Consider the following 144,179-nt stretch of genomic DNA (forward strand, 5'->3'; position numbering starts at 1 on the left):
AAACACTTTATGAATAAAATTATAAATATTCAAAACGTTTTAGAAAAATATGAGAAGTGGCGTATTTACAACTAATATATTATTATATTATATTATATTTGGAGGAGGGGCCAATGTCATAAATTTAAGGTCTTAAATATGTCATTGATAAGATCTATTATTTAGTACGGGAAATAATAGGTGTTAAAAAAAGTCATTATTATTTAAATTTTTAACCAAATATGTTCAAATAATGGATATCTTATTATCTTTTTAACTCTTAACGTTTAAAAATATATACATATTATAAGCTTGGTTACAAAGACAAAGTTGCTTTAACTCTTAACGTTTAAAAATATATACATATTATAAGCTTGGTTACAAAGACAAAGTTGCCTTAGAGACTATTACGTACCTACAAAAATAATCATTTTTTGAACAACAATTTTTTTCAAAATTTGCTACTTTATATGAGTACTAGATTTATAATGGTTGAAGAAATTGTCATTATAGTTAGTTTAGTTACTGAATGGTGCGATAATTATGTAATGGTTTAATAATTATTTGTGTGATACCAAAAAAATAATTTCCGTAGATACTTGACATTTTCTCCAAAATACATATTTATATGTTCGCTACACGGTCGTTGACATCAACGACTAGCAGTTATGAGGAAAGACAGTTGGCCCAATATCAATTTTACTACAAGATTATGAATGCGATTCGAGATAAATTATCATTAATAATAAAAATATTTAACAAAATTCAAGACGATACTTAACGATAAGAAATCATAAAAGAATTATTAGTGTTTTTAACTTAGGAGGCATATAGTAACCTTGTTAGTTGTTGATACTGTTGTAATACCAACAATGTTCTGATAAGTGATTGTAGTCACATTTGATCCATCGAGACTTCTGATTGCAAATTATCAAATCAAAACGCAAAAAATAAATAATAATAAACAGTAAAACTACATGAGTACACATGTATTTACAAAATATAAAATATTGTAAAATGTAATAAAAATACATTACATTTTCAACGCATTTTTGGTTTATTGATTTGACTGTATGATATTACTTATTTATCTAAATCTCTATTTCTTGTCATGAATTTAGTTTCTGAGAAGTACAATGGATGCATTGATGAAATATTGTATTTATGCAATATTATAATGATGTGTGATTTATAATTTATTTAATGTTCTTTTTGACAAAATTCTTCATTTGGTCATCTGTTGCTGCACTAAACAATTAAAGAGTAAAGAGGTATCCTAATAAAGGCAGTAATGCAGTAATGGAGATACTTCATTCTAATTTTATGTTTAAGTATTAATTTTAGAAATTATATGCTTACATACGAAACTAATATACCTTTTTTGTTTGTATATTAAAACATTCAAGGACGAAACACTTAGGTACCTAATACATTAGTTATACTAATTAAATTCAAGTATATTTTAATAATAATGAAAAAAATAAATCATAATACATCAGTAACTGACTAGCACTGAGCACTAACTTTAAAACCGCGGATCGTTAGTTGATTGCAAATACTAATACAAATATAATCTAGGTACTTAGACAAAATAAAAACAATTTCGTTGTATATTTTAATACAAATAATTTAAATTAAAGCAAACTCACTATATATTCATATAGTCATAGGTCATATTTACATTATAATTTTTAATTAATGCGAGTATAATGAAATAATTTTTGTGTTTTGAAAAAATACAAAAAATTATAAAATTATTTTTGAAATCCTTGGGCCATCACACAAAAAAAGAATTACAGCAGTAAATAATTTATATTTTCTACAAAATATTTATATTTACGCTGCACGGTAGTTGACAACAACGACTAGCTGTGTTGAGCAGTGGCGCAACGAGAGTTCAAATCTTAGGGGTGCTATAATTATGAATTGTTTACAAAGTCGTAGGGGGCTCAGCCCTCACCCCCCCCCCCAACTTTACATAATCCCAGAATTTAGATTATACTATAATTATATTTTCAATATCAATTATGGAAAAAAAAATATGACACAGTTCATTTTTTTATTATAGTGAGTGTTAAACATCATTTCTATCAATATTTGTAAATTTGTTTAATATTTCTTAAGAAACAATGTCATTAGCTAAGTATTTCTCAATATGTATGATACTTAAATTAATAATTAGTGAAGCGCTGCTTTAACATGCTGCTTCGCAAGTCGCAACCAATTTTTCAACATCCTCATTGAAGAAAGACTTCGTTACATGTTGCATAACTGATAGGTATGGTTAATACAACCTGCATTAATTTGTATAAATTTAGAAATACTTTTTTATTTTGTATTTTTTTTTTTTTATGTCATCTAACTGTTTTTTAAATAGTTCTTCAATGCATTTCTGTATTTAAGCACCCATATTCAAATTTATTATGTCCTAAAATCATAGAATATTTTTAAACTTTCTAAAAACTAAACAGTATTAATTATATTACGTTAGATACTTGATAACTTTTCTAATATGCACCCATTAATGTTGAATAAAATGTTAACTATTTTCATAATCTATATTCAGAAAATAATCAATGGACTTTGGCCATCTGAAGATTTTTATTTGCAAACCTAAACTCTAAATTATTAATAATTGTTTTTTATAGCTAAACAATTAACGAATCGAACACACAAGACACAATTCCACTTTAAAGATGATAATATAATTTACATTTTATCATTAACTCATAACAAGTTAATAGTACATCTATAGTAATCATAGAAACTATTGTGAAACCAGAATTTAAACAAGAAACTGAAATACTGGTCAGACAAGTTGTTACTCGTGGTGACGGCTTGACCGGCAGTACTCAGCACTCGACACACAGGCATTCGACAGTTAGCTTTGCCGCCGAGTATGAGAAGGTGTGAGGTCTTTTAGCAGTAAAACAGTATTACGGTATTTCAAAAGACATACAAATATTTTTTCTATTTTTTCAAAACTAATTCGTCGTTGTTCGCGATGGACCAACAAATCACAGTTTCGACAGAGATGGTAATGATGCATCTACAAAATTATTAAATATACTTCATCTTAAATCCTTGGACAATTGAACCTATACACTTTATACAATGTTGTAAAATTTTCAAGTTTAAGTATTTAAAATTTAAATACTTTCAGCATGAAATATTTTTGATATTATTTCAAATATATTTTTTTTATTGAACATTTTTCTTAATGATTTTATTCATCAGTAGACCATGTAAAAAAACAATCAATGAATTATTTTTAAAATATTCATATCTATAATTGTTTCATACCTATCATCATTGTTTGTTATGACTAGCTCAGAAGCAAATATTGCCGATATCACGTCGAATGGAATTATAATTTTAAAAATACATAAAACGCATCTTCATCGAACAAGTCTATTAACCACTATACAATCGCTGTACGACCAATTTATACTAAGTTATATGATATCTGTTCATAAATCACTAAAAATTAATTATCATTTTTTTTTTATGTATATATTTTCGAATGTGATTGATCTATTTTAATATACATTTAACCGACAAATATTGTTTATGATATAAAATATTCACTTGTCCCCGACTTTATAAAATATTTTAAGGAAAAAAAAATTTGGTCAGACATTGTTAGCATTGGTTAGCTTTATCAGTGTTTTGGTCTAATATTATAATTACCGACATCAAAATTGATATCACATCAATTCAATAATTTTTTAATTATAGATAATGTTACGTAACATTGTACCTTAATTAGCAATTAAATGTCGTCATTAAAATATTTTATGAAATATCTATTTTAAAAATAATAACGAAAATTATATTTTTAAACAAATTTCTGTTATACAGATTTCGACGAAAATCAAAGTCAAAGGTTTCGAGATACACTACTTTAAAATTGGAAACGGACCACAGAAATTATTGATTTTTCCGGGAACATTAGGTACAGCATCTAAAATAATACATTGTCTCAGTCTAATAAAATGTTTGAGTGTTTGACAATGTTGAAATATTCTATATTGTAATATTATAAGGTATTTATTTCTCTAGGTAAAGTCGTTAATTTTAGACCACTGACGGAACACCTCAGTAGAGAAAAATATACAATATACCTATGGGATCCTCCGGGTTATGGTTTCAGTCGACCGCCGAACAGAGATTTTTCACCGGGATTCTTATACCGTGACGCTGACTGCGCCATTGCCCTCATGGAGGTAATATCTAATATCATCATATTATTATTGGTACGCTTAAATATTTACATGTAGTGACGGTGATGGTTGTATTCTCTGTTTCGAATGCAGGCTTTGGACATCGACAAGTATTCGGTGTTGGGCTGGTGCAACGGTGGATGCACCGCTCTGATCGCAGCGTCCAAAGCCTCCGACCGAGTGGACAAGGTAGTTGTGTGGGGCTGCAACGCGTATGTCACTAACGAAGAGCTCGATGTCTACGAGACGACGCGCGACGTTCGCACGTGGTCCGATGCTAGGAGACTACCGCAGTTCGAAATGTACGGCGAGGAGTACGTGTCGAAAACTTGGTGCGGGTGGATAAACGCCTTCTGGAAAATTCTCAACGACGATGCCGGTGACGTGTGCCGCGGAGTATTGGCCGAAATAAACGCGCCCACCCTCATCCTGCACGGAACAGAGGACGCGCTCGTACCGGTCGAACACGCCGTATACCTGCACAATCACATCAAGGGCTCGACGTAAGTACAAGTTATATTAAGGCAATAATTAATAAGTGTGGGTAGTGGTAGTCACAGGTAACCGCAGTGTGTTCAATGTGTGTTTCATGGGTAAGTGCACGACGCATTTTTTACAATTTTAATTGGTACATAATTAATTGTCAAAATAATTGTCAATTGGATAAAATCGGGTAAAAATAAAGATATAATAATATATAATGTATATTGTTTTACTTATTAACTTATAATATTTTGCTGTTTATGTAAACGTCCTACTTTCCTTTGTAGTTTTGTTTCCAATTCTAAGATTTATTAAAGTATAAGTATAATATATGAATTTATAATAACTCGAATAATTATTTTATAGCCTCTGACTCTTGTCATATCTTCCAGCTTTTAATCTCAACACCTTCATCTCTCATATCTATCTTCAGTTGTACCTACTTTGTATCAAGTAATTTATTTTCAATTTCAATCAATTAAATTATATTGTTTACTCTACAACCTAAAAAGCTCATTTTAATCTAGCTGAAAAAAAAATATGTATTATGACTATCATGATTACCTAATATAATATAGTGTATTAAAAAATAAATAATTTCATACCATAAGTCTGATTATGCTCCTAATATATACCCTAAATGCAACAATGTTTCCAATTGCAAACATAATTCTGACTAAGGTATTATTACCAACGTCCAACACTATACATAACATGACAATTGCCAATTAGTGAAATAGTAACTACTTTTAGTAATCTAATCTATTATTTTCTGATCATAATTTTTTTTTTTTTTTTGTATTACAGACTTGAAATATTTCCAGATGGCAAGCATTATATACATATTATGTACCCCTTAAAGTTTGTTTCGATAGTGGATAACTTTCTTTCTATCAAACAGAAGCTGAGTAGTGCATGGTAACCACTAATCACCACAACTTATAATGCTTCATTGTGTATCATTGGTATTAAGATTGAAGGCCTAATAATAATGTTTTAATTAAGTTAAATTAATTTAACACTATTAAAATTGGTTTAACTTGTAAACTCGACAAAGCACATGTAATATATTAATATGCCATGAATCGTGATTAATAAATACCACATTTTATAGGTAGTTCTGTGGAGTTGCAACGCGTATGTCACTAACGAAGAGCTCAAAGTCTACGAGACCTCGTGCGATATGAATAAAATTGCATAAAAATTAAAGTTACAATCTTTCATGCCCGACATAATTCTATTACCTACCAATTCTTAATCAAAATATTTAATATCCCGTATTGTAACTAACTTTAGTGTTAGGAACTTAGGAAAAAAATTATTCTACTATTAATCATTTAGTTTGTAATCTTAACAAATTTTATCAAATTTGTACTTTTGTTTTCAACTTCTAAGACTTATTAAGGTATAACGTCATATGAATTTTATCTATAAATTGAATAATTTGATAGCTTTTGACTCTCTGCCATGCCTTCAAGCTTTAAATCCCAAACACTTCAACTCTCATATCTATCTCCGCCACATATACCTACTTTGTGTCAAGTCATTTATTTTCATCCTCAATTAATTAAATTATAATGCCCTGCTCTGCAGGCTAAAAAGCTCATTTTAATTAATTTTCTTAAAAACTTTAATATTTCTTTCAATCTCTACTCCATTCTCAATACTGAATCCGTAAACTCCTATTAACACTGTAATCATTTTTATTTTAGAGACTAGCTTAATCATAAAATATACTTGTAATTTTTATATTTTGTAATTGTTGATTGACTTGTACCTTAGATTGTAAACTAGTATCTAGGTATCAAAAAAACATATGAATTATAACTATCAAGAATACCTATAGTGTTTATAAAAAAGAAATAACTAGACAGCATAAATTTGATAAATATAAAAATATTGATAAACTTAAAAGTTAAAATAAGTAGAAGAATATTAGGATTATGCTCCTAATATATACTCTAAATGCCATAATCTTTCAAGCTGCTAAGACATTATTACCAACACTATACATAACATGGCAATTGTCAATTAGTAACTATTTTTAGTTATTTATTATTTTCTGATCATGGATTTTTTTTTTTTTTTTTTTATAGACTTGAAATATTTCCAAATGGCAAGCATCTTCTACATTTTGTGCACCTCTTAAAGCTTATTTTGATAGTGGATAACTTTCTTTCTACCATACAGTAAGCTGAGTGGTGCATGGTAACCACTAATCACCACCACTTATCATGCATTTAAATGCTACATTGTGACCATTGAATAGAACTTAATTTTAAAAGAAGATATTAAGTTTGAAGGCCTAATAATGTTTTAATTAAGTTAAATTAATTTAACACTATTAAAATTGATTTAACTTGTAAACTTGACAAAACATTGTAATATGCCATGAATCATGATTAATAAATACCACATTTTTTTTATAGGAATGTAATTATATTATTTTATTTTTAGAGATCACAAAATAAATAGAGCATACTACACATTAAAAGTATGCAATAAATAATTGATGTATTATATAAATGTGTATGATTTCAGCGCATTAATATATTATTAAGACTTACCAATTCAAAATTGAATTAATATTGCTTGAATTTAATTTAATGAAGATTAAGTATAACAATTAAAAGATAGTTTAAACTTGATCATATAATAAACAGAAAAAAAATTAAATTTATATAATATATATTAATCAAAAACTCAATTTGAATGAATTGCAAAAATGTCTTATTCTGTTTAATATTTTGTATATTCCATAATAAATATTTATTAATAAAAGTGAATCTCTTTTTTTCACAGAAATAAAATATAATTGTGATTGATTTTTATCAATTATAATGGAATAATGAAATTCATAACAAATAACAACTCTAGTAACTTAAACAATAATAATAAATAATGTATAATACTATGTCTTATACTCATAGAACACTGTGATATTTGAGTTCAAATATATTTTAAAAGAATAGCAAACTTTGTTGGAGTATAAGGTGCAACTCCATTTCAAAAAATGTGACAAAAGTGACCACACAATATGATGTAAAAATCATGTTAGAATAAATATTAAGTAAAAAAAACCGTGAAATGTTAACATGTTCAATGAACATAAAATAGGTTGTCTCAGTTCTACTAAACTCCACCATTATATGCATATTCAGCTTTGTTGTGCATTATAAGTCGGTCTTCAACAAAATAGAAACTGTCTGATTTAGTTTCAAATGGATTTTGGATCATTTCCTTAACTGCAAATACAAAGATAAAACATTATTAAAAATCATATTAGATATTTATTAATAATTAAAATATATACTTGATTCAGGATCCAAATTTGGAAACTTGTATATATGTTCACATGTATTTTTGCTATGTGGTATGCAAAAACCAAATTCAAAGTCAAATGTCTTTAATAATTTGTTGCGGAAATAATGACGTTCAATCATGCGAAACTTGTTAACTGGCTTACTTCCCACAGTAAATTCCACGCTAGATGAAAATTAAATACATAAAAAGTTAATATTATAATTTAAGACCATAAGATTTTACAAAAATGAATTTATGAACCCTAACTGAAAGATGTACTATAGAATAAAATGAAGCAAAAAAATATTTATTACAATTCTTACGTTGCTCCAACCAATTTCAGTTTAAGAAACTTTGGTGTAAACTGATAGCGTACAAATCGGCCACTATTTAGATCTGTTTCCTCTACTTTTCCTTCAGTTTGATTGTCTTCTAAATACATAATATCATACTATTAAATAACATTAATCCAATACACATATTATTATATATTAAATCAGTATAAACATACCAAGTATTACAGAAGGCTTGGCAATTTCAAACAAAACCATGCCTGTATCAAGGTCACGTATTTTAAAACGTATAAAGTCTATATTATATATATTTGCATCTGGAGCACATAAATACCCTGTACAAATAAAATTATACAAATAAATGAAATCATACTAGTTTTATTCTAAATATTTATATACATTACCTTCTGTAATTTTAGGCAAAGTCAATACATCTTCTGGTGATATTATAGTTTTTTTACGTATAATTTGTTCAGCTGCTTGTTCTGCTATAAAACAAAAATTTAAGTTTATAAATACTAGTTTGATAATTACCTTAACAAGCCAATTCTTAAAATATTTTTGTATTTAGAAATATTAATGTCATCAATAATATTGTTGATATAATAAATTACAATATTTTATTAAAATCCTTAATAATCCTCAAAACTTTATAACAGAAAATTATATAAACAATTGAATTAAAGCAATATGTGACAATTGCACATAATAATTACTAAGAAAACTGATCAGTGGATTAATTATAAGTGTTAATTTAATTTTTTTTTTTTTTTAGTGTTGATTGGTCAATATAAAAGTAGTGCATTTATTAGCTATAAATTAAAATTATTAAGGTTCCCAATGATTGCAAAATTTCAACTCTATGAGGGTACTACTATTTTTTTGTTTGTAGCTCAATTGATTTTAGTAAGTAACTTAAGTGGTAAGAGCTAAGTACAAATAATAGTGTTGAGTACTCACAATCGTCATTGGAGGCAGCGGAGGTGGCAGCATTAGTCCTGTTACTGGCCATTTTTGAATTCGTCCCAACAGATATCATGCTTTATCGATGAACACCAACACGGTATGGTGTAAGCTGTCAACAGTTAGATTCCATCTTGCTGTTGACTTGGTCAACAACAATGATTTCCCCGCGTAGATAGTTAAGTGGACGAAAGAAAATGAAAAACTGTGGAAAATATTTAAACCTAACAAATGTTGTGTCTTTGAGAATTATAATGATGGTTTTATGCCCGGCTTAGTTCGGAATCGGGAATAATGGCACAACCCACTAACCCAGACGGTTTATTTCGCACTTGTCATTGTCTCGGAGTGACACGAGTAGGTATTATGTGCGCAAATGGAATAATAGTAATAATAATAAAAAAAAGGTAGAGGGAAAAAACGCGAACGGGGTAATATAATAATAGGGGTCAATGATCTAGAAAAAACACATTAACCCCACGGGCATAACAACCTACGCAAAACACCAGTCATTCAGCCCGCGCCCCGCGGGTAGAAGTCGTTAGATCACTCACGCGCGCGCGCGTTCGCCCTTAATCGTTATCTGTTATCACTTATCATTTCACGTCGATGATTGATCGTTGACCGATGAGTACGGCAGCTGACGCGCTCTAGTCGACGGATCAAGTGACTACAGGTTGTCGAAATCGGGACAAAATTGAAATTAGTAATTTATAGCTCAAAAATACATGACAAAATTTCACCAAATATACTCCCAATTCCCAAGAAGAAAAAATAAACAAACTATTTTATGTTTTTAATACAAACAAAAAATAGCAAATACTGCCAATGAGAGGGGCCATGACCCCCGTGTGTCCCCTGGATACGCCACTGGATACCGTGCCTACCTACTACCTACTCTAATCTTTATTCTATGCCTACAACCCTATATAGTACCCATAACAGACATAAACTATTATCTGGTATAGTAAACTAAATCACAATTTTCATATCGGGAAAGCAATTTGACATTCGTATGCAACCGACAGTAGTATACCTCCTACAGTCTTACCATTAATCGATGGTCTTACATGCCTATCGGCTACCATCAAGTATCTACATAATTGTTTTGAATTTATAAATTATAATTTAATAAAAGGATTTAATGACATGCAATATATTTTATTCTATAGTAGTATAGTCTATAAGCCTTAAACTATTACGACTAAGCCACTGTTATTAGGCGTCTAGATTGTACCTATATGTAGAACCGTACTGATTAACTGATTTTTAGTCTTGCATATAGCATATTACGACCCTGATAGTGTCCTGATAGTCTATAAATTATTAAAAAATATTAATTAGTTGCGGTCATTTCTTGTAAAATTGGATTATAATATTTTGAGTTATGGAATATTATATATTATATACAATATAAAAATAATAAAAATTAAATAATATATTATATTTATATTCGTTTTAGTTTACATATAAATAAAATAATTATTCATTTTTTTTTCGATTTCAAGTTTTGAATTTAAAAACAAAATACGATATTTACGATATTACGATATTTTTGCATATTTCATGGGTTAGGGCATAAAAATGTATGTTTTAAGGTTTTGTATGTATAAATGCTTTTTTTCATACTATTCTATTTTTAATAAGGTATTTAACGTGTATTATTGACTATTGTACTATTGATGTCGAAATTAAATTAATTTACTGATATCAAATCTCATACAAGTCGTACATAACAGATGACAAAAATCGTTAGACAATCGTTTTTAGTTTGATGTGATCCATTGATCAACATGCGTCGTGCCTGTGTTCAAATATTATTTTTATTTGCGTTGATTTCTTTGTTTAATTGTAAAATTAATAAAAAAATTTTTAATGAAAATATAAAAATAAAAGTTAAAATTTAATAGTTTTTTAGCACATTTTTAAGCATATTTTGTCAGTTTTTAGTGCATATATGCATGCATATTTAATAGTTTTTAAGTGCATTAAATTCACAACCTTTGTCATTAATATCTTACGATTAAAAAGTCGAATACGTAAAGTACACATTTGTCATTTTCACTGTATATTATGTGTATATCCGTATTTTTCAACTTCTCGTATTATAAGTATTATATATTTATATGAGCATTCTTTTCTAAAATATTCTTTACAGTGATTTTGGCAAATAAAACTATAGGTTAAGTACCTGTCATTAATTTTGATCGACGATTAGGTACCTTATATTTAATAGACAGTTCATTTGGCGTTCTTTTTAAAGAAAAATATAATAAGTAATATTCTGATAAAATTATATATATATATATATAATGAATAATGATGACGCGACGAGTCGACTGTACTCCAAATTACGTACACACCGATAAGCTCGATAAAATCGTGCGTTGAACTAATGGTACCTGCGTAGTCCTATACTATTTAAAATTTTAATTTTTACTTTTCATATATGAGTACCATTCAAAATAGCTTTAACAATGCACAACAGTTGAGCAGGATATAGTAAATAGTAATATGTAATTTATAAACTTATAACCTATATATTATAATTTAAATTTACTCGTACCTACTCTCAACTCGGCAGATAAATATACAGCCACAGTCATCACTCATCAGACACTCACTTATTTAATCGGAACGAATAATGACGTATATACTATAGTATATATATATGCTAAAATGTGATATGTATAATAATGTATTATTTACAATTATATACTATTATACAGAAATAAAAACAATCCTTGAATATTTTTTAAATACATGAGATTGGTAACTATAATTATAATTTATTAACATTTAATATGAAAAAGGTAGTGAAGATTATCTAAGCATAAATAGCATCGAACAAATAAAAACAGACAGTGAAACAGATAATATAGAAAAAAAAACATTTTTTTACGTAAACAAGAAAAATTAACAAAAAGCAATATTATGTAATCAAATATTAATTATTATGCATTCGTTTTGCTTAAAAGAAAATTGAACGAAGAATTGTTGTATAGGTTATAAATATAAAATTACAAGGATAGATTTTTTTATTATTATGTTGTATAGTTCAGTTATTAAACTCTACCTACTTCGTTTACCGTTTGGATTACCTATCTAATACTTGATTCATTGATTGTAAAATTTTCGAAAAAATAGATTTTTTTTAAAAAAACGTACATATTTCCTTATTACCCAGCAGGTTTAATATTACGTGCGACATGCGTGCGTGTAAATAATTCCATCGATTTTCAAGTATTAAACTATTTAGGTAGAAAACATTTTTGACCAGTAAAAATAAATGAAAGACTATCATTATGATTTCTCAATTAATAAAAATATTGTACAATAACGTTTCAAAATTTAAAAAAAAACTTACAATTTTTATGATTTGACAGTCAATATTAAAGGGAATATCGATGTAAAAGATAAATTCTACTGATTTTCATTTAATGGGATGATAGTAAACCACAATTCAAATTAGATAAATCCAAAAATATAGTGTTTTATCAATATCGTATCAATTCAAGTTGTTTGAAGAAATTGTACTATATATCGTTACCACAAAAATAAAAAAATATATAAATTTTATAATACCTACCTACAAAATTAAATTTTGTTCAAAATAAATTTAAGAAAAAAACGCAAGACTTATTCCTAGATCCCAGCCTTGACAGTTATTAAACATTCTCAGTCTGAGCTTAGTGAATAGTGAAATACCAAAAGAAAACGCAATAGTATTTTTTCTAATTTAAGTTAAATTATTCAAGCATGCCGAAAATTGTTATGGAAAAACATAACAACTTTTTAAAATGAAAAATAATATTAAAAAATTGCAGTAATTTTTAAATGATGATTACTGCAATATATAAGTTCTGGATAATTTTTAGTAATAATTATTGTATTGTTATTTATTTTACTAAATTAATAAATTAAGTATCGAAATTGTCTTAAAATAAATTATAATTTATAATTAATATACTGCATTAATTTTCTTTTAAATACCCTGTAATTAATATATGAATTTGTGTAGTGTAGTGTAAATGTGTAATGGCTGCAGTCGCAATTCAACTTACTGCTTTAATCCCCAGAAAATAAACCTGACAAATTATTAATTCATCAACATCATTAACTATTAAGTATAGACATCGACATTTAATTATTTCACTAAACCAATTGATAAATACCTATATTTAATTAAAAAATTCCATTAAATTGTTCGTTTAAAATATACAAGGCATGCGTTGACGTATTGTACCTAATATATATTGCAAAAAAAAAAACATTATATATTTTACAGTGATAATTAGTTGACCAAAATCCATAAATAATAAATATACATAAGTACAAATATTAATTTCTCAAAATGGTATGAAACGAATCTAGGGCATACCCTTAGCTAGAATTACTTCATATTTTTTAAATCACGTACCTGTGTTATTTATATAGAGATATGCTGAACAGGGAACTTCGTTAGCAATGCCTTCCTTCAGCGATCAGCTACATCCTTTATTGGAAAAAAATCAATCAATTTCAATACTATAGTTATACACAACAAAAACGTGCATCTAGCAGTGCTCAGAGTGCTCTGTTGGCCATCCGGTTATAAGCAAATGTACAATAAGAATGTAAGATTAAGCTAAAATGCATAATATAATATTATTAACATTAATGTTCTAACCTATAACCGTTTTCCGTGTAACCATATTAATCGATATATTACACTGTAGTCTGTAATACTGTATAATAATTGAATCAATCGTCGTAAAATGTGGTCCTGCAGAGTACCCGTCGTGTCACCGTGTCATCGTTATAAAGTCCTAGAAGTGCAGCTTATTAACATTGTTATTCATTATTATTGGGTGGGGATGAGACCTTGACTTTTATTTATATTATAAAGACGACTGAACGATTTGTTGGCGTAAATGCCTTCTCTTAACTGCTTGTTGATACAATGTCAATTTGCTGTTCATTATCAGTTAATAATTTATATTGCGTATGATAACTATTAATGTATTTTGATTTCAGCCGTGTATTCCACCCGTCACACAGAATTTAAAATCAAATCAGCCAATCATGTGTTTATTCACTTAACATATTTTACTTATAAAACTACAAACTCGAACAAAAGACAAAGCAGTATTAATATTACATATTTTATCAAATATACAACCTATAAATTCTAACTATCAACTTAAAAGCTTAAACGGAAACATAGTGGAGACTGATGCCTACTAAACTAAAATAATATATTATATAATAACTTAATAAGTAATAAACTAATAACATAAAAAAAAAGTTCTTAGTTTGTAAATATTCTTTGAATTACTTTGATTAAATTAAATTAAAATATATGTGCAAGTTCTATACTTATATATTATGTTCTTAAACTTCATATAATTAGAATATATTTTTATTGTTTTCAACAAAACTATTTTATGTCAGCACAAAAATATGCTAAGAAGATAAAATTGCTTTTAAATTAATTTTAGTTCTTTTTTCAAATAAAAAAATAATAATGGTACGGACTACCATCTAACGATAATTATTCTTAATAACTTCGCTCCGTGTTACTAATATGATTTCAAAATTAAAAGCTGTAAACACATATTATTAGTAATTAATAATTATTATTTAATATGATATTATTATAATAATGATCTTCACGTATAAAACACTGTTTTAAATTTCCCCGCGCTATCGACTCCACTTCCTTGGAAACAACTACACACTCGCACGTGTGGTAAATATTTGAAAATCGTTTCAGACGATTCAGTGATAACTGATACGGTCATAGATAACAGTGGTCGGCGTCGCGACTCGCGGCAATGCAAATTGCAAATATAAGTATTAAAAACTAATGCTTATTGTAGTTATTGCGTTATTATTAGTTATAAACGATTGACGAAAACCGGCGTACACGATGATCACCGAAAACGAAACGCCAGACGATGCCCCCAAAAAAGCACTCATTTACATTTGTGGAGGTAATTATAAAAATGCATTATATTCGCTGTGTTTAGACAGCAACTTTCATCTGTTGTTATTGTACGACTATAGACATTGGCAATTCCGTTTTTGATTCTATTTTAATATTTTATTTTTGTTTATTATATGTGAACAATGACAGCGTGTCAGGCCGAAAACGAAATGAAACCTAAAGACCCAATCCGATGCAGAGAGTGTGGTTATCGAATCATGTACAAGAAACGAACAAAAAGATGTATCCTTTTGAAATTATGAACAGTTTAACATGTTTAATTGTGTACGCTTTGGTACTGTACTACTGTAATTGTGATAATTAAATAGTTTAAACAAGTCGAGTGTTAAGCTTTCTGTGTTCGACTTACATATAAATGATAACTGTGCAAACATTTTATCCACTACATCAAATCAGTAGGTAGTTGTGTGTGCATCAAGGTTTTGGGTTATGACCTAAACTTTCAGTCTATGTAATATAACTGCATTTTAACTATTTAAACTAACATTTTATCAAATAAATTAAGTCAGCGGTTTCCAAAATGTATTAGTATGTTATGCGAAACCCGTGTATACAATAAAACTACTATACAGGTTTATCACTTAGCAAATAAATATTTGTTTGCATAACTTGGATGAAACTTTCAATTAAATTATTATACTTTTGTACAGAACAATATAGCCTAATTAACACATATTAATCCGATTAATAACTAATAACAATTATTAATATCAAAATAATTTTTGAAATTCAATGTTTGGGCTCGTAAATATATCCAGCATCCTAAGAATATAAAAATGTATTTTAAATAAATTATTCTGGTGTAATAGTTTATTATTCTCAGATATAAAATACAATAAATAATATGAATATTATTTTTAGATTTTACCTTAGCTTGTTAGTCATTGTTAAAACTTTTTGTTTCAATTTCATTATTGTAACACATTTTTATTTATTAACATAGTTCAGCTACTCCCCCCCAATTTGGTGTCATCTGTCAACAAATATTTTTCTTAATTAAAAAAATAGTATATAAGAAAAATGAATAAACAAATTTTAAATGATTTAATGTTATTTACTTTTCTAGGTACTTGGTCATTTTTTCTTTTTTAACTTTGCTTTTAATTTTTAATTAATTAGTGATAAACAATATTACAATCAAATATCATCTGAGAGTTTGCTGCAAACTAATAATAACTTTTTTTAATTTTAACTGTAGAACTATATGTGCTTTATTGTGCTTTATAGACAATTTAAGTGTAACAACACCATTTACTATTTATATTAGTGTTTTTCAACCAGTGTGTCGCTGGATAAATCCAAATGTGTCGCAAAGTATAACATTAAATTTACAAAAAATTTTGACACGGTTTACAAAAATAGGTATTTGATATAATTTCTATGATGATTATATATGAAATAAGTTATGTTATAGAAATTTATCATTATTTTTTATATTATATTTTGTCTTTGTTACTTTTGATTTTACATTATCAATTGAATTTTAAATATTACTAATTATTTTTATTTTTTTAGTGATGCAAAGCATGGAATATTTTAATAGTGTGTTTCCATAATACAAAGGTTGAGAAATACTGGTTTATATTATAATTTCAGATTTATTAGCATAACCATTTATTTTCAAATATGTTTAAAATAAGTTTTAAGCCCTATATAACTTGCCCACAATTCAATTCACATGTTTATTGTTGTGTGGTTTACAAATAATTTAAATTATTGTATACTAAAAGCTGAATTTTTTATTATATTCATAGTTGAAAGTGATTGGTTTTCCATTATACTTGCTTGTATTTTTTTATTCTGCTTATACTATGCATACTTAATAGTATAAATAAATTATTGGCTATTGATTTATCTATTTGTGCCACCTTAAAATATTTTCTAATTTTATTATTAATGATTTTCTATTAAGGTAATTAATTATTGAATAATATATATATAAAAAAAAAATCAAATTATAAATCTGAAATACTTTTGTAAAATGGACATATTGAGTGTTTATTTTATTTCAATGTAAAGGTTTTGGAATGTATTTAAATAGGAAAATGTGTAAAATAAATTGTCAAGTACTCCGTCTATTGATCTAAATAATTTTTTATTATATTTTGCCAGGGTTAATATACTACTTAAATAAATTGAATTGAAAAAAAAACATATTATTTACTAAAACAAATCCAATTATTTATTCAGTATAATTCTTTAAATTATGTATGTATATTGTATACTGCATAGAATAAAATATATTTTTTTCAATTCTTTAATTAATAATTTAAACTGTAGATTAAATATTCAGGTTATTGATTTTGGTCTTATATTTATTATTATTTTTTTTATACATTATTTACTTCATATAAAAATACTAATGTGGGTTATTTTCTCGCTGTTCCGTTGTGGCTTCATTAATACTCAAACTAATCTAATAAACTATTTGTTCAATAAGTTAAATATTAATGTGGCAATATTTTCTGATACTACATTTTGAATAGAAAGTACTATTATATGTAAATATTGTATTGGCGTATTGCGCTTATAATTTAATCAAAACACTTAGTACAATTTTCCTTAGTAAAATTTTTTCAGTGGTCGTTTTTAATGCTCGATGAACATTTTCCAGCAATATGAAGTGTACAGAAACAACGATGATAAGATATAATAAACAATTTTATTTTTAAAATTGTATGTTTTAATTTTGTTGTATGAAAATTATAAGTGTTAAGAAGTTTTATAACGTACTATAATGTATTAATTTTCTTAAATAATCTCTGTTTTGAATTAAACGTAAGTACTTTCAGAAATAAATGATTCTTGAATGAAGAAAAACCATATCAGAACAAATTTGTCTTTTAATTGAGTTGGAAACTTTGAATTAGTTACACAGGTATTCAAATGATGAAAACTTTTTTTAGGTTTTGATAATACAACTTTTAGAATATATAAAGCTATTTTATTTGATGGAATTAGTAATAAAATACATATATAGGCAAGTATTATTATATTGTGCTTTTGTCAGTTTAAATAGTTTTAATACAATTTCTTTATGACTATACCTGTATATAAATATAATACTATGATTTGTATTTATTTTATTTATTTTGTTGCAATGTATTATTATCAAATAAACTAAACAGGTGGGGTTTGCATATAACTACAATGAATTTGACTACTCGTCTACACCACTGTCCATTGACCACTAGTTTTGTAATAGGTAAAATTTGTTTATTCAAATTATTATAAAAATGAGTAATATAACAAAATACCATTTATGATTTGATTATCATTTAATATGTTTTGCTAAGATCTCCGTGACGGCATTCGTGTAGCGGATGATTTGCTACCTCTTTTTTAGGTGTATCAGGTGATCTATATCGTATTATAGCTTATAGGTACTATATAGGTGTAATCGTGTAGTTGGCAATCTACAATTATTATTATTATTATCAATATATGTTTATCAAATGCATATTACCGCAAGCTGCAGTGGGTTCATTATGTTGGGAAAACCCTATAGAAACCCCATAAAGTTTTATAAAATAAAGAATATAATCACTTGACTGCAAACCATTATACAAACAGGCGCCAACACCCAGACGAATCGCTGTAAAAAAAGACCACTAGTCCAAGGCATAAAAAGTTCGTTGTAGATAAGTCCTAAGGCTAAAAAGTACGGTACCTATATCTATATCAGGGGTGGCCAACATGACTATGTATGTGAGCCACATACGTTAATGTAATTATATCAAGAGCCAAACTATCTAATCTGTACTTTTATACCACAAAAATAATAAAGATAGCTAACATCCGATAAACATATCAAATCACGAAATATGAAATTATAAAATAATAATGATAAAAACATTTTTTTTTTTTTTGTAAAAGTATGCAAAAAAAATTAAAATTTTGGTTTTTGTAAATAAGACCGCGAGCTGCAATTTGGCCACCCCTGATCTATATATATTATGTATGTATAATATTAAAAAAAAAAAAATTGGCATAATTATAATAATAATAATATTAATGTTACTAATATTATGACATCAGCTTATTTAACCATCGTTAAAAAAATAATATAATTAAAAACATGTTTCGGACTTTTTAACCACAGTTTTTTGCCTAGGACTTTTTGGCAGTATACCCACCCAGACAATAGAATGCATTTGGTCACATCTTAAAATTAAAATAATTCGAAAAATTCACGACACTACATCGGAACTTTTACATCATCTGATTGTGAAACATGGTGGTCAGTTAGTCCTAAACATATTTTTTTTAAATTTTTATAAGATAGGTACTAAAAATGTTTACTGTACTTTTATTATATTTTGCTATTTATTTTTTATACTTGACGAATATGATATAATGTATAATGATATACGTAATATAAAATATAATGTGTTTTTATACTATTAAAAAAAAATATATATTTAATTTGTACGTAGGTAGATCACTCGTTCTGAATTCACAGATCTGCACTCTACCGCAGTAGATCACCTGTTACACGAATGCCTTTGCGGCTAGTGATCCAAAACTCCATAAGTATTGGAATACATTTCCGACTAAATTGATTAAAAAAATTAATATAATCAAACCTACATTAGCTACATTTTTCAACATTGATTGCATTTTTGTGTCATTTAAGTCACGTGGACAGAAATAAAAAGAAGATATTACTGTCCACGAATATTAAAGGTGTGCTCGAAGGGATTAAAATTGAGCTTTTCACGCGTCCCAAAAATTGTAGAGACCCGTTACTTGTGTCGTGTAGGGCCTCGTTTAATTAAATTACACGATGGGTAGTTATAGGAATAGGTAACATACTGATATTTCTATAATAAAATATGTATTTAATATTTTTATTCTCGACGACCAGGCATTGCCCGAGTCAATTTCGAAATAAACAAAGAAGAATATATTCCCCGGACCTTGTAAAATATTACGCGCTATTGTTACCCATTTTTATAATATTACAATAATTATGACCGTTCTACATAGCTGCACAACAATGACCGACAGACGAGCGTGCGTCGACATCCGGCGTTTAAATTGTACAGTTTACACGATATCGTACAAACCGTTACTCATAAATCATAACTGCCAAAGTTATAATGGCTGCATAGCGATGACGGATACCCACCGTCGGGCGTTGGGTTTTAATCGTTGTCACATTGTGGAATGATGTGGTCGAGTCGGGTGAAGATTGCGCCACTGCGGACGAGAAGACATAAGCTTCGTGTGTATATTAATTATCGAGGTACCTGGTTCGGGCACGGGAATACGATTGGAATTTGGGAGTTATACTAGAAAACGTCGCAATTATTTATTATATAGTATTATTATTATTATATCAAACTGTTTGTAAAATGTAAATAGCAATTTGTTATGACATATTATAGATAAATGCTTTTACGTTCAGCCTGGGATGTTAGGTTAAATATAATATTGTATATTGGACAATTATTTTAACCGCTAGCGTGTACGTATTTCTCACAGTCACGTTTACGATAAAAAAATAATTTAAAAAGTGTGCAGCAGTGACTTATATCTAATATTAGTAGGTGTTATTGTGTTAGCATCGGATCATCGTGACGCGTAAGGGTCATGCGTGGCAGTGCGGATCGATTTCTCCACTTCACGCCCAAGTTGAATTCAAATTTAAATTAGTACATTCAGAAAAATAGAATTTTTTTTGTTATCTAAATTTATCACTGGTAAATAGAGGTGCTCGAGCGCATGTTGTACCCAATTCGCCATATAGTGAACACACATACGTCTCATCGCGCATCGATCACAACTGTAAACCTTAAATAAAATTCAACCCCTCCCCTTTTATCGTGGATACGCATTTCGTATAATGCGTATGCATCCATTCCATTTACATTTTGCATCTTGCTGTACCGCTATAACTGTGCAGACGTGCAGCTCATTCCGACAGCTGCATATTATACAATTCATGCATACCTACTTGCGTCAGCAACATGTTAAATGCGATACTATAGGTACATCTATACGACCGACTATACTGTGTTTGCAAGTGGAAATATGAAATTATTAATGTCGTTAAACCATTTTAACCTACGCGATACGAAATATATTACTTGTATCTAAGCGCTACAAATTATAGTTTATAACAAGCTGCTGATTTAGTTTACGTGTGGAATATTACATTACTGTATAGTTATTAAATTAATCACTAAAACGCCCAATTTATTTAAAGTATTTAGAGCTGTATAATCACATTCTTGGTTTCCCTTATCTCGAGTAATATTATCCATCAGATATTATCTACCCAATTATATAGGCGGTGGCATACTGGTGTATAATATATTTTATGTACCACAATGTTTAAAACGTAATTCGGCGATTGAAAAATGTGTTTCGGACAGAAGTACACCACAGTACAACACAAATAATAATACAGTATTTTAATAAAACGTTGGTCACCACATCCTCTCAGTGTCAACAGGTGGTGATCACTCATCACTAGGCTATTCATGTTTGTGACGTTCGTGTTAAACTTTTTTTATTCACACCTTACATTTTATACTGCGTTAAGGTCACATGGCACATGCGCGACAGACCATCTTTGGCACACGATCGCTTCCAAGTTCCAAAGTGAAACAGACAAAAATGTCGGAAGTACAGATACGTAATGTCGATTTCCAAACATCATCTTGTGATCAAAACTCGTCTGGATTTTGGTTGCCATGCTAATATAATATTGTTGTACCGTAATTATTTGGGTGTAACGATCCGGTGAAACAATTCACTTCAATATTGAAATAACAATTTAAAAAACGAAAATAAATAAATAAACAAACGCAATGATTAACAACAATTTTTGTTTTATTACTAAATAATTGAAATTCCTAGGAAATTGTAGGTATAGAAAATTAGATAGGTTTAATTTACTCCCTTAGAATTTCCTTCAAGTCTAAGTAATAATATATTACAGACTCAAATTTGTTTTGTTTAAAAACGACTAAAAACAATTGAAAAAAATCGGTTTTACTGCATTAAGTGGTCTACTAAATAACCAAAAAAAAAAATATTTATATATATATATATTAAAATAAAATAAAAATAAAACAAATGTTAACCACATAATTTATACACAACTATAATAAAATAAATAGTGGATTTTTTAAAAATTTTTTTTTTTTTTTGAACAGTTATAATAATAATAATTACGAATAATTTGATAATGATGAGAAACAATAAACACGCGATTGATATGAATGGAAAATAAACAAATGTGTTATTTGACAGGAGTTAATAATAACTATTTGAACTAACGAACAATAATTTAATGGCAGATTTTTATAAGTGTTTATATATATATATATATACATATATAAAGGTATGTATTTATGTATGAATATATAATATCTAATTGTAAGTAAAATTAATATACTTCCATTGGATTAAACGATTAAATTACAAATACATTGGAATGTTTAACACGTCTTAGATGCACGCTCACTTAAAATAATTATTAAAAACACTAATAGTTGTTTTTTAAACTTTTTTTTTGTAAATTTATATACTTCTATTATAAAAATTTAAAATAACCAGTAACCATGTAAGCCTGCTTTTATTTTACAATAAATGTAAAAAATAAAGAATGATAAAAAAAAACAAACAATAATACTTTAACTACGAATTTTCATCAAATTGTACAGCTACAAATTTGTGCTGAACTGCAGTAATATTAATTTAAATAATTTAATATATTATTATTATTATTATTAGTGTACGTTACTCGATAAGATGGAGAACAATCGTACACTCCTAAGTTTAGATTGCATCACATCGCATAGAGTACTTAATGTTTGAGGGTGGTCCCCTCTTAGTTAAGTAACATTTAAAAGTGAAAGGGGGGAACAATATTTAATAATACAACTCATTGAAACATAAAAAAAAATTAATAATAATAATAATAAAACACAAAATATAACGTTTGATACATGAGATGGCCATCATTTTATTTAATTTAAATATATTTATTTAAAATAGTTTTAAAATTATTATTACTTATTTTGCTACGTGAATGGAAAAATGGTTTAGAAAGCTGGGGGAAGGAAGAATACACGTAACTATTCGGGTGAGTGGCGTAAGGGCACAAATATTTGATTTCCTTTCAACTAAAATGTTTATAATAATATGGTAGTATATTGTTTGTATTGATGACAACAACTGGGCATCGTATGGGTGTTCACGGTTTGTTTTTTTTTGTTACAAAAAAAAAATTGTTTTGTTTTTATATTTATTCAGAGGGAAAATTGTTTATTTAGTGTATAGGTAAATTGCAACAATCAGTCCGTACAATCCTAATACTTCAGCGAAAATTAGGATCAAGATCATTCCTACGAATAATCTGGGCTGTTGGGCTGTGCCTCTGACACCAGCATCGCCAACAATACCTATTGCGAAACCAGCAGCCAAACCACTGAAGCCTACGGAAAGGCCAGCACCTAAATGAATGAATCCCCTATAAAAAAAAAAGAATAAAAAAATTAGTAATCCTAGTATTTTGTATTGTGTTTATTAATTCTACATAATTTATCAAATTGTTTTATACATTTCTTATCAACTTACTTGAACAAGGAGTATTTAGAGGGCTCTTCCAGAGCACCTGCTATTAGAACAGCTACTACGAGACCATAAATAGCAATAATACCAGCCATGACAACGGGAATGATGGATTTCATAATAAGTTCTGGCCTCATTACTGACATGGCGGCAATACCAGTTCCAGATTTTGCCGTACCATATGCAGCGCCAAGAGCTAAAAAACAAAAGACATGCAATTAATTATACTGTAGGTAGTAATAGAATTGTACATTGTATGCTTAAACAGTATCATTTAAAGATACAAATTACCAATGATACATACTGTGAAATATTAATTAAATATAAATAAAATGAGATGAAACAAGGTTTCCTATTTATATAATTAGTCTTTCTATGATAAAATTAAGAACTAACACAAAACAAAAAAGAATTTTTCAATTGTATTTATATCGATGCACCTAGTGTAAAAAAGTTAGTTCTTTGATAACTTACTCTAGAACTATTGAAAATATAAAATTAAAAAATATGATCTAATAATACCATGTGTGTAGCAATATTTTTATTAGGTAGGTATTATTTATCAGCTCTCAGCATAATTTAACTTTGTTTATGGGTAACTATTTAGTTTATTATAACGCTACACTCCCACATTTAGTAAGAGTCTTTTTTAAACGTATACTATACTGTATGGAATGTTCATTAAACAAAACACTTGAAAGTCATTACAAAAATTTATTAACAGTTTAATTAATTAGGTTGAACGAAACACCCATTGTAGTTGTCATGTTCAATTTTCTAATGTTTGATCACTTTAAATATATCATTGTAATTACACCATCAGTAAAACTCAAATTGATTTGTAATTAGGTAGATAATGAAAAACATAAAACTAAGAATACCTATAATGTGATAATTATGTACCAACAAAACTGAGACTTTAGCTACAATAGGAAGAATCTTAACAATTATGTGCATAACTATTGTTAACAAGATTCTGAACAGAAATTAAAATGATTTTACGGCTATAGTAATGACCGTTTATAATTCAGTAGTCATGCGTTAAATGAAATAAGGTTAAGTTAAGCATTTTAATACACATTTAATACTTATAATGGCAATGACTCGACATTACTAAACAATTATGGTAGGTTAATGCAAATATGTATAAAATGGTCAAAACTGTAAAAAAAAAGGGTGTGGTTTGTCAAAATTTCTAATCTTAAAAATACAGAAAATTGCGTTACATATTAAATATATGCAAGTACTATTAGTTGGGATACTTATGTAATATACCAAACACACAGAATAATATTAAAAGACTTTGGACTAACACACTTTGTACTCTCACGATAAGTTTTGTGATTTGAAAATAGATAACATCTAATCTATGGTCCGGCTAAAGCAACGTGTGTCTCTTTCGAAACGTTAAAAACGTTATTAGAACATAATGTCACATATCATTGGACTTATAATTGTGGAAAATCGAAATTAAAAAAATATGACTGGCCACAGACGGGATAGCAATAGAGAGAAAGAGATAAGGATCATTCAAATCGAAATCTAATTAAATGACCTTCACGCGCCGCGCCCATGATTTGACGATTATCGCATTAGAATTATGATCGGGAACGTCAATCATGGAATTCGGGACGAATCTGTTGTCTAGGACTACTTTTATGTGGCAGACATTTTACCAGGGACGAAAGTCAGGAGCATTCAAGAGTGTTCGAAAAACTCGACCGGGTCACGCCCATGCGTGTCAGACGTATACTCGCTCGTATGTGGGACACGCGATTCGAACAGGTTGCGGTGGTGGCCTCGAGAATGGGAGGCCAAATGATGAATTTTATTTCGACCTTTAGTCACCGTCGAAACTGAGCAGAACCCAAATTGTGAACTATAGGAGCCAAAAGATTATAAGAAATCGTCCCGAAAAAGGCGGCAGAGAAACGGGTTATGACCGAAATTTTTCTGTTTCAAGAAAGAATTGCGGTTCGTTAAAATCAGCGTCTCAATCACCAGGGTGCTAGGGGCATAGGGTTTTCCGAAAAATCGATCGGCGGCGAACGCGTAGTGGATACACGTCAAGTGCTATGAGAATAGAAAAGCCTCGGTTATCAGGCCACGCCTAAACACATCCACTCGTGTGAGTCTTGAAACGCGTGCGTGCGAAACGAGGCCGGAAAAATTGTTTGTTGACCCGCCCCACAAACATATAGGACGTGACAATACCAAAAGCTACGTTTTGGCCAAACAGCCGCCGCCGCCGCCACCGACGTAGACCCTTCGAGTCTATCCCGAAACGGGAAGATCTCGCATATCGACTACCATCGGCGACGGCGGGTGGGTGTGGCGGCCGTGAGAGTTTTTCACTCTGGGGCCGAATTTTTCGACGAAAACGAGGAAGGCACCCGCCGCGCGACATCGATCGAACGCCGCCCTATCCGCCATAAGCGTCGGGCGGCAAATTGCGGGTACTAGCCCCGGGGTGGTACGGCGTCAATTACAGTGCCGTTTGTTGTTGATAATACAAACAGCATCGCTGTTATCGTGGTCGTCTCGTTATGCTTACCGCTGAAAATGATGGCCGATGCCGCGCCCATGACGCCGAAAAACGGCCCGTAAATCGGATTCGTCTCCGCCAAGCTGCTCATGGTTGTGCCGGGGACGTGATGCGACAAACGACGAAAATCCAAAAGAGTGACACCGGCGTGAAACGACGACGGTCGGGCGCTAAGGGTGACGATCGGTTGACACGGAGACGTGTACGGTGCGGCCGACTTGGTTCGGACTCGCGGGCGCGTGGAAAATAGATAAATCCAACCGGGCGAGAGCGGCGCGCTCGAGTTTGTATGTGTGTGTGAGTGTGTGTGTGTGTGTGGAGTGAGTGAGTACGAGTACGAACTGCGAGTGCGGAATGAGCGAGCGACGCGTTCCGCGGATGGTGATAAAAAATTGACAGACTGAACGCACGGCGGCCGGTTACGAAACCAGTAACTAACAGGCTACAACGATCGGGTGGACGAGAGTAGGAAACTAGGAAATGGAATAGAAAACACACGACGAAAACCAACCGTGACGGACGTATAACGCGATCGGCGGTGCGGTGCAGTTGGCGTTAGAGTGGTGGTGGCGGTGGCGGCGGCGGCAGCAGCGGTGGTGGCAGTACCTGTGGCGCGGCGGTGCGGCGGCGGCGGTAGCGACAGCGGTCTGCCGCCTGCAAAACGCTGCTCGGCATCGTTCAAAATGGCCGGCGGCGGCTTTAATCGACGGCCTCCAAAGAAAGCGCGCCAAATACAAAATCGTCCACGCCCAAACACAGACGCCGCGCTAATTTTTAAAAGCCGTCCTCCGGGACTTATGCCATAAACTGGCTTCAACGGATTTACGAATAGACGTTTTTGGATTTATTTGGTTGTCCGATTCATCGTACTTCCGATTCTACCGCGGTCGACGCGCACCCGCACATTGATATCGATCCGGCCGCGGAAATGTTCGATCTTCAGTCACTACAATATATATTGTTATTGTATAAATAGGTACGTGATTTTTGGATAGAGGTTCATATTATCACCGTTCAGCTGTTTTATTAATTTTTATATTTTTTCTACGGACGTAACCAATAAGCACGGGATACTTACGAGTTACGAATATCATACAATCGCGGATAGCTCAAGTATATGACATTTTATTATATATTTCCTGAAAATATAATATATTACAATATCTTTGTTGTATAATACGTAGCTGTTAAGTTGAAATGACATTCTATAACACGACCGTGAACACTATTTAAATATTTCACACTTTTTTGCTACACAGTGAAACGTATATATAGAAAAAATAACGCACTATTTAATGCCTACCTAATTCTACAATAAATAATGTCTAATCAATGTGTTGCTGTTACTCGACATTTTTTAGTTTTATCTCTTTATAATTTATGCGTGTTTACCGTGGCAGTTGATCATTGATCATTAGTATATATTTTTATATTTTCTTTTTAATTTTAACGACTGATTTATGCAGTACATGTGTCATTATGTTAAAGTATGTATATATACAGGGTGATTCTTTTATCAAACAGCACTCATTATTTCAAAATCTATAACATTTTTAAAATATTTTTTTTACATTATTTCCAGTAAAAATAAAAACATTTTTTTTTTTTTAAATCATAATTTTTAATATTTCTTATCGTTATAATTTTTTAAGTTGTATACTATTTTGAATGAAAGTATACATTTTTAATTTTATATTCCGAAGCAAAATATTTTTTGGGGTTTTTGATACCTACAAATCGAAATTCTAACTAGTAGTTTTTGAGTTAAAAGTGTTTAAAGTTTTGGTGTGCAAAATGGAGTGGTTGGGGGAATACTCTTCTAAATTTTGGTTTACTACTCCGCTCACCAAAGCTGTAAATACTTATAACTTTATAAATTATAACTTATAAGCTACTCGTCCAAATTTCAATTTTTGTGTACTTACTAAACTACTCTAAAAAATATTTTGCTTCAAAAAATGAAATTAAAAATGTATGTTTTCATTTAAAAAGTAAAAACATTAATAGATTTTGTAATAATGAGTGTTGTTCGATAATTAAAGTATCATTCAGTATATTAAGTATGCCACATTATTGTCGTATCACGTAATACGAAAACATAAAATTATGTTGATTTTTATTTGTATGTCTTAACTTGTGGTGATTAGTGGCTACTATTAAAGTAGTATAGAGTTCGTGGTACACTGCAAGCTGCAGCTGTGGCTGTGGCAAAGGTATAAGGAATTTTAATTAGAAGTATATTAAAAAAAATCAATTAACAACCGCCATCCAACGAACGACGACCATACATAGCGATAATCGTTCCGCCATTCCGCGCATCATACTTGTTACGTTATTATAATATATTTTATAATAATGTCAATTACAGATTAGTGATTACCTGCTGACTACTACACACACACACACACACACACACACACATATAATATGTCTTTAAATTTCGAGTAGGTCGATGGAGGGCCAAAGCTGTACGATGTTGTCTTTGCATATACAAATAAATAAAACGATAATAATTTGGTGTATTTTTATTTTATCTATATACGATATTATAATATGCTCTATGTACGAATTCTTCATTATTATGCGTGTCCTTTTGATAACGGCTAGTCATATAACTATAGGAACAATTCAAATAATACATGTTTTCCTATTCTTAAAATTATTAATCTATTTAGGATTTATTTCGATTTTTTTCAGTGATTATAATATACATATACATTATACAGTATACAGGTATAGTAGTATGGTGTTATAATATGTAAATAGATATATTATGTACTAATTAGAAAATCACTTGCGTCATACATGATTAAAGTTAATAATTAACTAAAATCAGTCAATTGGTGCTTCCTCTAAGACTAAAGTTATATATCTACCTGCAGTGACAGTTGAAGTATATACGTAGGTAACCTCCTATCAATAATAATATGTATGCGTTATAAAAAATCGTGTAGGAATACGAGTTTTGTATATTATTTTTCAACTAACTAAAAATCATTATAGTTTTATATTGCTAAAATATATAACATTCATATTTCACGTGAGAATTGTGAGAATTTACGATTTTACAGCATGATAAACAACTATACAGCCCTCCAAGTGGAACAAGCAGTATCTCCAATAATTTAATTGTTGGGAAAATGAGTTTTTCGATTTCTTTGTTTTTCACCTTAAAATCATTTTTACCCACTTTTTTTTCATTAATTATTAGTCATAGGCATTCTTAATTTTTTGAAATATCTTTTTTGTACTTAGATCATATTATTATGGTTTTTTTCATATTTAAGGAGATATTGCATTTTGTATCTAGTATTATTGTGTATTAAAAGAAAAATAAACTTTAATAAATGCAGTATCTCCATAAAGAAACTTTTTATTATATAAAGTACACATTTATATGGATTAAAATTTAAATATATATGTAATATAAATGTTTTTGACCAAAACGTTTGGTACATGGCGTGTGTGACTGTTTAGTAAGTCACGACCATTCAGTAATAAAAAAAAAAAAGTGTACATATTAGATAAGACTACTAGGCAAATATGCAGTATTTACATTGAGAAATTAATTTACTAGTAAAATAAGCATTATCTCCATTGGATATACTGCTTTATTCTCTAGGATATGCTACATGCATGTACATACTGCGTTTTTCCCTAGTATTTGACAATATTTTGGTTGATACGACATTTTATAATGCATTTTAAAGATATTTCTAATGGAGTTACGGTGTTTTTCACGAGGAAAAAAAATCCGTAATTATTCAATTATGCCGAATATGAAATAACCTCAAATTTTGAAATTTGGCACTTACTGCTTGTTCCACTAGGAATATCTTCATTTAAATGATCGATATAACTTAAACGTTATACAATTATCATGCCTCATATATTATAATACCAATGCGATTGTATAAATTAATACCAAGTAAATATTAATAATATTTTACTTTAAGTGTTATATTATAATAAATCTTTTGGTGTTCTTTGATACAACGTATTATCGTATTACCTATTATAGCTATATATTTACCTATTGTAATCGTAGTATCGATAAGATTTTTGTATTGAGCACTTTTGTAGTTTCGTTGGATACACAGCTATGTAATGATATCACTAAATTTAATGTGAAATGTTTAAAAAGTTCATCAGATATTTTCTATTACAATATATATATAATATAGATATAATAATTAATAAGCAAAGGCGGAAGCAAGGGATTAGATCATTAAGAAATTGAGGCGACTCCTTACTTATTTTAACACATTTTTACTGACAGCCTATTGACGTGTGTATTACGATTTATAAGAAAATAATGTGTTTGTTTATTAATTATAAACTCATGAATGACTATGAAACTACGAAATATTCTTTTTCGTCTTCTACCATAATCAGGGGGTATCGTGCACAGTCTACATTTAATGCCACCATTAAAAATATCTTCATCGAGTATTAGGAAGTTAATAATTCGCCATTTTATCTTCACGATTGAGGTTTTAACTTTTAAATACTATTGGGCGAAGAATTATCTATAATTTTTTTTTTTCATAATCTCATATCTACTGAATAATTTTTAGTAAATATTTATAAATATTTTATTTAAATTGCTACAGTCTACAGCAATATTTAAGTAGTACTGTGTATAATTTGTATTGTACCTATAGCTCTTTATAGATGGATATCGATATAATTTTTAAAATATGTAATTTATTTGTATTAATTAATAATCAGATAGGTAGGTACTAATTAAATAATAATAAGTATTCAGTGGATATTAAAAAAAAATGTATTATATACCTATGTTAGAGTTTCCCAACCTATGGACCGCCACTCGTGGTGTTTGTAAACTAGTTAGTTAACTCTACAAGCTACAATTGTTATTGCTATTTTTATCATTTATCAACTACATTGATATTAATATATAAAAATCTGGGCAATGTAATTTTTTTTTAATGAGGGTCGCGTACCAAACAATTAGTAAATTTGTGGGTCATCATTACAAAAGGATCGAACTAATTAAACGCTTTGTCTCCTCTTTAATCAAAAGAAAATACATGTACGAGTATTTCGCCCCCCCCTCGATAATTCGAAATGTCTGCCGATAAAAGACATTCTACAATTCAAATTTCTATAAATGCGATTATACATATAAATTATAAATAACTTATGTACGACGTACCTACTCGTGATCAAACTAATAACGGCTGTGATAAAATATTATCCTAGTTTATTACTACCTAATCTACCTCTTTAATCGTATAATTTTACCAAAATAAACCTTTGAAATGATTAAACAGTTGTTGAAATCTAATAAAACGTAGTCGGTCTGATATGGATCCCGTAGATCGTAAAGAATAAGTATATTTATCGATCGCCAACCAAAGAAAAGCGATCACGGCAATTGAAGCTGGTGAAAAAAAGATATTACTCTACGTTTCTGTATCCCCAAAAATATATCAGATTTCTTTAATAACATGTAATGGGTAATATAAAAAATAAATGGATGTATATATAATAAAATAAACAATAAATTAATAAATACGATATATATTTACATAAATGTATATAACAACATTTTTCACCTAAAATTATTATTTAAATGTATTTATTTTGTCCCCTCGATTATTCAAACACTTCTGGTAAATCAAAAATCTCAATAAAGCTAATTTTCAGCTTGTTTCTCTGAATTTTTTATATTATCGAGTGAATACTGTATAATATTATTAATAATAAAATTGTATATAACTCGAATAATGAAGTTAAAATAATTGAACTTAAATAAAAGCAAATATATTTTTATTTATACTTACACATGTAGGACGTAGGTAATGCACGTTAGATTAATTATTTCTTTAAATTTAATTAATTAATAAAATAAATAATACGTACAATATTTATTAATATCAAAAATTGATTAGGTTATTTATTTATTTTATAAATTAGTTGTAACTCATTTAATATGATAAAGTGATTAGATAAGACACAATAGATACCAAAAACTTACAAGCTATCTATAAATACATAATATACATACAGATTTTTTTTATCCAACTATTATAACATTTATATTTTATAGTTACCTATTTTATTTATTTTTATTAATATATTATGCTTGCAAATAAATCATTTAAAAGGCAAAAATTGGATTCTATGAAATTTTAGTGCAAAAATTCTAAATCTCAGTGAGAAAAGTTTTAATTGATATTTGTCGATTTTAAGTTGTCAATTTCATTATCTACAACCCCGTGGATCTGAAAATTGACAAGTATTACATAACGCCAGTTAGCAGTTTGATTACATGGTTACATGGTTACATCTTCTCTTATAATAGAAATACTGTATTGTTAACTGCTAATATGTTATAGGCTATATAGTACTTACTATATTATAAATAATGGCACAACTATATCTATAGTCTATAACTGTATGGCTATACAAGAAAAATTTAGACTTACATTTAATGGTTTATTTCTATTGAAGTAAATTGATTTTAAATTTATATAGGTAATCAAAGAAATGTAAACATTTTCTGAGTATGAATAGTATTATACCTATATACGATTTTTTTTACGTTATTATGTATTTACTTCGTATATTTGCGATAAATTAAACATATAGGTTTGTATAGCAGGCATATTATCATAATCATTGTAATATATTATTATTATTACATTAATATCATGTTTCGGAGTTTGCATATGACATAAACCTAGGCTACCTAAAACAACTATACTGCAATTTATAATAATATATTATACTATTATCGGATAGGTAGATAGGTTTGGCTTCTGTGTTCTGTATGTATGTATTATAAAATACATGCATTTTAAATTAGTATGAAAAAGTATATTCGTTTAAATTATACATTAACTCATAAATATAAAATAAATATAATATAGATACAGGTAATCATTACTCAATTACTTGTATAATATTAATTTTATGTATATTTTTTTTTAATTGAATATAATTAACCCATGTGTGCAAATGAATTGAACACGCTTGGCATGATTATTATACTTAAATAGTTATATATAGTTATAGTAATATATTTATATAATATACATTATATATTAAATTGATATATAATAAGTATATCATATAAAGTACCTAAAGAGTTGACAAAAATAAAATGAAAATTTAAAATTTATAAACGAGTAATGGCTATACAATATATATAGTAATTTATAATATCACAAGTGTAAACATATTATGTAATTTAATTCTGTCAATGGCTATAGTTGCTGAAGCTTTATCTAAAACAAAAAAATATATGTATTTGTGTATATAGGTTACATATTACAAATATGATATATTGATATATTTACACTACATATAATTCATATATTCATATTATATAATTATGTATAGTTACAAAACAGTTTCTAATAATAGGTCGACTAAAAAACTTTAAGCGTTTCAATCCATCTGCTTGAAATAATCAAATAAACAACATTAATTTCATCTCTTTTTAGTATTTTATTTACAAAAATCTTCATAAAGACCTAAAAATTCTTGCCCTTTACCAATTAGTCAAATTAAATTACTCTCGTGCAAAAACCAATGCGAAATCATTGTACAGTACTATAGTATATAGTACTGTACTACTGCAGTTCACAATAAAAATCTTTCCTAATACACAACAAGTCCAAAGATCCATTATACTGTTGTTAAATCAATCTTACGATTGTTAAATAAAAAAACAATACATAAATATATATATTATTTTTCTTACTAATTTAAATTAAATTAGTCATAATTAAATAATTATTCGTCATCTCACTTCCCAGTATAATGTACATATAGAAGACTAAAAATAAATTGACTAAGAGACATTCTAAAAAAAAATAATAATACTTAAAAAGTTCTATGTCAGATGGCACTATTGAATATACGGACTCGTACCAAATTACTTCCCGTTTAAAAAAGATATTTTATTAAGGTTACCTGAATGATTCCAGTTTTTGTACAGGTATAAAAAACTTTAGATTTTCATTCTTAGGAAATTTTTTACAATATGAAATTATTATTAATATATTTATGTATATAATTCCTACAAAATATAAATGAGATAATATAATATTATATAGATTAATAGAATATAGATGTACCTTATTGTACCTATACACTTAATAGCTTATAAAATAAGATGGTAATAAATTGTTAAAAATCGTATTAGAATTAGAAACTTACACAATTATAATATTTGAAGAAAATTCGTTTCAAATAATTCAACAAATTTAAGTTTTAAATTTTTATTCAGTAAATTATTTTTTTTTATTATTATGTTATATAACTGATGATGACCGATTGGTAGCTCAACTATCAGCTTAACATGCAATTTTAAATTTTAAATTATTATTTACTATTATTATTTTTATTTTATATATATTTGCGAGTGATGACTTATTGTTGCCTTCCACTTTAACAATCATCAACACATATTTTGCGTTTATAACGATTTCAAAAATTGAGACAGAGAAGTAATAAAAACTTTTTACGCAAGTAGGTATGTCTTTAACTTTAATGGTTTAGTGTATAGACAAATTTCGTTCGGTGTTTTTTCGTGAATATAAATACATATTTAAAAGATCTGAGCGGTGAAAAAACGAAGTTCATTCACCCGAGGTTAAAGAGTAAATATTTACGTGTTAAGTATTACCACCTAAAAGCTGATACTCGAAGACACGTATTTTATATTTTGGCGTACAATGCATCAGTCACGTATCCAGAATATATTTACGGTGAGAGGGGCAATACCATGTGCGTATCGTATTTTATCGGCTGCCAAAAAGGCAAAAAAAGTCATCCTAGAATTTACCTGTGTAGCAAAATCTACGGAGGGGGGTTATCACCCCTTGCTCCCCGCTTGGATACGCGCCTGCAATGCTCGAGTTCTTCTTCTTCAGGTGCCTATTCGATTTCGAATATTGACGACCATTTCAGCAATGCTCTTTCTGTCGGTTGTGACGCGAAACAAATCTGATAAACTCTTTCCATACCATTCCCTTAGATTATGAAGCCATGATTTTCTTCTTTTGTCAGGGCCTCTTTTTCCATATATTTTCCTTTGCAAAATGGCTTGAAGTATTGTATACCTACTTTCATTCCTCATTATGTGACCTAAATATTGGAGCTTTCTTATCTTTATGGTGTTTATTAGCTCAGTGTCCTTTTTCATTCTCTTAAGAACTTCAACATTTTTAATCTGGGAAGTCCACCACGGTATTTTCAATATATATAGTGATGGAATAATAATTATAATTAATAAACATATTATAGGTATCAATATATTAATAATATAATAAAAATAAAGAAATTGTTTGTTTGTTTGAACGTGTTGTTCTCTGGAACTATCAGTCGAATTTGGAAAATTCTTTTTTTGCATTTAAACCCCAATTTTTTCGGAAGATTATATACTATGATCTTTAGGAGCCGCTACTGGATCACTTATATATATATATATTTTAAATTTTGTATACATTAATATTGTATTTTTTTATATATCATTTTCTTTTAATTATTTCTTTAAATACTTTTGGCTGAGGGCCACCCTATTCCTTTTCCAATTTTTATCATATATTATACCTATCAATAAGTTATGCCAAGTGGCAAGTTTATATTTTTGACTGAAAGTGACAATTACTTAACCATTCATTAATGAACATTGAATTTGATAGTTATTTTATTATTCAGTTTAAAAATTAGAATTTATTGCCATCTCTGTGATTTTAACCACAAGATAATTTTTAATTAAATTAAATTTTTTTGTTTTTTAAAATTTATTTACCTCTTGGTGTCGTAAACATAATATTAATATAATGATAGCGCCAATTATTATTTAATTTAATTATTTATACATTAATCATAAAATGTTTACGGAATATATATTGTATACACATTGCGCGTATTTATTTATTTATTTATTCTAGTTACAAGAAATAAAAATAATACAACAAATATATAGATAATGTTACTAAAAATTGCGATTGTATGAATGAGTAATTTTTCAAACTATACAATTTATAATAAATCAATGTTAAATATATTGAACGTATTTTCCAAAAAATGTGTTAAATATGATTAATTCATAATCATAATATAATAAATTACATTTAATTTAAAGTAGGTAAGAATTTATGCAACTGTAGTGCAATTGTTTAATCATTAAAATATGTCTCTTTTCTGAACGTTATATTAAAAGTTGAATTACATTAAAATTTAAAGAATAAAGGTTTAGGCATAGTGCTCTTGTGCTCATGGCTCCTGAATCTAACAATAAGCTTTGATATACCTAATAACCAACTAAACTTACATCGATATTATTATTTGCATTAATAAAATTATTTCTTCCGAGTCAATACATTATTATTAATAAATTATACTATATATTATTATAAGTAAATACAAATTAACTAAGAACTAATACTTTTTCAGTATGTATCCATTACTAAACACTACCCACCACCGGCCCCACCACAATTTATATGTGTGATAATTGTTTCACAATAACCCTTTTTTGGTCTCGAGAAGAGTGTTTCCATTAATGATGAGATGAATACTGACACATTTTACACACATAATTTGCCGTACAAATTTACACGTTAACATACTAAAATTAAAATTAAAATACTATTTTTAATCTATTTATGTTTATGTTATCTTAACAAAAATGTTTATTGTACTGTACGTGGATTGTGAAGGTTATTATAGTAAACTTGCCAACATATTGTGTTCTGTCATCGTCATTAATTTTTGAATAAAAGTTTTAACATAGTATAATTAATGTAACTTTGTATAATATATACTTATTATATATTAGCGTTTCTCTACAATAATTATTATTTGGCTATTATTGGTTATCTCGGTTTTGTTTTAATTGACATGACAATTCAACCTAAAAGTTATCTTATTATAATTTATTAATTTTCTTAATAATTGTTACATTTGTAATATACCACTCACTTATTATGTAACAATATTTTATGATGCTTCACCGAAATTTACGAATCAAAATTTTTAAATCTAAAACTGATATTCTAACGATTTAACGTTTTAGAACATTTAAGTTGTAATTTGAGTAGGTTAAGTTCGCAATATTTGGGACGCAATCCTTATTGTAATTTAAGAATCCCAACCATAATAAATTTATACATATAAATTTGGAATACAATTAAACAAAAAATAATCAATTAATACAAGAAGAGAATAATTTAGTCAGCGAGAAACCATAAAACTATTTTTTTTATTTTACAGAAATAGAATTTAAAAAGTGATTGTGCTTTATTTACACGATGAACAAGCTGTTGCTCTTTTAAATTTACTTAGTAAATATAAGTAACTATACATATCTATTATCTACTAACTATAAATTATAAAGTATAAGTATTTTACTTATTAGTTTAAACAGTAATTTGTAATAAGTACTAAGTACTGTTACAGTAACCGGGGACCTTACACTGTTAAAAAATAATAAATTTAGTATTGAAATAATTCTAATCATTATTTATAATGAGTATTGATTTTATTTTTATCAATATATATTCACAATTTCATATTACAAGTATAGTACAAAATAAATCAACTGAGTATCAACTACCTACTGTAATACCGCCCTATTTATATAGTTATATCTATAATAACAAATATATAATATATATATTATATAAATATAGTATTTTTTTACTTGTATTATGTTTCTATTAAATTATGTTAAACACTATATATGTGTACACTAGAACTTTTAAATACTAAAACTCAAAAATTCGTAAATTTAAAGGTACTTAAATAGTTTTAATGACCTATTGTTTAATGTTTATGGACGCATATAATTATTTGGAAAATAAATACTATATTTTATACAAAATTTGCTTTTCAAAAATATTGGCGACAATCATGCTTAATGCCTACTATGTATATAGGTATATATAATTTTATAATCTTTAAATGGAAACTATTCAAATTAAATATTAATATTTTTATATACCTGCATTTTTTGATTGAATTTGTTTCACAAATAGCTTAAAATGGTAATATATAAGTTCATAATTCATGGGTATTAATGTATTAATATATTATTCTGTAAAAAATACTTAATTGTAATTCAAATATCACTAAATATTTTAGTAAAAATTGTTGAATGCAAATTAATAAAAACATTTTTGAAAAGAGGTACACCTTTTTCATTATTTAATTATTTCATTAGTTTTTACTGTTTGTATCCATTTTTACATTTTTTTTATACAAAGAAAACAATATATTTGCTAAGACTGATATTCTTATAATTCTTAGTAAACATGGGTAGCTCCTATCTGCTTAATTTTGATTGCTATTATTATTTATTTTTAAACAACATTTATATCTTTTACCAAACTTAATAAGTTTAATATATTGGTAAAAAATAATAATTCATTTTTTTTTATTATCTTGTTAACATTTTTAATTTGAGTTTTAACTATCAATTAATTATGAGTGTATTATCATTATAAATAATTTCTTATAATTTATGTTAATATTTGTGTCTTGAAAAAATATAGATAGGAAATACATAAATATATATATAATAGTGTCTATAACCATGAGCTATTTATTCGAAGCTAATACCTGTATATTGTGTTTTAACATGCAGGTAGGTATACAGCAAAGGGTATTCGCTTCGCTTAGTTTTAAAATTAAGTGAAATGAAATATTTTCCCGATATTTTACATTTTTACATATTAATAGTATTTAGTCGTATACATTTCCATAATAATACAATTTAAACAAGACGTGTAAAAGAACAAAATACTTATACATGTTACAATATTACATACTACTAAGGAATTATATACATAATGTTATTATTTAACTTTTAAATTGGACATAATAAATTTTAAATGTTGTTGTTTATTATTTAAGCATGTACCTTTATATGTTGTATAAGTATGTTATTACTTATTTTAAACTCCATTATTTTATATTATTATTCATGTTATTGATATTATACATCAATTAGGTATGAGAACATTATTTAAGAATGATTTCGTTAAATGTTTTTTGTAAATGCTTTCATAAAAATCATAAAATCAAAATGTTTTAAGATAGATATATTATAAAAACTATTGATATAATTATAGGAAGGATAATCAGCAACTACATAAGGTAGAAAAATTCGATATGCCATAATTAATAAGACATTCATTCCATACAAAATGCATAGATACATTTTATTCGATGAAAAGCGTCTATAAAACTGTAATATAAACATGAGGTGTAGTGTAATAAAATGTTATATACATGATAATGATGACCAGTTATTTAATATATGATTTTTTGTGAATATTGTAAAACCTCCTTATAATAGATTCACTTGGTATTAATTAATTTTTACGTTATAAAGGATGTTTTAGCATTTATTATCATGGAGATTAAAACATACGGGATATAAATTATACGAGACTGTTGTTATTTTTCGTTGTATAAGGAGATTTTCTTCTTATATTGGAGATCTGTTGTACATGTTTCATATGATAAGTTAGAAAAATACAACATGAAAAATTACAAATTTAAAAAATTAACATAATAATATATAAACATACTAAATAAAATAGATTTATGGAACAAAATTTAACATGTCAAATATTTATGAAGTAGATAAACGAAACAAAATAAACATTACAAAAATTAAGTAAACAATCATAATAATATAAAAAACTAGCAAAATCTATTATAATACTCTTCTAACTATTAATTATTATATAGCTTCAAGATAATATATGAATCTATAAATATTAATTTTCATGTTTTGTATCCAATCAACTAAACACCCATATTAGCTGTGTGAATACTGAATATTATTTAGACTTTAGAATGCCTTTGAACGGACGAATCGGGCCCAGTGATTGTTTTTTAATTCGTATCTCCAGTCACAAGAAGACGTAGTATACTAGTAGGTATATGTATAATTGTTATTTATGTATCATATGATTACACCTTCTATGATTAGTCAGTAAGTGATTTAAACTTTAAAGACACCCTAATTTTTCTTGGTAGATCAAAGCCTGGAGTTGTTGAATTGGTCACAATGTTTTGTCCATTATAGGATTCTCCGGTACCCAAACCTTATGCCATTTAGTATTTTTCTCATTGTTTCCAGTAATATCTCCTTGGGGTTATTCAAGGCGCCAAAGCAGTATTAAGGTAAATTACTTCCATGCAGTGTATCCCAGGAAATGTCTTAGACAGACGGCTAATTATGAACAACACACACACACATAAGGGGAAATTCAAGAAGGTTTTATAGTATTACATATCGTTTGAATTTAACTGTTATTCTGAAAAAATTAAAAATTACAATGTTATGGTGTAATACATTACTATAACGTTTATGTAATAAGTAAGATATACTTTTATACGCGTCTATAAACATATCGTATTGCATATATGTATCCAAACCATTGACTTTGAGTCAATGATCAATGATCCAAACATATAGTAGGTATATACGTTAAGTCATATATTATAAGCATACATAGATTAAACAGCTAATTAATATTATTTTAATCCAACACATAGCACACCTATATATTGTATATGTATATAAATAGTTATTGTGTACGACCACGAGTTAAAAAGAATAAAAGATTTATTTAAATTTTTTAACTATACTTATGTGTAACCTAATCGAAATCGCATTATTTTTACTTAAAAAATAATTGAAATCAATTCATATGTAAGTTAACTTAGAGCAAACTTTTGTTTATATACCTACGGGAATTGTGGTCTATTGTACATGATTTATCGAGTATATTATTGTTACTGTGTATATTAAATATTTATATCCGATTTATCAAAAAATAAAAAGCTTTCAAAATAATTCGGTTTTTAACGACATGTATATATGTGTATTTCGATGAGATATCTGCTAACGACACACTATAAATAATACATAGCCTATTATATATAAATATAATATATGCATAAGCACGCGTATCTATAGCCATCTTTATAGGTATATATTGTACATGAATAAGTATAGTGAACTGGAAATTTTGATTCAGCGAATAGAACAAATTTGGTTACCTATACTTGACAATGTAATATTTATAGATTTATAGACTTATAGTACCTATAATATATCGAATACAAAGTGTGTACGGAATAACTTATTCTTAGGATTATGATTGCGATTTGCGGTACAAGAGGGAATAACGTTTTGAATTTGATTTCATTTAATACAGATGAACAAAAATTGCTGACTATAAATACACATCACATTACACATTTACATGCTGTTACCGCTTGGAAAAATTGCAGAATTGATGGTGAAATTTCGTCTCGTAATATTATATTATGTAAGTGGTACAATAATTTACCTACTTGGATATCAAAAAACAATTGATAGGTATGTCATAAATTATGTACCAATAGCCTTTAAGTATTAATAGTATTATGTATAAAATTATTAAAAGTAATTAGATATGAGCAGTCATTACAGATCCGAGAGTCCAAGTGCAATAATATAATATATATTAATAATATGTTATAAATCTATGTATATATTATTTTAACTTTCGCGATTTCTATAAAAGTCGTTTGTTCTAGGAGTATAGAAAGTGATTGAATATATTTTATTACCACGTATATACGATATACCTATATCTATAGTTGCAGCTGATCGGTGATCGCGACATAAGTGCATAATATTGTGGGGAAACAAATATTCACTATTCAACACAAAACTTCACTTTAAAAAAACTGTATGTTAGTTATTTAAGTTTAAAAAAATTCCTATTTTAACGCGAGAGTGTAGACAAAAATCAAGGATGAACTGATTGAAGTATCGAACGAGATACTATTATTATAATAATGTTTAAACAATGTCAGAACGTAATGTAAATCGTCATTGTGTTTTAAACGATGGGAGACAGCGTTGTCACTCGTGCATAATAGTGTATATTATAACATGATGTACTGTAGGACGATCGTAATCATTAATCGAATAATAATTACTGTAAATTTGCTTTGGGACCACTACAACGGTGGCAATGACTTGTGAGGACTCGGGACCGTCGTCTGTACGTAGTGATGAGGGGAGTATCGTCGATAGCTTATTTACGAGTTCACAACGAATGCTATCATAATAATTAATAACTATATAAGTATATGTATAGGTTTACCGTCTATATAAAGATTTATCGTTTTCGATGTATTAGTGCGTGAAATCGTCGATCCAAGATCGCTGTTTTATATTAATATAGATATATTAGGCTCGACAGGTGCCCAAAATTTCGGTCCAAATCGCTGGACTATAAAACATGGAATGCACGTCCACATAAATGAGAAAATATAATCTTTATTGTTACTGTGTTATTACGTAAATATGAGTATATGAATTATCTGTTGAAAATTCCGATTGAACGGCGTGCGCGTGAAGTGCATTGCATCGTAGCTGCTGATCGAGCAGGAACGTTTGCGTAGTGCGTACGTCATCATCGAGCAGTCGAGTGACCTGCGGTTTGCCGTTTGGTGGGAAAATGAAATCGCTATAATACAAGCATGGAAAGACAAAATGTAAAAGCATAACGAAATACAATTCGCGGAACATTCGGATAGAGCGCGTTGTCAGACTGACAGCCGAACAGCGTTCCGTCGGAACGGTTTTAGTCGGCGTCGGTCGTCTTCGCCATTTTTCGATATTCCGCTTTCCGCTAATCCTAATTCTCCTAATCGGCTCATTCGATGAATACAGAAGAACTGATAATTTTGAATCTAACGTAGATATTACGGGTGCCAGGCTATCGGCTCAGAGTACTCCACTCAACTACTTGAGATTCAAATTGCCACTCAATCTTAATGTCATTTATATCCATATGACTCAAATTTTCGACGGTCCTACACACTATACGGCAGGCGCTTACAGTAATAAAGTGTTATACTACAGATTACATTTAAAGAATAAATAGCGAAAAGTGTCGACGCTCTCCACGGCACATTTTTTAATCATTGAAAACAATTATAACAATTATTGCTGATCGCGTAGTATATTATTGTTTTTTATATCGAATTGATCATAAAAATACATCTTACAACAATCATAGTACATAAATTAATAAGTACCAAATGTATACGATCACGGTTCACCCTCTCCCAAATAGTGGATCACCACGATTAGATAATTACGAGGAAAGTGGGAATCCACTAGGTCGGTTGGTTGATAGGCGGCGGGAGTGACCGAGTGAAATCTTAGAAGTAAGGACTAAGGAGTCAGGACTTCAGGATCAAAAGTGAGTAGTGACATAGGTAGTACACTACAAATGAATACTAAGTACTGACAAGTGACAAGTGAAGTGACAATAGTTGCAAACTGAAAATGACAATTGATATCCGAGCCAATCGATTTACCTTCATTATCGGAATTATTCACCATTGCGCGCGCGCGTACACGTCTGGCTCGCTCTGTCAGTAAGACTGAATATGATATCACAGTGTGACCAACTAACATGCCCGGTGTTCGTATGTAAACGCGGGAAAAAAGAGTTGACATGGGTAAAAAATATTGAATAAGTCATAAAGTGATAGTAAACCGTTTAAATACTCGTTAGTCTGGTGTCTACGGAAGTTATATCTAGGTGCGTATTGTGTAGAGACTAGCATTCGGTCGTTTTCGTCGACAGATTTGGAATTTCTTTCTTGATCTCAATGCCAAACTTTAAGCTTCAGCAGCTGCTCGACGAGGTGAGTGAATTGATATCTGTCCAGTAGATAGCGCGCGCGCAGAAGGTGTGATAGCGGGTCTAGTGTTGGAAGCGGACGCGGTCCTGGAGTAGACAGGAAGGGAGTAGTAGGACGTTGACGACGTCTACGGGTTACGACTACGATTACGACTACGCCGACTACGGCAGTACTGTACTGTACACTATTATTACGGTCTACGATTACGGAGATCAAATAAAACTCGGGAGGAGGTGCAGACGACGACGACGAACGCTTTCTGTGCTAAAATCCGCCGTCATGTCTACTGAAGCCACTGTTGCGCACTGACACCCCATCAGCCCCGACCGGTCAGAGCGTCTAGTCCGAACACAGCAGAGAGCCGGTGGCTGAACCGTTGTCGGTGTGATTTGCGACTTGTTTCTCGAATGACTTCGTCACACTACTACCGCCAGGTACCTTTACGCCAAAGTCTCAGTCCCTTGTCCATCATATTCATGGTATGTGCGCTAAACGCCGCTTCGGGACGATTCCGCTAAACACTAAACAGTATAAATGTTACATGCAACTCATTTCGGTTCGATTGGCGGTTTTGGATGTGTTTAGGGGGTGTGGTGGAGGTGACCTGGTGACGGTCGGACGACGTGGGCCAGTTCATTGATAACCGCCGCGCCGCTTTCCCCTTGCCCTGCCCGCCTGGCATTTGTTTTCAGTGCTTTGCTCATTGCTCGTCCCTCGGGGGGGTTGCTGCTGCTTCTCCGACACGCTGACCGCACAGGAAACTATCTATTAAGCGCAATAATTCTTTTTCACTCTACTACCATTGTGGCACAGTCTTAGATACCTATTGGTAAATTTTCTCTCACTCTCTTAAAGTGGAAGTATGATATCTAGTCGATTTGACGATCAGTTGACCCATTAATTTTCGAGTCTACAAATTTTTATTTATTTATTATCTAATATGTGTTATAGGTTTTGACAAACTAGATGTAAAGTACACTGTCAAACACTTTTTTCCACGACCGTAATCATGCCCGCCGTCAGAGGAGATGGTATGCGGGGATTGGCTGTATTCATTTCAGACATCAGAAATTGTAATTGTTTTTTTATAAATATTTTGCCGCTCTTAAATTTCCAATGTGTTAATTGGTATTAGAAACAATTTGATATTTGTTGTTTTGTACATTACATACCTATATTTGAATTTTAAATCAATATCTGTATAGTTTTGTTTATTAGTTTTTCTTATTACTTCATTATTAGACATTTTATAGCAATCTATTTCATTTTAGTTATTTTAAGTATACTTAATTCATTTCTCAATAAGTCATCATTAAAGTAGTATAAATATTAAATTATAGAGATTTTAAATATTCATACCACTTAGGATGGTACAGTTTGTTTTTATTATATTATAATAATATATGTATTATGTTATAACTGTCATTTTTGTGGTAAAAACATTTATTATATCGGAATGTTATTTTTTAACATAGACCATTACAGCTAGAGATAATTATTTTATCTTCTGATAAGGGTAATATATATAACAGTTATATAGTTCAAATGAAACAAATGCATATTATTAAAGTTTAATATTTTTTTTTAAAGTATATTGATTAAAATATAAACTAAAACATATTGTAATTATATTTAAATATTTTTATCTTTTAGTAAATATTGAAATATGTATTCATTATTTTTTTTTTTTTTAGGTAAAAGTAAAGAGGCTGAAATAAAGAGAATCAATAAAGAATTAGCCAATATTAGGAGTAAGTTTAAAGGTGACAAGACATTAGATGGATATCAAAAAAAGAAATATGTTTGCAAGCTCTTATTCATATTTCTACTTGGCCATGATATTGATTTTGGCCATATGGAAGCTGTCAACTTATTATCTTCTAATAAATATTCTGAAAAACAAATTGTGAGTTTTTCCACCATATGTCTTTTAATTCAATTAATTTATATACTCTATTTCAAATTTATGATTTTCTACATTTTATTATATTAGTTAGCCAATTTATTAAAAACATAACAGTTTAATGTCAAATAATTGCATTGTTTATCTAAAATGTTATTGTATTTTCAATAATAACATGATTCATAATATTTTATTATCTTAAATGACAATAATTTGTACTATTGATATGACATTATTTCTTGATGAAAAAATATTATTACTTCATTTATTTATTTTAATAAAAAGTTCTACTAATCTTGAATTCAAATTTTTTTCTGCTATTTTATTATCTTAGTAAAATAAATAAAGCAATTATATTTTATGTTCCTTAGGGCTCAGAAGTTGATACATAAAGTATATACATTTATTTATAATAATTTTGTTTATATATATATATATATATTTTTTTTAGGGTTACTTGTTTATTTCAGTATTAGTAAATACTAATAGTGACTTGATCAAACTTATTAATCAAAGTATTAAAAATGATCTGCAATCTCGGTATGTTTACATTCTAGAATGTTTGAAGATATTTAATTCAATGTATGTCTAACATTTGTAATGGTTTACTTTAGGAATTCTATCCATGTAAATTTAGCTATGCAGTGTATTGCTAATATTGGCAGTAGAGATATGGCTGAAGCATTTGGTTATGATATACCAAAACTGTTGGTATCAGGGTATGTATATTTTATTATACTTGTTAAATATTTAAAAAAAAATCATAAACTCGAAACTTATTTGTATTTGGGTTAAATAGAGATACAATGGATGTGGTCAAACAATCAGCAGCATTATGTTTTCTACGACTTTTACGTACTAACCCTGATGTCATACCCATAGATTCAAATGGTGCCAGTGAGTGGACATCAAGAATTGTTCATTTGTTAAATGATCAACATTTGGGAGTAGTCACAGCTGCTGTTTCTCTTATTGATGCACTTGTAAAACGAAATCCAAAAGAATATAAAGCTTGTGTTAGTTTTGCAGTTTCAAGACTTTCAAGGGTAAAGTATAGTAAAGTTATACATCATACGCAGTAGTGTATCATAATTTTGATTTTTTATACAGATTGTGACTGCTAGTTATACAGATCTTCAAGATTATACTTATTATTTTGTCCCAGCTCCATGGTTGTCTGTTAAATTACTTAGACTTTTACAAAATTATTCAACCCCAGGTAAAAATTTAATTTAAATATTGTTTGCAAAATTTGAATATGTTATAAAAATTGTATTATTGGTACTTAATAGAAGATGCAGGTGTGAGAGTTAGGTTGAATGAGTGTTTGGAGGCTATTTTGAATAAAGCTCAAGATGCTCCAAAATCAAAGAAAGTACAACATTCCAATGCTAAAAATGCTGTACTATTTGAAGCTATTAGTTTGATTATTCATAACGACAGGTAAGTCGATAATTAAAGATAACAATTTAAAATAAAATATTTATCATCATTAATCTTGATTGGATTTTTCTTTTAAGTGAACCAAATTTACTTGTGAGAGCTTGTAACCAACTGGGTCAATTTTTATCTAACCGAGAAACAAACCTAAGATATTTAGCTTTGGAATCCATGTGTCTTCTAGCTAACTCTGAGTTTTCACACGAAGCTGTTAAAAAACACCAAGAAGTTGTTATATTGTCTATGAAAGTAAGTTATCTAGTATCTACATAATATTAGTTTGATATTATTGTTATGTGTGTATTTATATTTATAATATATTAATAAATCAATTTGTATTTCTTAGATGGAAAAAGATGTTTCAGTTAGACAACAAGCTGTTGACTTACTTTATGCTATGTGCGACAAGTCAAATTCTGAGGAAATTGTTCAGGAAATGTTGAATTATTTAGAAACTGCTGATTATTCAATAAGAGAAGAAATGGTATATTATATTTACTATATAATTTTTATTTAATAATAATAATTATTATATTATTTTATTTTATGATTACTTGTTTAGGTATTGAAGGTGGCTATATTAGCTGAAAAATATGCAACTGATTACACGTGGTATGTGGATGTAATACTAAATTTAATTAGGATAGCAGGAGATTATGTATCTGAAGAAGTTTGGTATCGTGTTATTCAAATTGTAATTAATAGAGATGATGTACAAGGTTATGCTGCCAAAACTGTATTTGAGGTATTTTTTTTTTGTTTATAGTTATTGTTAGGATAATATCACTCACTTATTGAGCTTATGGTATTTTTAGGCATTACAAGCACCTGCTTGTCACGAGAATATGGTAAAAGTTGGTGGTTATATCCTTGGAGAGTTTGGCAATTTAATTGCTGGTGATACTCGATCTGCACCAAACGTCCAGTTTCAATTATTACATTCCAAGGTAAAAATGAATATATATATATATATACATTTTAAGTATGCTTATATTTAATAATGATTTTTGTATAAATAGTATCATTTATGTTCACCAATGACTCGAGCATTATTACTGTCAACATATGTTAAATTCATTAACTTGTTCCCTGAAGTGAAAACTACAATCCAGGAAATACTTAAACAAGACAGTAATTTACGAAGTGCTGATGCTGAACTTCAACAACGAGCATCTGAGTATTTACAACTATCTAAAATTGTATCGACTGATGTTTTGGTATGTTCTTAAAAAAAAATTCAATGGCATTATATAATCTTATGTATGTTAATTGTAAACCATTAGGCAACAGTTTTGGAAGAGATGCCATCTTTTCCAGAACGTGAATCATCAATATTGGCTGTCCTAAAAAAGAAAAAACCAGGTCGAGTGCCAGAAACTGAAACATTAGAAAACCATAGTCCTCAACCTTCTCCAATAAATCATCAAAATAATCATGTTAATAATCATACCAATGTAATGAAATAATGATATACCTATAAATAATATTTTGTAATTTTAATTTGTCAACAAATGTTGCAGCCCAATAGCAATTCTGCTGATCTGCTAGGTTTATCAACACCAGTAGCATCTACTACACATACAAGTAACGCAAATGTTTTAGTCGATGTCTTGGGAGATTTATATGGTGGCGGAGGATCAACAGGTTCAAACTCATTAAATGCCAGTCAAAATAATTATAACCCCAAAAAGTAAATCTACTTTAATACTTATGTCTTGTGTTGTTTCACATTATTAAATATAACATTTTATAGATTCATTTGTAAAAATAATGGAGTACTGTTTGAAAGTGAATTAATTCAAGTTGGTGTGAAATGTGAGTTTAAAAGAAATTTAGGACGTTTAGGTCTGTTTTATGGCAACAAAACTACAATTCCACTGCAGGTGAGTTTTCATAACTATTGAACCTCATATTGAACATAAAAATAATGTTAAGTATAATTTTGGGTTTTAGAATTTTTCCACAGTATTATCTAGTCCACATCTTTGGGTCACTAAATTGGCTATACAAATTAAACCTATTGAGCCAGTTCTGGAAGCTGGAGCTCAAATACAACAATTGGTTATTATTGAGTGTGTAGAAGAATATACTGGTCAGTATTTTCACTATTTTATGTTTTTTCAAAACTAATAATTAATAAATAATTATTTATGATATATTAAATTTACATTTTTTGTTTTAGACACACCTGTTATAAATGTTTCATTTGTGTACAATGGTGTACCTCAAAATGTTTCCGTTAAGCTGCCAGTGACTTTGAATAAGTTTTTTGAACCAACTGAAATGAATAGTGAGTCTTTCTTTGCTCGGTGGAAGAATCTAGGCAGGTAATTGGAATATTATATATGTGCATATTTTATTGATTATATTTGCATTTACTGAATATTTATTTTAATATTATTTATTGAAATTATTTTGAACATTTATTTTCATTTAATTTTATTGTTTTAGTAATCATGATCCTCAAAAGTCACAGAAAATCTTCAAGGCATCACAGCCAATGGATCAAGTTTCAACAAGAACCAAACTATCTGGATTTGGTATGCAATTACTAGATGGCATTGATCCAAATCCTGACAATTTTGTTTGTGCTGGTATTGTTCACACAAAAACACAACAGATTGGATGTTTGCTACGTCTAGAACCAAATAAACAAGCTCAGGTATGTATTTATAGTTACTATTGAGAAATGTTAAGTACCTACTTAATAATTAGTAATTACTAACATGTGCCAATCAATGAACAAATAAGTTTATTTGTGACAAGATCTTATTTATAAATTAGTACGTTTATTGGATTTGTTATAAGTCAATAATTATCAACTAAAAATAACAATTTTTTTGAGACATGTGTCGTCATTATAACATAATTTCCTAAATAAAATAATAAATACACTTTAAAAGTATACTACTAGACCATTTGACCATTTGGCATGCTGTACTTTTTAATTTATTTCATTATTTTCTTATTCTATTATTAATAAATTGTAATTTGTGACTATAGCTTGTGTTAAATTTAATGAGGATTAATTGCTATGTAACTAATAGGGAAAAGGGAATTGTTCTAGAAGGGGATTGATGTGTTAAGGCTATTATTACTACAGTAATAGTTTAATTCAATGTATTTATGACTGTTAATATTTCCACAGAGAGGAATAACTCGCATATCTAGAATAATATTTGAATATTGTTATTATAACTTAGTATTTATTAATTTAAATATCTTAAATAATCATTGATTTCATTTTTTCAATAAAAATATATTGATATAAGAAAACTGAATGGATAGAAATTTTAAATAATTTTCAATAAAATAGACAATATAAAAATGGTTAAATGTACTTCTATTGTTCCATAAATTTAAATTTAAAATTTAATATTAATATATTATATAAGAATTTTTTTTTTGTCTATTGATTAATTTTTTTTCTATAGATGTATCGTTTAACAGTAAGGTCCAGCAAAGAACCTGTGTCCATTGAAATTTGTGATCTTTTGGCTGACCAGTTTTAAAATTCTGGTAATAGTTAATAGTTGTGTGAAAACACCATGGAATATTGAATATTTTTTTTTTTTGTTTGTGATTTTGAATTATTGTTTTACATGTATTATGCACGCACACACTAGACATATGTACACATACAAATCTAAAATCATCTGTGAATAAACCTAAAATAAAACGTTCTAAGTCTGAGATCGTATAGTTTATTTTATTATTATTTTTATGTAATTTATTGAATTGGTTTTCTTATAATGTATTTTATGTTGTATGTGTACATGTATCCAGATAATAAGTGTTGCCAAGACCCCAAAGATGTTAAGTGGTAAAATTAAAAAAATATTTTTATTTATTTATCAAGGATAATAATTAAAATGTAGGTTTCTTTTATATTGTTTTATAAACATCATCATTATTTTTCTTTTCAATATCCCAAAACTGTAATGAGTAGACTAATACTGCTACAGTACTATTATACAATAGTATTATGTGATGATTCTCTTTTTTTTACTGTGTAATTTACTCAAAATGTAATATTTAGAAATTTAATAAAAAAAAAAGTTTCTTGACATTAATTTGAATAAAACCCTTTTTAATTTTTTTTTTTTAAACTAGATTATAATAGTGTTTTAGAAGTTACCACAAAAAACTCAAAGCAAAATACATTTAAATATGCTTGTTTTGTGAAATTAGGAAAAACAATCTTACAGATCATTGTAAATATATATATTAGAGTATTAAATACATTAACTAATATATATATCCTACACAATTATTGTGCAAACTATATATCTTGTAATGTATAGAACCCTAGGTTTATATTAAAATAATTACACATCTATGTATTATGTTACAAATATTGTTTTAGTCACTAGGCTAGTATTTTATTTATTATGCCATTTTAAACTATTTATACGATTCTATAAAATATAAATGATAATTATGCGCTATGTTTTCATTCTAATTAGCTTAAAAAGTTGCATTAATTGGTGATACTGGTTAGTAATAAAATTAAAGAAACCGCATTCGTTAATTGTATATTACCATCACAATATAAGTAATAATCATCAATTTTATTTTTGAAATTTGTTTAGTTCTAAATAATTGTTTCCGGTTCCACAGTCTAGTGGGTCTGATTAAATAATATTCACCATAAAAATGAACTATAAAAAAAATAGAAATTGTTAATCTCATTTTTCATTTATATGATTTTTTCTTCCTTATTATTATATAAATTAATTTTTCTTAAAATAAAAGTAAATAAAAATATTTTTGTATTGTTTAACCAATTGATATTCCCGGTCACGTTAGTTTTCTCTGTTCCTTGTAATAATCCATCTTTAATTGTATTCAAGTTTTAGGTACTATAAGAATATTATATAATACTGTTTTGTTATGTCCAAAGGAAAATATTTTTATCAAATCGTAATCCTACTTCTTATAAACATATATTCAACCATAGTTTTTCAACTATTGTAAAATTAACTATACTTACTACATTATACTCTCCTGATAGTTCTATAAGAACATATTATTAACTTATAATAACTTACTAGCTTTGCTAATGATATAATATATATTATTATTATTATTATTATTATTATCATTATATTGTTATTTTCTAAGTATGACAATATATTTAATTACTACTATATTATCATATTTTATAAATAATTTAACTTAACATGTGATCCATCCTTTTATCCTAATTATTTATTTTTATTTTGTATTCTATTTTACTAGACAAAACTTAAATATTGTCTTAATAAAAATTCTCACTGAATATATTATATATAAACAATACATTTATAAATGTGACTATTAGTAATTATTTATTGTTAATTTACATTATTTTATACCTCTTTTTTTTATTTATCTTTATTTTATTTATTTCCATGTAATAATAATATAATAATCGACAGTTAAAATTTATTTTTATTGAATGTCTTAAACTTTAAAACAGTGTTTGAAATGTATGCAAATTGACAACTATATTCAATATGTGTCCATGTTATCTTTGACACTACAGTATAATATTATGATATATTAATAGATAGATATCTATTGTATGTTTTAGCAAAATCTACTTTTCTCAACTTATTTTATATTTAATCAATATTCTAAAAAACAAAACTTATTGTTTACAGAGAATATAAACTCATTTTCAAATAAAAAGTTCTACCATTTTTTTCTTTACTTATCTAAAATGTTAGAACTGTTGTATCCCCTTGTAATTGACTTTACTCTATTTTTTAATGCTACTATATTGTTAACATTTAAGTATTTTTTTATTTCTAAAGATATATTCAAATGTATATTCATTCAAAAAATTAGACTTGAAAGTAAATTTTTGTATTGTTCATTCATGATGGATACAACGGAAATTATTGAACAAATTCTATAGAAATGTTCTCTTGTTCCATCCAATTTTTCTGATTATTCAATGAAAAATTTAGGTAATACTAGAATTTCAACATCAGAGTTAACAAATTAAAGAGTTTATTTTATGAATTTAAGACCCACATTTTTCTTTTACTAACAAATTATAATATTATTAAATATATTTTTGTCTAAATGTTAATGAACAGATTTGTCTTTATTTAGGTAGGTACTTAGACACCAAATATTCATTGTTGCTAACATGTATGTTTCCGGTAATTTTTCAACTACCTGTTTCAATACTTGGAAATCACTGAAAAATAATAAGTCTTATTTTATCATACTCATCATAAAGTTTGTTGATGATAAGGTAGGAATGGTACGATTTAAAAGCTAAAAATTCTTCTTTGTTCGATTAAAACTTCATGATTACTTTAGCATGAGCAATTTTATCTTAGTTTAAAATTAAAATAACACAATGTTATAACTTTTAAAATAATACAATTTCCGAAATTTAATTCTTAGTCTTTACTGTAATTAAAAACTGCTATGTTGTGAGTTCCTGCATATAAAAAAATATTTTTAACATTATGTTACTATTTCTTAATTTATATTTATTTTTGTTCATTGAATTTCGAATAGTAATATTAACCTATATTATATTATATTAAATATGTATTGACGTATTATTTAGATATTTATTCATTATAGGAACAAGGACTGATATCAGTTTAATACTGTTTTAAGAGAATTAATAAAATTAGTTGAGAAAAGTACCCATAACAAAACTAAATTACGCTTGAATTTACAAAAATATACAACGGGTATCTACTTAATATTAATTGTATTATATTTTATTCATTGTATAATTAACTAATATAGGTAATATAACAATTAAAACTTGTTATTATTTATTTGTGTCATGTTAATCTTTATGTTTGGTAGATATAATAAAGGCGGTAAATATATTTTTTACTAATTATTATCATTTTTATATCATTATTATTTTAATATATAATTTGTATTGTTGTTCAAATTTAAATTATTTTAATTTGTTAGGTGACAAGTTTTCGAGCTATCATCGTCTTTTGTAAATCGGTATTTTATTATTTGTCCATTATCATTTGTAATAAACGTGTACTCATTATAATATACAGTAGGTAATTTGTAATTTTGTGTACATAAGCAATGAATTAATACCTATTTAGTATTTCTATATTATTACTATGGTTCGGGAATTATAGCATTTGCATATTCATCATAGATTTACTAAAACAGCAGAGGGATATACAAATACGTTTTATAGATTTATAGTACTGATAATTTTACTTTGTTCATTTATTTAAATCTAACCCTAAGAGCTTTTTCCAACAACCTCTCGCTTCTACAAAAAAAAAAAAAATAATGTACCTATACAAAAATGATAAACAATAAACAATACTCTATTTTAATTTCCAAGTTATGATTTCTAAAATAACTGGCTGAAGAGTTATACTACTATTACTAATGAATTCCAAAAAGTTTAATTACGTTTAATATGTAATTGTCGAGATATTATAATTTGTATGTTAAAATCGCATTAAATAAAAAAAAAGTGGTCAAAAGTTCATAAAATAAATTTTATATTTTATTAAAAAAAACCATTCAATTAAAATTATACCTACTGTAACAACTTGTTATTATTCATAACAATAATAATTAAAAAAAAAATGAGTAATCTTAAAAATACTTACCTTTTATTGAATAAAAGCTTGTTTACCGCGTGTGCACACTGCAATGTATATATTATGAGGGAGAATTCACAATATAATACCATCGCAGTAGTTACCATCAGTTTTATTATAAAATAATGTCACGCAACGGGTGGCTAGAATACGAACGAAATGTTATGCTCTGCCTTCCATCACTTAAGTCTTTCCGATCGTCAAAAGTAGCCAACAGGATACGGAATATTATGGACGAAACAAGTTATTGAGAAATGCATAATTATTATTGAATGTACACCTATAGGCTATAATGTAAACGTAATACGAATCCAAACTAAAACGTATTGTTTCGTGACTATATATTGGCGTTTATTTAATTAATTCTTCGTTACATATAATATACAGCATATAATCCCGTCACTCGACAACTGGAGAGTGACACGCGCAGTTCACAACACGTCACCCACACTATCCGACCGAATACCGTTGACAGGCCAACGACACTTTTGCGTCGCGGATCCTATGTTTGTCGACGGTCGACAACGGTTTCGGGTCCAGATCGGACACCTTGACGCGCACCGCCGGCGTCGAACTGCCGGGACCGCGGAACGTGACGAACACGGAACAGTCCCGGGCCGTGGCGGCCACCAGGTATCCGTCCACCGGGCTCCACGCAACCGCGTCGTCTCCGCCGTCGGGCCGCATGCGGTCGACGTGGCCGAACTGATGCGGATCCCGCGACAACCGCAGTCCGTTGTCGTACTCGGAACATACGGCCGCGAAACCGGCGGTCTGCATCCGCTGCATGGTCAGGATCTCGTGCAGCACGCAGTGTCGGGGCATCGGTACCGCGCGGAAGTCGCACGGAAGCGCCCCGGAAGCTGCAGCGGTGATACGGCCCGTGTCCGTATCGTCCCGTCCGTCCATTACCGGAGCGTTGCGACCGCCGTCCTCGTAGTCGCCGAGCAGAGCGCCCGCGACCAACGCGCAAAACCGCGGGACGTCGCCCAGCGCCTCGCTCGCCGCGTCCCCGAAACCGTCGTCCGGCGCGACGAGCGGCTCGCCGTCCAGGAACAACTTCAGATTGTTCTGCGGGTCCCGGAGCAGTGCGCGGACGGACCGCCGGACCCGTTCGCGGCGGCCCGAGAACATGTCCAACGGACAGTACCCGCTCGGCCTCCGGACGTCGCCCCGGCACAGCTTCAAGTACTGGTGCGCGCAGAACGGGCACTTGACCCGCACTCCGCCGGGACCGCACGCCCTGTCCTCCTCGTGCACCCATCCCTGTTTGGGCTTGATCTCGACACACCAGACGCCCGGCACGTCCGTCGGCGGCAGCGTCGTGTAGTCCGGGCACACGGCCACCAGGCACCCGGCCCACCCGAGGCCTTTGTGCTTCCGGCCCGGCGGCCTGTGCGGCCGCACGAGCCGGTCGATTTCGCGCAACTCGTCGGCAGCCACGCGCATCGGTACGGGCACGTCGACGTGGCGGCTGTCGGCGAAAAACGAACGCCTCACGGCGTCGCAAAACCGCAATCGCACGGACAGTGTTTCGGCCGCCACTGCCGCCGCAGTTTCACCACCGCCATCATCGGTCTCGTCTTTCATCACCCGAACCACTGTGCCGTCGGCGGGCACCGACAAAACCACGTTGGCGTTGCCCTCGCTCTTGTAACGCCACACCTTGTCGCGCAACGTCAACTGCTGCGGAGACTTCATCAGTACCGTCGCCCACGCTGCCGGCTCGATCATATTTTCACCTCCAAACAACTTTTATGACTGCGTTTTACATTTACACACTAGTAACCCCTCTGCTATGAATGTATAATAGTTTCTATTTCATATTTTTTGAACTAAATTTATTATTATTATTTCGACAAGTCTTAGTTTATTTTTTTTACAAGTGTTCGGCTAAGAAATCGTCAACTTCCAAATTGAATAGTTCGGCATACCTCAGATGAATGTTATGTTTACCTTCCGGATAGATTTTAAGCCTGCAACACAAATGGAAATAATATTAATTGATATAAATCAGCGGTGGTCATAAGAGTGGTACAAATATGAAGGGGGGAGGCTTGGAACAAAATTATACAGATACCAGATGGTAATACTATTTCTGTCTCAAAATATTAATGAAAATAGATTAAGTACAATGAATTATTGTTTTTAGATATATTTAATACTATTTTAGTTATCAACTTATGTATACATTTGTATGATGTTTAAATTATAAAATGTTCCGGTTTTCTTTAGTTCAATTTAGGTGCCACTACTCCTCAACTACTTCTTTAATATAATATCAATAATATCATTATATCAATATATATAATCATTCACTACATTATTTGTTGTAAGTACTCCTCTATTAAATTTAATAATATAATACAATAATTTCAAAATTATAATTATGACTAAGTTTGTTATTTGCTACTGTTTATGACGTTGTTTTCTAATAAAAGCTAAATTTTATATCCAATTTCATAGACTTACGATCCATATTTAATTTTTTTGTGTAAATAAACAGGATGTTCCATAGGTACTAAAGGGTCTTGAGCTCCATGTAAAATGAGAGTAGGTGCATTGATTTTAGGTAGTGCTTCTCGACAAATGTCCCCTCCATTTTCTTTAAGAATTATTTGAAAATAATCTACCCAAGCATTCCAAGTATCAGAAAAATACTTTTCACCATACAGTTCAACAAATGGCTGTCTCATGCGTGGAGACCAGTTTTGGACATCTCGTATTTTTTCATACAATTCAACATCTTTTTCAGTAACATAAGCGTTGCTACCCCAAACTATAAGTTTTTCCACTCTGTTCACAGCCTTGGATGCCATTATAAGTGCAGTGATGCCACCATCACTCCAACCCAGTAGTGAATATTTATCAATTTGCAATGACTAGGAAGACCAACATATTTTAGATTAGAAAAATATTATGAACACAAGTAGTAAAATGTAAATACTTTCATAAGTGAAATGGCATAGTCAGCATCGTGATAAAAGAACCCTGGTGAAAAGTTTCTGTCTGGCGGTCGACTAAAACCATAACCTGGTGGATCCCATGCAACTATTGTATATTTTTCCCGATTAAGAGTTTCAATTTGTGGCTTAAAATCAGTAAATATTGAACCTAAATAACAGAGTTTATTACTTATGCATGACAATATTATTATATATTTATATATTATTATATAAATTAACTGTATAATACATATGACCAAAGCAAACTACCTAATGCTCCTGGCAATAATAACAAGGTTTGTGGACCATTTCCAACTTTTAAATAATTAATTTCAATATCATTAACTTTGATTTTGGTTTGCTTCTGTAAATAAAAATGCAATTTAAACTTTATATATTTTTTTAAAATAAACTATTACTTGATTTGACAACTGATATTATGTTAAAAATGTAGCAAGTATATTATAGTATTAGTAAGTAATCAATTAGTTAAATTAAATATAATTTTAATTTTTAAGCTTTACCTATATTTGAGTTTTTAATAGCACAAGATTAAAATAATTTAACATTTTTATACAAGGTCAGTTAACAGGAAGGTTTTAAATATTGCGATTTTTACTAATCATTAGGTAAATAAAAATATTGATAAGTGTAATATATTAATTGCTTATACCTATGTAATAATATTGTAATTTTAAGGTACTACTAATAAGTTAGATTTGGTTGATATTCTTAAAAATGGTAAATTTAATACCAAAAAAAATGATCAAATCAGTTAACAAACTTCAACTTTATGAAAATTAATTAATTAATTGCAATAAAATTGTCATCATATCAATATAACATACCTCTGTTGAAGAATAACGTGTTTGGTTTTTCTTGTACAGCGAACTACAATTTCTGAGTAATTTATTAAATCTTAGAACCATCATTATGGAATATAATTTGTATATAAGCCTTGTCCGGTTATAACAGTTGAATAGTTGATAATGATTCAATTTTTACGATCAGCAGTCATTTGGATTATATAATAGTACATTACAATAGCTTAGTAATTGAATATTATCTCGAAGTCTTAAGACATAAACATTATACAATACAATGCATTATAATTATTTATGAGCTACCTAAAACCAGGAAGGACATAAGTTCTTATAATTTAAAAAAATATGTTTTCTTTTATCATCTGAAAAATATGTTATCGTTTCAAGTTCACGATAAGTGTTATCATGAACTAAAATCACTATCAAAATTCAAGGTGGTTATTGTGATGAGGGAGAGGATAGGCCGATCTGCCCGATTTCCGTTATTGTGGATTTGTGGAGGTATCCCATGAATTCTCATCACAAACTCACAATATTAATATTATAATTTATAATTATAGCAAGATTAATAATCTTTAAATCTTGGGATATTACTGCCCCGTGACATAATATCTCTAGTTAGGAGTTCTTCCTCCGTGTTCAGTAACAAGGTGACCAAATTCTAGTTTGTATTGCACTTTGTACGTAAACAAAATAGTTCTACAAAACACCACATACTCATTTCCCTATCCAATCGCATGTCAGGCTTTTTTATTCATCCATTATATACTTTTATTATGTTAAAGTTGATTTTTTTTTTTTTTAGAATAAATATACTCTGCTATAAATTTTGTAGGTTTTAAAACAATATTATGCATTGTGTTCTATGATAATCAATTATATTATGCATATGTAGGACTGTTGTACAACGAATAACAATACGATAACGTCATCAGCTGTCAGGGTGGCACAGAATTATTTTGAATACTTCACTAAGTTCACTAAAATCATATATGTATTAATATATCATTGTTTTTTTAATACTTCATTATCATTTATCATATTAGATTTCAGTAAAACAATTATACAAATATGCCTTAACATACCCTATAGTAAAGTTATAATTTCTCATATGAGTTGATTTTGTTTTAAATATTTTTTTCAATCAAAAATTTTAACTCGTCAGCTAAGTTATGGATAACATATTTTTAAACATTATACACAATAATTGCAACTGAGATTAAAATCTTCATATTCATTTAAAATTTAAAATTTGTATTTTATTTTATCTATATCTGATAACTAAATATAATGACATTAGAATAAATTATTTTAGCTCAAGAAAAAAAACTACTAAATTATGTAAAAATGTTGTATAATATTCTAAAATACAGAAGCAATTTTTGTACCTAATTGTATTTTAAGCAATATGAACTTTTTCTGAAAATACAGTCTTATGAAATATGAAGTTATGAATTCTGAATCAATAGTTAATATAATCATTGTCAGTCTGTTATTTAAGTCTTTATTGTTTCATCATAAATTATTCATCAATATTTATACATATTTGTACACATAAAAATATAATAAAATATATTCTAAAAACAAATAACAATGGATAACATAAAATACATTTTTTTTAAATTTAATACAATTAAATAAACAATAGTTGTATACTTAAAATACTTTCACAGTTTACTTTTTTGGTCATATAATATATCTTTTAAAATTTTTCTTCATAAACAATATTATACTTAAAAATTATAGTTGATGGTTAAATTTAAAATAATTTTTTATCAACATTTGTGAACTAAGTAAATGGTAAAAAGTTCACAAAAAGTGCTGTGCCGACAATAAAATATGTAAAAAAGTACAAAGCCACCAATTTCGATTTAGAATCATACATTATACGGTTGTAAGTAATTTTATTGAAATGTAGTGGAAACTTGAAATAATTTGCACAAGCCCAATAAAATACTGGACTTGAAGACGCTAACATTCTAGTGGTCACTTGAACATGTATACAAAATAAACAAAAAATAGTTAAGAACGTTGAATGGACAACATATACAAAATCTGGTTTATCTTGATTTCTAAGACCTAAATAAATTATATTATTGTTACAAAAATATTCCAAACCGAATTTTAACAGCAGAAAAATACAAGGTGAAGCTAACAAAAAATTTGGAATCTGTTTAAATTGGAAATAACTTAAGAGACCAATATTTTTCCAATATTTTTCTTGAACGTAAGAGTATGGTAAACGTACTCCACACCACAATGGAATACTAATGTTGTTTGGTGTTATTAGGTTATTTGTAATTGCATAGTCAATAACTTCGGGATCTAATGTGTGTTCTTCCAGAGTACAGAATTTATAATACCCATACATTTGGAACAGACTGAAACATGCAAAAACAAAACATATACCAATAAGACATTTGAATGATATTTTTCTTTTCTTGACGGCTGATTGAATCATATAATATAATAGAAAACCGACATTCAGTAAACCATTGGATCTATTCAACACAGATAAACCAAATAATAGTGAAGACTTCCAAATATTTTCACATGCAGTATGATACATACCATAAAATGTTGTAAATACAAACAGTGATTCTGAATAAGGAGCAGAGAAGAAAACACTAGCGGGATTAAAACAAAACAGGACTGTTGAATTATATGCCATTTCTACATTATTATGTATGCGTAAAGTCAAATTGAATAACACCAATGCAGTGAAAACAAAAATTAAATTATTGAAGATGACTCCCGCAATAAGAAACATGGTGTTTGAATGACCAGGAAAGATTGCAGTTAACAGCCGTAAAACATTGGGATATAGCGGAAAAAAAGCCAATGTATTTTCATAAGTATAACCATATCGATAGATGTGATGAAAATATTGAGCATCCCAACGGAGGAAACCACCTAGGATAGCAGTTACAGAACGGCCAATACTGGTATCATCACTGTCACGAAGGCCCGGCGATATGAACACTCCCTGAGCTTGGTGATCTGGAATCAGAGCATTGAAGATGTACTGTAAAATCACAATAGACATTCGACTGTAAGCCGCAAGCCGCCATACACTGGATCGATATAACGTTGGATCAATTCGAAGACCCTACGATACACAGCTACAGGTAGAATATTTTTTTTACGAGTATTATAATTAATAACATGATACTTACCTTCAGTTTTTTATCTTTCATTTTAAAATTGATGTATTCATACTATGTTTACCTAGCACACACATATATTGAACCTGCGTAAAAACTAAACGCTTATGATAATGCGTTTCATAATTGATGGCACGATGAATAAAAATAAAGCCATCTCGGTTTGTACTTTTTAACAGGAAACGACATTAATTATTGTACACTTAAACCTGAAGTCTCAAGCATGTTGTGAGACGTAAGTACCTACAGACTACTGAAGTACTGAAAAACGATATTTCATACATGTAATATTAATACATATTATAGTGATGGTTGATTTGGTTGATTGAGATCACGGATTGAGATATACATATTACGTTAAGCCATAGAGTAATACTCTATGCGTTTAGCTCCCATACGTTTGGATTTAGGCATTTACTATTTAGCAGCCTGTAGACAGTACCAGTATTATTGATTAGAAGTAGTATTACTTATAATCAATGATAATATTATCTAAAACCTGTGGGTTTGGCATTTATCCATTGATAAGAACAGCGGTTCCCAAACTTTTTTTCCTGTGGTGCCTTTTTTAAATCAAATTCAGCAGCTGCGGTGCCCTGCTGTGAATTCCATGAAAGACAGAACAAAAGAATACTCATTGATAACGATAAGTTATTTATTATGAGCCGTAGACCGCGGTGCCCTTAGAAAGTGCTCGTGGTGCCCCTAGACTATAGTATCTACGTATTGTATATACTTAGGACTTAACAGCATAGGCGCAATTTGAGTTTTAAATTTGGGGGGCTATTATAATTATATGTATGTACTGTGTATATGCTCCCTGAGATATGTAAGGTACGGAAGGGTATGTATACAAACCATTTGGGGGGGTATGGTTGATTTTTGAGGGGGCTTAGCCCCACCCAAGATCCCCTCAAATTGCGCTTATGCTTAACATTCATTACCGATTATCACGAGGCAAGAAATATTGTAAGCATCTTAGATCATATAGAGTATATTATGAATATATGATCTAAGGTAAGCATAGACCTATCGTAACTAGTTTATTGTAAGATACATTTTATAACATGAAGATATGACGTATGACCACGAAAACTAGAATAAGGAGTCTAAACTGATACGGCCGTTCTCTCGATTAAACGGCCACGGCAGCGTGCAGCGGTCTCAAAGGTTCTTACTACTTAAATCTTATACTACGCAATAAGGATTATTCATGTTTTTGGTTTTTTTTTCTTCTAAATATGTGCATTATTTTGAACCATGACATTTTATAGCTCGTAAAATTACGCATTCAAACATGTGTATATTTCATAAACATTTTTTTATTAATGTGTAAATAATTAATCAATCCGTTATCAGTAATATTGTTCATGAACAGATTAACATTCTGTACTCTGCGGACAGTGGTTTATTAGTGATTACTCATTGGTCAGTACTCTCTTACTGGGTTTGAATAATAAATCTGATATTCACTTCTATGCAAACTATTTATATTTACTTTCATCTTTTTATTCGTTAAATAACATAAAGCTCTTGGAATAGCTATTACTCATTTTCTAGAGAAAACAGGGTCCTATAGATGCAGTTGCGTATTTACAACTCATTTTTTTTTGTTTTTAGGGAGGGGGGTCAAATGTTTATTAGTTATTACATTATATATTAATATTTATATGTATAAATATTAAATATAGTCAAATAATAAAATGAAATTACAGTTTCTGTTTTTATTTGATAATCATTAATCCCCGGGGAAGGGAATTTACCCCCTCTCATAAATACGCCACTGCCTAAATGTAACATAAATGAACCATGCTTTGATCATGCTAAAAATTCTATTAGAAAAAACTTTTTATTCTGAAATATTCAATGTTAATCATCTACGATTAGACGAATAATCTGCTAATTACCTAAATTACTTTCAAAACATATTGTTTTTGTATAGAAACAATAATTTATTATTAAATTAAAGTTGAATTAATCCATTACAAAGATATCGAAGTATTCTGGAAACATAATATTATATAGAGTACATAAAATTAGTGTTTTATTTTAATTGATGTATTATTTTCAATATATTTAAATTTAATTTAGGTTTATTCATAATTTTTAATGTTTAAATGTTAAACAATACTATATATTTTATAAATGTGCGTAAAAGTTAGTTGAATTAGAAAGAAAAAAAGATATCGAAAAAGTTAAAATTAAATTAAAATAGACAATCATTAAACAATAAAAATTAGACAAATAAATAGTTTAAAAGTGTGGCTGCATTGTACGTTTGAAACTTATATGAGTAAAGTAAACAAAAGAAACGGGTTCTTTGGATATTTAATAACATTTATTATTAAGTTATAATTTTTAATATACTTACAGGATAATTACTTATCAACATTTTGTTTTCGAAAATGACAAAATAGTTCATTTAATTTCAGTCCTCTGGGATAAAATGAATTGCAGTAATCAAGAACGTTCATGTTTGGCATGGCTACAATCAACAATCAAATTGTATTTTATACTTATGTATAATATAATGTAATATAATAAAAAATAATAATAATATTTAATATATTATATTATTATAATATAATGTATGTGCATTGTATATATTATTTGTATTATTTATATAAAGTTCAATATAATATTTAAATTTATAAATATTTAATAGTCTGTTAGGCATTATGTACGAATACATTAAATAAAATCATATTGTATGATTGATTGTGTTGATAATGGATATTGACATATATTAAAAAAAAGGGGGTGGGCAAGTGGGTATTGCTTTGCTGTATAGTAGAAGTGGACAGTAGATCACTATAATGGATGTGTTAAATTTGAATGGAATGTCAGGTATCATAGTATATGAAAAACGATTCTGAACGGAGATGGTTTATCAATCTAGGATAATTAGTAAAATATATTATAGTATTACCTATATTTAAATTGTAATATATCGTTATTTTACATGATTTAGTAAAAATTTAAATTTTATACGCTCGTAAAATGTGTTCTATATTGACGCTGTAGTTCTTTTTTACAGTTATTTGAATAAAAAGTTATGGAAAACATTGTGTTAGGTTTTTTAACCTTAGGTATAAATAACAAAAATGTTATAAATTTTCAACTTCAAAATTTCTTGCAAATTTTCGCGATTTTTACAATCTCGTAAACATTTTTTAATGTCTATAAACAAAAATTGTGAATAACGATTTTTGATTTTTTTTTTACTACGATAAGTACAACTTATAATAAACCTTGTATTCAATTTTAAAGAGTTTTTGGAAAGCCACATTTTTTTATCGGCATTTCAAGAAAAAAAATTAAGAAAAATCGAAAATTTCAATTGTCTGCAAATAGCTTAAAAAAGTCAAAATATTTTGAAAATTTAATCGTAAATAGATAACGCTACTATAAACATTTGGTGAAAACTTCGAGTATTTACAAAGATTGGTTTTTGAGTTAAAGCAAAATAAAAAAATCGATTTTGTCGAAAACTGGTTATGCGTAAAAATTCCTGTTTTCCTGTTACTTTCATTTAGGGATTTATGACGCATTTGAAAACTACCGGAAATTTTTTACTCTTGACAAAGTATCATCTAGATTCATTTTCCTTTTCAAAGAGGGACTGAAGTTAATAATTAAAGTACTATATTACTACTCCAAAATGTGATGACACACAAAAAAAAAAAAAAAATAAAAATAAAAAAAAACACATCATTGTAAAATCAATACATTCATCACTCCGTTCAGAATTTAAAAAAAGTAAATAAGTAAAAACGAATATAAGAAACAACTTAAAAACGTACAAAAAAACACTAGCTAATATGATCATTATTGACAAGAATCAAATTAGGTTAGGTCTGATCGTTTGTCAATATATGTCTGGACATTGATCAATGATAAATTAACATTTTAAATATCAAATACACATTTCATGTTGGTTAATCATAATTATTACCTATATTTAACGAGAATTATTTTAAATATTGTTGTAGAGTAGGTACTTTTCTGGTTTGTAATAAATAATAATAATATTTATAATATAATTAAAATAATTTAATATTATAAATTTAAGCATTTGTAAATACACAGAGCAAACAATTAGAGAAAAGTGTAAATAGGCGATTTGTTGGGTATACTTAGATACTTTTTAATTACTACGCAGTAAACAGTGTAGGTTTCAATTCAAGTTTCAACACAATCATTGAACCCATAGATCATCAATAATACTTATACTATGCAGATATCTGCAAACTAATAAGCAATAAATAACATCCAATACGAATAGAGTTATTAGATTTATAAAAAGCTTATAACATGGTGTAGTGTGACATACAGAGTAATTCAAGTTATTAAAAAAATAGAAGATGAACGGATACCTTTTATTATACTTTAAACTTTTTAAAAAATTCGTTGCATACAAGAAGTTTACGACAATTGTAATCTTAGTGATAATCGGCGTTCATTTTTATTGATTGATGTAACATCCGTTACACACTATATAATATAAGTATATCTATTATACAATAAACACACACTATAAGATTGACCAATACAAAATAGACACACTAAACACTTTTCGACATGTCTGAATTATTAATTAATATATTAAAATGACACACGGCAGGCTATTCGATACTATACATAAACACGAGCTCACTCGCCCCAAAACATTTATTAACAGCAGCCATCTTACAAGATAGTAATTAAGTACTATTTTTAATATAATAATTACTATAGATTTATAAGTCAAACGCGTCTTATTATTGATAAATAACTTCATACACAGCCACACTATAAACACCAGCTATTGAAAACGTGTCCATGAGAAATAGAAAACCTTCTCTGCAGCTCTGCAGGATAACTAATATCGTAACAAGGTTCCCCCTAACAGCGTTACATTGTCTTTGTGTTGTTTCCCCATATTGTCCTTTTTTTATTTAATCATAATATTTTATCAGGTATTTTTTTTTTAATTATAATTCTTATTCTTATATCACACCTTTTATTTACTCGAATTCTCTCTGGGTTTCGCTACAAATTAATATGCAAGATATTGCAATATTGTCCTTAGTTTACTTCTTGCACGGACTAAAATTCTATTTTCATTGTTGCTTGCTATTGAGAGGACACATTTATTGTGTTCGTTATTTTTTATTAGGTTTATATTCCGCTCATTGTATATTGTATCTGGTATCATATTAGTAATTTTATTATATTATATTAGTGTATACGTAAATACGTTACAACTATACTCGTATTTATTCCATAGCTGGCGCAAATCATTGACAGCCGATTCTCGGAAAATTAGTCAATTTTAGGTTCATCATCCATACATACAGTATTGTTATTTTATTATTTAACTAAGTACAAAATACAGATTTTATTGTTAATAAGTGTACACTAGATTACGTACTTGAATGATTTTTTAAAATAACAGTGACAAGATAATTGAAGTAAGCCTTTGTTTCTTCTATAAGAAAAAAATATAATATATTAGAATTACATAAAGTATTATTATTGACATTTTTAAGCGGTAATTCATTTTTTTAGATTATTTATTTTCAATACTAAATAAATTAAGAAGATAATTTTTAATACTTAATACTTGTGAAACACTAATAAGAAACAAGAATATTTACCTAATATGAGTTATTGACAAAACCTATTTTATTTTTTGTTATAAAATTCAGAAAGTAATAATTATAGAGACTTGAACTTTACACCAAACGATAACATCTTTTTATTCTCTGACATAATAAACCTAATTTTAGAATTATAATAAAAATAGGGTTCCACATAAGGTTTCCTGTCTAGAGAAGGAAACGCTACGGCTCAACGAAAATCAGCTAGTTCTTCGTCTGTGCATCTCTATACATAGGCGTGCGCAGACTCCGGTTTCAGGGGCAGCAAGAGATTAATTCGGCCCATTCTTCAAATTCATTATTAAACCCAGCCCATAGTTTTACTATTCTTGCTATTGGGTATCAAAATTAAAGTTGCATTGTTTATTTGGATAAACAGTTGTACAGTAAGGTACTAAGCCACTTAAGGTGTAACTTTTCCACAAGACTATAGTTAATAATATTATTTATAATATGATAAAATAAACAAACATTAATAATAATATAAAGTATATATTTAAAAAATAATAATTAAAGTAATAACATATGGTTGTAAAGAAAACAATAAAACCTCTTATTAATTTATATATATTTATATAAATATACATTTTTTTCACAAACTTATAATACTAATCTACGCTCTATAGGTAATAAATTTTTAAATTCATCAATTACACTCTCAATATTTACAGAAGAAGTTAATTCTTGTTCAACAAATAGAAACAATAATGCATTTAGTCTATCTTGTGTCATGGTAGATCTAAGTTTGCTTTTAACAATGGTAAGTTTAGAAAAACTCCTCTCGCAACCATAACTCGTGACGGGGATAATAACAAACATTTTTAAACACAGAAAAAAATTATTAAAAATATTTGATCGATCACATTTGTTTAACCAATCAAGCCACTTATAAACAGAACCAGAGCAAGTACCTTTAGGAGTATCTTCTAATTGTTTCAAAAGGGTTATCTCAGAAATTAATGATTCTTTAGAAATATGGAAATATTTATTCAATAGGTCAAATTCTGTGTTATAATTTTCCATTTTAATATCCAAATTCACAAGATTACCTATTATATTTATTATGTCTAATGTTTCTTGCTTAAATCTTAAGTCCAGTCCATTTATTAATGTATCTAAAGTTGTATTGTAAACATTAACTCTCATTTCATCAAACTTAGTTTTAAAAATATGCTGTGTTTGGGTAGCATTATCTATTTTTTTAGATATTTTCCTATTTTTAATAGGAGGTATAATAATATTATGATTAATACAAACATTTTCTGTATTTTTAAAAATTAATTCAAATTCATCATATGAATCTCTGATTGAAATTAGTGAAGACTTAAGAGATTGAGTATGTTTAACTGCAGATAAAAGATCTAACTTTGGAGTTTGTAATGAAGAACTCACTTTTAAAACTAGTTGTAAAATAGGTTGCATCATATTCATACAAAAAATAAAATTGAATGATTTGATTTGACTTTTAAGTCCTAAGCCCTTCATTTTTACATCTGGCAGCAAACTCTTTTTTGTTATTTCGTCAAACGCTTTTAATAATGCTCTATAGTTATGTTTAATAGCATTTACTGCCTCTGAGCGACATGCCCACCTTGTTGTTGAGCATGACTTTAACGTTTGAAGATTAGACCCATGTTCTTTAGCTATATTTTCAAAAATAGCATGTCGAGTAGGGCTGCCTTCAATGAAAGAGTATAAAAATTGAACAGATCCTAAAAAGTTAAATACTACTTGATTTTTGTTACTTGTATTACTTGTGATTGAATCAATTAATGACAAATTTAAGCAGTGTGCATAGCAATGTACATACAAAATGTTTGCATTCATCTCTTTGAATTTTCTTTGTACCCCACCTATATTACCAGACATTGTAGAGGCCCCATCAAAACACACAGCAATTATTGATGACCAACCTATACCAAATTTGGAATGTATAATATTACTTATAGCTGTGAATATAGATTCAGCATTAACAGAAACTAACCGTAATAAATCGAGAAAAGTTTCAACAGGTCTATTCATTTGATCATCAAAATATCGTATAACGATTGAAAGTTGCTGATGATGACCAACATCACTAGTTTCATCGGCTAAGATTGAAACATATACATTTTGTAAATCTGCTTTTACTTTTTTAATAAGAACATTATGTATGGAACTAATTAGGTCGTTTTGGATTCTATTACTGGTATATTTTGCATTTTTCGGGCCATTTTCAAAGTGTTCTTTCAAAACTATTTCATATTTAGCAAAAGTATTAACTATTTCTTTGAATAAACCCTTTTAATTACTTTTTTCTCCATCATGACCTCTAAAAGGCCTTCCTCCTTTAACAAGACACAAAGTTATATCTATCAAACGCTTCATAATTTTTCTATTGTGCAAATGATCACTTTCACATTTGGAAATATATTCTTTTCTACTTATATCTATTTGTTGATCAATAGAAGTAGTATTTAAGTAATCAGCCATTGCTTGGGTACTAAAAATATGGGATTTAGTAATTTGATGTTTATTAAAATGATTAATACCTCAATACCAACTACAGAAACCAGTTTTAGAAAATGCATCATCTAATTGACTGCTGTTTAAATTATTACCCTTAAAGATCCTACATGGAAAACAAAATGCTAGGTCTTTAGATGGACTATATTCTAACCATACATATTTTTCAAACCAGGATTTTTGAAACGATCTTTCTGATGCTCCTTGCATTGTTTTTGGATAAGATTCCATGATTGGGCGGTATGGACCAGCTCTTATTCGATTTCTGAGTTCAAGACGATTCACTGGAAGTTGGTTTATCGGATCATTATTATGTACGGGTACTAAAATACATAATCAGGTTATTATTGCATAATAGTTTATAATAATATAAATAATATAAAAAAAGGATAAATTATGTTATATGAAATAATTTAATGCCATTTTCGTTGATTTTATCAATTATATCTAATAAAAATAATAAAATGCAGTAATTTCTAAATTTCTAATAAAAAAATAAAAATTGATTTTACTTTTTACATTTAAAAGTTAAGTATAGGAGGTACATAGTACATACTACCTAACAATGTAAGTGTTGTTGTCACATTTTTGAAATTAAATTTAACAATTATTTGATCAAGACTATTTTTTAATATTTACTTAATTAATAATTTGTTAATATTTATTATTTTAATAACTTACCAATACTATCATTGGATACACTTGAATCAATTTTATCTGCCATAATAAGATTTGTTACATTGGACATAGTTTTCAGTGATGTATCAACTAATTGGAAAATTATTTAAATACCATAATGTAACTGTAAGGATATGGAACAAGTACTTAATTACAATTTTATTAAATTTAACAATAATTTGATTAGGTATGAATTTAACTATTTAAGACCATTTTATAAAGCTTACCTACTTAACTAATAATTTGTTAATATTATATTCATAACTTACCAAACATATCATTTGATAAACTTGAATAGATTTTTTCGACTGTAACAAGATCTTTTATTTCATTTAAAACTAAAACCATAAAATATAAATAAATAAAAATATTTAATTATACTATGATAGAGTTAAATACTTATAATAAAACTATTGACCTATAATTTTAATAAGTCAGTGGATAAAACTTACCGATTCTATCATTGGATTGCCCAACAGCATTGGTGTCAGATTTCAATGTACTTGGCGTATTTGAAAGTTTTGAATTTTTTGAAAACATGTCCTTTAACTTATAACATTTATCGCTCGCATTCAAAAGCAACAATCTTTTCTTTTCACGGGCTTTTTCAGCTCCGCCCTTTCGTTTACCGGACATGACACAACAGTAATGTTACAACTTACTAGTTACTACTATTATAGTCTTATAATAATGTAGGACAATTGTAGGTATTGAGCAATGAGCACGTCGCACGTCGAAAAATATTAAGATGTGCGAGTGCAACTCCAATAGTCCAATTACGTAATTGCTAATCGCTATTTAATATCGTCTATCATTAATGTTGTGGCGGGCCAGCATCGTCATGGCATATTAGTGTACGATATTACGATAACGTTAAAAACCCAGTTTATTTTTAGATTTGTTGACCATAAAATATGATAGTAATATTTACGATTAAAAATCATGGCTATTTCTTTTTATATACTAGCGCCGGCGAGAGAACGCTTTTGGGCGGCGACCAAAATTCGTCCGATCTCGCGCATTCCCACCACTTAACCTTCCCGAACGCTGGCCGCCGTCAACGCCTAGGTGGTAGAGTGGGAGAAATGTGGGTACGAAACCGCGGAGCTCCGTCATTTGGATGCGCCAACGAAAAGCGTTCTCTCGCCGGCGCGAGTATAGTAGACAGGTCTATTAGTTTTATACTGATAAATTCTATATCATAAAATATTCATATCTATACTTGACCAAAAAAAAAAAAAAAATCATTTGTGGAAATATAATTTTACCGAGGCCCATTATTTAATATTTGCCGGCCCCAGTAGCCCCAAATAAAGTCCAGGGGCAGCATATGCTGCCTCTGCTGCCCCCGTGCGCACGCCTATGTCTCTATATGACACTTTACCATAGTAGAACTTGTCTCGACGACAATGTTGGGCCGCGTAGAGATACGTAAAATTAGTGCGTTTTCTCTTTGAACGCAAAATTTTGTATGCACAAAATATAAATATTGATTATTAAGGTAAATTTTAATGTTAATTAAATGATTAATTTTAACTTAAGTTTTCAGGTTTTCTTCAGTTTTTTTCATACGAAAGTGAAAGAATCTGTTTGTCTCAAATTAGGTACCATTAAGTTATAATGTTAAAAAGTTTTAAAATCATTGAAACTGTTTTTCTTCTAGAGTTTAGGATTTATTATATTCACAAGCGTCTTAATAGTACCTTATACACGTTTTTGTATACACAATAAAAGTCCAAAAAATGTTTTGACTTTGAGGGTGATTTTTGATAGCAAATTGGACTCAGTTTCTATTTTAGAGAGGTTAAAAAGAGGCGGGAAAAATGAACAGAAAAATAAGGATTAACTGGATATTTAATGCTTGAAAATTGAACAAAAGAGCCTTTTAAGTTTTTTCATATGCTAAATAAAAAATATTGAAAATACACAAAGTATTTTTTTTTTTAATAGATTAAATTTAATATTTTGATGAAATTTGTAAATCTCAAAAATGTTCAAATTATCTATTGTTAGAAATTTATAATTTTTTTATATCTAAGATTTAAAACCAGATTTTTTATAAATTTTCAACCTATATTAAAACAAAAATTTCATGGAAAGTCAAATAAATATTTTACGACATTCCATATTCACACGTAAAATAAGTAATAACTATTGCACAATTAAGGTTTATCTATTTATAAAATACAAGTATCTATAGATTTATTATCACTCTAAAATAATTGTATAATCCAAATCTAACAATTTTTCGCTATATGATTTAATATAACTGTTTAATTGACTACAGATATGTAGTATATTATGCACTATGCAGTATCACCAAGCTTAAGGAGATAAGAGTAATAATACAAATTTTATATAATTATTTACCCTTCCAATTTTCCATGAATTGAGGTTCTATAAGAAAATATAATAATAAATTAAGTTATTCAATGCGTTGCCAAGAATTATTTTATAAAATTCTAATTCTTATTATTTCGATATCATTAATTGTTCACTATTTTGGATAAAAAAATTTTACTTTAAATATAGTAGGAAGTGGCTAGTTCATATATTTATTTCCGTGTCTTATTCTACAATTGGTTCAAATATTAATAAACAAGTCGTAATTTTAACATCTTCAATTTAAATACCACCTCAATTTCAATTTCAATTTGAGAGGGATGTCAATTGAGAAGTGCATTTGCTTTGCTTTACTTAGATTTTTATTGGGATAAGCTACCAACCAATTTTAGAATTCCTAGAATGGCGAGGTTTTATATCGTAAATTTTTGTTACAGTGTCGAGTAATTAATAGTTAGTCATTATTGAGGTTGTAGGTATTCAACTCTGGTTTAAATTTATAAAGATAAAAATATAATTAATTTTGTATCTCGTTAATGTTCCTGTCTCTTGGTACTTGGAAGTTGGAAGTACCATTGATCAGTCAAACATTATGATCTTTATACTTAAATATATCATTGAGAATTTATCATATTACATTTTCACATATATTATAATGACATGATGTGTATAAAACAAAAAAGATTTTTCAAAATTTAAATAATATGTACAGGCAATAGTCGATAGGTATTAATTAATAGTAATATATAAAAATGTGTATTCATATATGAATATTATATATGAAAAAAAAAATTAAAACTAAACAAAATACTAGATTTATTAATTTGAAAAATATATATATATACATTTACTTGAAATATTATGAAATTATATTAGATCCTATAAATCGATAATTTATTGACCAAATTTTGTGTTTAAGGATGAGTATAAAATACTAAAAAATTCTTAAATTAGAGTCCTTCATTAAAAGTGATACAGAGATTCTAGTTTGTTTTAAATATTTAAATACATACTACATCTTAAGTTAAAGAATTATTATTTATATTTGTCTATTGATTTTTCTTTTAAAATTATATTCCAATATTTATTTGATATACGTGCGAATTTTAAAATTACAGTTATTTTATATATTTAAAAATATAAGCAAATTATGTATGGGAATCGTGATCGTAACAAACACATTAATTAATTATGTATATTTAATTTTCACTTTCAAATTTTTCTTTACTACAGTGGACATTCAATGCATAGGCGTAAAATGTGTTTAAGATTTGATGGATAGAGGCTGAAGCTCAAGTCCATATTCGGTTCTTAAAAGGTTTTTTTAGTATTAAAAAATCCTTAAAACCTGTTATAAATATTATGTAAAATTGTTAAGTCTTTAGTTTTTTAGAGGAATATTTATAACATTTAAGAGAACTTGGCCTTCAGTCTTCCATCATTTGCTACTATGAATGTTTGACACTTTGGCAGCGACTTACGATTATAATTTCCAAATCACCATTTCAGCTGTTATAAAATTGGTCAAAACTAAACATTTAATTAAATCGTACAAATCTAGGATAGAGGTAACTCATTTCTTAAATGTTACACCTGTTATAATTTAAATTTGAATTAAGGTGTGGTAATTAAATCAATGGTGATGAGATAACAGCTGTATATACCACGAAGACTAGAATAATGCCAGTCACCAAAAAATCAATTATCTCCACTCGTCGTACTCGTAACTAGTATTATCTTAAATCATGATGGTGACAAAATTCTGCTTCCGATAACGTCCCAAAATGAGTCACACGATTAAACGGCCACAGGTGGCGCTGCGTAAACTAGGGTTGCTACTTTAACCCACGTAATATAGGGATTATTCATGTTTTTTACTTTTTTTTGTAAAATATATGCATTATTTTGAACCATGACCTATTATGAATTGTAGTATAGCTTGTGAAATTACGCATCCATACATGTGCATATGTGTGTATATTTCATGTATACTCTACATAGAAGTAAGTATCAGATCTATTATTCAGTTCCCGACATCCGTAAGAGACTATATAGACATAAATTAAATATATTTATAACGTTACAAATAACATTTTGAAGCCTTGTTTTAATCTATATTTTATTGTTACCGTCTACAGCTTCCGCATTCAAACCTTTAAGAAAAATATGAAAATGTTAATAATCATGAATAGTTCTTGCTTAATGTCTAAGTTAAGCGGTTCTTATAATGTAAACTTTATGATTATTTAAAAATTTGCTATTTTTTCATTTTTATTAAAATATTGAATGTATACGTAACATTTAATAGTATGGACACTTTTGTACTGAATTTTGTAGTTATTACTATTTTATATATAGAAGTAAAAACTTGTTTGCGGACGTATAACACTACTACGTACCTAATTCTATTACATCGCGCTTTATCATTAGAGTTTACTAAATCGATAAATATTTAAACGTTAAAAATTTATAACATTTGATATTTACAACAAAAACATAGAGATGAATTGTCAATTTATGAAAAATTTGGTTATTTTTTCACATATGAAACAATAATATACTTTTTTAACTATTTATTTAATTATTTTTAACATAATCTTAGATTTATTGAAACTTTTCATCTAGTTTATTTAATCAATTAAAGTTATAGATAAACCATAATAATTATTAAATAATTGTCTTACTTAAATCATTTGCCTTTAATATATTTTTGTATGGATAATCCTCTAATGAATAAAAAATAATATATATTTTATTATTACATCAAAATATCAAATGATAGGTATACCTAATTTTCTTATTCTACTAAAATTTACATTTAAGGTTGTATATTAATTTATGATTTCTATGATTCCATGACAAAATATCCCTAAACCAAAATTTCCCGCGTAAATAATAATTTAAAATGTTATCCTTTATTATAAAAGTTGCAATTAGAAGTAATAATCGAATTTTATCTAGAGTGAATGTGTGTTATTCGTTATTTTGATAATGGTATAGTATGTCATTTTTTATCATTAATCATTACCTATAACGCGTGTCGTGAGTTTGTTAGACTCTTGTCTTGTCTTAAATTAAACCCTTTATAATTTTAAATTAAAAAATGCTATTCACTATACACTGAAAGAGTGAAAAAAGAATAATTTGGCGTTGAACTGAGTACAGAAAAAAAATTGATTGACAAGATGTTATACAATCATAGACGACTTATTAGGTTTGTTGATTTACAATTAATTACTAGGACGTGGATAAGTAACGTAATAACCAGACTATGGCTAAGGGATGACAGAGAGGACGTGTAGGATTTTACAATATATATATATACATATTATGCTACGGTAAAAGTACGAATAACAGTAAAACCTAGGATACACAAAATAGTTTGGTTAAACGATATTTGGTAAATCTTAGGATAAAAATCCACCGTTGGTAAAACTCCGAAACAAATAATGAAATAACAATTAATATTTTAAAATGACACATAACTTAGTATTATAATAAGTATAATGTTTTTTGACGAAAAAAATATTTTCTTAATATTTTTTTAAACATTTTTTAATTATTGTTTTTCGTATTTTACAAATGTTAATAATAGTTATTTGTAATAAATGTGACTTTTATAAAAAATTTTACATTTTGAATTAATATTTACATGGGATATTTTGGTTTAGGAATGTTTTGTTGGGGATATTTTATCGGTAATATTTTGACGTGCCACCGCGTTAATTTGTGTTCATTTTGAAAGCGGTAAGTTGAGTTCCGGGTATAAAAAGGTAGTAGGTAAGTTGGGTCTCGACTATAAACCATTGGCCAAATTAGGTCTAAAATTATAAAAACTTAAAATAAATATAATATTTTGTATTTATACAATTTACTTTTGAATAATTATATTTTATGGACGAACTATTACAAGTACAGTCTGAGAAACAAATTACGAAGTACAATACAAAAAAAGAAAATTACTCTCGGTAAAGAAAAACACTTAAAGGAACAAATGACAAAATATATTCATAATATAATAACCGGAATACCCGATTAGAATTTGTTAAATGTTTATCATTTAAGTTTTTACCTAAAACATAATATTTATACGTACTAATATTTTTTTCCTGGACTTAATTTTTAATTATTTATACCATTTATTACATATTTAGAACATGATATTATAAAAATCACATATTATATTTTAATTTATACTTTTTTTTCCGGGACTCAATTTAGTTATACTACCTATTTTTCGGTGACCATTGAATTGGCTCCCAATATCAGGTAAAGTACCTCATCAAACATTGAATTGACTCCCAAGAAAGGCAATATTGAATTGGCTCCCGATATAATTTTTAACAAATGTTTCTCAAAATATAAAAGTTGAAAAAATATGCAACTTTAATATTTTTAGCGACACAGTGGTCAATGCATAGTATTGATAATAATTCTTTATTTCCACCTCTAATTTGGGTAGAAAAAAGCAGTAGTGTTTGTCGTACTACTAATTCATGTGAATCTTTTCAATCAAAATTGAATTCCCAATATTGTTCTACGCACCCAAATAATTATAATTTCATGGATGTATTGTATGGTATTCAAACGAATACTGAAATTATTATAAGAAGCTCCAATGTAGAAATACCACACAAAAAAAATGTTCAAGAAAAAATACAATTTATAGACAGTCAAATTTAGATTATGTATATTTAAATTTATTTTCGAACAATTTTAATAACAAATGGACTTTAATTTATAAAATTAAATGTCGACGGAGCCAACTCAATGCATATATTTTAGGAGCCAATTCAATGCGTAAGAATATCGATTACTTGTACTTGGGAGCCAAATTAATAGCTTTGATTTTTTCTAGGACCTAATTTACCAATCCCGAACGCTACATCTGCATGTGTTGCCTCCGTCTTACACATATAATATATGGCGAAAACTGTTTTTTTGTGGGATAGAACCACTCAGATTGTAGTGTTAGTTAAGATACAATTGTTACTTATATTGAACTCCTTAAAATAGATATTTATCATTTTTATAAAAAAAACCAAGGAAGTTGGTATTGTATCCAATACCATTGGAATCAATACACTATCATTTACTCAATAATTATTTATTGGTAAACTTGTTATTAAGTCAATATGAAACATTTTGGGTTATATTGTATCATACAATTATTTTTAGATGCTGAGAAAATTTCAAGTCCAAAAAATAATATTTAAGAGTTGCTGTGGTGCATCCGATATACAATATTGGAATCATGATCATCCTCGGAATTTAAAAAAAAGTTATCGAGGTAAAATTGTGTTACAGAATGGTTAATGGTAGCAAAATAAATAAGCATTCTCACCATCAAATTCTTCAGTAATATTATCTGTTTAAAAATTTATAATTTTACAAATGTAATATTAATACAAACACTATATTGTATACTATTTTAATGGATGATAACTTTAATAATAATTGTTAAACAATATAAAAATTTATTGATATGTTTTAATATTATAATTAAGTTTGACAAGACATAGTGTACACCTAAATTCATCTCACTAAAATTGAATTTAATATAATATCGAACTAATATATTATAAAAATTTAAATAGTCTATTCTTTTTAAAAGTCTAAACTTTTTATTAGTTAATAATATTATCATAAGAATTTTAAAATATTTCAAATAAGTGAGTCGATTATGACAGTTCTCAAAAAAATTAATTTTATTATAAATATAAACTTTTAGTCATAGAAATATATAAAATTAACTATTATATTCATAATTTATTTATTAAAAAACATTTTTGATTTTAGATCCGTTATGATTAGTTATTACGGCATTGATAAAGTATTTTAATTTTTAATATTTTAATTTATCACATCGTTACCATAAGATTACTGATTAGGTTAAACAAATAATAATTAACAATTAATCTTACTTTTACAGACTGAAACTAAAAATAAATTATAAATTAAACAAATATTTAGTGATTTAAAGACGTACAAGTATTTAATTCAACTATATTTACAGTAGAACAGAATATAATTATAATTTTTCTTTTCAATAGCTATTATATCTTTTTTTTAGCAAATTATTAAATATGGAAGAACTATGATAATTTGAGTTAGCGTTATTAATTATTAGTTAAATCAAGTAAGCTTTTAAAAGTAGGCATGGCTTGAAATTGATTCTAGCTAATAGATAGCTAATACTAGCTATTATTGTTGATTTGTTAATGTTAGAGGTGATGATTAAAAAATATATAATTTTATTTTTTAAAGTTTACTAAATAGCTTTATATTAAATATGCAATGTGGTTGACCTTTGTTTTATTTTAAATTAAGTAAATAGTCAATACTATTATAAATTTACTTTTAAGTTCTGTGAAAGTATAAATGTAAGTCGTAATTAAATTATTGACATACTACGATTTGGGTTTTAGAATACAGTTAGTCAATCGGTCAATTCAGTAACATTATACCTAAATGTTTTTTTTTTTAATTTTGGTATTATATACTTCACAAATAATAAAATTCCAATTAGGTATGTGTAAAAATTTACTGAGAGTTTTTTATTATACGTGTTACTGAATTGTGTGAATGTCTAGGGAACCAGCCGTTCCAGTATGTGTATGTGTATCAGCAATGTAGTATCGGACAATTATTGTTTAATTGTTTTAAATGTTTTAAAACGCTTATTAGTATTATTGCTATTTCCATATTTTGTGGAGTCAGAAAAGCTAAATAAATTTAATTTCACTATTTTTGTTATTATATACTTGGCTAGAGCCATCATCGAATAGTCATGAATCATATTATTATTATTTATTATGAATGCTTTATTAAGTCATTACGGTTTGCAACTAATTGTAAGCATTACATTCTAATATAAATAGTTTTAAGTTTTAATAAATTATACATTATATTTACAGAAGTTCAAGATATGTATATATATCACCATGAATACGAATAATACGATGCTACAATATTGAAGTATCACGATTAATATGTTTTATATTTCCATTTTTTTTTCGTGTTAATTTGTTTGTTTATTTTTGTTGTCCAAACTATAATATTGTATTTCTGTTTTTGATTTTTTATTGTGTATTTTAGTATATAAAAAGAAAAATGTAAATGTGTTTTACATAAGATAACTCTTAGGCCTCCACACGAGTTTAAACTCAATGAGGCCTATGGTAATATCTTTACTGATATTAAATAAAATAATAAAAATATATCTACCAAAATAGTATTTAAATAATTATATTATTTCTACTTTAATTTATTCATTATTAGTCTAAATTTATACTAATTTTAGACTTTGATACGAGCGTTGAATGTAAAACTTATAAATCATAGATAATAGAAAAAAATATTTTGATCTTAAATTTTATTAAATGGTTTATAGTACAAAATTATGCTAAATACTCAATAAATATGCAATAATCAACTTTTTACATCTTTTGTAAATTCCATGTACTTATAGGTTAATGATGATTATTGATATACTTCAAGATTAAATAATTCTTCATTCATTCATTTTTTAATATTTTAAAAAATAACTTAATTTTAAAAACTACTAGACTAAATAAGCTTCATTCAGCGATTAAATTGATTATACAATTATTATAGAAGTATTAGCTATTAGATAACATGAATATATAATAAGTACAGAAATTATATATAACTCACTTTTTTCCTTTTTTTTGTTTTGGTTCGACTGAAATAAGCCTGTATAAATGTAATTAAATTATATTTTACAAATACAATATTATGAAATTGTATTATTTTCATTTTTTTATTTAGTGTTACAATTTAATATTAAAAGTCAAGTGTAATAAACTTTTATAAACTATAATAATATGAACATTTTATCATATAAAGATTCAGTAGCTGCTTTCAGTAAATTATACATTATTCAAATATTTGTCACAGCACTATTATTATTTCAATAAAAAATTTAGTATAATTTTCAAAAATGTAATGATAGTATAAATTAATTTAAACTATAACGTTATAGAATTCTTCAAAATAAAAAAAAAATGTATATTTAAGATTTATTCTAATAGAAAATAAATGTATTAAGACAATACCAAAAAGAATATGCGGTTTCTCAGATAAATCTGCAAATGTAAAAATAATATATTTGTGAATATTATAATGCTATGATTTGTTATGACCAAGATTAATATAAAAAAAAAACAACATTTCTAATTGTTGAGTTAAGAAATATTTTATTAAAAAACATACTATAAGCCACAAAAAATTGCTTAATTTCTTAATAACTATAACTAGCACTAGCAGTAATATTTATTTATAAAAATGTCAAAATGATAGATCGAATTATCAGAAGAAATATTGTTCATTATAAGTGGGTTGAAGAATGCCAAAGTTTTTTAATGTAGCCTTTCCTGTTTCTATTTTTAATAGTTCCCATGTAGTTTCTAACATTTGTTATGTAACGGATTAATTGTCTATTATACTGTTCATGTTAATGTGTAATTAGTATTTGCATTAGTGATAGGCAACGATATCGATAATTCGATGCGATATCGATATCGTAACACATTTTCGACACCGATATCGTTCTATAATTGTATGATATATCGTGATATCAAATTTAATAATTTTTTTAGAAATACATTTTATTTTTAGATTCTAAGCTTTCGTAAATTGTATTGTGTGTGCTATGTAATACACCATTAACCAATAACTAATAAATAATACTATTTATCAGCTGATAAAGTTTGTACATTGTGACAAAAACGTGTAAAATTACAGCGATGAGTGAATTAATATTGGTGCCTCTACCCAGAGTGATATTTGGAAAAAATTTGGATTTAAAATTAATGATAGTAGTGTTATATTAGATAAAAATAAATTTTTTGTCGAGCGTGTATCAGATGAAGACAAAACTTGGATTTGGGAGGAACTTGAAACTGAACTTTAAAATTTAATTACCTGAAAATAATTTCTTATTAATTAGTAACCAATGTTTAATTAATAATTATAATAAATAATAAAGAATAAAGGAAGTACGTATGTTAAAAGTTTACGATTTTGGCGTACCAATAATAAATATCAAATACTACATTTTATTAATAAATTTATGAAAATATAATTCGATACGATATTGATATCAAACAAATTACAATATCGCGATATAACATCGGAAAAATCGGAACGATATCGATACACAATATTGTATCGTTGCGACGTTGCCCAACGCCAATTTGCTATATATATCTATTGTATACTTGAACAATAAAATTTTTTGATTTAGTCTATTTAATGCAACTTTGATCAAGCAATGTTTAGATATTCTTATTGGTTTCGTACTTTGTATATTATGAGAAATACGTTAGCTTAAAGCCATTTTAAACGAACTTAGCAGGCAATGTTGTTATCGTGTTTCACTTATGATCATATTTTAAATAAAAAATTTATCGAAAACATAAAATACAAAATTATTTGACTATAAACTGTCGGTCTCTATATTATGATTGTTTAAAAAAATAGGTACTTACTAACCTACTGTTGTCATTATATTATGCATTAATTTGCAAAATGTTATTAAATCAATTGTTTGTAAATTAATTTTTAATAATTTATACACGCATTTAATTTACGTATAATTATTTTAATTAATAAATATGTTCGAATTATAAATTAATGTTCTTATAAGTTATAATGATAAATTGTAAAATATTATAAATTTAAATACGATTTTTAGGCTTACATCTTTTATCTGAAATGATAAGACAATTTATTATTTTAATAGTATTAATTAAACTGTAAATTTACTAAAGATAATCATTTACATTTTAAATTTTGGGAGGAATGTGGTATTGAATGTTCAATGACGGCTAGTTTTTTTTATATTATGTTATATTATTATTTATCTGACAGGTATCACATTTTGGAGCTAAATATAACTATACAATCTATAAAAATGATTCTTGGTTCTAAACATTTGAAAATTTAGTATGAGGTTTTTCACAGGCATAGGTTATTCTTATGATACCAAAATGGAAAATTTTGAAAATACATTTTTGTGATTAAATTGTATACCTAATTGTTTGAAGTTCGTTTGATATGATTGATTATTCAAATGAAAAATTACGATTTTCTTATTTATAATTTAACTAATAGTATAAACTATAGAGACATAATATATTTCATATTTTCTATCATAACATGTCTACGTGTATAATTTTTGTTTAAGATATTTAGATTAATAGAAAGATTTATGTATTACAAAACTATTTATACTATTCTTTGATACAAAATATTATGCTGAAACATTTTATAATTATACAATTTGAGCTTATAATATTAACATAGATACTTTATATTGAATATGTTTTAACTATTACTCACTGCAAAATATTATTGGAGTGTCTATCGTTGGTGCTGTAAAAAACGGATACAAGAATATGTTATTTGGTTATTATGTAAATTTTTTCATTTTTTATATTATAAACATAAAAATACAAACATATCTAAATAACAGATTTTGTATGAATTCTATAAATTATTTGTATGTATAATTATGAAAACAGATACATTTGAGAATAATACTTACCCAATGATGTATATTTATTGGCGGTATCAAAGTATTTTAATATAAAATCTGCCAATAATTAATAAATAAATATTATAATTTATACATTTTAGAACTCATAGTTATTTTAATTTTAATTTTAAACATTTATAATGTTCATTCGTATTGTATTATTTATTACTAATTGTTTATTAAAATATTTATTGACCCCATTGAAACAAATAATTTACTAAACCGATGAATTAGATTATAAAATCCTTAATAGTATACTAAAATTGTTTTTGATTATTTGATAAAAATATATCAACTATGATAACTACTCTTAATACTTAGATAAGATATGTATAACACCGATGATAAATCATAAAATAATATTTATTTATGTAAAAGGTATATTACCGGCACACATGACACATGCCAATTGTGATTATCTCAGTCGTATTCAACCTTTTACTTAAACCTTTAACTTCATTTAATTTAGTTGGGTGAGTTGCCACATGGTAATATTATAATGTTTATTGGTGGTGATCACTAGAATCGTTTATCTTGTCATTATAAACATTATAAATTATAATTATATTGCTTGGGTACAATATATTTTTTTTAAATGTATTTTTTAATATCTTAATATAATTACTTATATAGTTATATTTTGAGTTTTCAAAACAGTTTGAAGAGTTGTAGGTTGGATATGGATACACTTTTCATTATTTGTTTATTGAATAAGTGACTTATTTTATCAGTTATCAGTTTCTGTAAATGTCTAATCACTAGAGTGATGAGGTAGAGTGTGTTCTAGTGCACTACTATCCCCTTTTTCATGAAGAGAATTTTTATATGTGTGGACGTTATTTCCAACAGAATGGGTCAAGTGGAGGCAGCGTTAGTAACCGGAACGATGGTGGGGGAATACACAGTACTATTTTTTTACACTATGCCGAGGTTTGAACCGATGACTGCGCGCGTCATGACCAGCTGTTGAGCTGTGTGACCATTCCGTCAACAGTTGTTATATGGTAGGGTTTTTTTAACCAACAAAAGTCTGATTGATTTAATAATTTAGTAATAAATAATTATGCTTATAGCTTGGAAAAATAAATTAAAAACATAATTTTAAAATGTCTATAATAATAATGTGACACCAGTAAATAGCAAATACCCAATGGGTAAGTCAGTTTTCTTTGGATATTTACCCATATATTTATCTACCTAAAATTTAGGAAATATGCCGAGGAGCATAATATTAAAATCATCAACGCGGAATTGATTATTGGGTCAAATAAAGTGTATGAATTGGTTCCCGAAAAATTACGTTCCAGTATTTAACTGTTCGAATTGGTTCCTAAATAAAATTACTTATCAGTATATGCACTGTTACAAAATATGTATAAATTGATAATCTTATAATATTTTATTAGGTTTTATGAATAAAAAAACCTAGTTGCGGCACTACAAAGGCATTTATAGTAAAGTTTTTTGAGGAATAAAAGTTTGAACAAATGAAGTAGTGGATGCTTTTAGGTTGACGTATTTATTTGTCAAAAGTATCAGTGGTGAATTTATCAACCCCAGCCGTGTAAGCTGAAATCAAGAGGAGATTGTAATAGGTACTCCTAGATTTATTAAAAAATACGAAACATATAATTATAATTTATAATTGAAAATACAGGAAAATTATGTTCTATTGCGTGTAATTACAAACTTAGAAAAAATTAATTCAAAAATATATAAAAATGTGGTTGATCAAAATGAAGGTGATGATAGAAAACTAGACTTAATCACGTAATTTAATATTCTCTATCAGAATGATCATTTGAAAATTTCGATTTGGTGTGAATTGAATGTGAATCTATGATTAGTCAAAATATATTTGATTTTGATAATTAAAAAAAAATAAATGTATTATTAATTTGTATTTTTTAAGGTACTTATAATATCTAGATTGAAAATTAAATATGTACAAATACTGAACGTTATATTTCAATTCTAAAAGATTTTATAGTTAACTAAATAGTTTAAATTTTAGACGAGGTTGTTCATAGTTTCAGTATATTAGTATATTAAATTAATAAATTTACCATATTCAGCAGATAAAATACCGTTGTTCTCAATGTTCAACGCTTTACTCGCGTAATAAATATATTCACTTTCATTATCTGGGCGTACAATTTTCCATGATGATCCGAAAATATGAATTATTACAAAATTTATGAAAAAAAAATGGTTATAATTTATTCGTTATTTACATTGATACAGACACTGGTAATCAATAATATAACATTATGTAACAGAATATGTATTTAATTTCTTTTTAATAGGCATATGACATCTTTTTAATTTATAAAATATTAGTACTCTAAATTACTTACCATATTGTCTTGTTATGGCGTAATTTAAAAATCCAATTGTATCTATATAATATTATACATAATATATAATATAACATAGTTATATGTTTATTACTTTTATAAATTATACACAAATTCATCTGTGGTATAAATTTCATATAAATGGAAATAATAGATATAAATATTAAATGTACAATCACTATAAAATAGTTTTACCTATTTTATCTGATGATATGTATAAAAAAAATTCAAAACTTAATCTGACAACACTTAGTGATACCATAAGTAACAAATGTCTACTTACAATGAAACCCAACTTTATTTAATTGTTCTATTAGTAATTTCCCAACATTAAAAATACAATATTAGCAAGTATAAAATATATTTAAAGACATAATTTATAAAAAATACGTATAATCAAAACAATCAAACAAAAAAGTGTGAAAACAAGAAACCACTATGATGTATAGTAGGTATTGAGTGTACCTCATCAGTTGTCAATAAGCTATTGTAATTTATGTGTCAACTTTGAATAAAATTAAAAAAAAAAAACAAAAATTCTAATTGAAGATGATCTGTCAGTCTATATTTTAAGATATATTTATCATCCAATTTGAACATAAAATGTTATTTATATTATGATTTAAGATTTTTTGGTTTCAGTATGAAGTAAGAACTTATTAGGTTTCTCGCCTTATATTAAATTTTCAAGTTTTTAACTAAGCTAAAAATATTTATCGACAATTATAAAAAAACATTTAAAATTTAAATTGTTTATTAATAATTTAAAATATTTTAAAAATTAAACAATGTGTAAGAAATGATAATATAAACATTAGGTGAAAATTTCAAGTATCTATGGCAACGGTCGGCAATTGGTTGACTACGGAAGACAGAAAACTCGACCGTCTTATTATCTAAATCATATTGTGTAATTAATTTTTTCCTAGCCAATTTATTACCAGATACCATCCCAAAAGTTTAAAATCAAAGCATTATACGCCCCCAAAACGTAGAATGTTAAATCCATTCATCACTACACTCAGAATCTATAGATAATAAAAGTTAATTTTAATACTCTCGTAATGCTGATATAACTACTAACACAAGAGTATTTTCATAAATAACGGTAGTTCAAAAGAATAAGTACTCGAGTAAAAAATATATTTTGTATATTGAGTTAAATTTTAGTATAAAATAAAAGCTTGAAACGATAGTTTAAACTTTGTTTAAATATCATAAAGACATCCCAGTACGTACATTTAAGTAACTTAATCATGATAATTATAAGCTATACAAATAAATTGTAAAATGTATAAAAATAATTTACTGATATGAAGTTCTTACCAGTGCATTCTAAAAAATAGAAATAAATTATTTGTTATTTAAAATTGACGAGTAATTAATTGGAATAGTACGTACATATTAGTACGAGTATTATGCCTATCAGTTAATATCAATTTCATATTTTAAATATAGTTATAAAATAATTGTTATTTTTTATACCATTACTATTGTAATCTTTTTTCTTGTCCTCTTTTTCCTTGACATTTTCTTCCTCGATTGATTTTAAGGTACAATTGCTTATATCAAATATTACAGCTAATATAACTAAAATTTTAAATGAAATCATAGTTATTGTTCAGATAACTACAAAGAACGAGTATATTGCTTTGCAAAGAATATATCTAAAATGATTAGATTCTAAATAGGTACTAGAATATCATTATGAATACCAAATAAGTGCCAATTTATTATGGTGTTTATTCATTATAACAATTAAGTAAACATGTTTGTAGCATAAACAACATCTGTCGTAAAATCCAAAAGAAAAAATATATGTTATAGTGATACACATATGGTTAAGTAAAATCAAAAATACAAAATATATTGAAAATAAATACCACTTTTGAATTTTTGATGTTTATTCACCATATTTTAATAAAATTATTAATTTCAAAATCAAAGTGTGAATAATAGTATTATTAAGCTTTAGCTAATAACTAATACATATCAATAATCATCAAATGGTAGTCTAAAATCACCATTAAAAGCCTGCACTATTACACGATTACTGTTACTTATTACAATCGTCAATCACACAGAAGTGATAAATAATGTAACTTTAAATAATTGTTAATTGTGATTACTGAAAACGTTTCGAATATTTTGATGGCGGTTTTTACGGTTTATGTTTTTTACCAAGATAATAGTATATTGTACCTAATGTATTATTCACACTTCACAGTATCTAATTACAAACTGTTTTACCATTTTTTTCCAATAAATATTGCTATTGATATTTTTTTTACGTACAGTCTCAATCTCTAAGTAATTAAATATTATAGGTACTATAATGTATTATATAGTTATACAGATTATTAATTTCAGTTTATTCGTTTATTATGTTTATAATCCATAATTTGATTGATTTTAATGAAATAAATTATAAGGTATCATAATATCGAAATGAATTAGAATAAAATCAAATATTTTGAATTTATAATATTTTTTTTTTATTGATACTAAAATACGATATTTATAAGTTGATCAAATATCTTTATTTGTATGACATATCATTTATACTAGTTAACAATGTTATGTATTAAATTTTAAGTTCTGAGCAAAGCAATGAATGTATTGATTTTACAATGATGTGTGTTTTTTTTTTTTGTATATGTGTATACGATAAGTATTTCATATAATTATTTTTATTTTTAGGATGGTTTTAAATAGATAATCGAATCTAGTTGATACTTTAAAGAGGTCAAAAATAAAATTTCCTTGTATTTTTTTTACCTGGGAAAAAAAATTAAGAAATATTGGGAATTTTTGACAAAATCGATTTTGTATTTTTGGTGTAACTTTAAAACGAATAACGCTTAATATACATTCTTTATTCAAACGAGCGTATAGAACAAGAAAAATATATTTGTTTATTATCACCTTAAAAACATCATTACAAAAAATGTAAAATACACTAACTCAGGTGTAAAAATTAAATATTTACATAAACATACCTGCTCATGTACTCTCTGTTAGTCTGTTGTCAGCTATATGTCGTAAACGAGTAATATTTTTCAAATAAACTCAATGCAATTTGTCTATCGTGCAAAAAAAAAAAAAACAAGTCTACAGTTTTTTTGTTTTTCCCAATTACATTCTCTGATTTACTGAGAATTTGAACGATACAAAAGTAGCATTTTTTCTATTTTATATCGTGTACCTATAAATCAAAAAAAAAAAAAAAATGATAGGCAAGTATTGTACCGCTCTGTTGTACAATATATGTAGGTGCTGAATGGTATTTGTGCAAAATATATACCATATATATGCATTTATTTTAGGGTATATCTATTAAATTAATTTAATAGTATTTTGTTAAAAAAAAAAAACATTCTATGATGTTAAAATAATGTGAAAAAAATTACCTAGGTACTCGTTTGTATTAATTTAACTTTTCACAGTTATTTGTTACAAAAAAAACAAAATAAATGTTTTTGTATATGTTAAATCTTTGAGGGGCCTTCTTAGTTAGTATTCAGACCACCTTAAAAAAAAAAAAACCATAAACATATATATTGTACATAATCCTTTCCCTGCAGAATTATTTTTTCCCAGTTCACAGCACTGTGCTGGGATAAAATTTTATTTTTAAATATTTTTTTAGCAGATATTTATTTATTTAATTAATTTTAATTTCATATAATGAAATACTGGGCCCCACTAAGAATACTCCTGTGGTACTCGTATTAGTTAATTAAGTTAGTGATTGGTTTCCAAATAGTCGATAATGAACTATTATTTCAGTTTATCAAATAATGACAATTTGGGAACCCTGGAAAATCAAAAAAATTATTTTTCTTATAACTTTTTTAATATTTATCATATATTTTTTTTTATTGTTTCTTTGGATTCGTCACATTATCGATAACAGCTTTTGTTAATTTTTAAAACGATAGGACGCGTATATGCGTCTATAGCACACCAAAGTCGTTTACATTGGACGCATATGTGCGTCCATAGCAGTGAAAGGGTTAACAATAGTATAATTTATTGCATTCCTTTACACGTATACGTGTATGCTATATTATAGATAAATATATATCTCAAATTGATATAAAATAATAGATAGATATATTACTCGCGTTATCCAACGAAAACGGCATTGGGCACTATTTTGTTAGTTGGCAAAACATAATTTTGTTTCTGGTAAATATGGTCGTTGCACCTGACTTGAAACTATGCGCTCGTCTATGCTATTAGTGTAAAATAGTAACAAATTTAACCCAGAAAGTAAAGTTTGTGGTGGGCTAAATGAGTTACAATACATTGACCAGTATTAATGAAAATAAAATAAAATAAAATATTACTTGTTGACAAATATCACTAAAACTAATTTTTACAGATAACTATTTGATAAAGTTACACAAAAGTTTTTATTTAAACAAATTCACTTAATAATCAATTTTTAACAATTCTTTTAATGTACAACATATTTTTAGATTTTAAAGTGGAATGAACAAAAATATTTTTTTTAATATTTAAAGGCAATGAGTTATACATAACTGGACCTAAGTAATCAATAAACCTCTGACCAAATTGTTTATTTGTGTACTTAATATTTATATCATATGCTCTGAATTCTCTTTTATTTTCACATTTATTTATAGTTGATTTAGAAATATTTACAATTGCAGATAACTTATATAGAGCTCTAACTGGCAACACTTTTAACGTTTTGTAATTTAATGATGACGAGCCCTGTCTATCTTTTTTGTCTAAACATATTCTTACCGCTGAATAACAGTTATCTAATACTAGACTTTATCAACAATGATTTATCATAATATGGTTGGTGATTTAATAACTAAATAACTGAAAATATTTTAAATAAAATAAATATTTCACGGCCTACAAGTCAAATAGCCATGGTTTTCTATGGAACCGTGGCCACCAGTCTGAGAAGCACTGGTCTATACTTTTTATATGTATTTATCGTTTCAGCTATACACTTAATTGTAGATGTGAAGTTTTTAAATTTAAAACTCATCTTTCAGCTAACTTTTAATGTTATATTATACTTTTTTATAAAAAGTATTTCCATTTATACTGTACCTGTTATAACATATTATATCCAGGTTGTTGTTGTTTTTTTTTTTAATACAATATTATAGTTCTTTCGATTTAACTTTATAAATACATTTTTTCCAACTAAAACAAATTTTTTCAATAGTTAAAAATGTATTTCGTTGTCGAACTAATGCGCTTATTAATTATTATTATATTATGTTGTTTTGTGCGGTGACTAATGACTATCAAACATTTCAATTATTAAATTATTATTACGAGCACCTAAAACAATTCCAAATAATAAAAAGTGAATTTAAGACGAGTAAAAATAAATTGTATATTAAAAATATATGAATTAGGTGTAGATATAGTGTGACTGCTCAAAGTATTAGATCTTTCAAAATTTACATTATTATGCGGAATCATGCATTGGCGTTTCCTTTTGATTGGTTACGTAAAAAAAATCTTGATAATATATATGTTTGAACTTTGTTGTTCAGTTTACGCTTGTTCTATAATTTCAAAAAAATACCAACGATTTTTAATTGTTGAACGTAGTATGGACTTGTATTTCATAGATGTTTTGAACGTTTCATTATTATCTTTTTCTTTTTCTTTTTAAAAATGCATATTATAACATATGCAATCGTAGAATATAATATAATAATAATTTAGTTTAACAGATATATAGCAAATGGTTATATATTATACCTAATATTAATTTTAAATCAACTACGACTGCTTTAATTTGTGACGTCAAACTTTTTACACTGCATAATATCATGTCTCAAATTATTTTATATAGTTAGCTACTAATAAACATATTATATCGTAGGTAGAGGATATCATATCACTATAGGTACCTACTGCAGATCGCAATCGATTATTCTACCATCGGTTCGTGTAATTTACGAACGTCTACAAGAGAAAAAAATATAAATCACTATAACTAGCGATATTAGTGCAACGATCTACAACAGTACGGTATCTAAAACGTTTTCGGCACGATGGACTATCACAGTGTACGGTAGCCAGCAGTACCAGCTAGATAAACGACAGTGGAACGGCAACTTGCGATATGCGTGCGGGCCACGATACGGGCCCCGTTGTGATTATAATATTCTGATACCGGCGGAGATTGCACGGGCCACGGGGTAAGTCACCTTGGAGACTTGGAATATAAATGTAAACAGAGTGTCGACCCAACTGTTACGGTACAGTATAGGTCAGTGGTTTCCAGCCTTTTTTTTTTATTCATGTCACATTTAGTCACGCACTAGAATCAAACAATGTGTTATCCTAACATTAAAATAACAAATTTAACAGCCCTAACTATATGTTTTAGAATTATACTTTTATTAAAAAAAAAAAAATATGTATATATTAATAATAAGTACACACTTTATTTGAGTTGTTTAATAAGTTTTGGCTCTTTAAACTTTAAATTAAAAAAAAAAAAAAAAAAAAATAAGACTGAAACAAATAATAATGATTTGAATAAATTGAAAAGGAAATTTGACACTGGTGGGGATTTCGTGCCACCCGTAAGCTGTGTCATGTCACGCTTGGGCGACATGTCACCCCCCGTAGAGAACCACTGGACTATAATAGGTGTACGACATCGGCGGTGACCGGATACAGACATACTATAACCGATGGAACGATAATTATACAGTACCAGCACAGGACTTTCGCAGCGGTGGTCCGCCGACTGCCTCATTTACGCTTTGGAATCCTGTTGCCGGTTGTTACAGATTTTGTGCCATATTTAGTCGTTATCATCACCGAAATTGTGGATAATATCACACAATTTTTGCTCGCCGTCAGTCACGGCCGTTACGCCCGTGCTCACAGATTAAACGGGGGGGTTTTTTTTTATAGATTTGATATCGATTCCGCCAGATATTTTTTTATGTTGATTCCACCGATTGTTTATTAAACATTATCCGATGTATCCTATTACACAGAATTTTACTAAGACTTGTACTTGATTTTATTTCTGATAAAATATATCTTTTTTCAATAAAACTTTTATGGATTATATTGATTAAGATATGAAAAACATCGCGATAATACGCGACAGTTATGCATAATGTATATCATATAATATGTTAAGTACAATTGGGCAATTCAAAGGTCATGTTTTATGTTCAATGTTCGTGTAATATTTTATGTTTAAATTAACGTTATTCTGTTACGAATGTACTGCAAATTAATTTATTAACTATTTATTTTTCGCTAACTTTATAATTGAATTAAGTTTGTTTTTATAATTTTTATAGTAACTAAGTAGTTTTTCATTATGACGAATCATCATAATCATCATCATTGATGATTTTTTTTAACTTAAAGTTCATTTTTGTTACGCAAAGAACATAAAAGCTCTGTAGTTATTCACTTTTTAAGCCTTTTATTTTAAGATACAATTTTTTTATTAGTTGTGCGCACATTAATTATATAAAGTAATTTTTCATAAAATAAATTAAGAGCCATAGTATTATTTTTTTTCATTGAGGATATTTTCCACTTTTTGTCTTTCATTCTTATGTTTAGTAGTTTGTAATCTACACAAGGTAGTATATAATTAAGAGGAATTGGCGTGATTGTAGGAAAGTGATCAGTCATATCAATTTGGAGAATTCCTGCTTTAATATTATCTAGAAGGTTACTATATTACATTTGAGAAACATATAATTTATACAAGAGTTTGTTTTATTATTAGGAAGTCATGTTTACACTAGGGTGGTCCTGAAATTTCAAATTGATTTCATGTTGTTTACTGTACACATTAACCAAATAGTAGAACCTATTCGTTGTTAGTTTATCTAAGTATTCATAATTTATATTATAATTACCGATGATATTTATGTTCATGTTACATACTAGTAGGGCATGATCGTTAAACGAATTATCAAATATAATAATAATATTTCATTAAACCAAAAATGCATTGCTTTTTAGTGAAGATGATCTGTAAGTACATAGTAAAATAAAAGGATGAGTCTTACATTAGCTACTTGTTAAAGATATTTTAAGAAAACTTTACTTATTAACATTTTTAATTATATATTTTTAATATTATTTGTCATGGCGTTATACAACGAATAAATACGTCGAGTATAATTGATTCAGAATTAAAGTCAAATCTACTATATAATTATCATCAACATCAATAATCATATATTTATATAAAATAAGATAATCACTTTAGTTTGACGATTATGGTAAATTTTGTGAAGCACTCGACAAAGTCATAGTTTTTTTAAATACTGTTAAAAAATTTTTCGTATAATATACTATCTGCATTTATTAGATAGTTGATGTTTTAATTTACAGAATTATAAGGTATGACTTTTATGAACTATAAGGTATACTGTGCATATATTATAACTAAGTGCTATACTATTATACGTATACGCAAACACGACTATCATTCATACTATAATAATTATATATTTTATATACTTAAGAGCTTTTTTTTGTATTTTAAAATTATATTAATAATACTCTACCCTTCAAAGAAATAGATAAATAATTTATAAGCGACTAACACTTGGGACCCACAAGTAAATACTAAGGAGTACATAAGAAACGGGTTACGTGGATTATAAATGTTATTTATTTTTAAATTAAAAATTTCAACATACAATATAATAAATTAAGTTAAATTTCTACGATCGTTACAATAAATTAATATGCTTTTCATTGTCATTTAGTCTAACCTCGATGATCTTGATATTTTCTTGGATGGGCTCAATATATTCAGTTCAGTGTTCTTCAATGGTGTCGTTAATTTGTTGATTTTTTCTTTCGATTAAATTAGGGATATAATTATTGCACCAGGTAGTAACATCCAATTCTGGTAAGGCTACAAACAAAAATAAAAACATAGTGTTTATAATATAATGCAATTATTTTTATTATTTATAGATTATCAAAATTTGAGCTATTTATTGTTAAACGTTAGCCTATTCTCGGTAAATTGAATAATTTGAGATTTAGCATCCACGCATACAGTGTTGTTATTTTATGATTAAATTAGATAAAAAAAATATATATATTATTATCAATTAGTGTTCACCACTAAAATACAAACTTTCTAAATTGATTGTTGTAAGCTTTATAAGATATTCGAAGTAACTCTGTGCTTCTTCTAAAAAAAAAGAAAAAAATGTATTTCATAATGTATTAAACTATATAGATTATTTAACACCACAAATTAATTTTCAGTCTAAACATTTTTTGCTATATGATTCATTATACAGTAGAAAAAGTTTATAAAAACAACGGCTCTATAGTGACATGCCAGGCTTAGTTATTTATAGTTACAATTCTCAAAAAAAAAAAATAAAAATGCATTTGTTATATACTTATATATGCTAATATTTTATATCGATTATCATTGGTTATTATTATGATCCTGTCATTACATATGGAATGACTCATTTTTGTGAACATGGACAAGTTGCAGATCTATAATATCCACGTATACCTACAGATCTTAATAGAAATCTAAAATAGTTTATGACAAGAAAGAATTTTAAAATAAGGAAAAAAAGATCAGTGTAAAATTATATGTCTATTTGAAATATAAGATAAAACATATTGCAAAATTATAAATGAAAATACTGCATAATTGTTATAAACAAAATTTGTTCTAAATAAGTATAATAATTAAACTTACTTTGAAATAATAGATCTCTATATATATATATATATATATATATATATATAGTTAAAATGCATTTTGATAAAAGTATAATAATAATATAATGTACTGTTTTGTAATAGATTTGGCACTTGAACGTCATTATAAACGATTTCTATTGTAACTATTTTTATGACTAAAATATACAGTGTACATAGTATTAAAAAGTTTAAGAATATGAGTGGTATTGAAAATTGTTGCATAAAATAATTTACCTTTCCATTCTTTCTTGAATGTTTCTACAATAAAATATAATTATAAAATATGTCATTAAATGCACTATTCAAAACTATATTTTTGCATTTGTTGTATCTTAGATTTTCATGATAACGTTAAATGTTTATTTTCCATCAGTTTTTTGAACGGCTGATGTAATGTTGGATCAGAGAGTATAGTATAAAAATCACTGAATAATGTCAAATGCCCATCGTAGTGAAGAAAACTTAAAATGTAACGTTAAAAGTTGATTGATATGTAAATACAAAATTATTTATTAATTTATCCAGCCAGCTACCAATAGCCAGTAAATCATATATTTGTGTGACTTTTTGAAAAAAAAAATTTGTTTTTTTTTTAAATTTTACCAGAACTAGTTGTTCCTACTTACACGGAGTTATTGCAAAAACACAGATACATAAGGTATTATTCAACATCGAGAAACTCGAGTATTATCATTTGCACATGTCACACATAACTGTTTTCTCTGCTTATAAAAAACCAGTGGTCTATAGACAGAATTTACAGAGATTAACGGTTATAAGCTCTGGACCACTATTCTAACCGTTCTAAAATTGACCACCACTAAATATTTAATTAGCTTGATCATATCTAGAGTGAAGAGAATTAACTTCTCAAATTAAGTACCTGTTATAATTTAAATTTGTTATTAAATCGGTGGTGATATGATTATAATAAATTGTATTTATATCAGTTATAGCATATGACGCGAAAAGATAAGTAGATACACGTCAAATGCTGTAATATCCACTTATTAAATCTAAATTATAATTTAGACTATATTTGTGGCTTGGTGTGGTGCGATTGTACACTCAACTGCGGAAACACTCTGACCACCTGGGATTTTAGTGACAAATCCTTGCCATACATAAAAAAAAACGTGTTTCAACCTACCGTCCTCCTCATTACACATGAATAAAAACCATCCAATGACCTTCGTTGCCGCGGATTAATTAATAATAAAAAAAAAAAATTTAGTCTATATCTTATTTTTTTTACCTTTTATGTGTTTAACATCTATAGAAAAAAATATGAAGATGTTAATAATCATAAATAAATTTCTAGTTTTTGCTTATTCCTAATTATTACATTACCTAACCTAAGTCATAAGGGACTTCTAAGAACGGTTTTCACCAAACGAATGGTAATTGAAAACAACGTCGGAGTAGCTGATGAGCTGAAAGTGCATAAGAGTTCCCACATCGTATCATGACATAAAAATGTCAATGGTGGCATAATAACGATATCATAACCCGGAGCACAGTAATCAATACGTCTGTGACCAATATTGTAGTATGATGGCCGACCGTGATCACCAACTACGGGCCGAAAACCGGTGGCGAGTTTGACGTATCTAAAAGAACGAACTTATTCCCTATTGCAGTATTTAGCTTATTTGCAAATTAAACTATTGTCCCAGAAGGTTGGTATTATTTATTGAGATCAGCGAAACCGTTGTATGTCTATTAGAGTCGGTGAACTAGAGCTGTTGATAAGTTAAACCAAAGCAGTGAAAGGAGTGGACCAAAGCAGTGACTAGTAATTACAAAGGAGACATATGGGTAGTTATCTTGAACTTTATTTTATCATTATTGCAGTATCTGCATTAAAAATAACAAAATTAATAATAAAAATAAATGACTTAATACTCACAGGTTGAGGTTGGCATCCAGTCCTCAGGATTTTCAGGCTTAACACTTGTAACTAAAAGTGGAGGTAGCAAGCGGTATAGGTTGTAAAAACAACAATAATTAATAATTATATTATACATACAAAAATACAAGGTATATAAATTAAACATACTTAAACATACAAGGTACTTATATTTAATCAATGAAATTTATTTCAAATAAAATTTATATATTATATTTATTTATTAACATATTATAATAAAAAATAATACAATTTTCCATACAAAATATATTAGTTTTTTAAACTAATTATGCTATTCAAGCTTATAGCTTCTAGTTTTTACTTTAGAATATCTATCTACTGATTCGGCTAAATTTATTTTGTTAGAATCCTCTTTTTCTATCGCTATCACTTAATTGTCTGTCACCCATTGAAGATATAATATTATTATACTAAATGCAACCGTATATGTAGTTTGTAACGATATCATAGAAATGTTAGAAATATAGAATTATTCTGAATTACAAGCATAATATTGTATAATGGAATAACCACATACGCCGGTACGAATCTAGGTATCATATATATTTATATATATCTATATTTATACTATATATTATTATACCGCATTTATACCTACTAACGAAAAAACCTTATCCGGAACGTATGAAATAGCTTTGATCAATGATCATCGATTCATATACGTATAATTCATGCTATAATCTAATAAGAATCTAAAAAATAATAAATATTATTATTTATTACCTATCTAGATACATAATAATATAATATTATACATTTATATTAAATACATATGCATTATATAGTATTCATAACAATTTATAATATATATTTTAATTTTTACTCGTAAGGCTACAGGCCATTACCCATGCGTCGACGGCACATTGTATATTTTAATCCAGGCCAATAAGACTCGAAAAAAAAATTGGGGAGCCAAAGTATACCTTGTGCTCCCCCTACAAATGGCGCCCCTGAACATAATCTACTCCCTTTAAAAAACATAGATAAATTGAAAATTGGTGAAAAAATCAATAAAATGCATTTAAACTATTTATTTTCTTCATAATTTCAGTTCTATTGATTAATTAATTATTAAAGTTGTAAATAAACTATGATAACTTTCTTACTTAAATCAATCACTTTTATCATATTTTTGTATGGATTGTCCGCTAATAAATAAATAATATTATTACATCAAATAATAGGTATTTGACTTGATCTACTATAATTAACATATTTTTCGGTGGTATTTTAAATATTAACGTATGATTTCTATACCCTTTTAGGTTTAATTTAAAATCGAGTTGTATAAGATGTGTGTAGTGGTTTTTTATTTTCGATATTGGATTGTTTACACTACAGTGCTACACCCATAAATAGTTTCAGTATAGGGATTTATCACTTATAAAAAGTGCATAGGTATAGAATTGACGACTCCATAGTAGTAGTTACCACAAGTTTGGAATTTTTCTATGGAATTTTTTCAAGAGTTTTTGATATAATGTATAAAAAGTTCATTGACTATAATATAATAAAAATAATTGCGATGTAGCCGTGATAAAGTCCATGACGAGCTACAAATATAGTATACATATAGTCTTACAATATGTGATAATAACCTGTAATCTAGCATAATATACTACCTTTTGTACTTTGAATTAATCTAGGAACTTTATTCATATTTATTTAACTCTCAGCGATAACTTATTGGAACGTGTAATTAATTGAAATGTGGCTTTAAAATGAATTTATATTAAGTAGACAGTTTAATCATTAATTTACAAAAACATAATTTGGGTACACAGCATTATCAACTAATATTATACTAATTTAATTTCATAACAATTAAAAAAAAAATAAAATTGATCAACAATTATTTTGATTATAATATAAAAACTATAATTAAAATTAAAATTTTATTTTATATTCATTATATTTAAGTATGTTTTTATAATTTTATTTACTATTGAGACACATTTATTATGATAAATATTTTATAATAAAATACACAATATACTATTCGAATATTTTTATTTTATGGTACCGCCGTATCATGGTTCATATAATTATGTATCAATTAGTGAAATTTTGATTAGTCAAGATTCAAGGATCTTAATGTCACATTATGACTTTTAATTTCAAGTACATGTTTTAGTTAAATAATCATTTTCTTACCATCAAATACTTTAGTAACATTCTCTGTTTTAAAATTTATAATTTTACGAATTTAATATTAATACAATCAATATTGAATGCTATTTTAATAAATGATAATTTTAACAATAAATATTAAACGATTTAAATATGTATTGATAAGTCCTTATATTATCTTTATGTTTGATAAGATAAAGTATACCAAAATTCATCTCACTAAAATTGAATATCATATAATATTGAACTAATATATTATTTTTAAAATTTAAAATTGTATTCAATTTAAATAGTCTATTCTTTAGACTTTGTATTAGTTAAAAATCTTATAAGAATTTCAAAATATTACATATAAATGACATAATATAAAGAGAGCCTATTGTGATGATAGTTATCAACAAATTTAATTTTGTTATAAATAAAAAAACTTTTGGTCATAGAAAAATGTGAAATTATCAACTATTATATACATAATATTAATTGATTGAACAATTTTTTGTGATATTAGGTCCGTTATTATGTAATTTGATTAATTATTATGGAATTAATGAAATGGTTTAATTTTTAATATTTTCATTAATCACATTATCATCATTATAAGATAATTGAATATGTTAAAAAATTATCTTACCTGTACAATCTAAAAGTACAAACACATTATAAATTAAATAAATATTTGGTTATTTAAAGACGTATTTAATTCACATAATATATTTGCAGTAGAACAAAATATTAAAATTACAATATAATTTTTCAATAGTTATTATTTTTTTTTTTTATACCAAATTACCAAATTATAAAATATGGGAGTACTATGATTATATTAGTGATAGTTATAACTTATCACTTGAGTTAGGATGTTGATGAACTAAAAAACACACAGAAATGCCCTAAATACTTCAAAAGATGAACTTAAAAAAATCGAATTAAATAAGTGAAACATTTTTTTTTATAAATAATAATTTTTATTAGAGATATGGGTGTAAGTTTAATCACATCAAAACTCCACAATAATAATAATATTAAAATTATTTTTTTTGAATATTATACAAATTTTCTATAAAATCTGAAATCTGAGAAAAATGGCTACACATTGTACAACGATTATAGAAAATTACCCAAAATATGAAAAAATGTTGAAAAATGACGTTAAATACATTTATAATTAAAAATGCAAAATAAAATTAGAATAATCTGAATCAAAGGAGCATGAACCGAATTTTCAGCTAAGATAGCATTGTATAGAATCAAAGGAAAAAAATGCAAAAGTCATCAACATCAAAACTCTACTTATCACTTCTAATCAAATCATGTAAGTTATTAAAAGTAAGTTCGTTTCGAAATTGATCATAGTAATTTTTTTGATTATGTTAATGTCAGAGGTGATGCTTAAAAAATTTATTATTTTATTCTTTAAAGTTTATCAAATAGCTTTATATTACATATGCATATGTGATTGAGTTTAGTGTTATCTTAAATTAAGCAAAATTATCTATACTATTATATGCTTACTTTCAAGATCTATGAATGTATAAACGTATTATGATAATTATTATATATTATATTATTATTATATTATAATATTTAAGAAAGTTATTAAAATTTAAAATACTACGATTTGGATTTTAGAATACAGTTAATTAATAACATAAATAAATGTTTTTTCTTTAAAATTTAGGTATTTTATACTTTACAAATAATGAAATTCCAGGAAGGTGTATGTACAAACTCATTGGATTAATACGTTCATCATATTTTAATATCTATATTACACTGAGACTACACTTTACGTGACAACCCTAAAAAAGATCAATAAGACTTCATCATACATGCATCCATTTTATTGACAACATACCACAAGTTAATTACTTCGCAGCAATCGGTAAATTAATATATTTTCTCAATAACACAAATGATCAATACATCAATTACATTTAGTATAACTTCCATTATTTTCTTGTTAGAAAATAAAATTATACAGTATAGGGTGATATAAGTATAGTTATATACTACATGTTCATTATTGGGAACACACGAATTGCATACCAAAATAGGTGGACGAACCTTTTTGAACGAATTGCGTCTCAGATGCATTTCATGTTATTTTTTCATTAACAGTTAATTATTGTCAGTAGTTCCTAAAGTGATATTGCCATAATAAAGATATGCCAGGTTATACAAAAGAATTGAAATTTAATTTTAAAAATATACTAATGTGATAATAATATAAATTATAAGTCATAAATCATAATCAATCATATTAGTTAGTTAGTTGTTTTTTGTGAGTTAAAACATTTTTCTACCCATCATTCCGGAAGAAATATTGAATTTTCATTTATGTATATACTCGTATCTATTCAAAGATAATCCAATGCTAAGTACTTGCCTATTTCACTATTTAGGATATAGTCTGAAGCCAAGCCAAGGTTCTTGTATTTTTCTCCATTAATATTTTTCTCGGAAATATCTATAAGGCCGGAGCTTTCCACGGCATATTCCATCGCGAGTACAAACCATCAGTAGCGTGGTCAGAATTTTTTTTCGGAGAGCGCTGATCAATTTTTGTAACTTGTACGATTTAAAATTATTGTAGCGATTTTAATAGACCATTAAAAATTAAAATAATTTTTAAATTTTCTTGATATTTTGGAGGGGGGTGCAACCCCTCTCACCCCTCCCCCTATCTACGCCACTGCAAACCACTAAAAAAAAGTTATCATATAATAATATCATGTTAATGATAAATATTTGATTATTATTATTATTTTTTAAAAATCTAAAAATATTAAAATTTAAAATAAATTTAAAAACCACAAAAAAACTGTTTTGTGAAAAGGTCACACGAATTGCGCCCGGGACGTAATTCGTTCAAAAAAGTTTATCTACTTGTTTTGGTACGCAATTCTCTTTAGAACTCCAGATATAATAAAGGATTACCCATATTACCTTTTTTAACCAATATTTGAAAAATCATCATTCAAAAAAAAAAAAAAAAAATAGCGCTCAACATGAAATATTATTGTTTAAGTAACTAAATAATCAATCTTAAAATCTAATAAGATACTTAAATTAACACAAAATTTAAAACTTTCTAACTTGTTCTATTATACAAAAAATATCAAGTTCGACGAAATTCTAAAACTTGTTGAAAACTAACATCTATGCATTTTCTACGCGTTTGCTTCAAACTACACACTCTTCCCAATAAAATCGAAAAAATTCATTACCTTTTGATTTCTACTTGAATCTAATAAGGTACGGACAACATTTTTTCACAATGATAACATTATCAATAAAATGTTAGACCAAATTAAATATTATATGACTAGACAATTCAAATTATTCTTTATATGTTGTTTATTATCTAATAGCTTATTAAAAACATTTATTTTAAAAATTATACACAAATAGTATTATAAAAGGTTTATTCAACTTTAGTGGATATTACGAGTTTAAAATTATTATAGAAGTATTAAATTATAATATTTACGTATATATATATATATATACGTTATAATTATTATAATTATTAAAGTCATAATAAACAAATGTGTGGCCTTACTCGTGTTAAAACATAATGCACCTATGTATAATAAAGTTTTAAGTAATTATAAATTATTGTATGCTACAAATTTGGTATAGTGGTAAATATCATGACAAAATTATGAAACATTTTATTTTTATACAATTTAATATTAATATTAAAGAGCTGTAAACTATAACAATTGGATATTATGTATCAAATAAAAGTCCAGAAGATATCTTTATAAAATTATACTGATTTTTGTTCTAGCCACATCAGAATATCAGTAAAAAAGAGGGAAAAATATTTTATAATTTTCAAGAATTAATTGGTTTTATATAATATGATAAATACAAATTATCATATTATCATATTATATAATTCCTTAAAATTAATAGTTTCATTTAAATATCTAATCTAGTTTAAAATAAATAAAACATATAATACTACATACCAAAACAATTCATTGGGTTACTTACTAGTTTTTAAAAAACACAAAAAATAAATTTTGAAGTTAGTATTATTTTATTATGAAATAATGTTATTTTGTAGTTGATAGTTCAATATCAACACTAGTGAATTATCTTAATTTTTTTAAATTAAAAAATTTAATTTTCTTTGTTCAGTAAGCATATCAATGTGTATGTTTACATGTAGTAATTTTCAATTTAAGCCATGAATTCAATTTTCAAAAAGAAAAAGAGTGTAAAATCATACATAAGAATCACCCTCAAAGGAGGTCAACCACTCTTCACTAAAAGAATTACAATTTCTGTCAGATACATAACTTTTTTATTTTAAAGGCGTTCTTATTTTTTTTTTTTTTTACTGATAACTACTTAACTAGCCACGTCAAGTTGAAAATCTAATTTTTTAAGCACATGTAGAGTGAGGTATTTTCAATTAATTGAATTTTATTTTAGCAATTGACAAGAGTCAAATAATTATTGTTTGAGTGTCTGAAAACAAAACTTAAAAAAAAATACTGAACACAATTTTACGATTTTACAATATAAAAATCATTAATTTCCGATTTAATTCAATGAAAAATAATAAGAAAATCAATTAAAATTTTTTAGTAGGTAGTGCCTAGGAATGCCCGATTATATCTATATATTATTGAATAATAAATATTGATTTAGCCATGCTCCTTGATTTTTTAGACATTCTTAGTAGTTTCATTTTTTTTGCATATTATGGAAATGCGATGACTAAAAGCTTTTTTAAGGCAATGTTATTACCCTTTTTCAGTTATGATCATCTTTCAAATTGTAAATTCATCCAATACATAAGTTATACCATTATTCCATTATAACCATAATCAATTTTCGGTATCTGTATTATGATTGTTAAAAAAGAAGGGACTGAAAATTATGAATATATTTATTATTTGTAAAACATATCAAATCAGTTATACGCAAATTAATTCTTAGTAATTTATACACGCATATAGTTTCTTTTGACAGATGTCACGTGTTTGAATTATAAATTAATAATAATATAGTTATAAAGTTATATAGTTCATAATATAGTTATAAATTGTAAGATATTAAGTATTAACATTTTTACAATTAACTATTTTAATAGTTTTATTTAAACTTTCTTTAGATTGGATCTTCAATGGCAGATTTTTATTTTATATTATGTGTTATGTAATTTATTAAATTTTATACCAAGTTTGAAGTTAAGTATATCAAATGCAATGTGCAAAAGTGATTATTAATACATAGTGGTAATTAGTTAAATATCGAAAATACATCAATGCAAGTTTATTTAATAAAAGTTCAAAGTTCGTATATTTTGACAAAAAATGATATTTCAATGAAAAATAACAATATATCTTTAAATTATTATGGCTTTTTTTTTCTTGTAATCTAAAAAGTATAAACCGCAGAACTCTTCTTTCTTACCTATATTGTTATAGTTTAAAATGTATTTTAATAGAAATCTATAAATATAACTCAACTATTCATACCCATTATTTGGTATAAAACTAAAATATATTATATTGGAACATAATTTATATAAAGTACACGTTTACACTATTACTTACGTTTGTCCTCACAAAATTTTTTTGGAGTCCACATGAGAACTGTAATAAATGAATTAAATAATATGTTATTCGGTTAGTTTTCTCTTTTTACTTGTTAAATTATCAACATAAAAATCAAATACAAGTCAAATATAATATCAACACAATTGGGAAGAGTTCTATAAATTATTATAAAAACGGATACATTTAAGAATAATACTTACGATCAAAGACCATACCATGGTTTATAATTTGAATGTTGAATAATGATATATAATCTGTCAATAATTTTGAATTTTAGTAAATATTATAATCTATATTTTATAAACTAGATTTTTCTTTATCAGCAGTGTCCCTACAAATATGCGTCAAATTCTACGTGATATTACAATAATACGGATTCTTTCATCGATGACAAAGAATTATATAAAGGGTTTCCGTTATCTGGTTATGACAATTTGGCCAATTTTTATTAATATATCATATTTAAACTTGCTCACAGTGATATGTGAGTATACAATTACAACATATTATTTTTTAAATAAACCTATTTATATCTTCAATATATTGAACTTTTCAAAATGTTTGTTGAACTGCAGATTGGCTATAGATTATTCAATAGTTGTTATAAATAGGGGTTTTTAATCAATAAAACTCTGATTGGTTAAAAGAATTTAAAATGTTGGCTAACACATGTTAAATATAATAACGTAGTCTGTAGCAAATGTAAGAATGTATTAAATAACATACGTCTAACTTCATCCTCTGTCAGTTGTGATGATTGTTGATAGGTATCTTTCTGCTGGAAACATAATTAAACACGCAATAAGACTATGATCTGCGATTCTTGTAATAAAATATTAAAATTTAGAAATATCATTAAAATTAAAAATTATTTTTATTTGATTATTATTATTATTTTTTAAAGACAATATAATAATATTTAGATAGAAAATTAAAGAACTATATGGACTGGTTGTTATATTTTAGGTTTGAATAAGTTTTATTGATGAAAAAATATTTTTAATTTACATAAGAAAGTTTAGTTAATATAAAAATAAAAAAATTAATCTACATAACTCACTTTGCCTTCATTAGTTTCAGCCAAAATTTTGACCACATTTTCATTAAATGTTACGCCATAACTTTCGACAGCTAATATGTCATGATAATGATTCGCAAATGTGAGTTCCCGCACAATTTATGAAAGAAAAATTGTTATATTATAATTTATATAAACATAATATACGATACCACACTATGATAATAATAGGTTAGTAATAAATGATGTAACGGTATTATATATATATTTTTTTAAACAATGGTAATCCGACATTTAACATATTATAAATTATTACCACACTCAATTATTACTTACTAAATTGCTTTGCATAATTGAAATTTACTAATAACGAGTCATCTATATAAATATACAATACATCAGACATTTATATCTTATATGCAGATTTGAATATCACAAACTTTTAATATTTTTAGTAGATAGGTATATGATATAAATATGTAATCATTCTAAAACAGTATTATCTATTTATCTGATAAAAATATAAAAAAAGTCATAAAAAATTGATCTGACAACACTTGTTGATACCATCAACGTATACTTACATTTAAACCCAATTTTTTTTAAATTTTCTGTTAGTTTTTTTTCAAAAATTAAACATACAATATTAGTAAACGTACAATTTATTTAAACAATTTTTATGAAAAAAACAATCAATTGAAAAAAAGTGAATATATGTAACCGCCTCGTTGTACAATAGGTGTCGAATATACTAATCAGTCGTCTGTGAGCCACTGTGATGTATGTGTCAATTTTTAATTAAATAATGGGATAAAAAATTCAATTTTAAATGTAGATGATCTGTTATTCTATACTTTTATGAAGATATTTTTATTATTAAAGTTATGTATTATAAGTAATATGGTAGGTTGGATTGATTTTTTGCGAAATTTTTGTATTCAATATTAGTTTAAATATCTAATTTGTTCGGATTTGAACCTAACATTTTTTTATCTAACCTGTAATTAATTATTATTTTTTTAGAAAAATACTGCGATTTTTTTGCTTCGGAAGCTATTGAATTGGCTCACAAGATTTACTCATTGAGTTGGCTCTCTTAATATTTATTTTATTAATCTATTAGATAACAAAATTATTCGAAAATAAATTCAACTATATACATTAAAATAATTAAAAATACAGTTATTACATTTTATAATTATTATAGTTGTTACTATTTCTCAAATAAATTTTGCGTCCTCGTTTAGTACATTTTAAGCGTTTTAATGAATTTTTGAGAATCTTAAGATAGCTAAATTTAAAACTATTTACCATTAATATTAATTATCCCTTTTCATTACTCATTTTTTCGAACTGCGATTACTGCGTTTACTGATATCAGTGAATTCACAAATCTTTTATAACTAGGCAGTTCAATTTTATAAATATGACGATGGTTGTGACCGCTTAATGCGTTAAGGGATTAACGATTAGATAATTTCAAGCAGTTATCCGGCACTGTGTCCGCAAATTCCTTCAATTTTTAAATTTTAAAAAACACTTGTTGAAAATTATACTAGAAGCCAATTCAATATTGTCTTTTTTTGAGTCAATTCGATGTTCGATAAGATATACTTTACCTAAGATTTGGAGCCAATTAAATGGTCGTCTTTTGACCAATGTGATAATTATAACAACCAATTTACTACCTATAGAAACTACACAGAAAGTTGAAAATTGAAGCGTTTTTATGGTACAGAAAGGTGATGATAGAAATAAAAGACATCATTATAAAATCAACATATTCATCTATACTGAGTATTTATAAATAATCAAACATGGGAGTATTTTCATAAATAACGGTAGTTTAAAAGAATAAATACCAAAGTTAGTAAAAAATGAGTTGTATATATAGAGTTAAAGTTTAGTATAAAATAAAAGCTCGAAACGATAATTTAAATATCATAAAAGTATGCCGCCTAGTACGTACATAAATATTAAGTTTAAAATGCATTAAGAATAATTTACTGATATAAAGTTCTTACCAATGCATTCTAAAAAATCGAAGTAAGTTATATGTTATTTAAAATTGACGAGTAATTGATTGGAATAGTACATACATATTTTAATTAATATCCACACTTAAATTGGAATATAAAAAAAAAACAAACAATTGAAGAAGAAATAGTATAAAAGTATCCCAAGTAATATATTAACATATCATAATGAAAATATTTATGTTATATGCTATAATAAAATTTATATTATATCTATACATTAATTGTAAAATGTATTGACTATAATTCACTAATATGATGTTCCTTACTATTGCATTCTGTAATCAAAAAATTAATTCTGCATTTAAAAATCAATGAATATTTAAAATAATTTGGATATTGCATATATATAGTAAAATTTTAATATTTAAATTTTTGTACGAAATAACGCTTGAAATTATAGTTGCAGTATTAAAAAGATGTACTAAGTACATACAATAAAACCTCAATTTCATGGTTATAATATGTATTCACTTTTATTTACCTCTATTAATTTCCGTATTTCGTGAACAGCCTTAAAAAATATAAATATTTATGATTTTCATACATTTATTAATATTTTGTTCATTTTTAAGCATAGCAATAGCTTATTATAAAAAATTATATTTTTATAAATACATCGTTGAATAACAAGAATTATTTAATAAGTAATATTTTCTATTAAACATATTATAATGTTAGTTAATATAAATTTCATATTTTAAAAAAGTTATAAAATAATTGTTAGTTGCTTTTTTTTTGATTTTACCTTCGTCGTTGATACCATTATTTTTGACACAGTTGCTTATAACAAACATCACGGTTAATATTATTAAAACTTTAAATGATGTCATAGTTATTGTTCAGGTTTAAAGAAGGAGTATAAGTTTTTCTTTTCACAGAATATACCTAAAATGATCAGATTCTGAATAGGTATTAAGATATTATAAGCACAAAAATACGGTCTTTTCATTTTGGCGTTTGCATTATAACGATTAAGTAAACATATCGTGTATTTATATTATAAGCATTTGTTCTTAAATCCAAACGAAAAAAATGTATTGTCTTAGTTGTACATATATGGCGTGGTAAAATTAAAAATACAAAATATATTTAAGCTAATAACTGTTGTGCACGTTTGAACTTTGATATTTTATTCATCATAGTATATCGTACACCATTATTATAATATCAATTTAAAACTATTTTAACATTTTCAACAGTTTACCAGCTTTTTTTTTTTTACATATATTTTCAATCTCCAAATTAAATATTAATGGTACTATGTATTACTTAGTTGTACAGATTGTTAACTTTAGTTTATTCATTTATATCTATATAATCCATATTGATTGATTTATAATATAGGATCAATTGTTATTAAAATACGAAATTTATTGTTGCGTAGGTCACTGTAATGTATTACATTGGAATTCAATGATAATCGATAAATCATTGCATACGATTCTGAGAGTGGACGTTCAGTTAGTCTAATTATTAAGGGTGTTATGTTACATATTTGTAATAAATATTATGAAAATTATATTCTATCTATTAAGTACAAATATATACTGTTCTAATGTTATCAGAGGTTTTTATGACTTTCTAATTTTTTATTGGCCTGTTGTGATGAAATAAATGTCAATGATTATGAGATTGAGGATTTAGGTTTTCTAAGAATTTGTATTAGTGGAGGACACTCGATTTATATAAAATGTATTATACGATATAATATATCACGATATTAGTGCAAAATATTGTTATATGCCTGACTTTAAGCAGCCTTATAAAAATATAATGTTTGTTTAGGCACAATAATGTGGTGAGGCAACTGCGCATTTATTCTCTCTCTCTCTCTCTCATACTAGAATACTTATGTGAATTGTGCGAGCATAAAATAGTTATATAATATTTATGCTCTCTAACCAAAACCATCTTCATTCTTTTTCGAAAATCGAAACACAATTTACTTTTTTATTTCCGAATTCATAGTTATCATTAAGCCTTTACAGTTTCTTTTAACGACTTAATTTTATATACCATTGTAGATGTACCCCATAATATTGTTATTGTTTCATTTTAATAATCATGCTTACTACACTAGATTCATAATTTTAAATTCTTATGTTAATTATCTTTATTTTATATATTATAATAATATGAACCCATACTACTTTATAAATATCAATATTTTGTGTATATATTTTAATTGTAGCGAGCCAGTGGCACAACCAGGTCTATAACTTTTTAATTACTTCGAAACGACAACATTTTTTTAATATACACCTAGCCGAGTTGAAAAAAAAATAATCTACTTAAAATATTATCAAAATATAATATGTGAATTTCAAATGTTAGTTAAAAGTTCAGTGTTTGATAAAGAAAAACTTAGAGAGCATATTGACTTTTATGCCAATGAAGTTGATGATTTTGATCGAGTGAAATCAGAAATCATATAATGGAATCGTTATTTGATTGACAGTAATATAGAATATAATAGTTTAATTTAAATACTTAATTAATGCAATTTACATTTATTCCCAAATATATCTATAGCTTTTGAAAATACTTATCACACTTCCAATTCTTTCATGCTAGGCAGAGAGATCATTTCCACACTTAAAAGAATTAAGTTACTTAAGAAATTCCACATTAGAAAGAAAACTCAATGGATTAGCTTCTCTCAATATCCACTACGTAGTCAATGAGACACCTGAGAAAGTAGTATATAATTTAAGCCATATAAAACATTGCTTAGATTTCATTTTATAAGCGCTAAAATTATCGTTATTTTTTTATTGCTTCGGAGTTATATACATTGTATAAACCTTTATTTTTAATATTTAATTATCATTCAAATTTACATTATAATTATAATATTAACATTATTCATACAATAAAATAATAATACTATTTGTTTGTTAATTTAAAATAATTATATTTTTGGACCCCCCTCACTAAAAAAATCCTGGTTGCGCCATTGTTGAGAGTTGTATACATTTTATTCTGTATATTGTTTAATTATTGAGATATCATAGTTTTATGCTAATAGCTAATAAAAAAAAAAAATACACAAAAAAACTTAAATAATAAAACTGATACTCCAAATATTTCCATTTGTTTTGCTATATTATTAAAATTTTCATTTTGGTTATGCATAAAAAACCATTGGTTTATTCAGGAATAAAAATAAATTTATTATTTTTAAATAAACATAAATTATTAATTTGCATATTCTTCAATACTTAGCTTCTTTTAAAGAAGTATGATAAATTGGATACGTTTGCACTGATGTGATATTGTGCATAATATTTAGTACGATTACATTAAGTAACTCAATTCGAATAATTTTTTAAGGTCGATTTTACGATATAATATGTTATATATTTTTTTCAAATATTCAAACTGTTCGTAAAGCTTTTAAAGAAAAAATTAAAATTAAATTGACATACGGATTAATAATAACAATAAAGCTTTATTTATATTTTAAAAAATACCTACATTTTTATAGAATTTGAAGTTCACTTGCATAATATATGGTCTTAAACAATAATTATTCACGTATTTGGTCATCAACGTGGTTATCCGGTTTTTAGCGATAATTACCTATGTATTTGGGTAATTATGTTAATATCCAGTGAGTGCCGTTAATTTTGGTTTATAATAATGTCTATATCCATAAAATAATAAATTGTGTTATATTATTTTAGATTTATATAATGATGACCACAATTTAATTGTTTAAGTCGAATTATTTTTAATTGGTTATATATTATTTATATTTTTTTAGATGTGAATTATGCAAAATATTGAATTTTTAACTATAAATTGTTATTTAAAGTTATTTCAAGTATTTTTCTACTTTATTTTGATCGGTATTTTGATGCTTAAATGGTATGAACGATACATTGGTGCAGGTAAACAAACAAATCACAAATAATTGTTAGGGATTTAAATTTTAATAACCTTGTTTACAAAGCCTATGGAGTATATTACAGCATTATATTATTGGTACAGGAATCACTATAAAATTATATACATAAAAGTTGTTTTGAACTCAAATGGAATTATTCAACCTATACCGTTTTTTTTTTTTTATCCATGTGAAATTTACCTAAATTTAGTGCAATTCAACCATATCTAATTTAACAGGTGTATCAATAATTCAATTAGTTGTAAAATCGTATTACAAAAAAAAAAAAAAAACATTTTAAAACGAGCCAATTCGTTTTATAATATTATTGTTGTGTTCGTGAACGTTTTCATTGCATTATTAAACTGCTTGAAATAGAAGATTTTTGAAAACTATTCCCGAATATGGTTTTGATATAATCTTTATAATAATCCTTTTTCTAAATTGCAATTGATATAATTATTTGGCATATATTATTCACAAAGCCGTATAAACAAAACCAAATATTTCATAATCATAATAATTGCTATAATTTCCATCATAAATACAATATTTTTGCTATGTTTAGCAATATTTACAACGATTTAGTATAATATAATATGTGTATATATATACAATATGGCTGCTTAAGATATATTTTATTTTATAAATTATAAATTTTAATGTAAACGGTAAGCGCATTTATATTAAAATCGCGACTTCTATGCACATTCTCGGGGACGTTCAGGCGGAAGAATGTCACAAACACGTTTAATGTGCGTGTGAGTTACGGCCGCGACTGACGGCGATCGAATATAGTTTGCGCGATGTCATTGGTGAGGGCGACACGATTATCAGCAGATTCAAATGCCACCGCTCGTCTGAATTGCAAACCATAAACGAAAACGCACAGGTCCTGATACTGTGTTATATCTATTCACCCGGCCTGTCGTGCTGTATCCGGTCGGCGTCGATGTCGCGCACCTATACGGTTCCGGAAAAGCTGAGTCGACGATGCCGATATTTATATTCCATACTTATCGCTTTGTACAGTCTGTGCCATCAATAAGTCGCTAGAACAGCGATCGTGAGTACTTTACAGGGGCCATGTCAAATAAAGTTTTCAGATTTCAGATAGTATACTACTAAGTTCGTTTCAAATGATAAATATTTCATTGTGTCCATTTGTCACATTATAAACCACAAGTTCTTAACCGTGTTTTAAAACAAAAATAATTTTAGAATTATGTGCAGAATAGCATAGCGACAAAGTGAAATGGTGACAAAACGAAATCGAACAACAACATGTATAACATATATAAGTAGCTAATTAGCAAACCTGTGTTTAGTTGATAAGTTAAGTTACAGGCAGTCCGAAATCTATTATTACACACTACTGGCATCGCTGTTAAATTATTTCGAAAATACACAGGTAGGGTAAGTAGATAAGGGAGGAAAAATTACAAATGATTTTTAATCGTAAGTTTAATTTATTTTATTGTTATATAATTACTTAAAATGTTTTATTTTTTTTTTACGATTAATTATTTGCGTTAAATTGTCGTGCGGTAGATTTTTTACGATCAATTGACGTATAAACCATGACACTACAATAGTGTCAGTTAAAGCAATGAATAAATTATTTTACATAGTTAAGGCTTAAAAAATGCGCAAAAACGGTTTCTATTGTGGTCACTGAATCAGTTACTTACGTCCGGTGACAATCATAATTCAATTTTATATTTTTTTTATTAACTATTATGAGTTACTGCAATACGTTCTATTTTTTCGAGGAAGGTGCAATCGCTAGTACCACCCCCTTAAATAATGTGCCTGTCGTAGGCGATGACGCCGATAACCACGACGTTTATACGCGAGTGGTACGTCGCAGTGCCGGTGGTTATCATCGACGTTACTCAGCCACCTTGTAAAAGAGATTGTTAAAGTATCATAGACCATCACACAATATTACACTGATGACTGATATTTTATACGGATATATATCGCTCCATCGGTCATGCTTGCATCCGCGGTCGCCGCCGATGTCGCAACGGCCGCCGGCAAGGCCGTAACCGAGGGAAGGGTCCAAGGGTCCGGCCCTCCCTCCCACGAAATTTTTAAAAGTAGAAATATTTTAGTGATAAATATAGTTTATTGACTATACATTTTCAACGTTTATATATAAAAAAAATTTTGAACCTCCCCCCTGAAATTTTTTTTCAGTTACGGCCTTGGTCGCACACCTGCACCATATCCGGAAACCGCTGAGTCGGAGGAACTGCTGTCATTTTTAATTCCAATGTCAGTTACCTCGTACATTCTTCGCTGTCCATAACTCAGTATCGCAGTCATCACTACAGCGCGTTGCTTCCGCCACGCGTATAACAATATAGCTATTAGCCACTATGCCGCTATCGACGGTCGCGTCGGCATGACTTATCCGTCTCGATTATATATTATCATATTATATTTGGTTACATTCAGATGTTGAAAAATGTATATCTGTACACAAATTTTACTACAAGTATACGACTATTACGTTTCTGTGTAACTCAACGTTATATTTTTTCCATTACACCGGCGATAACAATTTTCATCACATATTTTTATTTTCATCAATCACGAATGTGTGTAATATTACATCGTGTAAGCACGTCACCGTTCACGTCCGAGTTATGCACGTTTGCATATTATATACATAAATATACGAAGGGAAGTTAGCTATAAAATAAATGGGTCGTATTTTGAATTTGACGGGACCATCGTCAATGAGTGTGCGTATCAGATGACCAGATTTATACTACTTTTATAAGTTTTATAATTATTATTTTTGTTGATTTTGTATCGCTCGTAGGCACTTTCATCTATATATTTATCTATTTTTCTGGACATAGATAAATTCGAATATAATGAATAATTCATTCAAATTCTTTTTGGTTTTAATAAAATATATCTTTTTTTAATAAAAATTTTATGGATTATATTGATTAAGATATAAAAACAAACGCGATAATAAACGACGGTTGTGTATAATGTAAATCATATAATATGTGAAGTACAATTGGGCAATTCAAAGTTCAAGTTTTATGTTCAATGTTCGTGTAATGTTTTATATTTCATTAACGTTATTCTGTTACGAATGTACTGCAAATTAATTTTATTTCTGGTAGTACCACATTAAATGTACCAACATGTAATAAAGTACTAACATAAATGTAAATGTAACCATTTTATATTTTATTATTATTAAAATAAATAGTTTACAAATAATCAGCGGATTGATAGCCGGCTGGATGAATATGAAAAAATGTTAGGTGGAGTCGATAGCTAATGGGATTAGTATGTAAAAAAGTTCAGTGCAATTGATATCTACGCCCCGCTAGAAAGCCAGTTATAAATGATAATTTTTTTTTTTAGTAGTTTGACTTATAAATTATAAAATCCTGTAGCAATATTGTCTTATAAATTGTTTATTAAATTTATTACTTCAATAGAATCAATAGGTCTTAAAAACGAGACGTAAAATTATATTGCATAGTATGGTATGGTTTAATAGATTCTATCCGTTAAATATTACTAAATTTATTTAACAAATTTTATCCTATGGATGTGATGGAATCCGTTAAATGCGTCAGCTGCTTTTTTTTGGTACGTTTTGAGCATTTATAATTAAATCATCATTGCGTTTAAGATGTTTAATAATATTTATTTATTTAGCAAATTTCTTTCCTGTCTAATACTTTTTATTAATTTCCAAGTGGATTTGGAATTATTTGAATATAAATTGAACTTATTTTTATAAAAGTTATTTTATAATTTAATTAAGTTTGTTTTTATTATTTTTATAGTAACTTAGTAGTTTTTCATTATGGTGATTTTTTTTAAACTTAGAGTTAATTTTTGTTACGCGAAGAACATAAAAGCCCTGTAGTCATCCATTTTTTAAGTCTCTTATTTTTAGGTACGATGTTTTTATTAGTTGTGAGCACATTAGTTATATAAAATAAATTTTCATAAAATAAGTCAAGAAGCCATATTATTATTTTTTTTTCATTGAGGATAGTTTCCACTTTTTGTCTTTTATTTTTATGTTTAGTAGTTTGTAATCTACACAAATTATATAAAACAAAATAATCATTTTAGTTTGACAATTACGGTAAAAATTGTTGTGAAGCACTCGACAAAGTCATAGTTTTTAAAAAAGTTGTCGGATAATACACTATCTACATTTACTAGATAGCTGATGTTTTAATTTATAGAATGATAGGGTATGACTTATATGAACTATGAAGGTTATAAAATGTAGGAGTATTCCTCTTGGATACAAAAGATAAATTTATCTACTCTGTGCATATATTATAACCTAGTGTTATAATATTATACGTATACGCAAACAAGACTATAACTCGTAGTATAATATACTTAAGAACTATTTTTGTATTTTAAAATTATATCAATAATACTCCACTCTTCAAAGAAATAGATAAATAATTTATACGCGACTAAAACTTGGGACCCACAAGTAAATACTAAGGAGTACATAAGAAACGGGTTTCATGGATTATAAATATTATTTATTTTTAAATTAAAAATTTCAACATACAATATAATAAATTAAGTTAAATTTCTACTTTCGTTACAAAAAAATTAACACGCTTTTTATTGTCATTTAGTCTAAGCTCGATGATCTTGATATTTTCTTGGGTGGGCTCAATATATTCAGTTCAGTGTTCTTCAATGGTGTCGATAATTTGTCGATTTTTTCTTTCGATTAAATTAGGGATATAATTATTGCACCAGGTAGTAACATCCAATTCTGGTAAGGCTACAAACAAAAATAAAAACATAGTGTTTATAATATAATGCAATTATTTTTATTATTTATAGATTATCAAAATTTGAGCTATTTATTGTTAAACGTTAGCCTATTCTCGGTAAATTGAATAATTTGAGATTTAGCATCCACGCATACAGTGTTGTTATTTTATGATTAAATTAGATAAAAAAAATATATATATTATTATCAATTAGTGTTCACCACTAAAATACAAACTTTCTAAATTGATTGTTGTAAGCTTTATAAGATATTCGAAGTAACTCTGTGCTTCTTCTAAAAAAAAGAAAAAATGTATTTCATAATGTATTAAACTATATAGATTATTTAACACCACAAATTAATTTTCAGTCTAAACAGTTTTTGCTATATGATTCATTATACAGTAGAAAAAGTTTATAAAAACAACGGCTCTATAGTGACATGCCAGGCTTAGTTATTTATAGTTACAATTCTCAAAAATAAAATAAAAATGCATTTGTTATATACTTATATATGCTAATATTTTATATCGATTATCATTGGTTATTATTATGTCCTGTCATTACATATGGAATGACTCATTTTTGTGAACATGGACAAGTTGCAGATCTATAATATCCACGTATACCTACAGATCTTACTAGAAATCTAAAATAGTTTATGACAAGAAAGAATTTTAAAATAAGGAAAAAAAGATCAGTGTAAAATTATATGTCTATTTGAAATATAAGATAAAACATATTGCAAAATTATAAATGAAAATACTGCATAATTGTTATAAACAAAATTTGTTCTAAATAAGTATAATAATTAAACTTACTTTGAAATAATAGATCTCTATATATATATATATATATATATATATATAGTTAAAATGCATTTTGATAAAAGTATAATAATAATATAATGTACTGTTTTGTAATAGATTTGGCACTTGAACGTCATTATAAACGATTTCTATTGTAACTATTTTTATGACTAAAATATACAGTGTACATAGTATTAAAAAGTTTAAGAATATGAGTGGTATTGAAAATTGTTGCATAAAATAATTTACCTTTCCATTCTTTCTTGAATGTTTCTACAATAAAATATAATTATAAAATATGTCATTAAATGCACTATTCAAAACTATATTTTTGCATTTGTTGTATCTTAGATTTTCATGATAACGTTAAATGTTTATTTTCCATCAGTTTTTTGAACGGCTGATGTAATGTTGGATCAGAGAGTATAGTATAAAAATCACTGAATAATGTCAAATGCCCATCGTAGTGAAGAAAACTTAAAATGTAACGTTAAAAGTTGATTGATATGTAAATACAAAATTATTTATTAATTTATCCAGCCAGCTACCAATAGCCAGTAAATCATATATTTGTGTGACTTTTTGAAAAAAAAAATTTGTTTTTTTTTTAAATTTTACCAGAACTAGTTGTTCCTACTTACACGGAGTTATTGCAAAAACACAGATACATAAGGTATTATTCAACATCGAGAAACTCGAGTATTATCATTTGCACATGTCACACATAACTGTTTTCTCTGCTTATAAAAAACCAGTGGTCTATAGACAGAATTTACAGAGATTAACGGTTATAAGCTCTGGACCACTATTCTAACCGTTCTAAAATTGACCACCACTAAATATTTAATTAGCTTGATCATATCTAGAGTGAAGAGAATTAACTTCTCAAATTAAGTACCTGTTATAATTTAAATTTGTTATTAAATCGGTGGTGATATGATTATAATAAATTGTATTTATATCAGTTATAGCATATGACGCGAAAAGATAAGTAGATACACGTAAAATGCTGTAATAACCACTAATTTTTAAACTATAATTTACTATATACTGTATTTTTTTACCTTTTTTAAATTGAACATCTATAGAAAAAATATGAAGATGTTAATAATCATTAATAAATTTCATGTTTTTGCTTATCCCTAGTTATTATATTACCTAATCTAAGTCATAAAATACCTATAAGAACGGTTTTCAACAACGAATGGTGATCGAAAACAACGGCGGAGTAGCTAATGTGCTGAAAGTATATAAGAGTTTGCACATCGAATCATGACATAAAATGTCGGTGGTGGCGTAATAACGGTGTCGTAAACCGGAACACAGTAATCGATAAGTCAGTTACCATTATTGTAGTATGATGGCCAAGCGTGGTCACCAATTACCGGTGGCGAATTTGACGTATCAAAAAGAACGATCATATTCCCTATTGCAAGTACTTAGTTTATTTGCAAATTAAACTACTGTCCCAGAAGGTTGGTATTATTTAATGATATCGGCGAGACAGTTGTATGTCTATTAGAGTCTATAAATCAGATCTGATGATCAGTTAAACCAATGCAGGTGAAAGGAGCGAACCAGAGCAGTGACTAGTAATTACAATAGAGGCATATGGGTAGTTAATTTGAACTTTCTTTTATCCTTATTACAGTATTTGCATTAAAAATAACAAAATTAATAATAAAAAAAAATGACTTAATTCTCACAGGTTAAGGTTGATATCCATCCTTCAAGTCTTTGAGGCACAGTAACTAAAAAAAGTGGAGTTAGTAATAGTTTTAGGTTGTCAAAATAACAATATTACATAACATAATCTACTCCCTTTAAAAAACATAGATAAATTGAAAATTGGTGAAAAAATCAATAAAATGCATTTAAACTATTTATTTTCTTCATAATTTCAGTTCTATTGATTAATTAATTATTAAAGTTGTAAATAAACTATGATAACTTTCTTACTTAAATCAATCACTTTTATCATATTTTTGTATGGATTGTCCGCTAATAAATAAATAATATTATTACATCAAATAATAGGTATTTGACTTAATCTACTATAATTAACATATTTTTCGGTGGTATTTTAAATATTAACGTATGATTTCTATACCCTTTTAGGTTTAATTTAAAATCGAGTTGTATAAGATGTGTGTAGTGGTTTTTTATTTTCGATATTGGATTGTTTACACTACAGTGCTACACCCATAAATAGTTTCAGTATAGGGATTTATCACTTATAAAAAGTGCATAGGTATAGAATTGACGACTCCATAGTAGTAGTTACCACAAGTTTGGAATTTTTCTATGGAATTTTTTCAAGAGTTTTTGATATAATGTATAAAAAGTTCATTGACTATAATATAATAAAAATAATTGCGATGTAGCCGTGATAAAGTCCATGACGAGCTACAAATATAGTATACATATAGTCTTACAATATGTGATAATAACCTGTAATCTAGCATAATATACTACCTTTTGTACTTTGAATTAATCTAGGAACTTTATTCATATTTATTTAACTCTCAGCGATAACTTATTGGAACGTGTAATTAATTGAAATGTGGCTTTAAAATGAATTTATATTAAGTAGACAGTTTAATCATTAATTTACAAAAACATAATTTGGGTACACAGCATTATCAACTAATATTATACTAATTTAATTTCATAACAATTAAAAAAAAATAAAATTGATCAACAATTATTTTGATTATAATATAAAAACTATAATTAAAATTAAAATTTTATTTTATATTCATTATATTTAAGTATGTTTTTATAATTTTATTTACTATTGAGACACATTTATTATGATAAATATTTTATAATAAAATACACAATATACTATTCGAATATTTTTATTTTATGGTACCGCCGTATCATGGTTCATATAATTATGTATCAATTAGTGAAATTTTGATTAGTCAAGATTCAAGGATCTTAATGTCACATTATGACTTCTAATTTCAAGTACATGTTTTAGTTAAATAATCATTTTCTTACCATCAAATACTTTAGTAACATTCTCTGTTTTAAAATTTATAATTTTACGAATTTAATATTAATACAATCAATATTGAATGCTATTTTAATAAATGATAATTTTAACAATAAATATTAAACGATTTAAATATGTATTGATAAGTCCTTATATTATCTTTATGTTTGATAAGATAAAGTATACCAAAATTCATCTCACTAAAATTGAATATCATATAATATTGAACTAATATATTATTTTTAAAATTTAAAATTGTATTCAATTTAAATAGTCTATTCTTTAGACTTTGTATTAGTTAAAAATCTTATAAGAATTTCAAAATATTACATATAAATGACATAATATAAAGAGAGCCTATTGTGATGATAGTTATCAACAAATTTAATTTTGTTATAAATAAAAAAACTTTTGGTCATAGAAAAATGTGAAATTACAATTATGTGTTAATTACCAACTATTATATAAATAATATTAATATAATATCAAATATAAAAATATTGATATATAAATATTAATTTATAAATACTAATATTACTATAATATTATTATTTATTTTTATAATATTAATTGATTGAAAAAAATATTTTGCAATATTAGGTCTGTTATTATGTAATTTGATTGATTATTATGGAATTGTTGGTATGGTTTATAATTTTTAATATTTTCATTGATCACATTATCGTCATTATAAGGTTATTGATTATGTTAAAAATTAATAATTAATAAGAACTCTGTTATCTTACCTAAACACCCTAAAAGTATAAACAAATTATAAATTAAATAAATATTTAGTTATTTAAAGACGTATTTAATTCTTAATTCATATAAATCTGTAGTAGAATATAATTATAAAATTATAATTTTTTTTTCAATAGATAATATAGCATCTTTATACCAAATTATTAAATTATAAAATATGGTAGAACTATGATGATATGAGTGATAGTTATTACGCATCACCAGAGTTAGGTTATTGATAACCTAAAAACACACAAAAAATGCCCTAAAAACTTCCAAAAATGAACTTAAAAAATCGAATTAAATAAGTGAAAAATATTTATTGATGAATAATAATTTTTATTAAAGATATTATTATTTAAGATAATAAGGTTTGGTTGTTTAAAATATGAATTATAATATTAATAAACAATAATGTACTTTTATCCCAAACAATTTATAAATATAATACTCAATAAGCGTGTATGATCGGTGTATGTCTGAAAGAGCACTTGTTTTTATCAATGTATAATACTCAAACAGTATATTTTATCGGTATGCGATAAATTTAATCACAACAAAACTCTACAATAATAATATTAAAATTATTTTTTTGAATATTATACCAATTTTCTTTAAAATCTATCTAATAACTAATAATTATAATTAATAATTAATCAATTACATTTATTATAACTTCCATTATTTTCTTGTTAGAAAATAAAATTATACAATATAGGGTGATATAAGTATAGTTATATACTACATGTTCATTATTGGGTACACACGAATTGCATACCAAAATAGGTAGACGAACTCGTATTCGTGTTACTTTTTTATCTACAGTTAATTATTTTAAATAGTTCCTAAAGTGATATTGCCATAAAAAAGATATGCCAGGTTATACAAATTGATTGAAATTTAATTGTGAAAATATACTAATGTCATAATAATTTAAATTATAAGTCATAAATCATAATCAATCACATTAGTTAGTTAGTTGTTTTTGGTGAGTCAATTTTGGTGACTTGCACAATTTTTTGTAGATTTTAGCGATTTTTATAGACCATTAAAAATTAAAATAATTTTTAAATTTTCCCGATATTTCGGGGAGGGGGGTGCAGCCTCCCCAGCCCTCCCCCTAGCTATGCCATTGCAAACCATTAAAAACAAGTTATCATATAATAATACCATGTTAATGATAAATATTTAATTATTATTATTATTTTTTAAAAATCTAAAAATATCGATAATAAATTTGAAAACCTCGGAAAACCACAAAAAAAAATGTTAAGTGAAAAGGTAACACCCGTCAGGTCAGGTGTCCCTGACGGAATTCGTTCAAAAAAATTTCGTCTACATTGTTTTGGTACGCACTTCGTGTGCACTGCCATTCTTGTATATCTCTAGTACCTACTCTAGATATAATAAAGGATTACCCACATTACATTTTTTAACCAATATTTGAAAAATCATTGTTCAAAAAAAAAATAGTACTCAACATGAAATATTAATATTTAATTAACTAATTAATCAATAATGAATTCTATTAAGATACTTAAATTAACACTAAAAAATAATAATAAAACTTTCCAATTTATTCTATTGAACAAAAAATATCAAGCTCGACGAAATTCTTAAACTCTAAAATTCTATTAACGTATGTATTTACGTTATAATTATTATAATTAATACAGTAATAATAAACAAATGTGTGGCCTTACTTGTTTTAAAATGTAATGTACCTATGTATAATATAGTTTTAATTATTTATAAATTATTGTATGCTACAAATTTTGTATAATGGTAAATATCATGACAAAATTATGAAACATTTTATTTTTTTACAATTTAATATTAATATTAAAGAGCTGTAAACTATAATAATTGGATATTATGTATCAAATAAAAGTCCAAAAGCTTTTTTTTTTATAAAATTATACACTGATTTTTGTTCCGCCACATCAGAATTTCAATAAAAATAGAGGGAAAAATATTTCATAATTTTCAAGAATTAATTGATTTTATATAATATGATAAATACAAATTATCATAGTATCATATTATATAATTCCTTAAAATTAATAGTTTAATTTAAATATCTAATCTAGTTTAAAATAAATAAAACATATAATAATACATACTTAAACAAGTTATCTGTTTGCTAACTAGTTTTAAAATAAACACAAAAAATTAATTTTGAAGTTAGTATTATTTTATTTTAAAATAATGTCATTTTACAGTTGATAGTTCAATAGGTACTATTGAAAAATTATCAACAATAGTGTATTAGGTATCTTAATTTTTTTAAATTAAAAATGTAATTTTCATTGTTCAGTAAGCATATCAATATGTATGTTTATATGCAGTAAAGCCAAACTACTTAAATTTTGTGGTACAATTTTCGATCTAAACCATGTTTTTAATTTAGTAAAAGAAAAAAAGTGCAAAATCATCCATTAGAATCACGCTCAAAAAAGGTCAACCGCTCTTCACTAAAAAATTACGATTTCAGTCAGACGGCAAATAACTTTCTATTTTAAAAGCGTTCTTCTTATTTTTTTTTTTTCACTGATGGCTGCTTAACTAGCTACGTCAAATTAGAACTCTTCTTCTCTACCTATATTGTTATAGTTTAAAATGTATTTTAATAGAAATCTATAAATATAACTCAACTATTCATACCCATTATTTGGTATAAAACTATAATATATTATATTGAAACATAATTTATATAAAGTACACGTTTACACTATTACTTACGTTTGTCCTCACAAAAATCGTTTGGAGTCCACATGAGAACTGTAATAAATGAATTAAATAATATGTTATTCGGTTAGTTTTCTCTTTTTACTTGTTAAATTATCAACATAAAAATCAAATACAAGTCAAATATAATATCAACACAATTGGGAAGAGTTCTATAAATTATTATAAAAACGGATACATTTAAGAATAATACTTACGATCAAAGACCATACCATGGTTTATAATTTGAATGTTGAATAATGATATATAATCTGTCAATAATTTTGAATTTTAGTAAATATTATAATCTGTATTCTATAAACTAGATTTTTCTTTATCAGCAGTGTCCCTACAAATATTTGTCAAATTCTATGTGATATTACAATAATATGGATTCTTTCATCGATGACAAAAAATTATATAAAGGGTTTCCGTTATCTGGTTATGACAATTTGGCCATTTTATATTGATCTATCATATTTAAACTTGCTCAAAGTGATATGTGAGTATACAATTACAACATATTATTTTTTAAATAAATCTATTTATATCTTCAATATATTGAGCTTTTCAAAATGTTTGTTGAATTGCAGATTGGTTATGGATTCAATAGCTGTTATAAATATGGTTTTTTTTAACCAATAAAACTCTGATTGGTTAAATAATTTAAAATGTTGGTTAATACATGTTAAAGATAATAACGTAGTGTATAGAAAATGTGAGAATGTATTAAAAACATCAGTGGCGTTCTCCGGAATTTTCAATGGGGGGGAGGCTCTATAAATTTACTAGAATATAAAGATCTTCTTTATAGATCTTGCATTAAGACGGGTCTAAAATAATTTAACAGATTTCAGGTTTCTTTTAGAGTTTATTTTTAATATTAGAAAATCATAATTTACTGGTAATGTGTCTATAAGTTATTTAAGACCTTAAAAAAATATTATGTACATTAAGTAACTTAAACTAAGTTACACAGGTTTTTAATTTATTTAATTTTTTTAAATAAAAAAATTTGAAAATAACATGTCATTAAGCTTAGTGACAAATGCACTCACTATGTTTTTTTCAATATCAGACAAGCTTCGATTTATAAAGAAACCTATATCATTTATTGGTCCAACTTCAACAGGTGCATTACATTCTAACATGCCTAACTGAAATAAAGAAAAGCAAAGCAACAAAAAAAACATCTATAATTAAAGCACTATTTCACCTATTCTGCGGTAAATGTGGTTAAGGTAAATAGCAATAGTGTGATATCTAAGTTTAAATGTAAAAAGTACTTAGCTATCGATATACGAATACTAGTTTATTTAGTATATAGTCTAATTCTGAATGTCAGTGGCATAAACTGGGTACTGTAAATGCAGCACTTGCACCACCACATCTAAAATGTGGTGGTGCAAAGGTATGTTTTTGCACCACCAGAAGGCAGAAAATCATTGAAATATATAATAATATATAAACAAATACAAAACTGTAAATTTCGTGCATGTGATAGGTTTTATCAAAATTATAAATTATTCTATCTATATTCTAAAATAGTAAAATCAAAAATATGGCAATAATTCAGTACCTGATAAATTAGAATCAAAAATAGAATACACAAAACAAAATTACATTCAAAAAGGTTTTCCAGAGACATTAAAAATATTCTTAACAATACCTACTCATACAGCAGGTTGCGAAAGGTCTTTTTCTTGTTTAAAAAGGTTAAAAACTTGGGGACCTATCGATTCCGCCAATGTAGCATCAATTCCGTCACCTACTAATTTTTACCTCGACCTGGCAACTGCTGCTGTCAATCTGTTTCTGTTATAATAATAATATATCTAAAAAATAATTTAATAATACATTTAAATATTAAAAATATATTAATTATCATTATAAAAGAATACAATACAGTTAAATAAATAAAATGTTACAATAATAATAATATAGGTATCTATAAAATAAGTCAATATTTAATTTTAATATAAATTAATTTAGTCAAATATAGTTTTAAGTTTTACAATGTTATTTTTTATAATGGGATGATGCCAAACTAATAAAATGTGAGCGGTTAATTTTTTTAGCCTCATAATCTTTTAATAAATCTTCGATTTTTCTTTTTTGATGAATATATTTTGTGTTCTTACTAATTTTTGTTTTGTGAGTTGACCTGAGAATAATGTACGTATCAGTTTGGATCCTTGTGTTTAAGGACGTGTATAAATAAAAAAATATTTGGGTGTGATTTTGTAAACAAAGAATTGCGTTTTGCGTGAAAAGATTCACAACTATTGGTGGTTTGCTCAGAAGTAATGGAGGAAGAGGCCTAAACATTGGGTGGAAATCTCGAAAACTAGTCAATGTAGTTTTTAGTTAAATAATCACAAAATGTTGACATTTTTGAATCATTAGGGCAGTGTGCCATAAACTCTTCGATTAAACAATTTTTTTCAATACATTTATTGGCTGTTTTTCATGATTTTTGTGGTCAATATCATATTTTAAAATTTTCGTTAAGGATTCGTTGATGTATATTTTTGCGTTACACTTTTTATTAACACATTTCCACTTATACGCACATAAATATTTCACAAAATTTGTTTTAAAAAATTTTTCATTTTGATAAATAACTAAGTAATTTTCTCGTTCACCATTTACGATTTCGAAATTCATTATTGCGAATTATAATGACACGATGATAAATTGAGACTAATCAGATTAAACTATTAGTCGTTTTTCGCATCATTACGAGTATACAAGTTAGATTATCATCAATTAGCGATAACATTTTTATACAGGCATTTCATATAATATTTATAATAAACCTATGTAAGTAAAATGTTCGGGAAGATTATTTTTTCCCTGGCGGAATCGATAGGTCGTTTTTAGACTACCTGCACTGGCGGAATCAATAAACCTTATACCCAAGTATAAAAAGGTCTGGCGGAATCAATGAAACCCCAAAAACTTACCTTAGAACGACTATGGGGCAAGAAAGGCTTAGTAGTTTAGCTACTTTGCAGATCGAAAAAAAGAATAATATTAATTTGGACCAAGTAATTGATGAATTCGATTCGGGAACTGTGGAAAGAGGACGTAATCTCAACTTAAAATAAATATAAAACCATTTTTGACTATTTTTTTTATTAATATTATAATAATAAAGGTTTTACTGCTAAAATAATTCAAAATGTATCTATTATTTAAAGAAATATATTATGAGAAAATATATAGTTTATAGGGAAGAATTTACTTAGGAAATTCGATTATTGGTTTGTTGGAAATTATAGGTTGAGAATATGCCTCTGCACCACCAGAAATTAGACCAATTTACTATATTATAATCAGTAAAATCAATAATCAATAATTAATTTTCTTTTTATTTATTATATTAATTTAATCACTTAATCAATAACCGTGATATTGTTGGTAAAAAAATATTATATGCATTATATACGCATATGAAATAGTTAAAAAAAATACGGCCAATGGGGGGGGGGGGTTCAAACCCCATGACCACCCACCCCATGAGTATGCCACTGAATAACATACGTCTAACTTCATCCTCTGTCAGTTGTGATGATTGTTGATAGGTATCATCCTGTTGGAAATATAATTAAACATACAATAAGAGTATAATCTGCGATTTTTGTAATAAAATAATAAAATTTAGAAATGTCAATAAAATTAAAAACTATTTTTATTAATTATTATTATTTTTTTTTTTTAAGATAATAAAATCATATTTAGATAGACAATTTAAGAACTATATAGACTGATTGTTATATTTTAGGTTTGAATAAATTTTATTGATGAAAAAATATTTTTAATTTACATAAGAAAGTTTAGTTAATATAAAAATAAAAAAATTAATCTACATAACTCACTTTGCCTTCATTAGTTTCAGCCAAAATTTTGACCACATTTTCATTAAATGTTACGCCATAACTTTCGACAGCTAAAATGTCATGATAATTGTTGTAAAAATTGTTATATTATAATTTATATAAACATAATATACGATACCACACTATGATGATAATAGGTTAGTAATAAATGATGTAACGGTATTATATATATATTTTTTTAAACAATGGTAATCCGACATTTAACATATTATAAATTATTACCACACTCAATTATTACTTACTAAATTGCTTTGCATAATTGAAATTTACTAATAACGAGTCATCTATATAAATATACAATACATCAGACATTTATATCTTATATGCAGATTTGAATATCACAAACTTTTAATATTTTTAGTAGATAGGTATATGATATAAATATGTAATCATTCTAAAACAGTATTATCTATTTATCTGATAAAAATATAAAAAAAGTCATAAAAAATTGATCTAACAACACTTGTTGATACCATCAACGTATACTTACATTTAAACCCAATTTTTTTTAAATTTTCTGTTAGTTTTTTTTCAAAAATTAAACATACAATATTAGTAAACGTACAATTTATTTAAACAATTTTTATGAAAAAAACAATCAATTGAAAAAAAGTGAATATATGTAATCGCCTCGTTGTACAATAGGTGTCGAATATACTAATCAGTCGTCTATGAGCCACTGTGATGTATGTGTCAATTTTTAATTAAATAATGGGATAAAAAATTCAATTTTAAATGTAGATGATCTGTTATTCTATACTTTTATGAAGATATTTTTATTATTAAAGTTATGTATTATAAGTAATATGGTAGGTTGGATTGATTTTTTGCGAAATTTTTGTATTCAATATTAGTTTAAATATCTAATTTGTTCGGATTTGAACCTAACATTTTTTTATCTAACCTGTAATTAATTATTATTTTTTTAGAAAAATACTGCGATTTTTTTGCTTCGGAAGCTATTGAATTGGCTCACAAGATTTACTCATTGAGTTGGCTCTCTTAATATTTATTTTATTAATCTATTAGATAACAAAATTATTCGAAAATAAATTCAACTATATACATTAAAATAATTAAAAATTACAGTTATTACATTTTATAATTATTATAGTTGTTACTATTTCTCAAATAAATTTTGCGTCCTCATTTAGTACATTTTAAGCGTTTTAATGAATTTTTGAGAATCTTAAGATTGCTAAATTTAAAATTATTTACCATTAATATTAATTATCCCTTTTCATTACTCATTTTTTCGAACTGCGATTACTGCGTTTACTGATATCAGTGAATTCACAAATCTTTTATAACTAGGCAGTTCAATTTTATAAATATGACGATGGTTGTGACCGCTTAATGCGTTAAGGGATTAACGATTAGATAATTTCAAGCAGTTATCCGGCACTGTGTCCGCAAATTCCTTCAATTTTTAAATTTTAAAAACACTTGTTGAAAATTATACTAGAAGCCAATTCAATATTGTATTTTTTTGAGTCAATTCGATGTTCGATAAGATATACTTTACCTAAGATTTGGAGCCAATTAAATGGTCGTCTTTTGACCAATGTGATAATTATAACAACCAATTTACTACCTATAGAAACTACACCGAAAGTTGAAAATTGAAGCGTTTTTATGGTACAGAAAGGTGATGATAGAAATAAAAGACATCATTATAAAATCAACATATTCATCTATACTGAGTATTTATAAATAATCAAACATGGGAGTATTTTCATAAATAACGGTAGTTTAAAAGAATAAATACCAAAGTTAGTAAAAAATGAGTTGTATATATAGAATTAAAGTTTAGTATAAAATAAAAGCTCGAAACGATAATTTAAATATCATAAAAGTATGCCGCCTAGTACGTACATAAATATTAAGTTTAAAATGCATTAAGAATAATTTACTGATATAAAGTTCTTACCAATGCATTCTAAAAAATCGAAGTAAGTTATATGTTATTTAAAATTGACGAGTAATTGATTGGAATAGTACATACATATTTTAATTAATATCCACACTTAAATTGGAATATAAAAAAAAAACAAACAATTGAAGAAGAAATAGTATAAAAGTATCCCAAGTAATATATTAACATATCATAATGAAAATATTTATGTTATATGCTATAATAAAATTTATATTATATCTATACATTAATTGTAAAATGTATTGACTATAATTCACTAATATGATGTTCCTTACTATTGCATTCTGTAATCAAAAAATTAATTCTGCATTTAAAAATCAATGAATATTTAAAATAATTTGGATATTGCATATATATAGTAAAATTTTAATATTTAAATTTTTGTACGAAATAACGCTTGAAATTATAGTTGCAGTATTAAAAAGATGTACTAAGTGCATACAATAAAACCTCAATTTCATGGTTATAATATGTATTCACTTTTATTTACCTCTATTAATTTCCGTATTTCGTGAACAGCCTTAAAAAATATAAATATTTATGATTTTCATACATTTATTAATATTTTGTTCATTTTTAAGCATAGCAATAGCTTATTATAAAAAATTATATTTTTATAAATACATCGTTGAATAACAAGAATTATTTAATAAGTAATATTTTCTATTAAACATATTATAATGTTAGTTAATATAAATTTCATATTTTAAAAATGTTATAAAATAATTGTTAGTTGCTTTTTTTTTGATTTTACCTTCGTCGTTGATACCATTATTTTTGACACAGTTGCTTATAACAAACATCACGGTTAATATTATTAAAACTTTAAATGATGTCATAGTTATTGTTCAGGTTTAAAGAAGGAGTATAAGTTTTTCTTTTCACAGAATATACCTAAAATGATCAGATTCTGAATAGGTATTAAGATATTATAAGCACAAAAATACGGTCTTTTCATTTTGGCGTTTGCATTATAACGATTAAGTAAACATATCGTGTATTTATATTATAAGCATTTGTTCTTAAATCCAAACGAAAAAAATGTATTGTCTTAGTTGTACATATATGGCGTGGTAAAATTAAAAATACAAAATATATTTAAGCTAATAACTGTTGTGCACGTTTGAACTTTGATATTTTATTCATCATAGTATATCGTACACCATTATTATAATATCAATTTAAAACTATTTTAACATTTTCAACAGTTTACCAGCTTTTTTTTTTTTACATATATTTTCAATCTCCAAATTAAATATTAATGGTACTATGTATTACTTAGTTGTACAGATTGTTAACTTTAGTTTATTCATTTATATCTATATAATCCATATTGATTGATTTATAATATAGGATCAATTGTTATTAAAATACGAAATTTATTGTTGCGTAGGTCACTGTAATGTATTACATTGGAATTCAATGATAATCGATAAATCATTGCATACGATTCTGAGAGTGGACGTTCAGTTAGTCTAATTATTAAGGGTGTTATGTTACATATTTATAATAAATATTATGAAAATTATATTTTATCTATTAAGTACAAATATATACTGTTCTAATGTTATCAGAGGTTTTTATGACTTTCTAATTTTTTATCGGCCTGTTGTGATGAAATAAATGTCAAATGATTATGAGATTGAGGATTTAGGTTTTCTAAGAATTTGTATTAGTGGAGGACACTCGATTTATATAAAATGTATTATACGATATAATATATCACGATATTAGTGCAAAATATTGTTATATGCCTGACTTTAAGCAGCCTTATAAAAATATAATGTTTGTTTAGGCACAATAATGTGGTGAGGCAACTGCGCATTTATTCTCTCTCTCTCTCTCTCTCATACTAGAATACTTATGTGAATTGTGCGAGCATAAAATAGTTATATAATATTTATGCTCTCTAACCAAAACCATCTTCATTCTTTTTCGAAAATCGAAACACAATTTACTTTTTTATTTCCGAATTCATAGTTATCATTAAGCCTTTACAGTTTCTTTTAACGACTTAATTTTATATACCATTGTAGATGTACCCCATAATATTGTTATTGTTTCATTTTAATAATCATGCTTACTACACTAGATTCATAATTTTATATTCTTATGTTAATTATCTTTATTTTATATATTATAATAATATGAACCCATACTACTTTATAAATATCAATATGTTGTGTATATATTTTAATTGTAGCGAGCCAGTGGCACAACCAGGTCTATAACTTTTTAAATACTCCGAAACGACAACATTTTTTTAATATACATCTAGCCGAGTTGAAAAAAAAATAATCTACTTAAAATATTATCAAAATATAATACGTGGATTTCAAATATTAGTTAAAAGTTCAGTGTTTGATAAAGAAAAACTTAGAGAACATATTGACTTTTATGCTAACGATGTTTATGATGCAATCATTATTTGATTAACATTAATATACAAAATAATAGTATTAGTCTAATACCTACATTATATTTAATGTATGCAATTCAGATTTATTACCAAACATAAAAATATACGCTTTTGAAAATACTTACCACACATCTAATGACTTCATGCGAGGTCGAGAGATCATTTAAAAAAACTTAAAATTACTTAAATAATTTCACAGCAGAAAGAAAACTCAATAGATTAGTTGCTATCAATATCCACTACGAAGTCAATGTGACACCTGAGAAAGTAGAGCACATCATAAAAATAATCATATAAAATAATATATATAAAAAAAGTCTCTTTAAACTAGTTATGTCGTTGTGTTTAATTAAATAACTAACATTGTCCAAATAATCAATTCATTTCATATATGGAGGATTGTTCTTTTTCTTTAAGACGGAAAATTCTTTGTTTGAGCTTAATGTATTTACTGTAAATTCTTTTAACTTGTTTTCCATGTCATCCTAAATTTTCAGAATTCAGAAAGTATAGTACTAAGATCGTTTCAAAAACGATTTAGTATTTAAAATTATTTCAAGTATTTTTCTACTTTATTTTGATCGGTATTTCGATGCTTAAATGGTATGAACGATACATTAGTGTAGGTAAACAAACAAATCACAAATAATTGTTAGGGATTTAGATTTTAATAACCTTGTTTACAAAGACTATGGAGTATATTTCAGCATTATATTATTGGTACAGGAATCAGTATAAAATTATATACATAAAAGCTGTTTTGAACTCAAATGGAATTATTCAACCTATACCGTTTTTTTTTTATCCAAGTGAAATTTACCTAAATTTAGTGCAATTCAACCATATCTAATTTAACAGGTGTATCAATAATTCAATTAGTTGTAAAATCGTATTACAAAAAAAAAAAAAAATTTTAAAACGAGCCAATTCGTTTTATAATATTATTGTTGTGTTCGTGAACGTTTTCATTGCATTATTAAACTGCTTGAAATAGAAGATTTTTGAAAACTATTCCCGAATATGGTTTTGATATAAACTCTATAATTATCCTTTTTTTTTTTAAATTGCAATCGGTATAATCATTTGGCATATATTATTCACAAAGTCGTATAATTAAAACCAAATATTTCATAATATTATTATATTATAATCATAATAATTAATTTTGCTATGTATAGCAATATTTACAACGATTTAGTATAATATAATATATGTATATATATACAATATGGCTGTTTGAATTATATTTTATTTTAATGTAAATGGCAAGCGCATTTACACTTAAATTTAAATTCAACCGCGACTTCTATGAGTTACGGCCGCGACTGACGGCGATCGAATATAGTTTGCGCTATGGCAGTGATGAGGGCGATACGATTATCAGCAGATTCAGATGCCACCGCTCGTCCGAATTGCAAACCATAAACGAAAACACACTGGTCCTAATACTGTGTTATATCTATTCGCCCGGCCTGTCGTGCTGTATCCGGTCGGCGTCGATGTCGCGCACCTATACGGTTTCCGGAAAAGCTGAGTCGACGATGCCGATATTTATATTCCATACTTATCGCTCTGTACAGTCTGCGCCATCAATAAGACACTACAGCACTGAGCTTGAGTGCATTACAGGGGTCATGTTGTTAGTCGCACGCGTACCGCTGTATACTGTCGCTATGATGTTACTATAGCTGCCGCCTACATATCTTATTTGATTTCCCCGGGCATTTATTGATCCGTTATCCGTACAAAAATAGTCGGCATATACTATAATCGATTAGGTTAGAATATGATTATTGTTTGTATATGATATATAATCAAACATTTTACTTTTATTTATTTTAATATTTTTTTAATTTGTGTAACAATTTTACAAAGTTATATCTATTAGTCAAAAGGAAAATATCTCGTAAAACGATACGTGATGATATAATCGGAAAATAAATGTATTTGGGAATTATTTCAGTTTAAATTAAAGTATTTATATAAGTCAGCACCACGTTAGGTGGTCTTCTGCGACCAAAAAGAGCTGTGTTGCCTGATGCATTTTTCACGAAACATAGTCAAAAGTCATAAACATATAAATAATATACTAAATTGGTGTTTAAAATTTTTAAGTATTAAAAATAGTTATAAGGATATTTAATATCATTGATTGTAAATAATTTACGTTAAATATATAATAATGTTGATGTATAATTAATTGTAGGTACCATTATTAAGTACTTTTTATAGTCATGAATAAAAAAAATCGATAATTGCATAATAAAAATAACCATATAAAATCATAGGCGCTGACTTTTAGATATTAGAGTGGGGACAACCTACTCTTCCTCTATTAAGCGAAAAAAAATTCTGTAGTATACTACAATTTGCTGATCAAGAGGAGTAATAACCGAATTGTCCGGTAACCCTCTTTTAATTCTCCTCTAGGGTGTAAAATAAAATATTATGCATATATGTTATTTTAATTTTATAAAATAAAATCAATTCCATCTCTACATTCCAGAAAAAATTGAAATAACAGATGCATTTTTAGACCAAATATAAAACCAAATTATAGTGAGCGATTTATAGTGTTTATAATCATTATTGATGATCATATTATTTAGGTAATATACTAATATATAGTCGTCAATGTTCTGTCGTTCTGATGAATATTTTCATGTCATAATCTGGTATTTTAACCAAATAATTATTGTTGTATACAACGGAGGCGAAATAATACTGTTGCCCCCATTAAATCAATGCACGGGGGCGATCGTCCCCTTTGCCCTCGTGGAGTCAGCGCCCATGTATAAAATAATGTAAAAAAAAGTTTTTTAAACTAGTTAAATTATTGCGTTTAATTAAATTATCATTGTCCAACTAATCAATTAATTTGATCTACGAAGGATTGCTTGTCACTTTTTCTTCAAGACACCAACTTCTTGGTTTGAGTTTAATGTATTTATTGTAAATTCTTTTAACTTGTTTTCCACTACACCTTAAGTCTTCAGAATTTAGATAGTTAGTACTATACTATCGTTTCAACTGATAAATATTTCACTGTGTCCATTTATCACATTATAAACCACAAGTTTGTAACCTTGTTTTAAAGCAAAAGTAATTTTAGAATTATGCGGAAAAATTGATCAACGATGAAATAAAACGACGATGAAACGGGATACGAACAATAATATATATAACATATATGTATACAGGTAGCTAACTAGCAAACCTGTATCTAGTTGATTACAGGCAGTCCTAAATCTGTTATTACACATCACTACTGAGACCGCTGTTAAATTATTTCGAAAATACACAGGTAGGGTAAGTAGATAAGAGAAGAAAAATTACATATGATTTTTAATCGTAAGTTTAATTTGTTTCATTGTTATATAATTACCTAACATTTTTTAATTTTATTTTACAATTAATTATTTGCGGTAAATTGTCGTGCGGTAAATTTTTTACGATAAATTGACATATATCCCATAATACTGCTATAGTATCATTTAAATCAATGAATACATTATTTTAAATAGTTCAGGATTAAAAAATGCGCAAAAACGGTATCTGTCGCGGTTACTAAACCTGGTTACTTGCGTTCGGTAACCATCATAATTCATTGATATATGGATTTTTTAAATTATTTTGTGTTATTACAATACGATCTTTATTTCGATAGGGGGTATAATCGCTAGTACCACCCCCTTATATAACGTGCCTGCCGTAGACGATGACACTAATAACCACGAAGTTTATACGCGAGTGATACGTCGCAGTGCCGGTGGATACCGACGACGTTACACAGCCGCTATGTAAAATAGGTTGTTAGTGGATTATAGACCACCGCACAATATTACCCTTATTAGTATTATTGACATTTTATACGGATACATATCACTCCATCAGTCGTGTTTGCATCCGGTTGCCACGGATGTTACATACCCACACCTTATCCCGAACCTGCTGTCATTTTTAATTCCAATGTCAGTTACCTCGTACATTCTTCGCTGTCCATAACTCAGTATCGCAGTCATCACTACAGCGCGTTGCTTCCGCCACGCGTATAACAATATAGCTATTAGCCACTATGCCGCTATCGACGGTCGCGTCGGCATGACTTATCCGTCTCGATTATATATTATCATATTATATTTGGTTACATTCAGATGTTGAAAAATGTATATCTGTACACAAATTTTACTACAAGTATACGACTATTACGTTTCTGTGTAACTCAACGTTATATTTTTTCCATTACACCGGCGATAACAATTTTCATCACATATTTTTATTTTCATCAATCACGAATGTGTGTAATATTACATCGTGTAAGCACGTCACCGTTCACGTCCGAGTTATGCACGTTTGCATATTATATACATAAATATACGAAGGGAAGTTAGCTATACAATAAATGGGTCGTATTTTGAATTTGACGGGACCATCGTCAATGAGTGTGCGTATCAGATGACCAGATTTATACTACTTTTATAAGTTTTATAATTATTATTTTGTTGATTTTGTATCGCTCGTAGGCACTTTCATCTATATATTTATCTATTTTTCTGGACATAGATAAATTCGAATATAATGAATAATTCATTCAAATTCTTTTTGGTTTTAATAAAATATATCTTTTTTTAATAAAAATTTTATGGATTATATTGATTAAGATATGAAAACAAACGCGATAATAAACGACGGTTGTGTATAATGTAAATCATATAATATGTGAAGTACAATTGGGCAATTCAAAGTTCAAGTTTTATGTTCAATGTTCGTGTAATGTTTTATATTTCCATTAACGTTATTCTGTTACGAATGTACTGCAAATTAATTTTATTTCTGGTAGTACCACATTAAATGTACCAACATGTAATAAAGTACTAACATAAATGTAAATGTAACCATTTTATATTTTATTATTATTAAAATAAATAGTTTACAAATAATCAGCGGATTGATAGCCGGCTGGATGAATATGAAAAAATGTTAGGTGGAGTCGATAGCTAATGGGATTAGTATGTAAAAAAGTTCAGTGCAATTGATATCTACGCCCCGCTAGAAAGCCAGTTATAAATGATAATTTTTTTTTTAGTAGTTTGACTTATAAATTATAAAATCCTGTAGCAATATTGTCTTATAAATTGTTTATTAAATTTATTACTTCAATAGAATCAATAGGTCTTAAAAACGAGACGTAAAATTATATTGCATAGTATGGTATGGTTTAATAGATTCTATCCGTTAAATATTACTAAATTTATTTAACAAATTTTATCCTATGGATGTGATGGAATCCGTTAAATGCGTCAGCTGCTTTTTTTTGGTACGTTTTGAGCATTTATAATTAAATCATCATTGCGTTTAAGATGTTTAATAATATTTATTTATTTAGCAAATTTCTTTCCTGTCTAATACTTTTTATTAATTTCCAAGTGGATTTGGAATTATTTGAATATAAATTGAACTTATTTTTATAAAAGTTATTTTATAATTTAATTAAGTTTGTTTTTATTATTTTTATAGTAACTTAGTAGTTTTTCATTATGGTGATTTTTTTTAAACTTAGAGTTAATTTTTGTTACGCGAAGAACATAAAAGCCCTGTAGTCATCCATTTTTTAAGTCTCTTATTTTTAGATACGATGTTTTTATTAGTTGTGAGCACATTAGTTATATAAAATAAATTTTCATAAAATAAGTCAAGAAGCCATATTATTATTTTTTTTTCATTGAGGATAGTTTCCACTTTTTGTCTTTTATTTTTATGTTTAGTAGTTTGTAATCTACACAAATTATATAAAACAAAATAATCATTTTAGTTTGACAATTACGGTAAAAATTGTTGTGAAGCACTCGACAAAGTCATAGTTTTTAAAATACTATTAAAAAAGTTGTCGATAATACACTATCTACATTTACTAGATAGCTGATGTTTTAATTTATAGAATGATAGGGTATGACTTATATGAACTATGAAGGTTATAAAATGTAGGAGTATTCCTCTTGGATACAAAAGATAAATTTATCTACTCTGTGCATATATTATAACCTAGTGTTATAATATTATACGTATACGCAAACAAGACTATAACTCGTAGTATAATATACTTAAGAACTATTTTTGTATTTTAAAATTATATCAATAATACTCCACTCTTCAAAGAAATAGATAAATAATTTATACGCGACTAAAACTTGGGACCCACAAGTAAATACTAAGGAGTACATAAGAAACGGGTTTCATGGATTATAAATATTATTTATTTTTAAATTAAAAATTTCAACATACAATATAATAAATTAAGTTAAATTTCTACTTTCGTTACAAAAAAATTAACACGCTTTTTATTGTCATTTAGTCTAAGCTCGATGATCTTGATATTTTCTTGTGTGGAGTTGATATATTCAGTTTGAGTGGTCTTCTATGGTGCAAATGTTAGAACATTAATATTTTTGCTTTCAATGTGTTCAGTGATATATTTATTGCACCATGTAGTAATATTAAGTTCTGTAGCTATAAACAAAAATAATAACGTTTATAACATAATGTATTTTTTTTAATATTTATAGAAAATTATGTACTGTAAATATTTTAAATATCTTTTGTATTAAATTTACATTTAATATTTATAAGTAATTAGTTCTCTGTTATGTTCTTAAGTTATAGGTATGAGTATGTAAAATACAATTTTTTTGGCATGGTTTTTTGTTACATTAATTTATAACAGCATAGAGTAAAAAAACAACTAAATTAATTAATTAAAATAAAAATACAGCGTATAAAATAGTAATTATTTAAGAGGATCATTTCTCGAAAAATCAAATTGTTTTTTTAGACAAATTACTACAGTGCACAGGCTTATATGTTTGTATATAGTTCATATGATACTATAACTATAACGTATTATTAGGGTTAAAACTTATGGTCAAAACCGAGTTAAATAAAGACAACCGGTGACCGGGATTGGCACTATAAATTATGATGATATTTTAAGTCTTTAGCTTTAAGGCTTATGAATATTATTAATTTGTTGATATCATATTATTTTATATGTTTATTTATTATAAGGGTTTGTAATACATCAATCTTCATACACAGTCTACTATTTCGGTGAATACTTATCACAATTTTCTATAACACGTTATCTATACACCTATTTTTTACGCATTTGGAGTTTATCGTTATTATCCTGTTTCGGTAAATTAAACAATAATTTAAGGTTTAGCGTCCACACACACAGCATTGTTATTTTATGGCTAAACTAAATAAAAAAATAAAAATGTTATTATTAATGAGGGTCCACCCCTAAAATACGAACAGTCTTTTTGAATTGATGTCAGAATATCCATAAGATAATCTAAGTACTTCTTTGCTTCTTCTAAAAAAACAAAAAAAAAATGTATACTATAATATAGTATTTGTGATACTATTTTTTATGCGTGACGAAAAAACAAGATTTATCTACTCGCAAAATACAAGTAAATCAGGGCCGGAATCGGACCCAGAAACTTACCGAGCACAATAATTTTACCGGCCCAGTTAATATAACTAGATATTTTAGCTAGCGGCCCATGTACGTATCATAATTATCTTGCGGCCCACCGGACTTATCGCTCGCCGGCCCAATTCGGGCCTGAAGTAAAGTATATAGACTTTTTAACACTATAAATTAATTTTGCAGTCTCAAAATTTTCTGCTATATGATTCGTTATATAGTAGAAAGAGTTTATAAAAACGACGGTTGTATAATATCATACCAGGGTTAATGATTTAATATTAATTTTCCGGTAAAATGCATATGTTATATACTTTTATATTTTAATATTTAATATTATATTGTTTAATATGGGTCATTAAGTATAAAATGTCAAGTTGAAAATCTTTAATATCCACAGTAATATACAGGCTACACTAGAAATTATATACATATTATGACAATAAAGAATGTCAAAATAAAAATAAATGACCCGTATCGAATTATATGTCTATGGACATATTATAATATAATATAAGATAAAATAAACATTGCAAAGTTGAAAACGAAATATTGAGAAATTTGTATATATTAAAATGCAATAAAACACTTATTACTTTATAATAATAGATATAATATGTGTATAAATAGATTGAATTTGTCATTTGTGATTTAAGTATAATAATATTATGTGCTGTTTTGTAATAGAATTTTTATGTTTGAGTTGTTCATCTGCATAGTGATATAATCTATTTTTATTTGACCCAGAACTTCATTGCCAATTATCAACGATTTTTACTCCTTATTATTTTATGACTATTTACTGTTTACGAAGTATCAACAAGTTTAAGGATATAAGTGGCAGTGAAAAATATTTAAATAATAATTAAAAATAAATTACCATTCCATTCTTGTGTTTGTTTTTTTAAACTTTCTATAACAAAATAAAATTATAAAATTCGTTGTTAAAATATCTGCTACTAGAATCTAAATTTATCAATTTCAATTCCAATTATTGCAGTACCTATACTATAATTTGTTATAGCTAGAGGTCTCTTTTGAAATAGGCTCTTATTTATTTTAAAGTTTTATGGGATGATTAAATGTTTGGTACCGACCAATTTTGGAACGGCTGCTTTATGCAGTGTTGGCTGTATAGTAGTGCATACTAGTCGCTTCCCAAAAATATCTAAAAATAAAGGTCTAATCCAAGTTGCGGCCCGATTAATTGTTGTCTCATCTTATATTATTATTGTTACCCGTTTGATAATAGCGATAGTCAGCAGTCATAACATAATACAAGTGTTTACTTGTGACATAAATCATATTATTAATTAAAAATATCTTATAAATATTTATCAGTTTAAAGTTATTGCAAAACTATTTTTTATTCGTTAATTTTGCACAATATATACCAATTTTTTTCTATGAATCACATGAAATAATACATTTTAGTCCATAAGCATCAATTTTTAATATTCACAAAACCAAGGAAATGATATCTACGCGAATTGTGTTGATAAAATATACATAGAAATCAACTATTAAATGTTTCACTTTTTTAATAATTATCCTCGTTAAGATTGGACACTATGGCAGTGAATTATATATAATTTATATTATAAGATTTGGGCTATCATTTCAGTCATTTTAAAATTGGCCGGCACTAAATACTTAAACACGTATGTTACTTAAATACTTTATACATATCTAGGATGAAGCGAATTCGCTTATAAAATTAAGCACCTGTTATAATTTAAATTTGTTATTTAATCAGAGGTGATATGATTATAATAAATTGTATTTATATCAATTATAGTATATTACGTGAAAAGATAAGTAGATACACATCCAATGCTGTAATATCCACTTATTCTTAAACTATAATTTAGTCTATACCGTATTTTTTTACCGTTTTGTTGTTTAGTTTCTACAGAAAAAAAATATAAAGATTTTAATAATAATTTATATATTTCTAGTTTTTGATTATAATGTCTGATACTCTGATAGTTAAACATTTCTTAAAATGTTAAATACAATCGTTAATTCGTAACGTTCTCAAGTACTTATAGCTCAGAAAGTCGGGTTTATTGATTGAGATCGGCAAAACGACTGTATGTTTATTAGACCCGATGAACCAGAGCTGATGATCAGTTATTAAACCAAATCAGGTGAACGGAGCAGACCCGAGGAGTGACCAGTATTTATAAAGGAGGCATATGGGTAATTAACTTGAACTTTTTTTTATCACTATAATTACATTCAGTCTCTGTATTAAAAATAAAAATATTAATAACAAAAATAAACGACTTAATACTCACTTAATGAGGTTGAAAGCCATCCATCGAGTTTATAAGACATAGAAACTGACGAAAGTTGAAGCAGCAGGAAATATTGATGTGAAAATAAAAATAAATAATAATAATAATAACAATACATAAATAAAAAGAATAATTAATGTAAACTGAAGGTCACTTCAGTATAGTATATATTATTTGTATGTTCACAGCACTTTTTAGCGGGAAGATTTTAAAAGTTAAAGGAGAATATATCGCTCAAATCAATTATTTTTCCCGTGACACACGAAATAATACTGATTTTTAAAAACTATTATGTATGGCAGCACTATTTAGCAGAAAGACTGTTAAAGTACAAGGGTGAATATACAATTCAAAACCATTTATTTTTTCTGTGTATAGTGTAAGGTGTAAAATAAAATCATAGTAATATTTAAAAAAAATGTTTGTATTTAAATATAATTTTAAACTGATATTGATTTATATGGGTATAACTTAATTGACAAAACGGAGAGCTAAAAAATTAATGATTCAGAAGAGATAGAAGAAGTAGAATAAGAAGAAGATGAAGAAGAAGAAGGGATAACTGAAATAAAATTTTCGAATTTTAAACAAAGAAATATAAAAAGATGACAAAGGCGTGTGTCCAAAATCGTGTTTCAATGCATAATAGGTAGTACGCCAAGTGTGCACTAGCTAGTTGCCAAAATTATAAAATTATAACACAAATCGATATTAGTATAAAAACTATAAGACTAGGTAATATTATAGAATATGGAACACCAGTTGATATATATATATATATATTATATAAATATTATACTCCCTATGTAAGCATTAGACGAATTGACAATTCGCGAGGAAAAAAACAGTACAATATAATTAAAATTGTTAATTGATATTTAACAGCATTTAAGTTTTCTATGTTTATTTTTACATATTAAATAACAAAGTTAATTTAAACTATTAATTTTCTTCACAATCTCAGCTCTATTGATAATATAATAGTGAAACTTCATTACTCATTAGTATAATTAAATCAATCATTAAAGTTATAAGTAAATTATAATAATTTCTTACATATATCGTATGATATTATCATATTGTTGTATTGGTTATCCGCTAATAAATAAATAACATATATATTATTATTATTACATCTAACAATAGGTATTTTTATAATTTGTTTTATTCTACTATAAGTTATTTTTTTTTAATTTATGAATTCTGTACTCCATTAGAAGTTTCATCTTAGTTCGCTACACCCTTAAATTGATCTCAATAAATATATTATGTAAAGTGCTTAGAATTAACAACACCGCACTAGTAAGTACTCCAAGTTCGGAATTTTTCTTCAAAACTTGCTTTACATTTTTTAATGTAATGGAACTTCGATAAATGTTTTGAAACCAAAAAGTTACAAAAACTGTGGTTTTGGTAGATAATATCAATATAAGGAATAATATTATTATGGACTGTATTGATTGCTACGATTATTCATAAGAAATTCATATGCAATAGGGTCATAGATATCAAAATCTGTTCAGATAATTATTACTGAAATTTCCTTTATATATTTTAATACCAAAATCGTGTTTCTTCGACCAACAAATTGCCTGATTTTTTTCTACAATAACATAACGATCAACGTTAACTAATATAGTATAGAATATAATATAAATATAGTTAAGAAACCATTCGAATATTTTTAACATGATGT

General features: G+C 26.9%; 9 protein-coding genes, 1 long non-coding RNA gene and 1 pseudogene across 15 annotated transcripts; 3 read left to right on the plus strand and 8 right to left on the minus strand.

Moving 5' to 3' along the window:
• Positions 1-2,865: 2,865 nt before the first annotated feature.
• LOC113556992 (valacyclovir hydrolase-like) lies at positions 2,866-7,070 on the plus strand. 3 transcript variants are annotated; one of them, XM_026962252.1, is made up of 6 exons: positions 2,866-3,016; positions 3,841-3,934; positions 4,042-4,205; positions 4,296-4,705; positions 5,493-5,603; positions 6,782-7,070. In XM_026962252.1, coding segments are annotated over exons 1-6 (813 nt in total). In that variant the 5' UTR covers positions 2,866-2,983; the 3' UTR covers positions 6,783-7,070. The 3 variants fall into 3 exon arrangements, with proteins under 3 accessions (XP_026818053.1, XP_026818054.1, XP_026818052.1); XM_026962253.1 differs by lacking the exon at positions 5,493-5,603; XM_026962251.1 differs by lacking the exon at positions 6,782-7,070 and having other exon boundaries at positions 5,493-6,771.
• Positions 7,071-7,574: 504 nt separating this feature from the next.
• On the minus strand, positions 7,575-14,031 carry LOC113556233 (protein unc-119 homolog B). 2 transcript variants are annotated; one of them, XM_026961058.1, is made up of 8 exons: positions 13,914-14,031; positions 13,665-13,739; positions 9,242-9,449; positions 8,686-8,769; positions 8,500-8,616; positions 8,312-8,420; positions 7,999-8,171; positions 7,575-7,930 (listed from the first exon to the last, which is right to left on the minus strand). In XM_026961058.1, exons 3-8 carry the CDS (start codon positions 9,318-9,320, stop codon positions 7,818-7,820), a joined length of 675 nt encoding a protein of 224 aa, XP_026816859.1. In that variant the 5' UTR covers positions 9,321-9,449; positions 13,665-13,739; positions 13,914-14,031; the 3' UTR covers positions 7,575-7,817. The 2 variants fall into 2 exon arrangements, with proteins under 2 accessions (XP_026816859.1, XP_026816858.1); XM_026961057.1 differs by lacking the exons at positions 13,665-13,739; positions 13,914-14,031 and having other exon boundaries at positions 9,242-9,933.
• A 990-nt stretch (positions 14,032-15,021) lies between these two features.
• Positions 15,022-17,966, plus strand: LOC113557432 (DNA-directed RNA polymerases I, II, and III subunit RPABC4). Its single transcript, XM_026962952.1, has 3 exons — positions 15,022-15,219; positions 15,363-15,455; positions 17,814-17,966. The coding sequence occupies exons 1-3, from the start codon at positions 15,156-15,158 to the stop codon at positions 17,834-17,836; spliced, it is 180 nt and encodes a 59-aa protein (XP_026818753.1). The 5' UTR covers positions 15,022-15,155; the 3' UTR covers positions 17,837-17,966.
• Positions 17,967-23,179: 5,213 nt separating this feature from the next.
• LOC113555834 (V-type proton ATPase 16 kDa proteolipid subunit) lies at positions 23,180-26,923 on the minus strand. Its single transcript, XM_026960394.1, has 3 exons — positions 26,374-26,923; positions 23,826-24,015; positions 23,180-23,718 (listed from the first exon to the last, which is right to left on the minus strand). The coding sequence occupies exons 1-3, from the start codon at positions 26,453-26,455 to the stop codon at positions 23,514-23,516; spliced, it is 477 nt and encodes a 158-aa protein (XP_026816195.1). The 5' UTR covers positions 26,456-26,923; the 3' UTR covers positions 23,180-23,513.
• A 17,250-nt stretch (positions 26,924-44,173) lies between these two features.
• Positions 44,174-52,406, plus strand: LOC113559344 (AP-2 complex subunit alpha-like). The gene is made up of 20 exons (XM_026965044.1): positions 44,174-44,510; positions 45,028-45,149; positions 45,771-45,982; positions 46,431-46,519; positions 46,594-46,698; positions 46,779-47,025; positions 47,090-47,198; positions 47,272-47,422; positions 47,500-47,668; positions 47,766-47,903; positions 47,982-48,164; positions 48,235-48,366; positions 48,439-48,636; positions 48,703-48,873; positions 48,940-49,109; positions 49,173-49,302; positions 49,373-49,511; positions 49,602-49,746; positions 49,871-50,081; positions 50,854-52,406. Exons 2-20 carry the CDS (start codon positions 45,086-45,088, stop codon positions 50,929-50,931), a joined length of 2,841 nt encoding a protein of 946 aa, XP_026820845.1. The 5' UTR covers positions 44,174-44,510; positions 45,028-45,085; the 3' UTR covers positions 50,932-52,406.
• A 2,940-nt stretch (positions 52,407-55,346) lies between these two features.
• On the minus strand, positions 55,347-59,108 carry LOC113556054 (valacyclovir hydrolase-like). 2 transcript variants are annotated; one of them, XM_026960775.1, is made up of 5 exons: positions 58,814-59,108; positions 58,236-58,329; positions 57,968-58,134; positions 57,493-57,902; positions 56,845-56,996 (listed from the first exon to the last, which is right to left on the minus strand). In XM_026960775.1, the coding sequence occupies exons 1-5, from the start codon at positions 58,895-58,897 to the stop codon at positions 56,900-56,902; spliced, it is 852 nt and encodes a 283-aa protein (XP_026816576.1). In that variant the 5' UTR covers positions 58,898-59,108; the 3' UTR covers positions 56,845-56,899. The 2 variants fall into 2 exon arrangements, with proteins under 2 accessions (XP_026816575.1, XP_026816576.1); XM_026960774.1 differs by lacking the exons at positions 57,493-57,902; positions 57,968-58,134; positions 58,236-58,329 and having other exon boundaries at positions 55,347-56,996.
• Positions 59,109-60,465: 1,357 nt separating this feature from the next.
• LOC113556701 (GPI mannosyltransferase 2-like) lies at positions 60,466-62,384 on the minus strand. 2 transcript variants are annotated; one of them, XM_026961808.1, is made up of 3 exons: positions 61,966-62,384; positions 61,652-61,898; positions 60,965-61,170 (listed from the first exon to the last, which is right to left on the minus strand). In XM_026961808.1, the coding sequence occupies exons 1-3, from the start codon at positions 61,984-61,986 to the stop codon at positions 61,115-61,117; spliced, it is 324 nt and encodes a 107-aa protein (XP_026817609.1). In that variant the 5' UTR covers positions 61,987-62,384; the 3' UTR covers positions 60,965-61,114. The 2 variants fall into 2 exon arrangements, with proteins under 2 accessions (XP_026817607.1, XP_026817609.1); XM_026961806.1 differs by having other exon boundaries at positions 60,466-61,898; positions 61,966-62,381.
• A 5,810-nt stretch (positions 62,385-68,194) lies between these two features.
• On the minus strand, positions 68,195-71,864 carry LOC113556627 (annotated as a pseudogene).
• A 9,243-nt stretch (positions 71,865-81,107) lies between these two features.
• Positions 81,108-87,710, minus strand: LOC113558209. The gene is made up of 10 exons (XM_026963705.1): positions 87,525-87,710; positions 87,366-87,374; positions 86,323-86,349; positions 86,040-86,081; positions 85,749-85,826; positions 83,692-83,739; positions 83,487-83,519; positions 82,846-82,854; positions 81,200-81,229; positions 81,108-81,130 (listed from the first exon to the last, which is right to left on the minus strand). The coding sequence occupies exons 1-10, from the start codon at positions 87,649-87,651 to the stop codon at positions 81,108-81,110; spliced, it is 426 nt and encodes a 141-aa protein (XP_026819506.1). The 5' UTR covers positions 87,652-87,710.
• A 29,319-nt stretch (positions 87,711-117,029) lies between these two features.
• LOC113559121 lies at positions 117,030-119,716 on the minus strand. The gene is made up of 5 exons (XR_003405878.1): positions 119,675-119,716; positions 119,033-119,050; positions 118,218-118,241; positions 117,398-117,454; positions 117,030-117,169 (listed from the first exon to the last, which is right to left on the minus strand). It is a non-coding gene; the product is annotated as an uncharacterized LOC113559121 (long non-coding RNA).
• Positions 119,717-120,954: 1,238 nt separating this feature from the next.
• Positions 120,955-131,078, minus strand: LOC113558210. Its single transcript, XM_026963706.1, has 9 exons — positions 131,030-131,078; positions 128,319-128,389; positions 127,984-128,032; positions 124,656-124,709; positions 124,453-124,491; positions 123,834-123,857; positions 123,414-123,434; positions 121,716-121,724; positions 120,955-120,998 (listed from the first exon to the last, which is right to left on the minus strand). The coding sequence occupies exons 1-9, from the start codon at positions 131,076-131,078 to the stop codon at positions 120,955-120,957; spliced, it is 360 nt and encodes a 119-aa protein (XP_026819507.1).
• Positions 131,079-144,179: the final 13,101 nt, after the last annotated feature.

The sequence above is a fragment of the Rhopalosiphum maidis genome, chromosome 4, assembly GCF_003676215.2.
Source record: "Rhopalosiphum maidis isolate BTI-1 chromosome 4, ASM367621v3, whole genome shotgun sequence".
In the NCBI taxonomy this organism is placed as follows: Eukaryota; Metazoa; Arthropoda; class Insecta; order Hemiptera; family Aphididae; genus Rhopalosiphum; species Rhopalosiphum maidis.

Bases quoted from the DNA above. Each gene is read 5' to 3' on its own strand.
- LOC113557432 (XM_026962952.1), top strand. From the start codon at position 15,156: ATGATCACCGAAAACGAAACGCCAGACGATGCCCCCAAAAAAGCACTC. The intron at 15,220-15,362 runs GTAATTATAAAA...GAACAATGACAG, and splicing joins ACTCATTTACATTTGTGGAG to CGTGTCAGGCCGAAAACGAA. The intron at 15,456-17,813 runs GTATCCTTTTGA...AAATTTTTTCAG, and splicing joins CAAGAAACGAACAAAAAGAT to TGGTCGTTTTTAATGCTCGA.
- LOC113556233 (XM_026961058.1), bottom strand. From the start codon at position 9,320: ATGATATCTGTTGGGACGAATTCAAAAATGGCCAGTAACAGGACTAAT. The intron at 8,617-8,685 runs GTAATGTATATA...TTATTTGTACAG, and splicing joins TTTGCCTAAAATTACAGAAG to GGTATTTATGTGCTCCAGAT. The intron at 7,931-7,998 runs GTATATATTTTA...TTGTATTTGCAG, and splicing joins AAATTTGGATCCTGAATCAA to TTAAGGAAATGATCCAAAAT.
- LOC113558209 (XM_026963705.1), bottom strand. From the start codon at position 87,651: ATGATTTCATTTAAAATTTTAGTTATATTAGCTGTAATATTTGATATA. The intron at 83,740-85,748 runs GTAAATTTATTA...AATTATTGGCAG, and splicing joins TATTTTATCTGCTGAATATG to ATTTTATATTAAAATACTTT. The intron at 83,520-83,691 runs GTAAGTATTATT...CGTTTTTTACAG, and splicing joins CAATAAATATACATCATTGG to CACCAACGATAGACACTCCA.
- LOC113556992 (XM_026962251.1), top strand. From the start codon at position 2,984: ATGGACCAACAAATCACAGTTTCGACAGAGATG. The intron at 3,935-4,041 runs GTACAGCATCTA...TTATTTCTCTAG, and splicing joins GATTTTTCCGGGAACATTAG to GTAAAGTCGTTAATTTTAGA. The intron at 4,206-4,295 runs GTAATATCTAAT...TTTCGAATGCAG, and splicing joins GCGCCATTGCCCTCATGGAG to GCTTTGGACATCGACAAGTA.
- LOC113558210 (XM_026963706.1), bottom strand. From the start codon at position 131,078: ATGTTTGTTATAAGCAACTGTGTCAAAAATAATGGTATCAACGACGAA. The intron at 128,033-128,318 runs GTGAGTTATGTA...TATTTCCAACAG, and splicing joins CTGAAACTAATGAAGGCAAA to GATGATACCTATCAACAATC. The intron at 124,492-124,655 runs GTAAGTATTATT...CATTTATTACAG, and splicing joins CCATGGTATGGTCTTTGATC to TTCTCATGTGGACTCCAAAC.
- LOC113555834 (XM_026960394.1), bottom strand. From the start codon at position 26,455: ATGAGCAGCTTGGCGGAGACGAATCCGATTTACGGGCCGTTTTTCGGC. The intron at 24,016-26,373 runs GTAAGCATAACG...TTTGTTTTTTAG, and splicing joins ATCGGCCATCATTTTCAGCG to CTCTTGGCGCTGCATATGGT. The intron at 23,719-23,825 runs GTAAGTTGATAA...TTTTTTTTATAG, and splicing joins TCTAAATACTCCTTGTTCAA to GGGATTCATTCATTTAGGTG.
- LOC113556701 (XM_026961806.1), bottom strand. From the start codon at position 61,986: ATGAAAGATAAAAAACTGAAG. The intron at 61,899-61,965 runs GTAAGTATCATG...TGTGTATCGTAG, and splicing joins TGAAAGATAAAAAACTGAAG to GGTCTTCGAATTGATCCAAC.
- LOC113556054 (XM_026960774.1), bottom strand. From the start codon at position 56,754: ATGATCGAGCCGGCAGCGTGGGCGACGGTACTGATGAAGTCTCCGCAG.
- LOC113559344 (XM_026965044.1), top strand. From the start codon at position 45,086: ATGCCCGCCGTCAGAGGAGATGGTATGCGGGGATTGGCTGTATTCATT. The intron at 47,904-47,981 runs GTATATTATATT...TTACTTGTTTAG, and splicing joins ATTCAATAAGAGAAGAAATG to GTATTGAAGGTGGCTATATT. The intron at 49,512-49,601 runs GTCAGTATTTTC...TTTTTGTTTTAG, and splicing joins GTGTGTAGAAGAATATACTG to ACACACCTGTTATAAATGTT.